The sequence below is a fragment of the Psittacula echo genome (assembly GCF_963264785.1).
Source record: "Psittacula echo genome assembly, chromosome: 3".
NCBI lineage: Eukaryota > Metazoa > Chordata > Aves > Psittaciformes > Psittacidae > Psittacula > Psittacula echo.
The window spans coordinates 44,063,903-44,208,081 of record NC_137736.1 but is presented as its reverse complement, the minus strand read 5'-3'; the positions used below and the strand labels follow the sequence as shown (position 1 = coordinate 44,208,081).

General features: G+C 41.4%; 3 protein-coding genes across 5 annotated transcripts in view; 2 read left to right on the top strand and 1 right to left on the bottom strand.

The window, feature by feature from the left end:
• The first annotated feature begins 26,458 nt into the window (after positions 1-26,458).
• On the top strand, positions 26,459-85,832 carry PDK3 (pyruvate dehydrogenase kinase 3). 3 transcript variants are annotated; one of them, XM_080612347.1, is made up of 11 exons: positions 26,459-26,886; positions 44,424-44,565; positions 52,876-52,947; positions 60,958-61,142; positions 63,233-63,322; positions 66,754-66,831; positions 68,984-69,060; positions 70,808-70,909; positions 71,514-71,624; positions 80,061-80,174; positions 81,258-85,832. In XM_080612347.1, exons 1-11 carry the CDS (start codon positions 26,781-26,783, stop codon positions 81,399-81,401), a joined length of 1,221 nt encoding a protein of 406 aa, XP_080468473.1. In that variant the 5' UTR covers positions 26,459-26,780; the 3' UTR covers positions 81,402-85,832. The 3 variants fall into 3 exon arrangements, with proteins under 3 accessions (XP_080468473.1, XP_080468474.1, XP_080468475.1); XM_080612348.1 differs by lacking the exon at positions 80,061-80,174; XM_080612349.1 differs by lacking the exons at positions 80,061-80,174; positions 81,258-85,832 and adding an exon at positions 71,982-73,527.
• A 5,447-nt stretch (positions 85,833-91,279) lies between these two features.
• On the bottom strand, positions 91,280-121,823 carry PCYT1B (phosphate cytidylyltransferase 1B, choline; the record flags this gene model as incomplete). The annotated part of the gene is made up of 8 exons (XM_080612743.1): positions 91,280-93,456; positions 98,938-99,126; positions 101,235-101,377; positions 103,914-103,992; positions 104,914-105,065; positions 108,221-108,337; positions 109,721-109,820; positions 121,707-121,823. 8 exons carry the CDS (start codon positions 121,821-121,823, stop codon positions 93,250-93,252), a joined length of 1,104 nt encoding a protein of 367 aa, XP_080468869.1. The 3' UTR covers positions 91,280-93,249.
• A 12,639-nt stretch (positions 121,824-134,462) lies between these two features.
• Positions 134,463-144,179, top strand: part of POLA1 (DNA polymerase alpha 1, catalytic subunit) — a gene marked incomplete at both ends in the record, with an annotated part of 204,339 nt that continues 194,622 nt past the window's right edge. The window contains 10 exons of the mRNA XM_080612848.1: positions 134,463-134,493; positions 136,062-136,186; positions 137,161-137,257; positions 137,737-137,817; positions 138,594-138,709; positions 138,957-139,019; positions 140,471-140,569; positions 142,450-142,632; positions 142,846-143,036; positions 143,941-144,116. Coding sequence (XP_080468974.1) covers positions 134,463-134,493; positions 136,062-136,186; positions 137,161-137,257; positions 137,737-137,817; positions 138,594-138,709; positions 138,957-139,019; positions 140,471-140,569; positions 142,450-142,632; positions 142,846-143,036; positions 143,941-144,116 — 1,162 coding nt within the window. The remainder of the gene's footprint in view (positions 134,494-136,061; positions 136,187-137,160; positions 137,258-137,736; positions 137,818-138,593; positions 138,710-138,956; positions 139,020-140,470; positions 140,570-142,449; positions 142,633-142,845; positions 143,037-143,940; positions 144,117-144,179) is intronic.

Sequence of the window (144,179 nt, the reverse complement as noted above, 5' to 3'; positions counted from 1 at the left end):
CTTATTGAAGCCATGCTGGCTGTCACCAACCACCTCCTTGTTTTTCATGTGCCTTAGCATGCCTTCCAGGAGAATCTGCTCCAAGATTTTGCCAGGCACAGAGGTGAGACTGACTGGTCTGTAGTTCTCTGGGTCATCCATTTTCCCCTTCTTGAAAATGGGGGTTATATTTCCCTTTTTCCAGTTGTTGGGAGCTTCACCTGACTGCCATGATTTTTCAAATACGATGGACAGTGGCTTAGCAACTTCATTTGCCAGCTCCTTCAGGACCCACAGATGGGTTTCGTCAGGTCCCATGGACTTGTGTACATTCAGGTTCTTAAGATGGTCTCGAACCAGATCCTCTCCTACAGTGGGCCTAGGGTCTTCAGTCTCACAGTCCCTGCGTTCGCCTTCCAAGACTCGGGTGGTACAGTCAGAGCATTTGCCAGTGAAGACTGAGGCAAAGAAGTCATTAAGAACCTCAGCCTTCTCCAAATCCAGGGTAGCCAGTTCTCCGGATAGCTTCCGGATGGGGCCCACGTTATCCCTAGTCTGTCTTTTATTTGCTACATACCTATAGAATCTCTTCCTATTATCCTTCACATCCCTAGCCAGGTTTAATTCTAACTGAGCCTTAGCTTTCCTAACCTGGTCCCTAGCTTCCCAGACAACATCCCTGTATTCTTCCCAGGCCACCTGTCCTTGCTTCCACCTTTTATAAGCCTCTTTTTTCCTGTGAATTTTCCTGAGTAGCTCCTTATCCATCCAAGGAGGTCTCCTGGCCCTTCTGCTGCACTTCCTTCCAGTTATGACGCAACACTCCTGAGCTTGTAGCAGGTGATCCTTGAATAACAACCAAGAGTCTTGGGCCCCCTTGCCCTCTAGGGCTGTGTCCCATAGAACCTTACTGAGCAGGTTCCTGAAGAGGCCAAAGTCTGCTCTCTTGAAGTCCAGGGCAGTGAGCTTGCTGCACGCTCTTCTCACTGTCCTGAGGATCTCGAATTCAACCATCTCGTGATCGCTGCATCCGAGGCTGCCCTGGAGCGTCACATTTCCAGTGAGCCCTTCCCTGTTGGTGAGCACGAAGTCAAGCATGGCACCTCTCCTTGTTGGCTCCTCTACTACTTGCAGAAGGAAGTTGTCTTGCACACAATCGAGGAACCTCTTGGATTGATTGTGCCGGGCCGTACCGTTGCACTAACAGATGTCAGGGTGGTTGAAGTCTCCCATGAGAACAAGGGCCTGCAAGCATGAGGCTTTTCCTATCTGTCTGTAGAGTGCTTCATCCGCAGATTCCTCTTGATCAGGCGGTCTGTAACAGATCCCCACAGTAATGTCTCCTATTGCTGTTCTCCCTTTAACCTTGACTCACAAACTCTCTGTTAATTGATCACCCGTCCCCAGACAGAGTTCCATACTCTCCAGCCTATCCCTAACATAAATAGCAACTCCTCCTCCCCGCCTGCCCGGCCTGTCTTTTCTAAAGAGCCTGTAACCTTCCATTCCAACACTCCAGTCATAGGAGCCATCCCACCATGTTTCTGTGATGCCTACTATATCATACCCCCGTAGACGTGCACACATCTCTAATTCCTCTTGTTTGTTCCCCATGCTACGGGCATTTGTATAGAGGCATCTGAGCCGAGCTCCAAATGAAGCTGGCTCATTGGCTGGAGTGGCTGAAATATCTCTACATTGCTCCGAGCATTTATTATAGGTGCTGGCAACTGACTGCGTGTGTTGGGATGGAATGATGCTCCCCACCCCCAACACATCTAGTTGGAAACATCCTTGACCAGCCTGGCAAGCCTCCTACCAAAACCACTCTTCCCCTTCCTTATCAGAGCAGCTCCACCAGCCCCCAATAGACCTGGCCTACAAACTTGGGTCCCGTGTTCAAGACACCCAAACCCCTGACTATGGCACCACCCTTTTAACCATTTATTAACCTGGCCAATCCTCCTGGCTTTTTTAAGGTCCTCCCCTGTATCCTGGAGAATTGATAAAAAGACAATCTGAGCTCCAGAGCCCCTAACCACCTCTCCCAGGGCTCTGTAGTCCTTCTTTATGTTCTCCAGGCTACTGCTATCTATATCACTAGCACCCACATGGATCACCAGAAGTGGGTAATAGTCAGTGGGACTCACTAGAGCAGGCAGCCTCTCTGCAACATCCCTGATCCGTGCCCTAGGTAGGCAACACACCTCCCTCGAGACCGGGTCAGGTCGACAGATGAGTGCTTCTGTCCCTTTCAAAGTAGAGTCCCCTACCACTATGACCCGCTGCTTTTTCCTCGCAGCACCAGTAGAGATCTTCTTTATCAGTGCATCAGCCGTTGTTTGTAAAGGATCTTTGTGAATTGCTCTGGAAAAGGCATCAATTACTACAGCAAATGAGACCAATGAGCTTTACTGCAGAATGTTTTCTGCAGTGGTTCTGCAAGGGACATACATTGGTGGTTGGGATCTGTGGCATGGAAGAGAAGATCTATGCACTACAGCATGGCTAGTGCATTCAAGAACAGGTGGAGTGTATGGAGAAGAGGTAGTCTCTGTAGGTCCAGTGAAGGCAGCTGCTGGGGTACAGCAGAAGTCTTCACTCCTCACTGTTGGTCTTGTGTCTGTATTGTCTTTGAAGTGCCTGGTAAATGTATCTTGTTAACACCTGTGTGGGCCTGATTTTGTCACAGGTATCACGAGCTGTTATGCTTTTAGATAGATGCTAATACGCATTGTGATTTTCAGCTGACATATTTCAGCAATAAAATGTACCATATTGAAACTAAGAAGGCTTTGGGTTTGTCAGCAAAGACGTTTCTTTCTACTGTGTACAGTCATGGAGGTCTCATTCCAAAAATAACTTGCTTACACAGAAAACTTTTCAGAGGAAAATTTGACATAATTTATCTTAAACGTGTGCCTAAGAGCTTTCCTGAGTTACTGCTTAGGTGAATGCAGTAGAATGTATGGGTCTTATTGTTGCAAATTTATTTTATGGTTTGGTAGTCTGGGGTTTTTTTTGAGCTTTTTTAATTAAGAAATTCTTGCCCACCTCTGGCTCAGACCAATAGCTGCAGCCTGCTCAGTCAAGGTGCAGTGCCTAGGTATTTACAGGGGTAAATAGAACAAGTCAGGGAATAGGTAGATTTAGTGTAAGCAGTAGAGAAACTCAGAAGACATAGGTAACAGAGAGGAAGATAGCAGCCATTTGCTACATAGCTAATGAAAATACTAGAACAGGTCTGTTGCATCAACCCCACCTCTTCAGTCCATTGCCACTTGACTTCCTTACCCTTTTGAACAAAGCACAACTGCTGCTGACAGTTTGAATGCTACTGCTTTGACTGACAGCCCTTCACGTGTTGCTTCAGGACAGATCATGAATCTGCTTGCACCTCCCTAGCTCCCAGGTAAAATGGATTGCTATTTTTAAGACACAATCTGTGAGGGAAGAGGGCTAGATTTACTGCTAGCAAATCTAGTGGGCAGATTTACTGACCTTTTTACTGCTTCAGATCTCTTTAAACATGTTAACTAGGTAATTCTAACGGCTGTCTGAACTCAGCGTGGTCATCTTTCTTTTAGCAAAGGGGAACTGAGGTAGAGAAACCTAGAGAACTTATCCAAAGCCACATAGGGGAACTTTGTATCAGCTAGGATCAGGCTGCAGAAGTTACATTTTTGTGGAAGAAATCAGACTTACATTTTGGCAATATTTTGGATGGTTTTGGTCAGTTCTAGGGAGAGAGAAGAATTGTCCGAAGGCAATTTCCCTTTCAGTTGTGTATATCTCTTCCCTTTGCAATTACAAATAGGCCACCCCCTTTAAGACCTGACTGCCCACCATTCAGTATGCAGATAGGGTCTAGCATATGTAGAAAACTAACGGTAGGATAAAATTACTTTTGTTTAATGCAATTTAGCAGCGGAAAAGTGTCAGTTTCCCCTCTAGAGATTCAGGCACCAGATCACAAACACCTTCTGGGATCTAAGGCATAATTTTTATACAGGCTGAAATTGATTCAGACATCTGATAGAACTGTTAAGCTGTGAGAAAGTGCTGCAAGACATTGTGCAGAGCAGAGCCATGAGAAGAAAGGTTAAGACTGCTGGAGAAGGGAAGTGTTGACACAGGGATAATTAGTAGCTCAAGGGTTCTTCAAGAGCAAAAACAACATGAAAACCATACAAAATCCTATAGAAACAAGACCAAGTAGCCTGAGGATGGCAGTTTAGCAATGTCAGTGATCTAAGCAGCAGTAGAAGCCAACCCTTCCCTTCCCTTCGTGACTGAAGGCTACCCAGCCAACAGTGACCACTTGGGTGCCTTTATCAGGGTGGCAAGCACATCAGCTTGTTAGCTCTATCTACACATTGTGAATATTGACTGATAAATCATAAGTTTTACTCTTTTAAGCTGCAAAATCCATGGTGCAGAAGCTTGGTATGTAGCAAAAAGCACCCAAATGAAATGACCCAGAGGGGGAAGGTTCCAGAACAATGGAGAACTATTGAGTATGAGCAGCACCTCCTCCTTTATCACCCTTTGAGAACCACTGCCTTAGGAAAAAAAGGAGGAGTTAGAAAAGCATGAAAACAAGTTCTGAAATTATATTCATCCTTTATTGCAAATTGCTGAACAAGGTGAGTTTCCGTGTTTCCTTCTAGCCTTGCCATACCCAGCCAGCAAAGGGTGTGAGCTAATTGTTAAATTCAGTTCAACAAGTTCCTCATTAGGGGGAAATTACCTGAGTTTGAAATCTGCTAATTTTCCAATCAGGGTGAGTGTTTGCACTTGTGATTTGGAAATAATTAACACATGGTATAACATCAAAGCCTGTGTAAAGGTTAATGGTGGAAGGACTAATTTCTTTGGCATGAAAATGGCGTGGTTGGTTTCTCCAGAGCTCTATCACTATCCTTTCAGTATTGGTATTTGCTGTGTAGGGTGTTCTAGTATATATTTAGGTTGATTCTCTGCAGAGTTGTACTTTTTAATTTTGAAAAATCGAACCATTATGTTCCAGGGCTATGAGTAATATTTTCATTTTGAAAGGTGCGACATTTATTGCTTTTTCTTCCTGACAATGCAGACTTTCCCCCAATTACTTGCATCTATTATCTCTAAAAGGCGATCATAAACCATCATTTTAGACTAGGGCTTAAGCCTGAATTCTGACAGATTTAAAATGTACGTTCCCAGGAAAGCCATGTTCTAGTTCTCAAGGGCATTCCTAGGACTGTGAATGTCCTATAGTATTTAGAAAGAAAGGGTGTCCAGGTAGGACAATTAATTAGGAAAGCAGGTATGTACATGGGAGAAACAAATGTAGCTGGAAAATACAAACAAATTTTCTACTTTAAAGTTTCAGCTATAGATATAACCTGATCATCACCACTTCTATGTCTTATCACATAATATTAGCTGGTCTAAACCAGATATTATTTCTGGTAAACAATGCTACCTTTATAGCTTAGACCATAGCGCTAGTACAACTCAGAGCATTAGTGACCTCTCATCATGAAGCTTGCAAGGAAGAGGAGGGATTTAATCTCTGGTAGTTGAGTCAGCTACACCCAAGGGTGTCCTTAGTCCTGCTGGTGTGAGTATATTGTGGCTTATTGACAAGATGGGTGTGACTTGACAGCTACAGAGAAGAGTCCATTCCATGTGAGCAGGCAGCATGCAGCAGAACACAGGTGTATAATCTGGACTCGTGTCTAGTCTAGAAGCAGTTCAGTTTTGCCCACAGGCACAGTGACACAGAGTGTGGTAAATGAGGTCTGCTTGCCCACAGTTGGCATCACCTTTAAACCCCTAAGACCTCCAAGCAGAGCCTCCCAGAAAAAAACAAGCCAGCAAAGGTAGGGTAACTTTAAATGGTATCTGATCTACCAAGGCTTCATTAAGCGGCATCCTTTAGGCAGGAAAGATCTAGGAGGAAAATGTGGCTTTTTCTGCCCTGTCTTCTCGCATGCCCATGGATATCTATGACAACTGTTTGCACCGAGATAGGAATTGTGTGTCAGGTACATGTGAGTCAGCAGCTGGGAATTCTCTTACTGGATTAATGTCTCTGACTTGGATAACTCGTTTTGAACACTTCCAGTACCTTAATTGCTCAGAGCATTCTCTCTCAAAGCATTTTTGGATGAACGTAAATAGAGCTTGCATTTCTTCTTTCACAGAAGAAGCATTTGTGATTTGTGTCTATGCCCATCAAGCAGCATTCACGTTGCCAGAAATGCTACACACAGGTGGTAGGGATTTGCATTTTCATGCGAGCTGATGACGACTCCCCTTCCCGGTCAGTTCTGCTTTTTATAGCTTATTGCTTATGAATTACTGTTGCTTCTGAAATTCTGGGCTGTGATGCTCATATTCATTTTTCTCTTGCTCTATTTCTGATCAGCTGCCTACTTTTGTTCATGACATCATCTGCTGCTGCTTCTGTGCTTCAGGAGAAATCGTTAACATCTGAATTGGTTGCTCTGGTTATAGACAATATTTCCTATGTCAGACTCCCAGAGCTGTGAGAGCATCTTCTTATCTCTCTCTCGTATACAGCATCCCCTTGTCCTTGCTCATATGTAATGTGAAAAAGAGAATGAGCAAGTGAGTCTGAGCGGCTAATACATAAAAATTCATGTTTTTAATTGGAGATCATCGCTTGTTTTTCTGAGGCTATTTATTTTCTCTATGTACCTTATCTTTTACTATCAAAAAGGATCAAGTTTCAAGCTCTGGCCAAGTAACCCTTATTTCACAAGAAACACATTGGCCATTTCACTCCAGTTCTGACTGAGCAGCCATTGTGTTACAAAAGACACACCTGGCAACTGAGAGCTCATTTTTTCTGCTGTGCCAGCTGCCTTGGAAGTTGCTGAGGAGCCCACAATGCATAAGCAAGGAAGATCAAAGCCATTAGGTTATCTGCCAGACAAAGTCCTGCCTGTTGTCTGCCTGTGGATAACATTAAGGAGACAAAGCTCAAACAACTCTTTCTTTCTTCCTCTCTCATCCTTTTGGTTATGTGCTGCTTTCTACCAGGCAACCTCTTCTTTCATGCTCCCTCCTCCCTTTGAAATTCTCTTCTTGGAGGCCTAAAGATTGCAGTGTCCCACCTGCAGGGGCAAAAATGGCCCGTACCACCAAAACGGGAGATGTCTGAAAAAGTCCCCTGGTGAGATGTCGCCTTGTTTGGCTGCCTGCTGAGGACCCAAGGCAGCTTCAAGCCCTCAGGTAAGTGGTTATGAGGTTACAATGGTCTTTGCTGTCAGTAAAATTATGCTTCAGAAAAACAGGCAGCTTCTGGAAGCTAGTAGTAGTTTCTTAAAAATAGTAATGAGTTAAATGTTAGTTGCTCTTTTACCAGCAAACTGTGGACGTCAAATGTGCGCACACACACACACAACTGCCTCCTATAATTCCTCTACTTTTAACCACTTGTACAGATTAAACTGAGTGACATGCAAAACAGATATCAAAGACATATGAAGTTACATATGAATACTAAGCTGAGCATGTCAAATGAAGGTTTTGGGGAGTTACGTCTGATCCAACATAAAAACTACTTGACTGTAATTTTTACACAGATATTTTCAAATCACCATTGGGGCTATCAAGCCATCCTCTGTTTTTAATGTAAATTGACCTGTTGTTAAGCATTGGCCCAGCAGATAGCATCCCCCTGAAGGGAACAGATGGACATGTGCTTTGCTCAGATCCTCAAACTGCTGACCAGCCAGTGTAGCTCTTCATATTACAAGGCAGCAACTAGCACAAGAAAGAGCTTCCAGGTTAGCCTTGCCTCTGCCACACGGTGCCCTTGACTACAGCTTCTTCAGCAAAACTGTGTTTATAATCCCTTGCGAAGAGCAAATTCAGATTTTTCTTGAAATGATTGTAATGGGATTTTGAATTGCTTTTGTAATGTTAAAGAACAGACAATGCTAGTACCATACCAACAGCCCCATCATGGTTTTTAGCCTGTCTCCCCCTCAAGGAAAAGAATGCTTATAAATGGAGAGAGGTTAAAAGGATTTAATTTGGATTTATCTTTCTTAATTTTCTAGACTTAAACCCACCCTTTGAATGCTTCTTTATGAGGAAGCGATCTGAAACCTTTATTAGTTTAATAGGATCTGGCTAATATTACAGCCCTTATCCAATACTCAAGCTGGATTTCCATCAACAGTCTGAACAGATTTCCCTGACACTAAGGCAAATCCTCTCTGTAAACAATTGTAACTGCCTGACACAAGCCTTGCTACCAGTGCTTTCCCTCCACATGAGTAAGCAATCTCTGTAGAAACCCTCTCCTAAGGAGAGGTGAGGCAAGTGTGACTAAGTGCCAGCTACCTGCTTGGGTCTCCATTATGTCATGTGATTAATTATGTCCAAATTTTCGTATTTTCTCTCTGCATTCTTCTTCCACCCAAAAGTGGGTGAAGAACCCCTGTAATTGTGTCACAAAATCTGCAGTGAGAGATGATTAATAAAATTTCACCTACCACCTTCTCCCCTCTCTCAATTCTTGTATTCCTGGGAAGCTACAGGCTGACCATGCAAAGCTGTCTACACCCCTGAGCTACTTGCAGGGTTTTCCCTCTTTTCCAGCTATCAGTAACAGTTGAAAATGGCAAGCATGTGAAATGTGGTGTTCCCTCTGTCTCTTGCATCTCCTTCTGTTTGCCTTATCTTGCAGGTAGAAGAACATCTGGGTTTGTAATCTACACTGTCCTGTATTTCAAATATTATTTAGCAGAGAACCAATACCTATTTTGCTTTCCTAGGACATATTATGACAGCTGTGAATTTTTTGAACTGTGAAAACAATTATCACAAAAATAAAATATTTCTCATGGAAAAAAATGCTAAGCATCCCCCATTGTGATCTCAATGAGCAAAATGCCTCATTTTTCTTTCTGATACACATCTGCATCCTGCATATCCCCAATAAAAGCCTGTTTCATCTAGTCTTTGGTGGTTCTATACATCAGTAAGAGCTAACTCAAGTTGACTTGATTATTTTTTGAAGCTAACATGCAGTTTTCAACTACATGTGCAGAAGTGGCTGACAGAGCAAGGGAAAGGGAGCTGCTATCAGAAAGGAGTTGATGAAGGACGGCCAGTCACTAGGGGTGACAGCTATCATTCCCCAGCAAGCCTCAGTCTCATTTAATCTATTTTAATTAATATTTAATTTATTTTTATTTTACAGTCTAATTTATTTTTATTTAATTTAAAATTTATTTAATGTAATTAATTTAATTTTATTTTAAAGTTTTTACAGGGACTTCAGTACTATACCTTGAGAAGGAACTTCCTTCTGCTCATGAAGCCAAAATCACTGTATTTGAGATAACTCCCCACTCTGGCTAGAAAGGTAGAAAAGAAAAGAATATGACTAAATAATTGTGTGTCACTCTCCTTCCTCCCCCTGCCGTTTCACATTCCTTCTCAGATGAGGAATGGAATGTAGTGCCCACAGGATAAGGCAGCTATTTCAGAGGTTACAGAGTGACTATCACTGCCGAATGCTCAGTGACTCCACCTAAGAACAAGTAGCCTCTGAAAGCTGAACCCCCTTCCTTTTACCTTTCCAATAATCAGATTACCAGCAACAGCAGTTTGAGGCATTTAGCGTAACATCTGGGACATGCAGATGTTCCGAAAAATAGAAAGGCAAGGAATTCCTATGTGTAGGCGCTGCAAGCCGTGACCTATCCGCAGGCAGTCCTCAGTCGAACCCACGTCAGTCACTAGATGGCACACTTAAACAACGCACTGCGCTTCCTTACCTTGCTCTACAGGTGCTGAGCTGCGCCGGAGAGCTTTTCCCATGGGAGACAACGGATTCTTTGATGGGCAGTCTTCTGCTGAGTACCTTGTATTTTTATTGCAGTTTCCTGCCTTCATTGGTAAGCTTGCAATTTATTATTAGCACGGCTTTAAGCTGAAAGAGGGTAGATTCAGACTAGATATTAGGAAACAATTCTTCCCTGTGACGGTGGTGAGACACTGGAACAGGTTGCCAGGAGAAGCTGTGGCTGCCCATCCCTGGCAGTGTTCGAGGCCAGGATGGATGAGGCTTTGTGCAACCTGGTCTAGCGGAAGGTGCCCCTGCCTGTGGAAGGGGGTTTGGAACTAGATGATCTTTCAGGTCCCTTCCAACCCAAACCATTCTGTGATTCTATGATTCTCTGCCTTCAGTTACAGTTAAATTAGTCTTACCATCTTTAATTTGGGAGAATGGCTCATTTCAGCTGCTTTGAGGAATGCCTGCAAAAAGTGCTATGAATCTGGCTTGTCACTCCAGTAGCAGTCACACAGCTGCAAGGTCAGGAGGATGTATGATTTATTTGAGGGGGAAATAACACATCGTGCAGCCCCTCTTGGACACTGTTTTGAAAGAGCAATTTTTACAGAACATTTGTATCCTTCCATCATTTTATATTTACACTCCCCAATTATTTAGTAAGACTTTCTGTTGTTATCACTGCTACTAATAACATAAGCAGTAAGAATCGAAGTGGTTTACCTTCTAACCATCCCTGTAGAGAAAAAAACATAAATCAAATCAGGTGATGGGCAGAAATTTCAGTTGTTCTTGCTCAGATCCTACTGTATTAGTCCTGCCAAGTGGGCATGACATCTCCTTTCCTGTACAGCCTACCTTTGTTGTTGCAAAAACCCCACAAATTCAATGAAGTTACTCGTACTGCACCATTTGTTCTGACTTTCAGCCTTGACAACACAATGCTGTCTATGGGACATGAAGCCATATACTTGAATTCTCACATACTTGAACTCTGTCCTCCAAGTGGAAGCACTGGTGCCAGAACCCTGGGCTGGTTCTCTAGCTTGTGTCAAACAAAGTCCATCCTCTGCCTGGCACAAAGCAAACAACTCATTGGAGATGCACTTTTACAGGTTGCCAGCCTGGAGTCATGTTTTAAATTGGATCAGCATTTGTAAGGCAAATCTCCTAATTGTGTTTCTAATAATGCCTGGGGCTGCCCAGAGGGCTGATCTATGAGCCGTGATGTGTTTCAGGAGTACACCTAACACTCCTCAGCTGCCAGCAGGCTTTCAGCCCATGGAACCAGCCCAGAGCTAGGCCAAAATGGGAATAATGAAGATATCAAGTCCTCAAAAAAAAAAAAAAAAAAAACAACCATGGCACGGTACAGATACACCCTATGGAGCCACGCTACCTGCCAAATGTATGTGGAGATACTGTTCCTGATGCTTAATGTGAAATCTCCTCCAGTCTTTGTTTGGGAACAGTCCTTAAATTTGGCCATCAGTGATCTCTATACTGTATGTTGTTTCCTTCAAATTAAAGCTTTTAGAGAATTTTGCCAACAATTAGAGAGAACATGCCTACATTTCCTCCTTTCTCCTTGCCCTTGTGATGAAGTACCAGTCATGGCTGTCCCAGGGATTTGTTCTTCTGCACTGTTGATAGACATTGTGACAGACAGAGGAAAAGATTGTATTTCATACAGAGAAGTAACATAATTCACTGCCCTATCCCACAGTCTGTGGTGCTGAGGGGTTGGAGCATTTTAAAGACATGCTGCAATTTGCCATCTAGGAGGATTCAGTCATACAGAGTAACTGTGTTCAACCTTGCTGTTTTTCACCTTATAGTTCTTGTTTAGAGTACGATGTATAAAATCCAGGCTCAGCGTGCCCTCTAGTGAAAGCCTGTTCCTTCCTTCTTCTGATTAAAAAAGCATTATCAGAATTTAATGTCCTAGTTTTTTCTCCCTCTATACATGGCTACAGAGACTGCTGACACCACTTACTAGTGGAAAAAAAAAACCTTCACAGCAACCTCTTGTTAGACAGCAATATTATCTAGTGATGCATGTTATCCATCTCCATTTTAGTTGGTGGTATGTGGTAACTTCAGCTCCTGAAGTCTTACTGTGTGGCAAGAAAAAATGAAGCTGGAGCGGAGGAAGAGAACCAGGACTAGTGCTCACACCTGCAACCTTTACTCCATGGGTCATTTTTCCTTGGTCACCTTCTACTATACCAACAGACTGCAAGGTTTAAAAACATACAGCAACTATTTCATACCAACTAACGCATACAGTACATAGGTACAACTAACAGGCTACTCAGCTAAGTATTACTTAAGTGTTAACTATCACACAAGTACTTTAGTACAGGCTACTCAACTGGGTATTACAAATATTATCAGGCAGGCAGCTGTTGGTCAGGAGGGGAAGTTTTCATTTCCATGGCTCTTTGAAATGGATCATGACTCCTTGTCCAGTCAAGCTGCTGTCTGCAGAATCTCTGCTTTCTTTAGAAGGGTGCTGCATCTTTCCCCCCTCCCCAGTATTTTCCAACTAATAGTTACTGCTGCCACAATTTCACTTCTCCCTGCATACTGACTTTCACATGGCTTTAGGTTACTCTTTCTTGCAGCTGGACAACAACTTTCTAACCAAAACTCAGCCAAGGCATCACAGCCTTGTCCCCACAAAAGCAAGCCTTGGGTCATCGCAAGCAGCTGAACATCTGGGCTGCTGTTTGGTGTTTGAAAGTTAGCTGCACATTTCCACCAGAACAGAGACATTGTATTGCTCTCTGTCATGATGCATAGACTGGTGTTACACTGACCATTAACAGTGGGGGTTTTGAATTCTGATTAGGGCAGGTTAGACTACTAGCTCTTTGGATATTTTGGTACTGTCATGAAGTTCATGCTAGACAGCTCGTTGTAACACCAGCAACAGAGTCCTTGAATTAACCATTGATTATATCACTGGAAGTCTCTCTGATAAGCACACTGGTTTTGATTTCTGAAAAAATCTTCTAGTGATAGAAACTGTCCCACAGGCTCAGATAGGTTGTCCCAGTGATTGCTTTAACCCCTTAAGAAGGACCAAGTGCACCAGAATGTTTTCAGCAAGACATGCTGATTTTGAAATAGATTGTAAAAGATGTGAACAACAGATTTTGTGGTGGAGTCTTTCGCAGAGAACAAAGAGAGTATTAGAATCCACCTTGTGAAAGTTCAGACATACAGGAAGAAGACCAAGCTTTTTGAATAGCTGAGCAGAAAAGCCCCCAGGTAACTGATAACTAAAAAAAGCACTTACTTATCAGAAGCCACACATATGGAGAACGAAGAATATGATCTTGGTGGGGCAGCTGGAAAAAACCTCTTTGATTTGCTGGTTAATCAGAACGTACTGCAGAGAAATCAATATAAGGATAATCTCATTTGCTATTTATTTCTGGCTCATATTTTCACAGGCTTGGAAATATGCTTTTCATCAGTCATCTACTCTGGAGAGGAATGACATGAATTTCAACTCTTCCGCTATTTTTGCCTGCAAAATATTCAAAATTGTTTCTGCAGAAGCTATGGGCAGCAGTGGGGGACATTTATTTAAAGAAATTTGGAACAATGGATCACTAGTGATTAAAATAAAAATGGAAATTACATTCTGGATGCAGGAGGCAAATGAGTATTGCATTTACAATACTTTGGCATTTAGCATGTATGAACCAACTCTGAGCGGCTGCATTTTGGAAATTTTGAAACCTGGTTGTCTTTTGAATCCTATGAAAAATGTAGATTTGAGCTCTGTGTTTTATGCTAATGTGAATAGGTGAAGGAGAATACCAGTTTGTAGAAACAAGAGAATTAGCATGTGAATGGGGAGTATTGGACTTCTCCCTCTTGAAAAGGCAGCTTTCGAAGTAGAAACTGAGATTTAAATCTCACACTGATTTTTCTCTTTTCATATCCCCAAATCATGTTACTTGCAGTGCATTAACAGCCTTTGAGCCTGTACCCCATTGGGCTACAGGTGCTGTCATTTTAACTAATAGCTATAATCTACAAATCTAACAATCAATGAACCAACCTGTTTTCTGCCTCCCCCCAATTCTACTTTTGGATCTCAGTTTCAGTTTTCAGGACTGACAGTTATAAAAATACTTGCAAAGAAAGAAGCTGACTGGGAGACCAGCCTGGACTCCCTCCTTCCTCATCAAATCCTGTTTTTCAGAGGACTGCATTGTCAGCCTCACCAGAGAGGTTTGCCTCTGGTGCTGATGTATTCCTTGCAAACAAAACAAGCTTGCAGCAGCACATTGCTGAATGAGCTAGATTGCAGTGACACAGGAGAATTAGTGCCTACTGAAGGGAGACAACTTGTGGAGATAGTTTCAGGAATGCTTCCAGCACAAGCTGCCATCCACATGTCTAAAACTGCACAGCTCAACTTGGTCCCATACTGCTACATGTCAAGCCATTTTCAGCAGAGACTACATTCACATTCTTTGCTCATGTGAAGTAAAAATTCAGGAATCTCTGCTGTGACTGCAACTCCCCAATGAAAGCAGATTTTTGCTTTCTGAGCTCTTCTCCTCCCTCTCCCCCTCCTCCATTTCCCTGAATTAGCCATAGTAACCTGCCCTGCATTTTCGAACATGTGATTGCATTTGTGCAATGGTGTGACAGTTTGCTTTCCTTCATTGCATTTTATTTGCCTTTGTTTAATGATTAAAGCAAAACAAAACCGTTGTAGCAGGTTTTAAGTGCCTCCTTCAGCAAAGAACAGAGCTTGCAGTAAGTATGATCTGGTGGCATGACACTCCTGTCTCTGCCAGCACCAAAGCTGGGCCACTTTGGGCTGCTCCCAGACCAAGCCCTGCAAATACAACTTGCTATGATGCTCTCTGCTCCACCCAGCCTGCTTTTATCTGCAAATACATCCACATTATTTTGAAAACAACATTTTAATTGATAATAAAATGAAGATTTTTCAGGTTTAGTCCTCTTGTTTGGGGTAACCACGGTAGTCTTCTTATGAGGTAACACTAATCTGACTCCGTAGCAACTGGATGTTCCCACTGCAATAAAAAAGAGTGGTGGCTAAAATCCACTTCTGCTGCACTGCCAGTTGGAAGGGTAGCAGGAGGTGCAGCTATATTATGCTGCTTTAAAGGTTATAAAGCTCCTCTTTCTCCTGACAATGCCAGTGTTCAGCTTTCTGACTAAATGACTGACGCAAAGCTGCTTCACTCTTAGGGAGAATGTAATTCACTCAATAAAACAAGTGTTTACAGTGGTAAGATTACAAAGGTTATTTGTGTTTGTTTGTTTTTAAAATGAATATGTACTTGTCTTGATTGCCCTACTGGGCAAGAAAAGTTTTCTAATCAGTTCACTGAAAATCTTGATTGGTACAGAACCAGTGTTGGAGCAGCCTTGTAACAAGATGCGGCATCTCCCAAAAGGATTTAATCGAGGCACCTGTGATCTCCTCAAGAAGAGGCAATTTAGGTGGTAGCTGGGAAGAGAGAATGCACCATTTTTCAATTCAAGTCACCTTTACCATCCTTTGAAAGCAGCAACTGGTGTCACATTCCTAAATTTGCTTCGCAGTTTGCTAATTTCAAGGAACTCCCCCTAACAAATATGTCAGTCTAACCCTGCAGTTAGTCAGGCTGTGCTTAAAGATGAGATACTATAACACGGCTGAACAAATCTCATGCTGAAAGGAGTTCCACTATTACCCTGGTTTCTTTGCAACTCTGAAGAGGATCTGTAACTTCTTGTCTCCACTGTTTTGGTGAGGAGCAGGGAAGTAGGAGCACTTCTCTGCTTCTGCAGATCTGGCACAGCCTGAGGTTGGGTTTGCCTTCAGCAGGGTAAGGTGACCTTCCAGGAAGGTGAGGTGGGACAGTCCCTCATTGCAGCTGAGGTGCTTGTGGCAAGGTGTGAGCCTGATGCAGCCACAGGCACCATCTGTGATATCAGTATATATAAAATTGAGATGATGGACTCTTCATTAGAAACTGTAGAGACAGGACAAGGGGGAATGGGTTTAAACATAGAGAGGGGAAGTTTAGGTTAGATATAAGGAAGAAGTTCTTTACTGTGAGGGTGGTGAAGCACTGGAACAATTTGCCCAAGGATGTTGTGAATGCTCCATCCCTGGCAGTGTTCAAGGCCAGGTTGGAAAGAGTTTTGGGTGGCATGGTTTAATGTGTGGTGTCTCTGCCCATGGCAGGGGAGTTGGAACTAGGTGATCTTAAGGTCCTTTCTAACCCTAACTATTCTATGATTCTATGACAAATATACTAATTTTAAACAAATTCCTTCATGGAAAGAAAGGGCTGAGACAATAAATAAATATGGAAACACTTACAAAGCAATTCTCAATGTTAATGTTAAGTAACAATAAATACGAAAATCAACTTCATAATTCTTATTTTATAATCACAGGATTACAAACTGGTTGAGATTGGAAGGCACCTCTGAGAGGAGGAGAACCTCTCTTGTACAATTCCCCTGCCCTGGCAGGGCCACTGAGAGCTAACTGCCCAAGTCTATGCTCAGACATCTTTGGATATTTCCAAGAGTGAAGACTCCACAGTCTCCCTGTCAATCTGTGCCAGAACACAGTCCAAACTCTCTCAGTCTTTTCTCACAGGAGAGGTACTGCAGTCCCTCCATCACCTTTGTGGCCCTTCTTTGGACTGTCTCCAGTATGTCCATGTCTCTCTTATACTGGGGAGCCAAGAGATATACACAGCGCTCCAGGTGTGGCCTCACCAGTGCTGAGTAGAGGGAAAGGATCATCTCCCTTGACTTGCTGATAGTGCTGGCAATAATCATAACAACTGAAATATTTCATTTGTTTTCACAACTAAAATTATTTTGAAGGATGATACTAAATGACTTTGTAGAGAAAAACATTTTGCATTTAGTTTTTCTGACAACTTAGTGAACTCAAATCTGTAAGATCAGAATTGCAACTATGATACCCATGAATACATGAGATGTGATTTGGAAGGGAGATGTAGTTTGAATGAAAAGAACAGAAATGGTGTGCATCGCCTAACGTTTCTGCAGTTAGAATCCAATACCCTGCTGACCATCACTGCAGCACATCTAAACCATACCATACACACAATAGTCACTTAATCAATTTATGTGACTTACAACATGTCTGTGAGAGGGAAAGGGGCTCAGTTCCACTTGTACAGTGAGGCATTTATTTGGGAGATACAATACTTAATATTCTTATGGCATTACATTTTCAGCTGATACTGTATAGCAATGAAAACATTTTTCATGTAAAAATAAAAACTACAATAAAATAGTCAAAATCTGATCTCAACCAGGGAAAAATTATACAATAGGTCTAGCAAGCTGGTGAATACCATACCATTATGATCAATGAGACAAACAAATCACCTGAAAAATGCAGCCATATGCCTAAGTATTGTTATCCTTCCTCTCTGTGCCTGTCTCAGAAAGATTACTTTTCATGTTAACAGAACTGGACTCCAGCTTCCACTTAGGTACATTAGGAAAGATAGTGAAGGGTGACACTAGTCCCCTTATGTGTCACTCAGAGTGATGTGAAAATATCAAGAAAAGGACAATTTCTGAGAGCAATTCTCTCCAGCGCTGCTTTACCTCAGGTGATTGCTGATCCCATGGCTGCCTGGATGCTTTCTGTAGAGAGGTCCAGCTTATATTTTACACTGAATCTTATCTGGAAATGTGAGTTTTGGTCCCCAGAGGGTAACAGCTGTAGCACAAACAAAAAGTTCCTTTAGGCTATAGGGTATAGATATTTAGGCCTGCTTATGCTGTAGCTTCAGTCACGGGTGCACCTGATGAATCTTTTTTTTCCTTTCCCCCCACCTAGAAAAAGTAATTTTGTAATCTTCATTATGCATGTGTAACATCAAACTACCAGAAGTCAATACTGGTCAAGTGGTTAAGGGCTGGTGAACGTCTGCCAAACACAACTGAAAATGGCCTCTAAAGGCAAGCATGTAGAAACTGTAACAACAAAAATGGTCTATGCAATTCATTCGGCTTTTTGGTGCGTCCATCCCACACCATTCCTAGCTTCAGCTGAGAAGAAAAGCATTAAAACTACACAGATGTGGAAATGTTTGAGTTTGACACCCTTATATTTAGTATTCAATTGCTTAATGAAGTGTAAAGATGACTTTGGACCACCTGTGATTCCAATCTTATCTATGTCCACATTCATATCCTTATCTAATCTTTCAAAGCTAATCCACCTCCAACAAATGTGAAGACCTGAGTGATGATGCAACATGGAGAAAGTAAGACTTCAGAGAGTCAGATCTCTGCACAAAATCCATTTTTCACCTGAAGAATGGCATTTTATGACTCCTGTTATCTCCAAGCACACATCTACAAGCAAGCACTGAAGCAAAAGTTTTCTCCCCACCCACAAAGCTCTCTGGGGATGCTTTCCCACTGCTCATCAAAATAATTTGCAAAACAAGCTGCATATTACATTTAGTAGGTAGAGCATTTGTTTATTTTTTTTGCTAAATTACAGTATTTTCCAGTCCCATTCTTCGAGCAGGCCCTGTATAGGGACCCAGGTTATTTTAGCTAATGGTACTCCTAGAAAAGCCACCAGCTGTTGGCAGCCGGCCTTCAAGCCTGAATTTAGGCCTAAATACATTTACCAGGATCAAGTGCATGCATATGCCAAATGAATACAATGCACTTACTTCTTCCTTGGACTGTGTATATAAAAACAAATTAAAATGTCATGGGATTCTTATTTGGCATTGGTCTTGAGCCCCATTGTAGGCATGGATCTGAGCAACCATGCTTGCATCCTGATCTGACTTCCCACTGTTAAGAAGAACTGGAAACTGCCATCATGATGAAAGAATGGCTGCACAATACCTACCAGAAAAGCTTATCTCTAACCAAAACCTAGCACTACTATAACCATGACAAAGGTTTCCTGTACTAGTGAGGAGACACAAACTTCCTTTAATGGTTCTTTTCTTTCTCTTGCAGAACTTCATCTGCTGGAAGTTATGCTTAAGGCTACTTTGTTAAGTCACTGTACACAGATATAACTACTGTGTTTGCCTGTTTTCTCCTCTAGACCAATTTTCTCATCAAGACAATTCTATAAGCTACAGTCTGCAAACTACTCCAGAAAATCAAGTAAAATATATCTTGCTGTGTACAGTGAAGAGGAACTCCCGAATCTCACAAAAAGTAGTATCAGCAGAAGGTGCAAAAGTGTATTTGAAGTCCAAGATGTCACCAAAAGGAAAAAGACGATATCTAACCTGTGCTATGCAAACCAGTTCAGTTTCTTTACTGTGCACTTCCAAATCAGTAATAAAGAAACTGAATAAATATATGATAATGGGATCAATAAAAGCTTATTGGTTGAAAAAATGTAGAAAAGTAGTTTTAATACAGAAACTGGAGAAACTACAGTCATTAGTTTAAACTTCCCATGGGCTCAAGTTAAGCCTAAAAGCCCCACCAATTCATATGTAAATCTATCGAGTGAAAAAGCCCAATGATCAGTAAGAGCCATCGGCTAAAAAAAACATACCAGGTCAGACAAACCCGACACCCAAACCCACTGTAATTGCATGTGTGCTACATAAAGGCATTCTAGTGCATGTAACACTTACTGATTTTAGAAAAGCACTTGATACGACACTGACTTAAAAAATTTTGGCATTTCGTGCATGAGATACAAGGAAATATCATAAGGGGCGAAAAGGAGGCAGATCGATGTGGAGGAGCAAAATAATGTATCACTGCATCCACAGAGGGCATAGCTGCTATTGGAACAGAGGCCCTTATCTCAACCCATTTTCTGCTGCCAAGATCTGGGAGAGGAAGCAATCAGAAAATGCACTTGTTCTTCCCCAAAAACATCTCCTTTTTGTTTGAGAGGAAAATGGCTGACAAGTAATTACAACGAGTGTGTTTGGAATCAGAATTTTTCTTAATTTGTTTGTCTCTTGGCATACAGATACTTCTGGAAAGTGCAGCCTAGGAGCAGGAATTACACTCTGAAATATTTTCCACATTCAGAAAGTTCGACAATGACAAGCATGACAGTTCTTCCCAGTTGTCTCTGGAGATCAACTTCTATATTATTTTGTTTAAAGAATCCCATGAAATGGGTGGTTTCTCAAAGAAGAGTGTTTTGTTGTTTCTATAAAAACTATGATGCTTCCTGGAATCTTTAGTTCAGCTTATGGGTTGCAGTGAAACCAAAAAGCACCAGTTTCAGGACAGTCCACACAGCAGACCTGTGAGGCATGAAAGCCTTTGGAAACATTCTTCTCCGGTCCTTCAGCCTGCTCAATAAGATGTCAAGTACATAAATGGGAATGACTTCCTGTGAGATTATGGTGATTTTCAGAGAAAGCTGGCAGCTTCTTCTTGAAGGTTTGGGTGCACAGAAAACAAATGTTCTATGTAAAATGAACAAAAAGTCCATTTTGCTCCAGCTGAAGATCTTCAGAGCCAAGATGACTCAAATCTATTCCCCTAAATGGCAGAGGTTTTTCTATTTATCTAAGGATACAAGCACTTCTGCTGCATAGTGAATTCCACGTAGCAAGATCTAACCCTTTCTCAGCTTTTTCCTTGCAAGGCCCCTGCAGGCTTCAATTTCTGCAAGCAAAAAGGCGCTGAGATGATTTTCCCCAAAGATAAAGGCATGCCAGGGTATGGTTAGAGCAACTCAAACTGAAAGAAAGCTTTGAATTTTCTCCTAGGACACTCTCTAGCAAGGGAAGAAAAACACTATCAAGAGATGGAACTTCTGTCAGGGGCACTCCCCTACTACTAGTGTGAAACTAGTGCTGTCCTCCTCCAAACAGGTCATCAATCCCATTTTAAAGGATCTAGTACAAAACCCAAAGATGTATTTCTTATGTATATCTAGTGACTCTTCCTCAGCTGGTGTTCTTGAAAGCTGTTTCTGGAAGAGAAGATTGAGTATAAATTCTTGGCAGACATGTACTTACTGCTGGTTAGATTCAGGTTTGCACATTTTAGATGCAAGTTAGGACCTGGCTCTGGGCTTTTGTACATTTGAATGGTAAAATGAGCACCAAGACATAGTGCTGTGGGGAAGGCTATGTGGTTCTGGTATGGTTCTGTGCCACCCAATCGTAGCTCTACATCACTTGTTTCAATGGTTGCTCTTACGGCACAGGAAGGACCAAATATCATGGCACTAAGGATACTCCTCCTAGACCATTTCCTTGCTCCTTTCTGATAACTGTTACTTTGCTTTACCGTTTCTGTTAGGTTAAAACAAGACTTTTCACCTCACCAACATTTTTATCTGCCTGCTGGAAGAACCCCTCCTGCCTCAGGAGCATGGGGTTGAGAACTCTGCTCATGCCTTTGGGATGCTGGCAGGGCACTTGGACAACCATGAAGACTGGCTCCTGACCAGAGCCCACAAAGACTTGTTCTCCTTCCCCTCAAATGCATTTGAGAAAGGGGCATGTGTGACACTTTGTTGGGGAAAGAGAAAGGAACACCCATGAAACAAAAGGAAAAACTGTGGTTAATGGTGTAGTGTTAAATAAAAATGGGTGAACTCATAAAGTGAGCTTTCCTCACTGCCAAGAGAAGTGGGTAAACTCTTCTCTGCATTTACTATGCTGTTTAAACAGCAAGGGTTTTCCCTCCTGTGTGCCTTAACAATTTCAAAATAAAATCACCTATTTGCTTTTCCTCAGAGAGGAAATTTTTATGGGCTATTAAAGAACGTTGTAGCTCTGTCCACTAATACTGGACACACAGACGGTGTCATCAGATAGAGCGCAACATCACCACCAAGTAGAGTAAGAGTTCTACTTATTCTAAAGCAAATTGTTGAGGATAGTTTTCTAACTGAAGTAGCTGTAAAAGGCATACTCTAAAAACCCCTGTCACATCTCAGCCAGCTAATTAGAAGCACTGACAAGCCATGGTATTTTAATTTACAAAAAAATTAATGAATTTCTTTAACTTCCTGACTCAAAGATTTGCTGCACATAGTTTCTGAAAATCCCTGTTGGATCATGTAGAAAGACTGCTGAATTTTACTGGTCATCTGACTAGGATGAGGAACACTAAATGCAATGACTACCAGCTTTTACTGGCAAACAAAAAATTGGCAAAGAAATTGTGTTTTCTTGGATAATAGACAAGAATGGCTGAAAATGTAGATTATGATAGTAACAGAATCTAATATCATATGTGCATTCTCAAAAGTAATGACCATATTTACTTTAAACTCATGCCTTTGAGTGCTACCAGTCTTTTGACCATTATGAGTAACAGTCCATCCAAACTTACCCATCTGAGTTCATAAATACTAGGAAAAGATAAATCATTAAAAATAAAACCAAATATTTTTTGAAGTTTAGGAAAGCTTCATTAAGAAGCCTCATCCCCTTCTAACTCCATGTGTTCTCAACGTGGCTTTACATGATCTACTACTTGAATCTACCCTTGAAAGCACATAATGGCAGGTGGGAAAATATAGCAGTGTTATTGAGAAAAAGTAGTGCTATGAACAGAAGGAATTTGTATAAAGCATCACAATACCCTATAATAGTTTTTCCTGTTCTGTGCAGGTTTTTTTCTGTCATCTTGTAAAAGGTACTTCGGGACTATAATTCTCTGTGTGAATTCTCTCCAAATAACTGTTATTTGGTTACTATCATTGTTAGTGTTTCAATTGTATTATACCCATTCTCAATGAGTGCTTTGGAACTTTAAGATACAGGAGTTACAATAACTTCAATATAGAGGTTTTTTGTTTTTTAAAAAAAAATACTATGAATTCCATGAAGTCAGTGTGTCTAGAAAACACTAATAACCATGTTTTCTTGGTTTACAGTTTAACATTCCTTTTCCCCTCCTCTGACATCCATACAAAGAAGTTCATTATGCTGAATCCCCTGCAGCTAGTTTATAGACCTACCGAATATTATGCAGTGAAGAAAAACAAGCTTTGTTAAGGAGATTATGGCTCTGGTGTTTCAACAATCTGAAATTTTTGTTGCAAATAAATCTTAATTGGATGAAACATTAAATGCAAAAGCTTTGATCCCTGAAAACAGAAGTGCATGTAATATAAATGTCGGCAAAGAACAAGAGCTGAAAATGGAACAAAAATGTGTCTTCTAAATTGTCCAGTGTTTTGCTACATATTTCTATAGGAGCAAATCTCTAATCATAAGTAAGTGCTAAGAAAACTCAAATTTAGCAAGACCTTTCTTTTCCAGTAACTTAATTTTCTGACTACTACTCACACAAGTGTTCCTTTTTTATCCTTGTGGCTCCACTGAATTAATGTTAAAGACTAATACCATACTTAGAGCAGCAAAGGCTCTTCCACATACACTCTACCACTAGGGTACATGCCCCCATCATAGACAAAACACAAAACTAGGAGAAGCCAGTTTTTGAATACCAGCACCAAATTCAGTGGGAAGCAATCAGTGCTTAACATTTCTGAGGGTAGGAAACACCAAAAAGCTTTTGGTTATGTAAATATGCTCTACATCAGATCCCCTATTTTATGGAATCACTCTGCAGTAAAACCCAGTGTTGCTACTTGTTGGTCTCAGAGTTTCAGTGGTTTGTAAGTCAGAAGCATTGATTTTACATCAACTCCAATAAAGAAACCCAAGAACAATAATTACGGCAAAGTTGACTACTCATAAGAAATAATCCATCTACTTTGTCACGGCAATGACCCAACAAAAACTGATTTGATGAGTTGGTGTGCTGTGAAGGCTGAGCCTCCCTGTGGACTCCCCAGTAGTGCTAGTTCTCAGTGCAGGGTTATAGCAAGTGTTTGTACCAAGACCCTAATTCACTTCCAAGGGCTGAGGTTTCCGATTGCCTGCATGCCCAACATTTTTTTACCTGAATGTGGACTAAGATGTTCTGGATACTAAATGGCTACGTAAAACTGGGGCATCTTTGACCCCTACCCTCCTTCTAGTTATTCCAGCTTTGAATTTAACTAGAAAATATGAAAATAATACCCTTGATAAAAGGGAGATGCTAAGAACCCAAGAAATTCAGCAGTGTTAGCTCTGTTATCAATGTTAAAATTAACTTTTCCTAAGAGGCAAATCACCTGATCACAGAATCATAGAACGATTCTGGATTTGGGTTGGAAGGGACCTTAAGGCTCATCCAGTTCCAACCCCCCTGCCATGGGCAGGGACACCTTCCACTGGACCAGGTTGCTCAAAGCCCCATGCAGCCTGGCCTTGAACACTTGAAGGGATTGGGCATCCTTCCAGGGTGGGAAATCTTTCCTTCCCTGCACACCTCTAAATGTTTTTTATCATCCAAACAAAAATTCAGGGAGGCATTCACTGAACGAGCTGCAGGAAGAGTTTCGGCACCAGATGTGTGCTGAAATGCAGAAAGGAGGCAGGCATGAGAAATCCAAATAATCAAAAAATCCCGCTTTTAGCAAAACTCAGCTTATATTTTAAGTCTACTTACCCCAGTGACATTTTCTATTTAGCACGGGTTATGCCACTAACTTCTCTTTATTTAGGCAGATTGCTTAAGAACTAGGTTTACGTGTGTGCTTGTTGATGACTTGCATTGGTAAAACAACCATGGAATTACCTACGTGCATTTTATGTTCTCTTAAGCAAGTCTTGCAGTCTTCTTACACACAAGCTTGGGTAGAGCAGCTGGGTGAGTCTGGAATTTGAATTTGTCTTAAGTGTGTGTACGAACAGTTTTCAGAGAATTCGATCTATTGGTTACTTCACCAGTTCCTCTGGTGTCAAGAGAAGCTAGCAAGAGCCCATTTGATGGGAAGAGCACACCTCTGTTTTCCAGAGACTCCACCCATGTCTTCATTATAGTTTTAGTCCATAGCAGCACACAAAAAAAATCAATTCCAATTTCAACCTGGGCTAGTTAATACTAGTTAATAACTAGTTAATATAGTTAATAATATTAATTTATTAATTTAATTAAATAAATAATATTAATAAGAGGTATTTAAAAAATTCCCAATAAAGCGATGCTGTGACTCTCTTTATATTGCAAAAAATATTTTGTGTTTATAAAGTCAACTCAGTGGTTAACTGCTGTCCTGATGTTTTTTGAGGCTGAAGAGAAACCACATTTGGATTACTTAAAAATGAGAAAGACATATAAAATCAAGTAGCTTAGATTATGACAATGCATCATGCTTTGAAGTTGCTATTTTCATCTTCGTTTGGGGAAACATTGGTCTCTCTTTAACAAAAACTGGTATTATTTTCTGCTAGAAAACTCTGCAACTCAATTCAGTTATGCTATAGAGAAATCAAAATAAACCCCATAAGAGTACGTAACAGAAGTTTTAGAACCCTTCTCCTCATCTGCCAAAAAAGCTTCAGAATTACAGGAGACATTTCATTTTGTCAGCCTTGATTACATGACATGCCTCTTCAAGGCAGTCATTTCTATGACCTGCAATTGAAGTGATTTTAAAATGTTTTCCAGCTATTTGTACATTAAGTCAGGATTTCACAGTCTCGAATTCTGCAAGGTCAATCACGATAGGAAGGATGAAGGAAGGCTTTCAGTAACTGAAGAGTATCTGCTTCTTCTGTGAGTCAGTTATATAATTAGAGAAATACTATCTTGCATGTGCTGAAGTTTACATTGAACTCCTCACAGAACAAATAAAGAAATTTGTGATCAGTTGTCATCAGATGCATTTGTCATAAATGTACCTAAACCACATCATAGCAAAATAGGAAAAAGATGGATGGTGATTTCATTCAGTGGTACATTTTAGCTCTCAAATACCCAGCTTCACTTTTGATTTTAGCAATCAAACCTAATTTTTATTGTATTTAGGTACTTTCTCAGATAAAAACAGACTTTTCAGGATAGTTTAGGTAATATCAGGACCTAAGGATTGACAGACACTGGACATGGACTTAGGGACTGTCTTCATGGGAGTACAGCATTGTATGAGATGCAGCTGGGCCCCTTACAGCCATAGTAGGCCTCATGTTAGGATATGGTGGAGCCTTCCACTTTTAAACCTTGGTCTCTCCACTGCTGAAAACTTGCTTTGTTACACAAAAGTAGGGCAGCCTTTCTTCTGCCAGTCTCACATGAACTGCAAAACCCTTTGAATACCAATACTGATGCCATTAAGGCTGAATTTCAGGTCAAAGCCAATCATGCATACAACATCTTATAGGCTGGCTGATACAATACATATTAACTGATCAATTCCGAGTGCAAGCCCAATGCCTGCAACTGGATGAACATCACAGGGTGGACATGGGCTATGCTGAGAAAATGCTGAGGGCACCCCACCATGTTCTGGTTCAGTATTGCAACAGGCTGCCTAGGAAAGTGGTGTAATCACTTTTAAAAGTTCAAAAACAGTGCAGACAACGCCCTTAGTGACACGGTTTAGCGGTGGTTTTGGCAGCGCTGGGGTAATGGTTGGACTTGATGCACTTACCGTTCTTTCCAACCTACTTGGTTCTACACTTCCATGTGAGGCACAAGCCCCACCGCTTCCGCACACCGCACGCGCGCCCGCCCACACCCTCTCGGCCCCTCCCTTCCCCTTGCGGCGCTGCGCCTGCGCACTAGGGGTGTCCCGGCCGGTGGGCGGGCGGCACGCGACAGCTGTCCTCCCCCCCCTCTTCTCAGCGCCCTCAGCGGGCGTGCGCGTGCGCCGGGGAGTGCGTGCGTGCGTGCGTGCGGGAGCGCGCGCAGGCGGTGGGGGGCTTGTCTTCGTCCGCTCGCCCCTCCCCCCGGGCCGGGCCGCAGAGCGCGACGAGCGCCGCCGGGCTGGCCGCTGCCCTAGCATGAGGACGGGTGACTGAGCCGCCGCCACAGCGCCCTAGTGCTGCTCTCGGGTAGGGAGAGGAGAGGCGAGGAGCGGCGGCGGAGAAGAGGAGCCGGGCGGGCCGTGCCGTGCCGCGCCATGCGGCTGTGCGGGGCGCTGCTGAAGAGCCCCATCCCCAAGCAGATCGAGTACTACTCCCGCTTCTCCCCCTCGCCTCTCTCCATCAAGCAGTTCCTCGACTTCGGTGAGTGGCAGGGCAGACAGCAGCTGTGGGAGCAGGGTGAGGGGGGTGGGGGTCGCCTGGTCCTCCCTCACCCCCGCCGTGCAGGGGTGGTGAGGGCCCGGCCGGGCCGGTGGTGGAGGCCGGCGGATAGGCCTCGTCTCCTCGCTCCGCACCTGGGCGGCGGGGCCCGCTCCTGCGGTGGCCTCTGGGTGCGCAGTCACGGCTGGGGGCGGCCTGGCCGCGGGAGGTCCCGGCGGCTGGTGGGGCCGTGGTGTGCGCTCCTGCGGTGGCAGCCAGCTGCACTTGGTGCTCGGCACCCGGTGGTAAACACCGCCGCTGCGCTGTCTTGGCGTCCTGAAGTGAGGCGAGGCGCCGGGAGGCTTGCCTCTCCTTCCTTGGGTTATTCCCAGACAGGGCTTACCGTGGGCAAGAGGGTCGCAATAAGGGCTTCTGACCCGGGCTTCTGACCCGAACTTCTGTGGAGTTTAGCGGCTGAAGGGGAAAGTAAGCTACAGATCCTGAATATTAAAATTTTAATCCATCATGCAGAGGTTAGTTTACCTAAACCTCAGGAGTGAACTCTGGCAGTACTTATGTAGGAGACCCGTTCAAGGAAAATTAATGTGCTTTAGGAAGTGTTGCTGATGAATAGACAGCATTTGCCATGTCAGAAGCACTGGACTGAAACCAGGAATGACTTGTTTTGCTCTTAAAAAACTGACATTTTCATCTAAATAATAGTAAACACTATCTGTGTCAGAGATTATTTGGCTCCTGCCCTGTGACACAAGAGTTGTTTAGATCTTACTAGCCTAGGAGTGTTACTTGTAGTGTAAATATAAAGGCTGTGGGTACGCAATGAAGCTAAATAGAGTGTTCCTTCATTCCGCTATTACACTAAAGGTGCAGGATGACAAAAATGAGCTAGAAGTGTTAAGCCAGAAGGTGATTAAAAGTGGAAGCAATTGCACATTTATGGCAATGGTATTAGTGAAAGAATGCTGAAAGTGTAGAGAGCCAGCACTGGGCTTGCTACCATGTCTTGCTGAGACAGGGCTTTCTGCCATTTTAAAAACATGTCATACCTTGTCCTGTGTTATGTTAAAAGGAGAACCTGACTAGAAGCCACGCTTTCCTTATCTGGTCTCCACTCACATGAGTTGAGTGAGTTTGTTCCCTCTCACTCCCTCATTTGCTGCTGTACTTCTCATGCTCTGGCATTTGTATTCCATACACCATGTCTGTCTGTATTGGCAAGAACAGTGGCCTAATCTTTATTTTAGTCTTGTCAGTAAACAAATTATTTCACTATTTTCTGTTTGAAAGTTTGATTTGTAAATTGTTGCTGGGAAGTATTAATGTTTGTGTAGGTTTTTGATTGTGACTAGAAGAGTGTAAAAATTTCAGTCTTTGTTTTAATGACTTGGGTGTTCTGGCAAAACTTTGCTTTTTGGCAAGGATTTCTACCATTCCAGGTTGCCTCTGCATTACTACTTGCTTCTGGATGACTCTTGTGTGACAGCCTTTTAATAATGCTCTTTGCTTTAACATTGTAGTATCTGTTTTATTTTGTGGTTTGAAATGTGTCTCGTGATTCTCCAGCAAGAAATAGTTTTATTTTATGATTTTAGGCCTGGTTTATGTTAGTGGGAACGAACATAGTAAGAATGGTATGTTACAGTCTGGCCAGCCCTGTTCTTTGGACATGCTCCAGTCTGTTGTCACTGGATTTTCCTATGGAATCTTGCATGTACGTGGGCTATGTATTTAAGTGTAGCCATGTCTTAAAACTGGTAGGAAACTGTATAGTTGTTGACACTTAAAATCTCTGAAGAAGAAAATGCCTATGATCTAGGCATCTAAGATCACTGGGAGTTTGTAAGATTAGTAGTTCTGTGCTGCATCAACCTTGCTAAAACTATCATGTTGATCTTAATGAACCTTACTGGCCTCTTGACATCTCCTTGGGAAAACTCAAGCAGGGGGATTACAGCAGTTTAATCAAATAGATTAAAACCAATGTAGTTACTTGTGTGATCCTGGGCATTGACTGCTTTGGGTAATTTCAAGTTCTGTTGGAGACTTCAGAGGCCCTGAGGAAAAATTGGCAACAAACCATAAGATGTTGATACAGGAGTTGTACCACTTGAGGCTTAGAAAGCCTGGGCTTTATGCACAGTGTCAGGGCGCTACATTACTTATACCTGAATTACCTGAAAAAGAATTTGCTAGTTGCACAGGACACGAGTATTCAAGAGGGCAAATGCACCAAGCATAAGGAGCATAATACTCAAGGTGCAGTTCAGTTGTGTTTGCGTAGCCTGAATGTTTGATGGGAAGAAGACTCTGTAGTCAGCTTATGGAGGCTACCTAATGTCTCACTTATAAATGATATTTTTGTTGAGCTACCTAAATGTAGTGCTTGTGTTACAAAAACAGCTATAAATTTTCAACAGACATAAAAGAGTATAAGCCCAAAGGAAATGTGAGTAACTGTCTCATGGAAGTCTGATTTTGTCTGAGGTCTGTTTCTTGTATTAAAAGAGGAATTTGCACTTAATGTAATTCAAAATTTATTTGGAGAAAGATTATTTTTTTTCCTTCATTTCTGACAATAATGTAACTATAATATAGTCTTTGTCTTTTTTGTGTTTGTTGTTGTAGACTAAGCTGGCTTCTAAATTATTGGCTCTTTGCAAAATCCTGGTGAGCAGGAGGAGAAAAACTGTTTCTTGTGGGCTGAAGAGTCTCTTCAAACATGGTGGCAGGGTATATTGACACACAGCTTAAACTTTTTTTAATCACTAAGTGTGGGTTGTATGGAATACAGTTGTGTGCATAGTGTGGCTGTAGAGTGTCTATTGATGAGAAATTAATGATGTTTGTTTTAAAACTTTCTCAGGTACCTTAATTCAGGTAATTAAACCACTGTAAAAGACAGCTTGGCTGTCTGAGCTAACTCCCTGGCACTGAAAACCTATGAAACAAAACAGAAAGCAGTGCCTAAAGGAGTGATTCTTAGTTGGTTTTTATAGTGGAGACCTATTTGTGTCTACATGCCATGTTCTGCTATATGTGATTTACTTTGTTGTGCTTGCAGCTATCTTTATAGCTGCCATAACTATGTAAAAGGTTACTCGGTCATGGGTTTATGATGTCTGTCACAAAGTATGAGAGCTTGAATTGTGTGCTGCTTTTTTCAGTGTGTTCATTTTCTCTTTGCACACTCTTCTTGATACTCTTTGTTTCGTTTCTTTCTTACAAAGTGCATTTCTCAAGATTCTTGTGCAATCTCATTCCTTTGCAAAAGAATGACCTTTTTCTGTGTTTTAATATAAACAAGTTTTGACCTTGTTTAATGCTAGCATGTTCACTCCATGTTTTTCCAGGCCTTCATAATTATTGTGGTCTGGAAAAAATTAAAACCAACCAACTATATTCAGCTGTTTATTTCCAAACTAGTCACTCTGGAAGTTTTTTTGGTAGATTTCCAAGTGCAGGCATTCCTAAGTGACCCAGTTGGATATAATTACTCAAATACCTTTTCTGAAATGCACTTGTAAGTAGAGATGTAGTTTAACATTCAGGTACATTAATCTTTGTATGCTTTTGGGGCTAGGCTGTTTGAGGGCAAAAAAATGCACATACTGGAGATATGTATTGATATAGAATCTCAATTTAGATTGTTTTAGGGGTGACAGGAAAATGCAAAATACCTGGTAGTCTGTAACAGCAACTACATGCATGGGTAATCAGTTGGACATGTATGCCTGGGGAAAGTAAATAACCCATCAGACAGGTCTATTTGAGGAGAGTGGAGTTTCTATGTTGAGGAGGGTCCTAGCATTTAGAGTTAAAAAAACCAAACAACAAACATAAACTCATTCTGCCCACACTACAGCCTGCTTTGGTAAGGGCTAGGTGTGAGCCAGAACCCTTACAGCCATGCTAATGCTGAATCCTGCCTGAGTTGGCAGGCTCTATGCAATTGCTCGGTTTGGGTCCTGTTGACGTACCTCAGTTGGCAGTGAAGATATTAATGAATGTTTCATGAAATGAATGGCTATATTGAAAAGGTTATATATAATTAAGTACAAATAAAGATGCAGGTGAAGTATAAGTCATGTAATCCTTTGATCATGCGTGAAAAAGTCATTTGAAGTTGCGCTAGTGCTGTATTGTGAATGTATGCCAGTATACTATTCTTGTGTATTACCCTCATTGCTGCTGCTCGTCTGATGAAGTGCCTGAGACTTTTGTGAGTCTGAGGTTTGTTATGTCAAAAATAAGTACCATGCGCTTTTGGAGCTTGGTTAGTACTGAAACTATCTTGGCCAGTTGTAATTAACTATGTTCTAGCCTTTTCTGTTTTAAGTCTCAAACTAAATATTTTGGATGAATTTTGTACCTGTGGAGTTAAACTTTGCTTTTCTTAGCTCTTTGCACATAAGATGAAACTTTAACAAAATGGCACTTGTCCTTCCTTATTTGTCATATGTTAGTGTTTATGTGCCGCATAGTGTGAGTTTGGACAAAAAAGACATGTATATACTTAAGATAGAAGATGGTGAATCATAGTGAATTTTTGTTGTGAAATGTGGCTTAGGGGATCTTGATTTCATAGGTTATAATCAAAATATCTGTGGTAACTGCTACAGTTACTGGCATTGAAAAGTATCACAAAGGTTGTAATTTAGTAATTTCACTGTACTGTGAACAGCTGAGCATGCAGTAGATAATCACAGTGAGTGCATGCAGTTTGGAAACTCCTGTGTCCTGAGGCATAGCTGGAGGAAAACATGAGCAATGGATCCACCCCACTTATGTTTGGGTTATGTTATGAAATGGTTTAGTTTGTGGCACCTGTCTTGAGGACTTGTAGGCCTCTTCCAGAACCAATTCAAAGAATAAACCAAATGTTGGCATTGCTGTCAGTTGTATGTGCAGTGTTAGATCAGGTTTCTGCAGGAGTGTTTACACTTCATGTTGTCTTGTTGTCAGCAGGCACATGTCAGCACTAGAACTGAAGATGTGCCATTGAAAAGGTAGCAGATTACGATGTGAACAGCAAGATGTGGGGGTAGGAAAGTAGAGATTGAAAGCAGTCTTATGTCTCCAAATATAATTACTAATTTTCTGATGGACGATTACTATTATAAGACTTTTTTTTATACAAAAAGATATTGGAAGTTATCTGTGGGGTTTTTTTTTCCCTTTTTTTTAATTTTTAAACAATGTATATCTAAGGCATTTGCAGATTTTAGGGCTAAAAGGTACTATTAAATAATTACTCATCATTTATTCCCTGTAGCTGTGTTGTGGTTTTTTTTCTTTGTACTGCTATTTTATTTTATTTATTGTACTGTACATTGACCTTAAATATGACGCTTGAGTTAAATGCACCTTAAAAAAAAAAAAGTTTTAATGTGAATGTTAACCACTAGTGTGCTGAGCGTTGAATCACATCAGAAAGATGGATGCTAGTCAGGCATTACTGTCTTTTATTTTCATCTGACTGGCTTCAGCTTCTAACCAGCAATTTTGTTAAGTTGTCGTTGGTACATTGGGATCCTTTAATGTCTGGAATTTTTTTCACTGTGGGGTATTTGTACATTGTGATGGAGTATTTTGTTTTGATCTTGTAAAGCTAAATACATTTGTTAGCTTAATAACATGAGTTACTTTTAAGCCTTATGAAAATACCATGGAATTATCTTTTTTGGCTTTTCCAGGATTTCCAGTATTCACAGTATCACAGTATGCTAGGGATTGGAAGGGACCTCAAAAGATCATCTAGTCCAATCCCCCTGCTGGAGCAGGAACACCTAGATGAGGTTACACAGGAATGTGTCCAGGCGGGTTTTGAATGTCTCCAGTATTATTCTTAAAAAATGTCTGTTGGAGCTTTAAATAGAATCCAAATAGAGTTTTGCCTAACACGGGGATAGAAGCATTTTACTACTCAGTTTTTACCTTGAAAGGCTAGCCTTTTGCCACAGTGAAGGCTAGATGTGCAAGCAGGGTTGTCTGCCTGCTTTTGGTCTTGAATTATTTTGGGATTAATTCTTTTCTGTATTCAGTCCTTCATTCTCTAGATTTGAGCATGGATAAAGTTTGTGTTTCATAATATAAAAAGTGTGTTTCTTTGAATGGGCTGTAGTACAGCAAGTAGCTGGAAGCCCCTGTTTGATGTAAATTGTAACAGGTTATAAATAACAGTTGCACCTCTGCCAGTCTGTCAGGCAGTGGTATTCCAATACTGTACATAATATTGAATTTTATAAAGCCTAATATTGATCATTGTGGAATTCTGGAGAGTCATAACTTCAGCATTCACTATTGAGCTGATAAGACAGATAATTTGTGTGTGTATAGTACTGTGTAATATTAGATGATGGTGTATGTCATGTACAGAATTATCTGTATCAGTCACAGTACTCCAAGTGGGGTTTCATAAGAGCAAAGTTGAGGGGTAGGATCATCTCTTTCAACCTGTTGGTCACCCTCCTTTTGATACAGCCCGGGATACGATTAGCTTTCTGGATTGCGAGTGCACGCTGCTGGCTCATGTTGAATTTCTTGTCGACCAACACCCCCAAGTCCTTCCCTGCAGGGCTGCTTTGAATCACTTTTCTGCCCAACCTGTAGCTGTGCCTGGGATTGACCTGAGCCAGATACAAGACCTTGCACTTGGCTTGGTTGAACTTCATGAGGTTGGCATTGGCTCACCTCTGAAGCTTATCAAGGTCCCTCTGAATGGCATTCCTTCCCTCCAGCATGTCAACCACATAACTTAGTGTCGTTGGCAAACTTGCTGAGGGTGCGCTTGATCCCACTATCCATGTCGCCTATAAAGATGTTGAACAGGATTGGTCCTAAGCATTGGAAATTCTGCCTGAAGTAGGTGATTTAACTGGCCATTTCTTGCCTGTAAATGTAGGCTAGTAGCCTGCAAGTGAGCATCTTCCGACTGATTGTTTTGTTTTTCTAAACAGCAGAAAGTTTCATAGTCTGTGTTTTGTTTGTCTTTGGGCTGACCAGAGGTGCTGCTGCAGCCCTCTGCTTTCAGGTGCTCAGAAAGGGAGATGATGTTACACTGCATACGTGTATGTGTGCATACTCATGCATTGTTTTCCTGAAGCTGTATATGGTGTTTAAGCAGACAATTGAATGTTTGTTGGTGAAAGACAACAAGAATACCAGGCCTGCATAAAGCAGTAAACAATGCTTTGCTTTTTTGCTTCCACCTCCGCCCCTCCCTTTTTATTAGGTAACAGAAGTGATACAGAATACAGCTTGACAGAAATGGATTGACAGTAAAACCACTTTCTGGAAAGACAGAAAGATAGGTTTTGTAGTTCTTGAAGATCTAAGGATATTTTGGACACCTTTTTGTTTCAGAAACTGGTAGAAATAGTTGCACTGCCTCCTTTGGACTAGATTTCAGCAAAAAAGGAGGTGCTTGAAAATCTGAAACTTAATTAAATTTTGGTGAAAATTATCATGAATTGGTGGTATTCTTTCCTCTCAGGAACAGAAGAAATAATAGCTAGTGATTTTAAAGTACCATAACTTTCACAAGCTAAGGAAATAGGTAGATAGGGTCTCTCCCAAGACGTAAGGAATATAAGATGACCTGTCAGTTTCTGATGCAGGCAAAAGAAAGTAGGAGACCAGTGTTAGGAATTCCAGAAATACTGTTGATTAAAAAGGAATCATATGAAAACTGGAAGTGAGGACATGTATGTCAGGGAGCAGTACAAGTAACAGCTGAGGTGAAAAGTCATGGGATAGAAAAGCAGAGGAAAAGATGCTGAGATAATTTATAGTAATTGGGGAGAGTGCTGAAGTGTAGCATTTACTTGATTAAAGTAATTAGGTAATAGTAAGGGCTGCTGAATTCGTCTTTGCTTTGGTGTTCAGAAAAAAGATAACTTGTATCCAGAAACTGAAAGGAAATCACAGCTCTCCCTTGCCCCTGATTTTAGATAAGCTGAAATATGTCTAGATCCTCTTGGCTTAGTGGGTTTCAGTAGAAATAAGCCAGTGATGTGTTTTGCGAGTAGCTGAACACTCTTCTGCAAATGTGAGCAGCCTGGTACAGCTCAGCTGTTGCTTACAAGCTTCATGAAAATAACCAATGGTGATGGCCTCTGAGTTGTGAAAGTGGGAAAATAAACTACCTGTGTGAAAAAGAAAGAAGGAGTAAGTGAGGTTGACTGAAGTAGCTGAAAAATTATAGAACTAATAATGAAGTGATACATAGGTAAGCGCCAAGAGATAATCAGGTAGTAAAGAAAAAATAAGTTGTGTTGGGGCACTCTGATTTCTAAGTTAATTTGGTGCTTGCTAAGGCAGTAGCAGTAGATGCTCTGCCTGGCTTTTTATGAAGTTTTGGCACAGCTCATGTGAAATTCTTAATTAAAACAAACCACCAAAAAAACCCCAAACAAAACAAAAACCCCAAAACAACAACAACAAAAAACCAAACAAAAAGCCACCAAAAAAACCCCAAACCTCAAAAAAAACCAACACCCAACCAACCCATGAAAAGCTATGGAATAACTTTAAGATGAGCACTCATGCAGGTGTTTGTTTCCCTCCTCCCACCCCACATTGGCCAGGGGAGAGAATAGGAAGGGCAAAATGGGAAATGCGTGGGTCAAGATAAAGACAGTTTAATAATGAAGGAAAAAGGAAGAGAAACAAGTGATGCAAAGGAAGTCACTTGTCTCTTCCCACCCAGCCTGTCTCAGTGCAGTGGCCGTCTTCAGAGACAGAACCACCTTTTTTTAAATTGCTGGGCATGACATTATGTAATGTGGGACATCCCTTTGTCCAGTTTAGGTCATCTGTCTCAGCTCTGTCCCCTTCCAGCCTCTAACCCACCCCCTAACCTATTTGCCGGGGTAAGGGCTGAGTGCAGGAGAAAGAGAAGTCATTTGTGCTGTGCAAGTAGTGTCCAGCAACAGCCAAAACCAGGGGCATGTCATCAACACTTACAGTTACAAATCCAAAGCACAGCACCCTCACAGCAGAACCTTATGTGTTGCTGTGAGGAAAGGTGACTTCATCCCAGCCAGACTTGTTAGACACACTTTTGAAAAACACTTCATATATACTGTGTTTTACTAGCAGTCTTTGATCTTCACAGTACTGTTCTGTGGAGAGTGAGTAATATTGCTCCGCTTCTTCCAAGGCCCAACACAATGTAATCTGTAGGAGAATTGGGCATAGATTTAGGAATTCTATTATCTAATTCCATAGTTACTATATTAAAGCAGTTTTTCTTGATGCCAGTTTTCCTTAATAAATTAGTGTTTTTAAAAGCCATTTTTTCTTCCCAGAATTGCTCAAATATTTTACAGGCTGCTACTTATCTTTCTTAAAATATGTTTATGACTTTGTGTGTTCCTGGAGTGAGTTAAATGTAATATTTCTTCTTGGAGTACTAGGTTGAAAGGACAGATTAGAGCACTGAACTGTGACTGAGATATACCATTCTTCTCCTTTTTCTGGTGCTTTGTATTTTGTAAGATACTATTACATTGAGCATTTTTCCTCTGATCTTTTCTAAGCAAATATGTCATTGTGTCTTTGCTCTGTTTAAATAATTTTCTTTGCCTGGGAAGAGGCTGCTTTTACTCTATGTGTGTATGTGTGTGTGTGTAAAACAAAATGGGCACATTAGTTTGGAGTCAATGTAAAGTAAGTCATGCGGGATTTATAATACTTTCACTGACTTAATTCCTTCAAATGGTACACTTGTGTAAATTTTAGTCAATATTTTTCAGAATTAGGTTGAAGACTATATGAAAGAGGCAAAGTTAAAAATTATTTCTTGCTAAAAAATAATTTAGATTTTACTTTGTCTTTATGCTTAAAAATTTGTGTGGACTGCATAAATACATCTGAACCCTGGTAACTGGCAGTGCCATAGAGGAATCCTCTCATCTATTTTTTGCAATGTGGTTTGTTAATCATCAAAAGCATTTTGTAACAGGATATTTTAACAGTCTAACACCTTTCAGCTCACTGAGATTGAAGGGAAACTGAACCATGTGGCATTGGCAGTATTTTATGTAATGGATATTAACTGTATGAGTGTTTGCTCATAAACATTAATTTTATTTATCATGGAGATTTGGAATAACTTTGGCATGTTGGCAGGAACTAAAAGATAAAACAGAGGTTCATATTTTTCTGGAACAGTTAGTGGGAATTATGGAAGTTTTCCGTAAAGGTTAGGGAGGAAGCTGGCAAAGCTGTGAGAACTTAGGAAGAGTCTTAAAAATTTGGAATATCTAACCATAACCTTCGGTGTGAAATAGGTCTTCACCATTTACAGGAGGAAAAGGTGATTATAATCTCAAAGGGGCAAAAATCATTCTTTTCTGGTCAGTTGATTGTAACAGAATCTGATCAGAGGGCAATAAATGGGGAATGAGTTTCTTTGGCTTGATGTTTTAATTTTTAAGCCTTATCTGCATTAAAAAAACCCCACAACCTAAACCCTTAAAATTTTGTTTTACAATTTTGGTCTCAGTGGAACAAAACAGTAAATTTCTCCTGTTTGAAAGCTATAGATCTCCTTTGCAGTGTGACCAGGGTTGATGTGCGTATAGTATGTGCACCTTTTCACTGCTCTTGGACTATTCCCTGCTTAGATCTCAGAAGTGTTAGCAGAAGGGGAACTGAGGTACTCTGAAGAGCCACTTTTGTTAGAAGCTCCTTGTGCTTGGTAAGGGAGGGAGGTTTTGGGTTGCACATATAGCTCTAGGATCCATGATCCAGGCCATGGTTTCTTCTAAGAACAATTTGCGTTTTTGCTTGTCATGTACTGTGAGGAGTGCCTGTGATACAGCAAGACAAGACTCAGCTGCTAAAATGATTTGTCTGACTTTCAGCCTACTCTGAAATTGCCCCAGGGAAAAACAACCTTTGGCCAATGTGTCTGAAAAATAATACAGCCTGTGGGTAATTGCTTGAGCATCTCTGCATTAAACTTTATGGATCCCTTTGACTACTCTACTTGGCAAATGCTATAAAATAAGTCAAAACTTTATTTAATTAGAACAGAGTGGTAAGCAGTACAAACATTAGGTTTAGATCAGGGAAGCTTATTTTAAAAATGCATGCTTTGAGTTCTACATAATATGTGGTACTGGTTTACAGCTGTTACAGGTGATTGCCTGATAATCCATTCCTCTTGAGACAGAAGCACATCTTCCTTTGAGTCTTTTTAATATGACAGAAAAGTTGTGGCTTTAAGAGTTAAAATTAATGAGTGCAGTTTGACTAAGACTTTCATAGATCTGCAGGGGATTGTGCATCTGTTAATTCCTTCTGTTTATCTGTTCCAGTTCAACAGTAAGTTAAACTGCTTCCCAGCACAAGTCTGTTTCATTCGGAGAACCATTTACTTGAAATGTGTTTACTGGAGTTCACAAGTTATGTATCATAACTTATGTTATTATTTCTACATTATTATTACATTAGTGTACAGCTAATGTAATAATAAATGTAATGATTTTGTCCATGTTGAGATAATGACAACTATTTGACGTTTTGCCCTTAACCTGCATTTACATAAGATGCAAACTGACTTTCTCTTGACACTACTATTCATCTATATGGCTATAGTAATTAATACACAGAAGATACAAACTGACTGTTTCAGAGATTTTTTGGAAATAACTGGAGATAAGTATAGTTTTTCTGTATGCAAATTGAAGTGTAGTTGTACTTGCTTATTTTGCATTTCTTAAGTTGAAGTCTGGACCTTTGTGAATGTGATTTGGACTGGTTATTTAGAGGACAAAATAGGGGCTTCTCATTAGTGAGTAGTATCCTAAAATTTTCCTTTGGAATAGAAAGAAAGTGCTGCAATTGGCCTGGCTGACAGAGCTTGGATCTGTTAGCTAAATTGCATAAATCAGAAGTGGTTCATTAAGATCAAGTGTTCCTGTACTTCAGCTCTGGTAACTTATCTGTACGCTGTGTTTCCTGCATGACTATTGGAAACTTTAACTGGAAAGTGAATTAGCACGTGAGCTTCCCAGTTTGGATTGTGCTTAGCAATGCAATGACACAGAGTAGAAATCAATGGTTGTACAGTGTTAACTAAATTCTCACTTATGAACATAAAGAGTTTAGATTGAGAAGACTTGAGCACTTCTGTCAGTGTGCTTTTCCCGTAGGCTGCAAAGGGGCAACTAGTAATGGGAACTTGACTGAAGAACAGAAGTTATCTGGGAAAGCTTACTTGCAGACTTTAATTCCTCTGGATTGAGCTGCTTTTCTAGCAGTAGTTATTGAACAAAACTTAATTGTTCAGACTTCATAAGTGGTATGCTTATTATAGTTCAGTAAGATGCAGAAACATTTTCCTGTCATTAATTCTTCAAGTTTAATTTTCTTGAAACTTCAGAGTTTCTCGAGTTTACTTAATGACATAAAAGTCAGTCTCTTACTATGTCAATGATATGTGCCAAGTGAAAGCATGTCCTTAAAAAAGGGCACAATGAAAAAATTGCAGTTGTTGGTGGAAGTAGCCTTAGAGAGCAGTGATGGAGCTTGGGTTGAAGCTTAGATCTATGATGTCTAAAATTCAGGTTAAGTGCCTCAGGTTAGTGTGGGCCATGATATGGCCATCTACTGGCTACCTGTGTTGGAACAGCTGTGCAGGCTGTGGTTGCTGTCCTGTAGCATGACGTGGTAGGTTGGAAAAGGGAAACCAATTTCAATGTGCAGCTTTCTTAGAGGCAGCTCTGTGGTAGAGAGCGAGGCTCACAGGAATCAGCATCTGCAGTTACATTGTGTGTGTTCCTTTTCTTTTAATTTGGTTTTACAAAGCCCTGTCTTTACCAAACACACCAACCCTGTATGCTTTTTGTGGGATTGGTGTTTTTAGTGGTTGGTGAGATAAATACCTAGAGAGTATGCTGAAAATGTCTTTATTTCTGCTGGGAATAGGAATGGTTTTGGAGTTGAGGTTAGCTTGGTTTTTTGGGTGTTGTTTTGTTTTTTGTAGCCATGTTTATTGGAGCTGTGCAAGCATAGCTTGTTTGCCATTTAATATACAGCCTATGCTCCTGAAATGGTGTATAGTCAGTGGAATTAATTGATCCTTGAGTTCTGTTTTCCTAGCTTTAGCAGCAAGTTTTTAGTTTTAGCCTTTGCTCAGTTTGCTCTGATATCTTCATCTTTTTGTGTACTATTTTGAAGATTGCCCTATCCTTCTACTCCAGTTTTTTGTTGGTTTTTTTTTTTTTTTCCTCTGTTTTATTTGCTAGCGTGGGAGATGACAAGTATTCTGGAAGCTCGAGAAGAGAGTAGATACAGTCCGTTGCTTCTGCCTTTCTGTCTGTCTTACTTTATTCTGCCTAGATAAAAGCAGCAGTAGTAGTAGTTGCACAGGGATAGGAGGTGAGATGCTTCTGATCTTGTAGTTGTGTGGGTTTGGTTTTTTTGTTTGTTTATTTGTTGGGGTTTTTTTAAGGGATTTTGTGTGGAGTCCCTCCTTTCAACAACAGGTAGAACTTTCCTGCTTTTGAGTCTTAAAGTAGTGTGGTATCTAATGTCTCAGCTCAGTGTTAACTACATACATAATAGAGAGAACTAGAGCTCTGGGTGCAGTGAAAAGACTAAAATAATCACTTAGCTTCTTATTTTCCTGTCTCCTCTGACAGGTAAGTGTTAATACTCAAAGTACTGATGCTTTCATGATGTTACCCTGGCAGTCCGATACCTGCTAGGGATGTGACAGCCATGTTAGGTTTTTGAAGCAGATGACTTTGGTCATTGTCTGTGAAGGACTGCTACTGTAGTCTGTTCTCAAAGGGGTGTTTCACAAATGTGAGAATCTGGCAGCTGAACTGAGAGCATTTGATGATCTAGAGGAAGCAGAGTTCATGGTGCCATGCTAAGTTTCTGCCCTTTTCTGCAGCAAAATCGAGGTTTATGTACAGCCTTTTTTATGGAACTAATCCTTCTGTAATCTGAATCTTGGACAGCATATTGCTCTGGCAATTTGTAGAATTTGCCAGAATTGAATCGGGGTCTGCTCCATGTCTGTGGATAAGCCTCTACATTGTTAGTGCCTCTTGTTGCAGGACCCAGAACGGTTTAGGTCCAGCTTTGCAACAGTTGTCCAATTCCATCATTGCAATGGAAGGAACTGAAAAGAGGGAACATTGTGGTAAATGTTCACTCCTTCCAATTGAAAATTGTTCTGTTTTGTTTCTTTTTTTTTTTTTTTTTTTTTCCCCTACATGCTACGTGCATGATCCCTGCAGCCTGAATGGGCCTTTTTATCAGTGTTAGATTTGTTCTCCATCTCTTAGCACTATTGGGTAAAAGGTGAAAGAGATAAAAGCAGGGAAGGTCTGAGTAGATGTCAAGAGAAGAGTTGAATCCAAGAGAGGGGGAAAATAAATTAATAGAGAAAACTGTCTCGAGATAAAACTGCTTCCTGAATTTCCTTTGGATTGAAGGTCCACCAGCGATGATGATGTGTAATCCTGAAATCCAGATCACTGCTTAGATCCTTGTTTGACTGATATATTTTCTCATTTTATGTTGAAGGCTGTATCTGTTGTCAATCTGTTACATAGACTTGTACTTAAACAAGAATCTCAAGATTGGCATCACAGTCTCTCTTTGGTGCTAGTTTTGAACTGAAGATTTGAACGTAGCAGAGAGGCAGACATGAATTTGCTTTTCTGTACCACTTGCATGGGGTTACTGATTAGCCCAAACAGAGAAGATTGAAGATGACAGAGCATTTGTTGACCCCCTTTTTTAAAACCTTTTTAAAGACCTGCTGCGGTTACAGTTGACATCTCAAATTTTGCCCTAGGTATGCATGCAATAGTAATAATTTGAAATAACTTGAAGATTACTTTCTTGTAATATCTTGCTTTTTATTGCCATTTTTCTGTTGAAGTACCTTCTAATGAAGAAAATACCTAACTTACAGACTCAGAATTTTGGTTCTGTAGTTAGTAGGATATCCCTCATTTTGACAAATGTGGCGGTGTAAGTGTTGCTGTGAGGAACAGCAGCCAAGGACCAACTGTTAGGATACATTAAGTATGTTTTTTTGCTTTGAAGCTGCGGAACATCTAGTTGTGGCTGATCCTAGTGAATAGCCGTTCTCTCTTCTCTTGCACGTGCTGTTTGGCAAGCAGATAACTGATATTAGAGTAGAAGTGAATCAGCTCTGTGAAGGCTCTCGGATAAATTGCATACAGCTAAGCAAACGATATTCCGACTGTGTATCCCAAACCAAAAAGATATACTGAAGTTATGGTGAACCAAGTCTTCCAGTTAGGCAAGCTTAAACACAACTTCCTTTCCTTTTCCTGCAGTGAGCATGCGAAGGGATCTGAAGAGGCTTTGGAGCTAAAATGTAGCTGTACATTAGAGCAAGGCAACTCCTTTGAAAAGAGACAGTTTGGAACTGCTGGGGTGAGACAGGTTGAACAGAGATGTGCCCTTGCTCATGGGAAGAGATGAAGTGGGTTTCTTCTGCCAGTCCTCCTGCTTTTGTTTTCTGCCTTGCCACGAGTCCTGGGACTGTGTCCGTAAAGGGCTCCCATGCCCTTTCACAGACTCCTGTATGCCGTGGGTTCTTGTTTGTTATTTCCTCCTTCTCTGTCTGGGCTGTCTTTCATTCGTTTTGCTTTTCATTGCCTACAAAATAACTAAACTTGCTCTCGGTCACTCTTGGGGAAGAAATTTTTGTTCCTGAGGGTTTTCCAGCCCAGAAGCTGTAGCGTGAGCTAGTCTGAGAGTCCTGCTGTCCAGCCACAGTCTTCCTAAAGACCTATTATGTATAATGACTTGTGAACAAACAGGTATCTGTCCTCTATTGGAGGTGAATTGGTATCTAACTTAATTGAAGGATTGAACTCTGAAATCATTACTGTGCTTCACAGAAAACAACAATGTAATGTCTGTTTCCTTTGTCTAATTTTGACAGGATGTGTGTATTTGTAATTGAAGATGTGAAAGTGCAAGTAAGTGAAATAGATCCAAATGTTTGCTGAAAGAACGATAATAGAATTGCTGACACTAATAGAATTTAATGATCCACTGACTGATGATACCTAAATGAGCAAGAAGAAAGGGAAGTCCTAATCCTTCCTGCTTATTCCCCCAAGCTTGTTACAGTTTGGGAACTAATCCATCAATGCATGTTACCTATGCAAAGAAGGTGAAAACTCTGCTGTTCATCTGATTATAATGGGACTGTCTTAAAAGTATCACCTTGATTGTGCTGGTTGCATTGTACTTGAGTCTTTCAAATTGCAAATCTCAGTGATTATGTGCCTGGCAGTGCTTTTAACACTCTGGTTTGCTTGAACATAATTTATAGCTCCTGTATTATGCCTTCACTCACAAATTTTACAGGCAGTTTTACTGGTTATCATCACAAAAGACATTTTCTGTCTTTCTGGATTTAAGCAGAATACTGATAGTTAATTACAAGTAAAAGGGATTTTTTTATTTTTTATTTTTTAAATGTACTTGGACTCTTAGAAATCAGTTATGGTGAGGAATTCCCCACTTGTGAAATGCTGCAAAATACAAAAATGTCTGTCAGGTCTGATCTTGCATCTGAACTGCTTGGACAAGTGTCTTAGCATCTTGCACTTTCATATACTTGTAGTTAAAGTTTTATAGGTATCATCAGCAACTAGTTTAGCTTAAGAATGCTATTAATTATGTCAGTCTTCTAGCTCCTGTAGGGTGGCTCCAGAGAATTACCACCTTTCCAACTAGGTCTGCAACAAAGTAGTGGTATTTTTGCTGGATCCCTTTCATTTGCTTTCTGACTTTTTTTTTTGGTTGTGGGAGTTATTTTTGGTTTTTTGTTGTTTTTTTTTAATTTTATTTTTAAAATATTGTGCTGGATAAAAATCTGATTTAAAAATGAAAGTTCAAGATAATCTCAGCTGCACCTTTTCCAAATGGGAATGTGGTGACAAGCACTGCACTTCCCTTACAGGTGGCTAGTGAGCATCTTGTAGGCTAGTCCTAGGAGGGATGATGACCTTTGCTGGTCTTTCCAGGTGCTGCTGATATGTTTAAATATTTAGTAGTTTTGAAGAGCTTGTGGCATGAACATCAACTGGCTATTGCCGTTCTGTTTTGTCCCTTTGTTTTCTTCTCTCCATTACATGTGTGGCATGCACTTTTTAAAAGCTTAATTTAGTAGAAAAAATCATACTGATAAAAGGTGGTATTTTGGGGTCTTATTTTGAGGTGATATCAAGTCTTCAGTATTCAATGAATTTTATTTGTAGGCTGAGAGGTTTTTATTTATAGGAGGGAGGATGAGATTATATGAAATGGGGAAGAATGTTAGATAAAAGGGGTTAAGCTCTAGGAAGGTAGAAGTATAATATGCATTTTGGGGTGAAGGAACTAAAGGTGAGTAGTGAAAGAAATCATACTTAAAATGTTTTTAATTCCACAAGCCTGGGAAGTCTAAAATTTGATCTGCTTAAATGGACATCTGGGTTTTTTTTTTTTCACCTCTCTTCTAACAGGTCGTGACAATGCATGTGAGAAAACTTCATACATGTTTCTGCGGAAAGAACTTCCAGTGCGACTAGCTAACACCATGAGAGAAGTCAATTTGTTGCCTGATAACTTACTTAACAGGCCTTCAGTTGGACTAGTACAGAGTTGGTAAGTTTAAAAGTTGACTGAAAAATTAGTGTAAAACTGTATGTATTGCTTTACTTTCAACTTGGCTTGAACTGTTTTGAACTGAACTCTCTTTTCTGCCTTGAACTGTTTATAATGCATGTTTCTTGTCAAATTGAAGTTTAATTTTCTTCTATCTAATATTAGTAAATACTCTAAAATGGATCCTAGAGATAAGAATTTAAAAGTTAGTCTTTTAAGTTAGTAAAAGAATACTGTTGTTTCCCAGATAATTAGAATCATTCAATAACTTTTAAGAGCAAGCTTGTTAAATACTCCTTACTATATTGCACCCATAAATTCTTGAAATAGCTGTTCTTTCTCCTTATTCTTCCTTTGTTAAAAATACCAACAGAAAATTTAAACCTCATCTGTACTTTCCATTGCTAAATTTGCAAACATAACCTGGTATTGAGTGGAAGTTATGGAATTGGACAAAAATCTAGTGTCATCCAGTAATTAACATTCTCTATTATAGTAACAAGTGTATACCGAAATTATTTAAAGTCCTGTCATCTTTTCCGCAGTAATTATTTTCTAGGTTACCTGCATGTTCAGTGTGGTTTGGAGAGTACTGCCTTGTATGTATTAAGTTCTAAAAAATGTCATTCATGGGGTATTTTAGTGTGTTTCTACCTACAAATACTTGATCCAAAGAATTTATGTAAAAATCTCTTTGCAGTATGCAACAAACTTCCCTTTGTGGAAAACAGCTTATCTAACTGTAACAGCAGCTATTTTGTAGACTTCTGTTAAGTTCAGTCATAGGCGTTGAACCAAGAAATTCCACACTGACTGTACATTTACTGCTGGATTTGGTCTCATTTATCAAGCTTCATACTTAAGAAATATAAATTAGTATAAGTGATATTGTGTACTTTGGTTTAAATGTGTTTGTCTATAAAGGGTAACACTAGCTGTCTTGATGACCACTTCAAGCATAGTGATTAAGTGCTTCACATAAATGGGAATGCTGCACAAACACATAATAACAATCACTTTGTGGTTAAGTGGCAACTTGCAAGATTTGAAGGTTTGTATCATCTGTCTGATGCTACCAGGAGTTGTTATGCCAAATAGGAAAGAGTGGATAATATGCAGATCTTTTATGCTTTTTTAATCTAGATGACTTGTGAAGCTGTCTTTAGTGAAATGTGGACACATGGGTGAATGAAGAAAAGAAAAGAATTTTTCTGTAGTGACTCTACAGCATAATTCTCCTAGTCCAAATATACCTTCTGTGCATAGGCTTCTGACCTCCTAATACAGACTCAAGTAACATTTAGATCACTTTTGGCAAAGGAACTGAATGGGTGCTTAGAGTGGATGCTCCCTTCAGAATTTTTGCTTAGAGGTCTGAGGACTCAAGGGATGACTTTTACGGCTTATGGCGTATACAAGAGATACTACTGATTTTAAAAAAGAGAAAAACAAAAATATAAAAAAAAAAAAGTCTCAAGTGTGTTAGAATATATAATGACTTGCCCAGATAATGTACTTTATATGATAATGTGATTTGCACTATCACAGCTATAGTCTGATAGTTTTCTGATAAATGGGCCAAAAAATCAGACTTTAACGTGATGAAGAAGTTCAAGCGGACATCCAACCCAGAGATGGAAGTTTGAAATCAGAATGTTTGTTGTGTTCTTCTAATTTTGGTTTTCAGTTAAGTAACAGTTTTTTGTGGAAAAGAGAATCTTCACTGAGATTGTGTAAGAATATTTTTGTGATTTTACGTCAGAAGTAACAAACATAAATGTAGCATGTTGTTTTCCTGATTGTAAATGTGGACTTGAAAGAGCTTCTTTCTCATCTTTCTGTTTAGAGGCTTTTAATTTTTTAAACAATAACCTGCAGATTATAAGGCCTGATGGTATACTGGTAATGAACCCTAGGCAAAATTTACTCTTATCAGCTTCTAAAGTGTTTTCTTACCTTCAGTATGAGTGACCTTGAGTATTATGCAGCTATGCTGATAATATATTCTGAAACATATTTATAATCTCTTATTGTGAAGTCCAGACATACCTAGAGAGAGATGCCTGAAGTTTAGGCACTAGAATAAATGTAGCTGTCTTGTGTACTTGTAAAATTAAGAAACACCTTCTTGACACACCTGTTTGCCTCAAGAAATTTTTTTTCAGATCAGATTTCACAATATTTTACTATGCCATAGTAAAATGGTAATTTATTAAAATGCAAACAAAAAAAAATCTGATGTACATTTGCCACAAGTAAGCATACATAATTTAATTCATTATTCACTTTAATCTGTTTATCTGCTAATTTTCAGTAATTTATGTAGTCACCAGCATATTTCTGATTTATTTATGCTACCACTTTCCAGTAGAAGCCAGGTTTTATGTGCTTTCGGTGAGACTCCAAATTAGCTGAAGCTTTAAAATTTGAGTTCCCAGTCTATGCCTTCATGTCAGCATGCCGAAAAATACAAAAAGCTCCTATCTTTAAAGCAGGTCTTATTTAGAGTATGGTGGCTCTGTAAATAGAACTTAGGTTTGATGGAGTAAGAAAACAAATTGACCCTGCCTACTTTACAGCATGGATCTTTCCTTTCCCATCAATCCTGTGTCCAGTCAGGCAGTGACATTCTGGGTTACATGCATTTCCTAGTCCCTTATAGATCCCTTGGGAAGCAACCTCAACTTCCCACTTCTGAGAATATGTTCCCTGCTGCAGGCAAGCCCTGTTCTCTAATCCATCTTCAGGGTCTATAGGCGCTTTGCTTCCTGTAACATGCTTCTTGACTGCACTGTGCTGCCTAACAGATTTTACAGCTGATTGCTTGATTGCTTTCAGGAAAGGTGAGGTTTTTTTCTCTCCTTCCTTTCTGTGTTCCTTTAGCCTGATGTGTGTGCCGCAGTGAGCATAGGCAAGACAGCTGTCCGTTCTTTGTATTGCTTTTCTGAGTAAAGCTGGCATTACCCAGAGAGTGAACTATGAACAACAAAACCAGTTTTGCATTTCAGTCTGTGCAAAGGTAAAACATGAGCTCTGTCCTAGTTTGAGTTTATAACCTATATGTAAGTTTTGCATGGAATAGCAAGGGAAGGAATAAAGCGAATACAAATAGTAGTACAGTTAACATGTTCTGACTGTGAGCTGCATTGACTGCAAGTAACAGACAGATTAACAACCAGTGTGCTAGGGATCAGCAACTTATTTTCAGTTTTTCAAGATTAATGGGCAGCATCCTAGTTCCGAAGAAACGGGCCTTTTTTAGGCCAGCTTTCAGAGGGCGCTCTGGCTGTAGTGCACTGGAGGTGTAGGATACTGAACATGTGGCAGAACTGCATAATAAAGGATATCATCACTAATGTGATGTGATGAGGGAAAATAGTTACAATTAAACCTTATAATGGATAAGATCAAAGCTTGTAAAATATCTAAAGTGCGTGTGATGTTTGCACAATATGCTACTCACTTGTATCAAAACCTCATATTTTAATTGACGTTGACTAAATGTCTCTTCTTTAGTACTTTTACCTGGAAAAGGCTATGAATTTCCATTTGCCTCCTTGGAAAGACCCATTAGAGAAATCAATACAGCTTGGGGATTAATAATTTTTTACATTCAGACTATGCTAACAAAATTGTGTTAATATGGAGATATGTTTTATCTTTTCAGTGCTTTGCTGTTAGGTTCTAAAGGAAAATCTTTCTGAAATACACATACACAAAAAGCATAAGTATCTTGCATGAATTCTAAAAAAAAACCCAAACAACCAACCAAACTTGGAGTTGACATTCCGAGCATTTGCAGTGATTGTGTGAAAAGTGCTATTCAAGAATTACTGCATTTGGCAGACTAACAAGAATTCAATCTACCTGGCAGTAATTAACAAAGGAACAAGGCTAAAGGCTGTTTGAAACCAAAGAGCTTGCCCAATGAACTGTAGTCTATTATAATAAAAAATTAAACACTAGAAGGACAACAGATTTGAAGGGCATAGGTTTTGATTCCTGCTTTTGATGACTCACCCTCACCGAAGATAGCAAAATATTTTGTTTTGTTTCAATTTTTGGGAAGATTTTGGTTTCTTCTTTTCTAAGATACGTTCTGCATAGTTGCACTCGTTTACTGGTAATATAGCAAGCAATCCATTATTCTGCTGCTTTTCTGCTTTATTCTAGCTGTCTGGTAGATTGTTTAAAATATCACAAGTCTTTTCAGTGCTTGATTTAACTCTGTACTTACCACCTTCATTTATCCATATCTGCACACACAGTTCAAATCAAAAGACAATTTAAGGAAATAGATTGTATGAAAGGGAAATGATTGTTTTTCCACACCCTAGCTGTTATAGGAGTGAACTGCATTGCTGACTGATCACAATTACACAGATTGTAATGTGGTTGATGGATAAGACAGTGTTGAAAATTATTTATTACAACTAACCTGAGTTCTAAGTTTATTTAATTCTGAGCTGTTTGGGAGGGATGGGGGGAAGTGGGGCTGGAGAATTAATTTTGTGTAGGAACTGGGAATCACAACTAGATAAAAGATGCGCAGCATTTGCAGCTCTGAGTTTTTTAGAGACTTGGGATAATATTCAGGGTATAGACATCTAAATATTATTGGTAACTCAAAAGGAAATGCATTGCCTATTTCCGTAGTGTCTCCATCACCACAGAGATTAGAGAGTAGTTACTTTAGCACATTTAGAAATTTCCTTAGAGCATTTAGTTTGTGTAATTTTCCTTTGTTTCAGAAGCTCTCAGTACCTCATTGGTGCTATGTTGAGCCTGCAGCATTATGACAGCAGAAGCTGTTACACTTGCTGTTTGTGCTGAAGACTGGTGGCCATGTTTGGCACCCTTTCTTCTGGTTGAGACATGCTTTGGTCTTTTTCTGAAACAGTTTTCTGCACAAGCATTTCCTACATTAGATGAGAAAAACACTTGGCTTGCCCGTGACTGATACTCTAGTAAAAGTGCTGATCCTTCAACATGGGAGTAGTGATGTTTGATTATTCCAGGGGCTGCAGTCTTAGGACCGTAACAGAGAGTATGAATCTCAGTGCAGCATAGTAGTAATGGTGGGCAACCCTGCAAATCCACGCAGCACAAAAATCAGGTATCAGTTACCTTCAGTACCAAAAATACTCATTGATGTTTTATCCTCAGCATCAGCACAGGATTGCTGATGTTTGAGATTCCCGGTAGGAAGTGTGTAGTAAAAAGCACCTGCTGTGTTACTTCTCAAGTGTGGTAGTTGTACTGGATTGTCAGAAACAGAACTTCCATAATATTATATTGTGACACATGGGGGCAGGCAGCTTCCTAATAACCTCCTCTGACTTTGCCACAAGGGAAGCTGTCTGTTCTCTCATGACGCAGGTTTATTGAAGCATCTTTCATATGGGAGGAAGCTGAGAATAAAGGCCTCCACTAAACAAGGAGGATGGCAACAGAAATTAAAGTAGGGAGGGAAGGGACTTCAAACCAAGAGGAAGGTTTGAAAGGATGGGAGAGGGGAGCATAAGCTGTAGAAGGGTGGTTGTTGGCAAACTTGTTGGCAAGCTTGCTGACAACTGCAGCATTTGGTCTTTTATGTAAAAGTGAGAAACACTTTATAGTGTGGAAGGTACCTGTGACAGACCATAGTCCAGTTCCTGGCATGCATTGTGCCTGTGCTGGAGAAATTGTAGCATTTTGGCTCACTCATTGGTTCAGGTCATGATGGCTGCCTTGGGTTTTGCACATTTGATGGGCAGCTTCAGCAGCTTCCTGTTTAGTTTCTATGAGAAGTGCCAAAACCACTTTGCAGATGTAAGGGGTCTGAATTAAGTGAAGATTATTGGAGGGTCATTTCAAAACCATACCACAGGTTTAGATTGGAAATGAAAATGTAGGCACAGTCATTGAATGATGAGGTCAACCTATATTGGAGGAATAGAGTAAGACTTCTTCATGGTAATCATGCAGGTATTTTTTGGGTAGATTGCTTTTCTCTGCAGAATCAAATATTTTGCCCAATTTTCTTTTGCCACACAAATAAATATAAGACAGCAAATATTTATTATAGAATAAGATAGGAGGATTTTGTTATATTTTTTATTATATTAAACCCCACAGTATGAGGGAACTAGTCCCATCTGACAGTGCTGGTGGTCTTAAGTTACATGGCTTTTTTTTTTTTTATTATTGCTAAATGTATTTGCAAGGATGTCAAGTGAATGATACCCCTTTTCCCTTTCCACAGAAAAAGTCCAAAAAGTCAGTTTCCTCTTGGAGACAATTACAGATTGAATTATTTAGATATATTCTCATTATCCATCAAGGAAAAGGTGAGGTAGGCAGCAAAGACTTATTGTGGAATGTCATGCATTCGTTAGAGGCAGAGCAAAATTTGGCACAGGAATGGGTCTTAAGCGTTGTTTCTACATGACATTGCCTGGTTTGGCGAGAAGTAAAAAACTCATTGCCTGTATGGAGCCAAGCTGATGACACCCTGAATTACTCAGTTTACTCAGTGCCTTGCCCATTATTTTCCCATCTTTCATTTTGGAGTTTCTTTGCTGATTGTTTATTACTGTGTTTTGCTAATTGTAATAATGGTACCTTTTTTCCCATCCTGTACCCATGATTAACTTGATTGACCTTGATTCATATGAGACAGTAATGTTGAAGAATATGTACCTCTCTGAAACCAAGGAGTGGGTGACCATAATTTGTTACATGTTAAATCTTGCAGGTGAGGCAGCTGAGTTTGGAGACTAAAGCAGCCTTTTCCAGAGAGAATTAATGAAAAGGGAGTAAGTGCAAGGGCAAATTCTCAAGGGCCATTAGTTCTGAATTCAGTCCCTCCTCATGCTGGTGGTCCTGATGATTCTTCTGCTGCCCCTTTATCCTCCACATCATGCAGCTGAAATGGGGGTTGGAGTAGCAGCCTGTGGTGCTGGAAGGAGTCATGTAGACAGCAGTGCTGTGTTAAGCTTTGCTGTAGCTTGAAGATGGAGGGTGAAGTTTCACAGCCTCCTTAAGCTAATCTTAGCATAGAACCACCACCAACAGAGATTTTTGTTGTAATGTGAAGTTGTCCAATTTTCAGTGGCTGGGGTCAGTCTTTTCAGGCACTGAGCTTCTGCATAGGCCATTCTGTTGAGCTGATCTCATGGTTTGCTGCCTACTGAAAAGAGTCACTTGTTTTGCTTTTTCTTTATGTAGGCTTTGTGGTTATCTTTTCCTTGTGCTAGCTTTAGCTGGTTAGACCTTTCTGTGAGTTGTTTTCATGTAAGAGAAAGGTTTGAGTTTTTTAATCGTTTGGCTCCCTGTTACACCACTGCAGGGAGCTGCAGCTGTTGAGAAACACATCTGATTAGCACTGATGTTTTCATAGTGCTTAACCAGGAGTGAAGGGGGGGCAAAAGGGAGAGGAATGACAGCTCCTTCTGGTAATGCTGAAACCACCCAACCTTTTATGTGTGACTGATACCTTGTGTGATTTACTTCAAGAAATAGGTCCCATTTCTGTATTTTTTAAAGCTACATCTGTTCTCCTAATGCACCTGTTTCAGGGGGTGATCCCTGGTCCTCAGGCCCAGTGGTGTGAGGTGGTGTATTTTAAGTGATGTTGGGCTAGTTTCCTGTGAAACAGGCTGGCCATGTTGATGTTGAGTGGTACTTTGCCTTAAATCTTTTTTTGGGTCCTGTGTGGTACATCTGTGGCTCTAAGCATAATAATATCTCATGTGTGACAAATGTCTGAAGTGGAGAGAGCTGTAAGAGTGGTGTTTCTATGAAACCAAGGGTTGTGTCGGGTGGCCTGAGGTACAATGGGAGGAGATGTGAGAGTGTGTGATGGGGAGTACTATTCTGGAGTACAGCTTGGTGCAGTCTTGTTAGTGTGGCTTTTGGGGAGTGTTCCCTGAAGCTTTATTTTGGAAGGAAGTTTGGATCGCTGTCTGAGGAACATGGGAGCAAGTGATCATCTGTAATAAGTGGATGACCATTAAATAAAGATCCAGGGACAAACTATGATATATGAAATTACAGACCTACCTGAAGAGGGGTTTTGCTCCTGTTAACTTCAGCTTGATTTATATAGCAATTTCCCTAAATCATGGTCTGTAGAGTCATAAATAATACTTACATCTCAATATAATATGTTGGAATTGCTTGTTTCCCTTGGTTGTGGTATCCCACTTCATTTTAGCCTTTACAGAGGACTGTGTACTACTGTTGTTTCAGGTGAGGTTATAGTTTTAAGATTAAAAAAAAAAAAAAAATTAAGTATTTTAACTGTTTATCATTTTTGCTTATTTTCAGGTACATGCAGAGTTTCCTTGAGCTTCTAGAGTATGAAAATAAAAGTCCTGAGGATCCTCATGTTCTGGATGAGTGAGTAATCTGTTTCTTTGTGATGGTTCATTTTAAAATAATCTGTCTCAAAACAATCAAGTGTTTTTGTACTACAGAGAACAGTAATCTTATTTGTAAGGTAGAATTTGTGCAGGAAAGGCCAAAATTGTACTCTGGAGCAGGATATAGGAATCTTATGCTTTTGAACAGTGTATTTTGTGTTTGCACAGTCTGATAGTTTAAGAAATAGTGTGAAATGCTTCCTCCAAGGCTGTATGGAGAAGACAACATGCAAGTGAGAATATACTTGCATTAGGATTAAAATGTCATTTTTGGATACATTGAGTTTAGTACTGTTGCATATAGTTATATCAACACATTAATAGCGTGATTTCTTTTTCAATTTGAAAACATTCAGTGTGTCATTGTTTTTATCTAAAAGCTTTTTTAGTGGGCTTCAATTATTGGTGTTCACCTACGTCACTGAATAATACTACTTATGTTTTGAGAAGGAAGGAAAGCTTAGCCAGTTTTCTTTATCAACAAAATCATATTAAAATTGTCATGAGAATGTTTCCTTGAAATATATATGTATGAGAAGATCCCCAACCACATGTAAGTGAGAACAGGTACAACAAATGGATTAGAGACTTAAAAAGGTGAAACAACCCCTCCCACCGCTAAGGAGTATGGTTACTCTGTACTATATAGCAGCCAGCTTTGTTTCAGGAGATTACTTCTTGCTTTTGTTCCATTAATTAGTTTTCTTAGGGTAGCTTCTCTTGTTAAAGAAGAAACCCCTCCCCCCAAAAAAAGAAAAAGCCTCAAAACAGACTAGAAATCTTATAGTGCTTTAGAGGAAGCATTTTATAAAACATCTTGCACTCCAACAAATGCTCTGGTTGTACAAGATGTGGCCTACGCTGTGCAAAAATGATGTTTTGCCTGCAGGTAGTTCCAGATACATTAACTGGTATGTTATGTTAGGCTAAGTAAGGGGTTTATTAGGTAATGCATTTTAGATGTTATGCTCTTTTGGCTGTGGTCATGTTATCCAAGGTCTTTTACAAGTATCAACCAATACAGGAAAAACTGAATTGTGTGAGTACCGGTTTCCCTGCATGGCAGAACTGTAGAAGGAGATGTAAGGTTCAGAGACTGAGTGAATTGTAGTGTTACTGAACAAGGGGAAAGTAACTGTTTTCTCAGTGTGAGTCCTTATCTGGAATACTGTCTTCAGTTCTGTGTACATACCTATTAAGCAGTTAAAACGCACATGGACAGTATTGATATAAAAGGAACAAGAATTGGAGACGTGGATAGTTCCAGTTCTGAATAATGTTGAAGGCATTTGTTTAGACTGGAAAAGAGTGATTGAAGTGTGAGACACTGCAAGTCTGAGTGTGCCAAAAGAAAAAGTCACCATAATAAAGGATTATTGGTTGCTTGAAGTAAAGAAGTGGAGAATTAAAAAAAATGCCTGATTTTTATTGTAGTTGAGATTGTACACAGAGCAAAAAATACACATTCTAATATTAGCAAGAACAGACTGAAGAAGACCATTTCAGTCTGTTCTGAAAAAGCAGAATGCTTTTCAGAATGGAAATAAGTAATTCCATTTTATTTAACAAATAAAATAATAAAAATGGAAGTATTCTCTGCAGAGCATTCCATTTTAAAAGCTTTTAAGAATAGATTAGTTTTTATTGATGTTCTAGGCAAGCTTCTTCTGTAGTGGATAAATTAGATGAACTTTTCAATTACCTCTAGCTGTTACATTTTGTTATTCTGTATTTCCAGCCTGTTTGCTGTTGGCACAAGAATTTGTGACTTGTTCAGTAGTAAGTTTTCCTATTGCTTGACTTAAAAAAACATTTTGAGTGGAATTAAGTTACCAAAACTTAGGTGACTGTTTCTTTTTGAGATGGCATAAGCTGTTCCAGACCTGTAAGCAAGAGGTAGATCACCATATCTTTTAAAATGTTGATGAAGAGTTTTCTTGGAGATCTGTTTTCAGTCTGTTCATAATTATAAAATGAAGTATCTTAATCTGGTGTATGGATAACACACATTCTTGATGTTGCTTCATGGCAACTGGAAGTGTTGTTTGATGCTCTATATTAGTATGATACACCAAATATTTGATGATGAACCAAATATTTACTCATTCAGTATAACTGTTAACGTATTTGAAATCTTGTGGTTATTGCATTTATGTAATTAAGTACATATAATAAGGATGCTGGGGAATTTTTTTTTTTTCTGTATTCGAAGGTGAAGTCCAGGTAGGGACTAGGACAGTAAGAGTTGCCTTTATACTGAGTTTGGCATGTGGGGGAGAAGGATGAAAGACTGATTAAAGAGCAAGTTTGTCTTCTTGCCAGTACTGGTAGGCTACCTAGGATTAGAAAGTCAGATTTACTTTCCTGCTCTTTGCATGTCATCTGTTCCTAGCTTTCTGAAGGCTGTGCTATTTAACTGGATATTGATCCATAATTAGCTATAATTATTCTTTACAAAATACTTATTTAAAAAATAACCATGTCCATATCTATCTTGTAATAACCCACAGATAGATAAATCGAACAAATTTCTCAACTTCTGTACCAGTATCCCTTGTTGCTGCTGTCTAGCTCTATTCTACTTTTATGCCTTGCCAGTCACCAGAGAAATACAGGGAACTAGTTAATGAATTACTTTGCAGTGCAGGAGTGTGGGGTGGAGAGGGGACCAAAACAAACCACTTATCTGAGTTAATTTAGGTTTACATACCATTTTTCTATTACTTGTATGTATCATTCAATACAGAATTCGAGTCATTATCTGGGACTTTATGGGTAGTGTCTTTAGGGATGCATGACTAGGAATAGTACTTTCCTTCAACCAGATTGGTTTGCTTAGAAAAAGACAAGTGGAAGTTGACTCTTAAGGTATGCTTGGTCATTTGAACCAGAGAGTTGGGGCTGTTCAGCCTGGAGAAGAGAAGGCTGCGTGGAGACCTCAAAGCAGCCTTCCAGTACCTGAAGGGGGCCTACAAGGATGCTGGGGAGGGACTATTCATCAGGGACTGTAGTGACAGGACAAGGGGTAACGGGTTCAAACTTAAACAGGGGAAGTTTAGATTGGATATAAGGAAGAAATTCTTTACTGTGAGGGTGATGAGGCACTGGAATGGGTTGCCCAGGGAGGTTGTGAATGCTCCATTCTTGGCAGTGTTCAGGGCCATGCTGGATGAGGCCTTGGGTGGCATGGTTTAGTGTGGGGTGTCCCTGCCCATGGCAGGGGGGTTGGAACTAGATGATCTTAAGGTCCTTTCCAACCCTAACTATTCTATGATTCTATGACTTTCTGATACTAGCAGTATCTGTGGTGTATCTCTGAGTACCTTGCATATAGTAGCATGTGAAGAGGAGTTGGAGCATTCATCTCTTGGTTCCTCTCAGCTATCTTATTCCTGCATTGAGCATGCTGTAGGAGCGTACTTATTACATACTAATACTATGTGTTATATACTTCATATTACAGAAGGCCACTCTTGAATCTTTTGGTCATCGGAGTGCCCTGTGTGGTATCAGATAACTTGGACATTTCATAATGGCCCTTATCTCACAGAATCACAGAATGGTTTGGGTTAGAAAGGACCTTAAACTCATCTAGTTCAACCCCTTGCCATGGGCAGGGACACCTCACACTAGACTATGTTGCCCAAGGTTCTGTCCAACCTGCCAGGGATGGAGCACTCACATTGTGAGAGGGCAGCCTATTACAGTGCCTCACCACCCTCATAGTAAAGAACTTCTTCCTTGTATCTAACCTGAACTTCGCCTGTTTAAGTTTTAACCCATTACCCCTTGTCCTATAACTACAGTCCCTGATGAAGAGCCCCTCACTAACGTCCTTGTAGGCCCCCTTCAGATATTTGAAACTGCTCTGAGTTCTCCACGCAGTTTCTGTTCTCCCAGCTGAACAGCTCCAACTTTCTCAGCCTATCTCTTCTTCCTGTAGCTTAATCAGTGTCTCCAACTGTGAGATATGCCTGCGTGAAAGTACTTCAGGTTTTCTTTGAAGCTGAATGTAGTGTCTACACCAAGCTCTCAACCATGAAGGCTTACAGAACAGTTGATTTTTGGAAATTGAGTAAGTGCCTTGGTGGTCTTTTTAGCAGCTGAGATGGACCTCAGTTTGTTACAGCTAATCAAGGTAACAATGGCATAGGAGAGAAGGGGAGCTAAAATGCTATGTTAAAGAGGTTTGATATCCACAGATGTGCTGTATCAGTGTTGGCAGGACTTCAATTAATGCCTTCTAAAGTAGTGGAATTACGTGATCTGTTCAGCACTAGTGTTGTATCTTTGCTTGTATGGTGAGTCTGCTCTGGTATTCTCAGAATTTGGACACTCTGAGGATTACAGAATTACAGGTATTATCCATGTACTGTCACAGCTGACTATGAAGCCATGCAGTGAAGTGAATTGGGAAATCAATGTAATTGAAAAATAGACCTCTTTCAGTCCTGTGGTCCCTAAACTAAAGCTGATGTTTTTCAGAGTGGCCCAAATTATTTCTGCTCTTAGCGCATGAATTTAAGAACAGATGTTATGTTTGAGAGTGTTATTACCTTTATGAATATCAGATTAAATACTTTAAAGGGATTTTTTGTCTTGGCATTTCTGTGATGAAGGTTCAGAGTTGCTTCAGTTTCTTTATTACATTCTGTTAGCATTCCTTATGAAGGTTTACTACAATGTCACCACGTTACTGTCACTGCTGGTAATATGGGCATATGCCAAAAGGTCAGGTTACTTTTGCCTTTTTGATAACAAATATCTTTGCTCAAGCCACAGAGTGGTCAGGTGGAAGTTGTTCCACAGTTCTGTCAAACAGTGTGATTGTGTGATTGAGAAGTGTTGAGATAAGGTGTCCACGCTCAGTAGATGTGGGAAGTTGGCTGAAGTGTCAGAAACTTCCCGTGGTGTCAATAAAACATGCAGAGGCAGAAGTTGTTTTTAAAGAGTTGAAGTGTTTGTAAAACGTGCTGTTCACATGTACTTTCAAATAACACTTATGGGTACAGGCAGTGGAGTTTCCTTGCTGTTTTTAATCTTTGTGGGAGGGTGTGCGTGGGAGTGTCCTGGAACTGAGAGTGACTTAAGCAGTAAGCTGGCTAGAGATAGCACATAGACAAGGAATTTAGTAAACAAGAAGTAACCTTCCTTTTAGCAGCACTAAGATTAAGATAGTGCTTCTGTTAGCGATTTGAAATAAGTAAATATTTGGATAGATTTTAAGAGGGTACCATTTCTTTTACTTTTCAAGTAATGTGGAATGCCACTTCAGTTAGTTTTGCACTTCAAAAGTAGCTACACTTTCTAGTAGAGAAATCTTTGTGAACTTGTCCCTGTCTTTCTGATGACTCTCAGGTGCCAGCTAGCACTTGTTTAAAAAAGGGCAGCCAATCAAAAAAAAAAAAAAGCATATCCATTCCATTTAAAAGGATTATTTTTCAGTCTACTCATCACTGTCTTGTCTTTCATTTTTCAGATAATGCTATCCATAAAAGAGAAATAGCAAAATTCCCTTTGTCTTTACATTGACTTTCTTATGATTTCTTGCAGTTCAATGATAGATCAAAACAGAATTATATATGCAGTCATTATGGAGTTAAAATAGTAACTTGGTTTGCGACATTGTCTTTGCAGAAGTCTGTAGGCTTAGTTTATTTAACAACAGTTGTAATGCCCTAAGTATTTTTTTGTTAATACAGAAACCACGGAAGCTCACTTGACTAAAATAGCTTCATATTAGTAATTTCTCATCTGTCAAACCAACTGCATTATTTATTCGTTGTGGTTTTCAGAGTATGATACACTGGCTTCTGAAAAAAAAAAAACCAAACTGAAAACAAAACAACAAGTAATTGCTTAATAAATTTTTCAGAGCTATTCTGGAATATTCCACTCCTCCCCCCCCCCCCCCCCCCAGCTAATCCCATGAGCATTTTAAGAAATTCTATATATGATCTTCCACAGTTTGAGTACAGTAAAAACTCTGTGTTTCCAGGGGTATGTGGGGTTGGGATGTGGTAAGGAGAGAGTGGTAAGATTAAGGAAATGTGCTTTGATTTCTGCCTTGCCACTTTGAAATGTGCCTGTGCATACTTCATGTGTTTGGTCCTTTAAAAGCATCTGCTTGATGGAAATGCTTCCATCTTCGAAGATGGAATGGGAGGTTCGACGTATCACTTCAATAATGAAGAATTCCTTTGGTTTGTGTATTTGCACACTAAGCTTCAGCTATGATTTGATGCTGGTCTGTAGCAGACAAATCTCCTAATCCTGTATTTGCCCCTCAGCATGCTCTGTGCATTTAAGCACTTTGGTAGCAGGATGTCAGTGAATGGTTTGCCCTCATGGAGCACGTTAGCATCATGTTATATATATTGTGGATAGTGGAAGTATTTAAAAACAAATAGCAAAGCTGTCAGCAAATAGCTGTTAGTAGTGTTGTGAGTTGTCTTTCAGATGTGATTGTACGTGTTGCTTCTCTGCTGTGTTCTTAGCTAGTGCCTTGTTGCTCTGAAACAGAGAAGTAGCATGAATACATCCAGGCACTAGTCTTGTCTTGAAAACTAACATCCTATCTCAGTGGTTATAGAACACACAGAATCAAGACTAAAACATAAAAAGAGTCTTGCAATCTTATAAATGTTAAAAGATTTTTGAGCTGTCAAGTTGGCAAGATTGGTAAGTAAGAGAGCAGTTATTCTGTACCGTGATAGTATTTAGAATTAGGCAGTTAGACTTTTCTATGCACAACATAGTGTTGAAAGACTATTGAACAGTTAACACACAGGCAGGAACTGGTGGTTAAAAAATTGAGAATGATGAAAAACTATAGAAACTGGAACTTACACTCCTTTAGAGCTGTCTGTGTAGAGTGGCAGAAATACTTAAAAGTGTATCACTTGTTAAGAATGGTATGGTGTACTGTCAGAAGATTGTTTTAGCTAAGGGGTTATGGAAAGGAAGGAAGCAGGTGCTTTAAATGTGACTAACTGGTAGTCTTTTCCTTTTTGGTGGTCTTCACCCTGCTCATTAGACTAGATAAGTGTTAAAGATCCTTTCCAACCCTAACTATGATTCTAATAATGCATTTCTTTTCAGTATTCAGTATAAATCTACTGAGAATGTTCTGCCATTGATGTTTCTTTAAAAAGGATCTGTAGAATTGTAAATGCATGCATAGCTTAACAAGTCTCCCAGCTGTACTTTGAAAAGTGTATTCACTGTGTGCTTTTTAAAAATAAGATTATGTAATCGTTCTGGTGTTAATATTCATTTAATATTGGAGAATGTAATGCAGTTGAGTAGTACTGATTTTTTTCCATGTCTAGGCTTTAGAAACCTATTAATAATTAATATTTCAAGTCTGTGTGAGTTTGCATGTGTGGGACAAAAAGGATGAGCACTTCCAAGATCATAGGCGTTGAGCTGCCTTGGTAGGAGAACCAGAAGTCCTCCAACCTGTTTCAAAGTCAGTGTGTGCTTGTAAACAGCCACTTGTTAAAAGCAATGTGATCTCCTAAAACTTCCCGATGCCACGAAGAGCCCATCAGAGCACCATTGTATGCGCTCTGCCATCCAGTGGTCTAAAAGGAAACTGAACAAAAGTCGCACTGGTAATAATTACCCATCCTGTTGCTCAAACTTACACAACAGATGCAAGGTAAAGGAAATGCTTTCAAAAGTTACACTGCAGAGGTTGAGGTGTTGGGAAGAAAGTGTAAAGCTTATCAAGTTATGAAGGGCAGTCAGGTTCGTTTTTTTTTTCCCAAGCTTCTTTTCCCGTCTCCTAGGTACTGTTAGAGAATGAGTTACCATGGTGCATATGATTGTAATAAAAGAGAATCCTTTGTTCCTTTTGTTGTCTGCTAATGGTGAAAAGAGATTTAATTTAAAGGGATGTTTTGGGGAGGAGTTGAAAAGAGAAGTGAGAGATTGAGTTTAATTATACTTATTAACAATCTGTTTCTGATTTTGTTTCCTCTAGCTTTTTAGATGTTTTAATTAAAGTCAGGAACAGGCACAATGATGTGGTTCCAACCATGGCTCAAGGGGTGATTGAATACAAGGAAAAATATGGCTTTGATCCATTTGTTAGCAGTAACATCCAGTATTTTCTAGATAGATTCTACACCAACCGCATCTCTTTCCGTATGCTTATTAACCAACACAGTAAGTAATTGCCTTTCTCATCTTTGAGAAGTCATTAGTTAATTGCTTGTAAACCTGAAGCCATAGCTTGTTTTTGTACTCATGACTAATTCTTAATATTTTGTGCTAATTATAGTAAGATATTCTGGCAACCTGTTAATTTTGTTCTTTGCAGTTATCAGAAATGAATCCAAGCCAGCAGTGTGCTTTCTTCTACAATTTGTCAGGCTTTGTCAGTGTGGCTGTCGCTTTTTAACTTTGTTGGCAGAGACAGCTTGTGTAGTGATGCATAAACTATTTTTAGATGATAGTAGAGTAGCTGTATCTTTCTGCTCACAAATCTGTCAACATAGTTTGTAGAGCTGACATTTATTCCATAATGAAATGCAATGATGCCATAAATTTTGAATAGGTTATACACTGTATGGATTTTTATTGCTGTGATTTTCCACCAAGTTATCTAGACTTTCTTGCCTTTTAAAAAGGTTGAGTATTTCTAACTGAAGTTTTAAGTTAAATCCCTTGTGTTCTCGTACTTCCTATTCACTCTTTATGAATAAATGTTAGAAATAGTCGTCTAGTTGTCGTTTGTTTCACTTGTTACTAATAAACTTACTTTTTTATATTCGTATTACAGAGTGAAAGGAGTTACTGCACAGCTCCTACTAACCAATATGTGCAACCATGCAGAAAGTGATCTGTATAAAGTTAAGGACAGTCTTGTGATCTCTTTTAATGTACCTTGTGTCTTTTAGCTCTAGAGCTTCATTGTCTGCTCAGTGTTCTGCTTTTATGAGCTCTTAGAAGCTGTAGTGTGCTACAGATAATGCAGACAATAGCTACTGTAATGCAAAGTACTTTACTACAAGATGTGTGTTGTTCCAGTAACTTTTAGTGTGACTAACAAATGCCTTCCTGTGTGTGTACAAATAACTTCATTGTGGCAAAGCATAGAAAATGAGGTAAATGTGCAGCTTTTTCTTCTACCTGGGTAGACAAGTAACAGGCAAAAAACCAAGTTAAGTTAAAAGGCTCTCATAGAAGAGTTGTAGCAATAAATAAAAACTTTCTCCTAATAGAATTCTTGGGTCAAGTGCTAGCATTACTGGCACTAGTTCTGAAACATCAAACTTATTTCGTTGAACTGAAATGGCTTTTCTTGTGGACACTCTTATTTAAGTGCTTGAAATTTAAAACTACTTACAGATGCTGCAAGTTTAGTTAATCTTCTAAAATTTTTCTATGGTAGTGATCCATATATGATGCCAAATATTAATCTCAGAGCACTGATGAATATGATAATTGGAAAGCAGAATGCAGAAATGAGTTTTCATGTAATCTCCATTTCTTTCAGACATTATTGACAGTTTCTTACAGTGCAGTTCTGCAAGGCACAGTTTGCCATTGTTATTAGCTCACCAGGACCAGAATGGGAAAAGCTTTCAGATCTTGTCATTTGCTCACCTCATACTGCATCTGTTTCATATCAGAGCTGAGTAACTTGCTAAAATTGCAGAAAATCACTTCTGCAAAAAAAGTGTAAAACCTTTCTACTGCTTTGAGAGCTAAACTCTCCTGAAGGATCTGGTGAGTGCTAGATCCTTTTGCAAAAGAGGGAGTAGGGAGCATACTGCTGAGAGTCAGGGAGAAAGTCAAGTGAGAGGCACCCCTGTGCCAGCTGTGAAATTGCAGCTTAGGTGAGTGTAAAAGGCTTTTAATGCTGTCTTACAGTTTGTCAGTCCTTTTTACTGTAACACTTCCATTGTTGTGATTGCTTGTGTTCTGATGTAATGCTATGAGTGAAGCATTTTACATTTTAGTGTAATCTAATTTTTGATAGCCCATTTTGAAATACGAGTTTTCCACTTAAACTCTACCACACCATTTTTGTTTTAATTAGTCTTAGCTATAAATATGAAAAAGAAAAAAGAAAACGGAAGAGGGAGGCATGTAGTCTTCCTAAACAAGGATTCTGGCAATTTGCTAGAGTATGTTTTTACAAGATGATGCACTATCCACCAAGTTTCAGATACCATCAGATTTAAACTTTCTAGGCTGCCTGAAGTGTAGTAGATAACTTATTGCCTTTTTTTTTTTTTTTCCCCTTTTAGCACTTCTTTTTGGTGGAGATATTAATCCTGCTCATCCCAAACATATTGGAAGTATTGATCCTAATTGTAATGTAGCAGAGGTGGTTAAAGGTAAGATGATGTTAATGCATGTGTTGATTAAAAAAACCCAAACCTCACACCTTAGAGTATGCAGAAATACGGTTTTGAGACACAAGAGACTGAAAGTGATTTAAATTCATTTAATAAAAGAATAGATGGAAGTTCTGCAGTTGCTTGCAGCAAAGCCATGGGCTTATTGAGGCTTTCTAATGTCTTCATTATTGAGAATGGAGAAGCTTTAGGTATTTTAATGGAACTAAGTAAACAATGTTTTAGTTACCTTAATCTGTCCTTTTAACTATCAGATGAAGTGTTTTGTTAACCTTCAGATGTTTTCTTCCCTAAAATACTTAGAAGGAGTTTCTAATGTACTGCTTTTTTATATGAGGCCAATACTAAAGAAAATTTGAGAGTAAGTGATGTTCTCCAGTTTGTTTAGTTAGGCCTTTCAGTAAAACGTCCTCAAGTGACAAATATGCCAGGGAAATTCCTCTTTGCTGTGTGCATCTGTTCTACCACAGCCTGTTCTCTCTTATGCAGAAGACTTGTATGTGACCTGAATGGCAGTCACATTAGAAATACTGTTTTCTTAAATGCTGTTCACACTCTCAGTGTCTGTATTTGCAAATACAGGTAATTACATAGGAGTGACTTCCCCTCTCTATCCTTCACTGCTGTTTGTGCAGCTGCAAGAGGGGAAGAATGTGTTTCTCTCCTTTGCTTTTGCTCAGCCTTTGGTGAAGTAAGAGGGAAACCTTTCTTATGTCAGACTTTGACCTGCATGATAGCTTGCTTTGTAATGTAGATGCCTTTTGCTGTTATGAAGGCTTCTTGGCGTCTAACTCTTTTTTTGTCTCTAAGGCAGCCTTTTTTTCAGCAGCCTTCTTGTCTTTTGATTGATCTTACTCCAGTTTGACCTCAGCATTGTATGGGTTAATTCATATGTTCATTTTGATCATCAAGTTCATAGTTGCTGCCTTGGACAGAGGAATGCATAGTGTCAGAAGGTGCACAGTCCAGTTTTCAAGGCAGAGGCTGAAATAGCTCTTCCGCAGAACAAGGGCATCATAAACAGTATGCAGTGTTGTCTTTCAAAGAAGCAAGAAGTTCTTTAAACCAGCCTGTCTAGGGTCAAGGTGATTGAGGCCATTTCCTTGCAAAATGGGTGGAGGGGTTAATTTAAATTGTGTATAGTGCGCTAGCTCCAAAATGTTCCGGTTCACAAGCAGCATTCTGAGCAATTTGTCAGAGTTAAGACGTTGACTTCTGGTACTGTGTATGGTTGCTACAAGCTCTGTGTGCCCTTCAGACATTGAAGAAATGATTTAAACAGTTACTCCTTATTTCAAGTAGCTCCATCGAGTGTTGTGTCTGTAACTGAGGTGGGTTTCTGTCTCACTGACTATCTTTCAGTAAGATTTTTGAGCTGATAGCAAATCCAATCTTGTTCCTGAAGCCAGGATTTTAGAGGTGCTCATAGATCCTTCACTCTTGTTGCTACTTACCTTCAGCCACAACATGAAGCATGCTTTGAACTTTGCAGTTTCTTTTACAGTCTTAGAACTTTGCCCAACAGTTGGCTTTGAGAGGAAGGTAAAATGTAAGACTGCACTCAGACTCTTGATAGTTTTGCTTGAGGCTGGATCATGAAGTGATGGCTCCTTCCTGTTCATCTCAAGGGTGGTAAGGAGTCTACTTGAAAATGGATGAGAGTTTGTCACTGAATTTAGGGAGGCTAAATGGATTTATTCAGAGCCTCTTGATTCTCTCAAGGTTTGTGTAGTGGCTGTGTCTGCATCCACATCTGTGGAGTAAGGTTTTTTGATTTATTCTCATACAGTTATTGATTTGCTTTTTAGAGGTCTTGAAGTTTTTTTCCACAATAGAAATCCAACTCCTGCCCACAGGATCCATACAATTTTTATTTCTGTGATCTGGAAACTCTTTGAAATGTGCTAACATATTTCTTTCTCCATGTAGACAGCCTTATGGTCATACTAGCTCATTGCTATCTTCAGCTTTTGGTGACTGAGTAAAGATTGTGGCTGTGCTTCTTACACCCCTGTTTCTAAAGCACAGGATTGCTCCTAAGGCCATAGAATTTCTGAGATAATCTTAGAATGTCATGTAAGTGTAGCTATTTCTGCATATTTTTTTCCTAAATTTTGCACATCCCAGGCTGTGTTCTCTGTACAGTTCTCTGTACTGCTTGGATATTAAATGGGATCGTGATCTTTTTTGCTAGGACAGATTTTATTGTGTTAATGACAGGACACTTTTAGAAAGTCCCTGGAGCTGACTATCTTGACACAGAAGATTCCTACTGGGTAGCTGATTTTTGTGGGACATCCCAGAACTCGATCAAGAAAAGTTCCAATGTTGATTAGCCCCATTTTACTAGACCTCCAGCAGCATTTGTGTCAGTCTGTGTAATATGTCCAGCCCTGCAGATGTCTAAACAACTGATAGAAATGGTTTTCAGATAACAGGGCACACTGTAGATGATTTCTGTAGCCATTGTGAAGGAGCGCAATTGCAGGTAACCAGCCCTTTCTCTGGACTAGTGATTTCACTTTCTTTGTGTTTGTCACATAGCTCTGACTCTTGGCAGTGACTGTTTTCTTTTGTAGTGTCACTTTGGACAGGAGGAAGAAGGTACATGTAGGGTGAGGTCAAATGCAGTTGTTATGGTATCTTAGCAAAGTTCTTTGTCTGCAGAACTGCCCACCTTTTTATGTGCTTGGTCATTGCCCATACTTACTACAAGAAAGCCACTTCTGTTAAAGTAGCTTAAGCAATGCAGCTAGAACATGCTTGAGTTTGTGGTTTCTCTTTAAGCTAACACTTGCTGCTTGTTTCTAAAATATTTTTGCAGATGAGATGCCAGTGAATATTTAGAACCAGTAAGAAAGCTTTCAAATAAAAGATGATTTAAACTTCCTTGCTGTATTTTGACAATACGTAAAGCCTGATTTGGATTCTGAGGAGGCCTTTTATTTTTGTTCACTAGGAAAAAATGAAGAATCTTAGATTCCAGCTTTCACCCAAAAGACCTTGAAAATCAAGTATTGTAAACAGCATTGTGTTTGGAAAAAATGAATTGGTGGTTGCAATGTCATCCCTTTTTTTGTTTGAGTTTGAAAGTATTAAATTGTGATCAGCACATGACAAATAAGTAGTCAGCCTAAGATTATACCCTTCTGGTTTTCAAGCCTTGAACAAAGATGGAAAATAGCTTGTCTCTACTAATCTGCTTTTGTTTGTAGAGCTTTATATAGAAGTTGCCTTTTCTTGACAAATGGGCTATAATCATACAGAGAAAAAAGGATTAGAATGGATACCAGTTTCACACTTGTAAACTAGTTACTAAAATGAGCATTCTGCTTGTTGTCTTTCGCATACAGGATGAACTTTGCTAATCTTCTCTAGGTGATTTTAATCAGTGTTCTGTTGTTTTATAGATGCTTATGAAACAGCTAAGATGTTATGTGAACAGTACTATCTGGTGGCACCTGACCTGGAAGTTGAAGAATTCAATGGTAATTGTATAATTAAGTGGTGTATGTAGGAAAAAGTATTTCTAATAGCTGTGATTTCTAGTTCTGTTAATTAATTGTAAGTGACAATTTGAACTTTGCAGTCCTGTATTGCAGGGTTGCTTTAGTTCTAATGTGTCTGCATGGGCACCTGAATTACAGATTCTTGTCATGATATGTTTACTTCTTGATGCTGAATGCAGAGTGCTAGCTGCTGAATTTGCTGTTACTTCAAGGAAAATAAAGTGGTCAGGAGTACTCATAACTGGGAAGCAAACACACCTGCCTTCTAATTAATCTTTTAATAGAGCTAAAATTTGTTTAATTTTGAATATGCCTATAAATCCCACTCAGTCTCTGCACTACTGGTGAGCTCTTCTATGTAAGGTGGCAAAATTGGATTTTGTTTTTTTTGCATAGCTTATGCTTTAATTCCTATCATAAACTTCTTATATGAAAGTCTGTTTCAAGTTGATTGCAAAGATGAAAATTCAGTGCTACAAAATTGATGAGAATAGATTTTTGTTCGTAATTTCTACTGACAAAAGGTAGATTACTTTTTTAAGTTAAAAAATAAATTGGCTTGAGTGATCCTCGCAAATTTTGGACAGCTATCTAAACATAAGACTACGATGTTTCCAAACTTCAACAGTAGTAGAGTTGCAGAAGTCTCAGAAATGGGTAGCACTCAATGGAGTGATACATAGGAATATATGTTGCTTAAAGTACTATCTAATATTGTAGAAATACTTCTCTACACCAAGTGATATTGTCAAGTCGGATGCATTACTATCAGCCCCTCTCCCAAAACCAAAGCACCCAACCTTTCACTCTCTAAAACTGAGTGATTTTTTGAGCAAGAAGTTCTGAGTGCTGCAGCAGAGGAATCAATGCAAAAATTCATTCAAAAACTAAGTAAAAAGATCCAACAGTAGAGAAAACATGTTGGTGGGTCTCAAAAAGAGAAAGGAGGAAAGAATTACTTGTTTCTTATAAACTAGCTTATAATCAACATGAGGAAAGTGGCTTTGCAGATGAGCTCACAAGAGCAGCCATAGCATGTTTTCTATGTGTACTCTATGCCTTAAAGGAGTGCCTTTAAGTCTGCCTTCATTTTGGTGATGCATAAAACTGGAGTATGGACTCTGACAACATTAACATAATAAAACAGTAGGTTGCCTTGCAACTAATTATGCAGAGCATTGTTTTGGTCTTCTCCTTTTCCTAGGAGATTTCACTGCTGTGTCTCTTGAAGTAAGAACTGGTATTATTATCAGCTCTCAGTGCCAAAAGTGATGACGTTGACTCCAGTCCCATCTATCTGCACACATCAGTCTGTGTGCATGTTTGGTTTTTACTTCAGTTTATGAAGCAGACATTCAGAGACTTTTCTTCAACCTGAACTTCTGCTGAGTCTGACAAGCTGGGACTGTATAATTTAATGCCAGTAGATATTCAGAGACAAGTGCATCTTCAGCACCAAAACTGTCCTGGAATGTATTAAATGGAGCTGTAATATTTCCGGCTAAATCAGTCAGCACTCTATGATTCACAGCTGTGCCAAACCATACACCTCTGCGGAAACACTAACAGCAGAGCAATAGTGGCCAAATAATTCAGTTATGATTTGGGATAAGAAAACTGAGATATTGTTTGAAATATATTTTGAAGATTTTTGAGTACTTTGCACTGTCTTTTAATTAAGGAAAAATATTTAAATATTTAAAGTGTTGTGGGTTTGTGGGTTTTAGTTTGGTTTTTTTTTTTTTTTAGTTTAATAATCTTTCTGTGCAACAGATATCATGCTTAAATATTGTGTGTGTTAAGAAAAAAATGTTTCCCATTCTAGTGGGAAAGTTCTCTTAGCATACATTGTCAGGATGAAACCAACCATTGTTTAGTGAAGTTTCATATCTAAAAGTCTGTTGCCATAGATAGATGTCTTTGAAAATCATCACTATAATGTGTTAATTCAGGTGATAGGAGTTAACTGAATTTTATGTTTTTACTTCGTGGAGCTAATGTTGTACTTGGAAAATTAGAACATGCTTACATACTTGGTTTTGGCTACGTTTTCATGTTATTCCTGTAGATAGAAATGCTATAAAATACTGTTTTAAAAAAAGAATTTACTTTTTTTGTTTTTGTTTTTTAGCTAAAGCTCCAAACAAGCCTATTCAAGTAGTCTATGTACCTTCTCATTTGTTTCATATGTTATTTGAATTATTCAAGGTAGGTTGCACTTACTGTTTGGAAGGTCTTGTGAACTTATGATACTGTTGAAATTGAGATTCTGCTCAGTTACAGCTCTTAAATGTCACTTCAGTTTGTTTTTTAAGCTTATTCTTTGTCGTGGCTTAAGCCCAGGCCGTAAATCAGAACCACGCAGTCTACTTCCCCCCCCACCTTTCTTTCCTCCGCTCCTGGAGGGACGGGGAGGAGAAGCGAAAGAATGCAACTCCCACAGGTTGAGATAAGAACAGTTTAATAACTAAGGTATAACACAAATCACTACTGCTACCACCAAGAATAATAATAATGATAAAGGAAATAACAAGGAAGAGAATACAACCGCTCACCGACCAGTACCTCACCCCCACCCTGCAGTGATCCAGCCTGTCCGGGCCCTCTCAATTCTACATCCTGGGCATGACGTGCTATGGTATGGAATACCTCTTTGGCTAGTTTGGGTCAGGTGTCCTGTCTCTGCTTCCTCCTGGCTTCTCCTCCTCCCTGGAAGAGCATGAGACTCACAAAGTCCTTGGTCAGGGTGAACATTCTGACCAGCAACTGAAAACATCGGTTTTATCAGTATTATTCCCAGGCCGAAAGTCAAAACCACAGTGCTGCACCAGCTACTAAGAAGAAGAAAAACTGACTGCTGCTGCTGAACCCAGGACATTGTTAAACAAGTGAAGAGGGTTTTGAAACTGTTAAAAGCTTAGAGCCCTCTCTTATGCCCTTGTGTACTTAAGAAAAAAAATCTGTTTTCCCACTTAAGTGCTTTTGCAGCTTTAAACACTCATTATAGTCTTTTTTGCTCATTAGCTTGCAGTTTTTATAAGCTTGCTTCTTTATTGCATATTTGAGGACTGCTTAGGATCAGTGTCTTTATTGTGAAAACAGACTATATGTCTTTGAATAGTGTAAAGAGCATGTTCTATTTTGGCTTGGTTTGTGTTTTCATAATAATTGGAACAACAGTGAAAATGGAACATGAGAGCTATTGTGTGCTTTTGAGTAAGACAAGTGGTCTGTAGGTGGTGCAGTTGAACACCAGAAATTAAGGGGGAAGAAATGCCTTTGGTCAGAGAGAAACTTTTCCTAAGTAATGGTATTTTGGGTTTGATTTCTGACACTTGTCATGTATATTCATTTAATTTTTCCCCTGCTTTGCTGTTTGTAACTAGTCATAGGGCAGAACAGGTGAGAATTTCTACATTACTTCTAGGTATGCTTTGGTACAAGTCATGAAATAGTGTGAAACCGGTAAGCTGTATCTGTAAGTAATGGTAATGTGTGACGGACTGGCGATGGAAACCCTACTAATAGATATGATAAAGTCAGATTCATAGATGGTAACTTAACAATTGTGTGACTCAGGCTGAGAAAATCCGATCTTCCTGTCTGTGGTGAACATCACTGTTGGTGTTCGGCAAGGTGAAGGATGTTGTCATCACTTATATGTAATTACTTGATATCACAAGCTTGGGGGAGGAAGAGAAAATTATTGCTTTATGTTCTCTAACTGGATTAAATAGGTAAATGTATAAAGAAGTTCTGATGTGAAAGTTTTAATAGACAATTCATTGACTAGAAAGCACTTCTAGAATTTGTTTTAAATATGACCTTTTCTTTCTTGTATACAAATGTAGGAAGAAGTATCTAGATTCAACAAAATAACTGCAAATTCAAAGTTGTTATAGAAAGCATATATGGTAAAGTTAAAATCAAACCCACTTATTTCTGTTATCTGTAGAATTCAATGAGAGCTACAGTGGAATTGCATGAAGGTAAAAAAGAAGGCTATCCATCTATCAAAACCTTAGTCACTTTGGGAAAAGAAGATCTATCTATTAAGGTAAATGTCTAAAAATAATATGCAGCATATAAACCTGCTAGGTTTAGAATAGCATGACTTGTAATTTGAAAAGGCAAATTAATTACTACATTAGTTCTGACACTTCATATACATTGGAATGTTTTCAGTTGGCAGGGACCTACAAGGATTATCTAGTCCAACTGCCTGACAACTTGAGGGCTGGCCAAAAGTTAAAGCATGTTATTAAGGGCATTGTCCAATGCCTCTTAAACACTGACAGGCGTGGAGTATTGACCAGCCCTAGGAATCCTGTTCCAGTGTTTGACCACCCTCTTGGTAGAGGAATGCTTCCTCATGTCCAGTCTAAACCTCCCCTGACTGATGCAGCTTTGAACTGTTCCCATGCATCCTGTCACTGGATCTCAGGGAGAAGAAGGATCAGCACCTCCTTCCCCATTTCCCATCTTCAGGAAGCTGTAGAGAGCAGTGAGGTCACCACTCACCCTCATTTTTTTACCAAACTAGGCAAACCCAAAGCCCTTAGCTGCTCCTTCCATATTTCTGAAGTAATTTACACAATGCTGCTGGACTTTTGCAGGTTTTTTTCAGAATGTGTTTAAAACTCTTAATTTTCATTCCTTAGATAAGTGATCAAGGTGGAGGTGTACCTTTAAGAAAAATAGACAGATTGTTTAACTACATGTACTCAACAGCACCCAGGCCTAGTTTGGAGCCGTCAAGAGCTGTGCCTTTGGTAAGCAATTGCAATATGTGTTTAAATGTCCCAGTGATCTACTCTGGTTGTATGTTTCCTTTTACTACAATTTACTGGATCAGGTTTTCCAGTGAATAAATTGTTTATCTTTAACAAGCCTATGCTGGTAAAATGTATCAAGAGAAAATGGGTTCTGTTATAGTAACTTAATCTTTGGAATAGAAAGTAGCTTTTCTTTTAACACTATATTCTTGGAAGCAAGCACGTCTGCATAAGCACAATATTTTCACAGGCTAATGGACAGGATTTTTAGTGCTGTATTAGTGAAAAGGTGGCTAACCTAATGAGTTCTGTTTGGTGTATAAATTACTGTTGATCTAAGTTTCCTATTATCAGTGTACTGAAAAGGTGAGCCCACACTGTCTGAATTCTAGCACCTGAGAAGCGCCTCTTGGTAATGCACAAGCCTGCATTTGAGCTTTGAAGATTATTTTTATATAAGCTATGGACTGTAAAAACACATTTAAAAATTAAAAATTTCCAAAACCTGCATGTGATATGAACACTTTTGGTATATTCCTGTTTGCTTCGAAATATCTCATGTGATACTCCCTTCTGCAACGTATCTGGCTCAGATTTCAACCAAATTTCCCCATAGTTTCTTCTAAGCAGGCAATTATTTTGGTGATGAACACATAGATACTTCTGGCAAGCCTGATTTTCTAAATTAGTATTAAAATTAAATTATTATTTCTAAATGATGTTATTAAATTACATATTGACTTATTATGATAGAAGTGATACAGCTACTATTCCATTTGACTGGTTTTCAAATAAGTGGATTAGTGCTGATACCTTATTGCCTCTTCTCATCTTTGTTCTCTATAGCTTCTGATGCTATCTTTTATGTTTAGACATGTCAAAAACCAGTTGATTTCTTTTGAGAAATTTCCTTTACCTATTTAAAAACACTCATTTAGCATAATCTGAAGTTTTTTGTTTTATTTCTGTGTTGGGTTTTTCCTTCCTTTACTGTGTGTGAAGTGCCTTCAGGCAGCTTATTAAAATGTGGCACAGAGAATGTGAATGACTATTTCTGATGTAAAATAATTAACAGTGAACTGAGGATGAAACCAGTTCAGACTGTTCAGACATAATTAATTGCTTTTTAGATTTTTAGCAGAAAGTCTCTACAGTACTATTAGTCCACAGTTCATTACATTGTGGTACATAAGTGTATTGCCTTGTTTTCACCAGTGCTTGATGCTACTACAGCAGGTGTAACTCTTGGTTCTGTATCTGCATTAAGCTGATATTAATACTTCACAGCTTCTACCTCTACAACGCATCTTAGTAATATATTTCAAACTGTGGCTTTTTCGTAGAAGATTGTCTTGAATGGGATGTATGATGGGGAGAGACCTTAATTCAAATATAACCTTTTTCTTTGTCATGCATGTTGGAATCTTGATTCATAATCTGCCTTTGTTCTGTCTCACTTTTGATCAGCAATTTACTATATCAGCCTACAAGGATTTCCTGAAGCTTGTTCTCACTATAAACTTACACCTTGATTACCAGTTGTATTCACTATTAAAATATCTCTTCCTTTATGGCTCTCTGATTGTAAAATGTGTTCATTATAGGATTGACACTATTTTTTCTTTCATTTTTTTTCTCCTGTGAATAGTTAGGGTTGGAAAGGACCTTAAGATCATCTAGTTCCAACCCCCCTGCCATGGGCAGGAACACCCCACACTAAACCATGTCACCCAAGGCCTCATCCAACCTGGCCTTGAATACCGCCAAGGATGGAGCATTCACAACCGCCCTGGGCAACCCATTCCAGTGCCTCACCACCCTCTCAGTAAAGAATTTCTTCTTTATATCCAATCTAAACTTCCCCTGTTTAAGTTTGAACCTATTACCCCTTGTCCTGTCACTACAGTCCCTGATGAATAGTCCCTCCCCAGCATCCTTGTAGGCCCCCTTCAGATACTGGAAGGCTGCTTTGAGGTCTCCACGCAGCCTTCTCTTCTCCAGGCTGAACAGCCCCAACTTTCTCAGCCTATCTTCATAGGGGAGGTGCTCCAGTCCCCTGATCATCCTCGTGGCCCTCCTCTGGACTTGTTCCAACAGTTCCATGTCCTTTTTATGTTGAGGACACCAGAACTGCACACAATACTCCAAGTGAGGTCTCACGAGAGCAGAGTAGAGGGGCAGGATCACTTCCTTTGACCTGCTGGTCACGCTCCTTTTGGTGCAGCCCAGGATACAGTTGGCTTTCTGGGCTGCGAGCACACACTGAAGCCGACTCATGTTCGTTTTCTCATTGACCAACACCCCCAAGTCCTTCTCCGCAGGGCTGCTCTGAATCTCTTCTCTGCCCAACCTGTAGCCATGCCTGGGATTGCTCCGACCCAGGTGTAGGACCTTGCACTTGGCATGGTTAAACTTCATAAGGTTGGCATCAGCCCACCTCACAAGCATGTCAAGGTCTCTCTGGATGGCATCCCTTCCCTCCAGCGTATCAACCGAACCACACAGCTTGGTGTCATTGGCAGGCTTGCTGAGGGTGTACTCAATCGCACTGTCCATGTCACTGACAAAGATGTTGAACAAGACCGGTCCCAACACCGATCCCTGAGGGACACCACTCGTTACTGGTCTCCAGCCGGACATCGAGCCATTGACCAGAACTCTTTGCGTGCGGCCATGCAGCCAGCTCTTTATCCACCGAGTGGTCTACCCATCAAATTGATGTCTCTCCAATTTAGAGACAAGGATGTCATGCAGGACAGTGTCGAACACTGCGCAAGTCCAGGTAGATGACATCAACTGCTCTGCCCCTGTCCATCAGTTTTGTAGCCACCAAATTGATCAGGTAGGATGTCCCCTTAGTGAAGCCATGCTGGCTGTCACCAACCACCTCCTTGTTTTTCATGTGCCTTAGCATGCCTTCCAGGAGAATCTGCTCCAAGATTTTGCCAGGCACAGAGGTGAGACTGACTGGTCTGTAGTTCTCTGGGTCATCCATTTTCCCCTTCTTGAAAATGGGGGTTATACTTCCCTTTTTCCAGTTGTTGGGAACTTCACCTGACTGCCATGATTTTTCAAATATGATGGGCAGTGGCTTAGCAACTTCATTCGCCAGCTCCTTCAGGACCCACGGATGGATGTTGTCAGGTCCCATGGACTTTGTGTACCTTTAGGTTTTTAAGATGGTCTCGAACCAGATCCTCTCCTACAGTGGGCCTAGGGTCTTCATTCTCACAGTACCTGCGTTCGCCTTCCAAGACTTCCAAGACCGTTGCGCTAACAGATGTCAGGGTGGTTGAAGTCCCCCATGAGAACAAGGGCCTGCAAGCGTGAGGCTTTTCCTGTCTGTCTGTAGAGTGCTTCATCCACAGATTCCTCTTGATCAGGCGGTCTGTAACAGATCCTCACAGTAATGTCTCCCATTGCTGTTCTCCCTTTAACCTTGACTCACAAACTCTCTGTTAATTGGTCACCTGTCCCCAGACAGAGTTCCATACTCTCCAGCCTATCCCTAACATAAACAGCAACTCCCCCTCCCCACCTGCCAGGCCTGTCTTTTCTAAAGAGCCTGTAACCTTCCATTCCAACACTCCAGTCATAGGAGCCATCCCACCATGTTTCTGTGATGCCTACTATATCATACTCCCATAGTCGTGCACACATCTCTAATTCCTCTTGTTTGTTTCCCATGCTACGGGCGTTTGTATAGAGGCATCTGAGCCGAGCTCCAAATGAAGCTGGCTCATTGGCTGGAGCAGCTGGAATATCTCTGCATCACTCCGAGCATTTATTGTAGGTGCTGGCAACTGACTGGAAGTGTTGGGATGGAATGATGCTCCCCACCCCCAACACATCTAGTTTAAAGAAACCTTGACCAGCCTGGCAAGCTTCCTACCAAAACCTCTCTTTCTCTTTGTCAGAGCAGCTCCACCAGCCCCCAGTAGACCTGGCCTACAAACTTGGGTCCCATATTCAAAACACCCAAACCCCTGACTATGGCACCACCCTTTTAACCATTTATTAACCTGGCCAATCCTCCTAGCTTTTCTAAGGTCCTCCCCTGTATCCTGGAGAATTGATAAAACGACAATCTGAGCTCCAGAGCCCCTAACCACCTCTCCCAGGGCTCTGTAGTCCTTCTTTGTTCTCCAGGCTACTGCTATCAACATCACTAGCACCCACATGGATCACCAGAAGTGGGTAATAGTCCTTGGGACTCACTAGAGCAGGCAGCCTCCCTGCAACATCCCTGATCCGTGCCCCAGGTAGGCAATACACATCCCTCGAGACCAGGTCAGGCCGACAGATGAGTGCCTCTGTCCCTTTCAGAGTAGAGTCCCCTACCACTATGACCCGTCTCTTTTTCCTGGCAGCACCAGTAGTGATCTTCTTTACCGGCACACTGCCGGTTGTTTCTGGTGCAAGTGCCCTTCCTTCTTAGCCCCCTGCAGGACAGCAAAGCGGTTCTGGGTGGGGACAGCAGCTTTAGGAGGAAGCCCCTTGTTTTTAATTGTCCTCTTCCTCTTTTTTTTGTTGTTTTTTGTTGTTACTATTTCCCAGCTTCCTGGGTTGACAGCCTCCTCCACTCCTCCATGAGCTTCAGGGGATGCCTGAGGCCCCTGCACAGTTTGGGTCTGGAGATATCCCTGATATCTTGCAGCCTATTAACAGCATCCCACAGCTCAGCCCCTGCTGCAGGAGGACCTCCACCAAGGAGCAGAGAGTGCAGCCCTGCCCATTTGGCACCGTTCCCTCAGGAGACCAGTGTAGGCTCTCTACACTCTGAGCATTGCACTGCAGCCTCCCCTCTCATCGGCTTTGTCTGGGTGCCTACGCTGGCCACTGCCAGGGCAGCCAGAGCAGAGCTCCCAGACCGGGCCCTGGTCATACAGCGAGTACTCACCATCCCGCTCTCCTGCCCGCACAAACTGCCTCGACCCGTCCTATTTGCCCACCCTGTTCGCCGCACTCCTGGTCGCTCGCGCTCCCAGGGGCAGGTTTTAACCAGTCAGAGCTGGTGCCGCTCACGTCAGCTGAGCTGCTGGCTCCTGGGCAAGTCCTGTCGAGGACCTGAGGCTCCCTCAGTGGCTCTGGCTGCTCTGAGTAGAGGCTCCTGGATGCTGATCTCCTCCCCTCTCTGGTGTTGAAGGCGTCCTCTCTCGAGCTACTCGCCTCAGCAATTTAGCAGTGCATTCTTGTATTTATTTCCTTACCTTCAAGACTGCTTACTTTGATTCTGTGGCATCTTTTCTTAATATGCTTTTGCTGTACCCCATTTTCAGGCCTCGCTTTCCTCTTCAGTCTGTATGTCACTGTAGTCCAGACCTACAAGGTATCCCCCTCTCCTGTGAACCTGGCAGCTTTTGCCCTGTGAGTCGGACCCGAAGCCTGTACATGACTGAATGTCAAGAACAGTTTTTAAGCTCCATTATTTACGCGTATGTGCAGAAAGACAAAAGTCAAGGACTGGGAGTCTGTGGCCTATATTTCCACTAACAGAAAAAAGGACTTGGCAGTGAAGCTTGCCATGATATGTATTATGGCCCAGATCCAGCTATAATTTGTATGTTAGTCTGGAAATAATCCTTCAGCAGAAAGGTTCTGCATATAAATCCTCTAAAGCTCATAGAGAAGGAGGGGTTTTTAATTGCTTAATGCGAAAGACCAAACCACTTAAGAATTATGGTGCTCCAGAATGTAGGTAGGGTGTGTACGTGCTTGTTGTTGTTCTGACTTAGATAATATACTAAATTGCAGTGCAGTGTAAATAGGCATATTTTTCTGTTCTAGCACACTCTTCCATTGCTATATGATCCCCTGTCTAGTTTATGAACATTTATGGACTTGGGGAGCAGAAGAGTGGAATCTTTTTGTTGATCAGTGGAAATTCTTTTTCTGTCATTGCAGATATTGTTAAAAACTGCCAAGAAACCTTGTGAGCATGGAAGCATTTAGATCTTAGGTCTTGTGTTCATCTGTACTGCTATACGCAGAGTGAAAATGTTAGAAACACATGATAATGTGTAATAAGAATTAGGTTTTCTTAAAGAATTATTTTCTCTGGCAGCATTTGTTTATAGTGGGAGAAATGTGGCTTACGTTTAATTAAACCTGTAGACAACTGTAACACAGAAATGTAATAATTTTCTATTTGTATAATGCATACTGTAGCATTTAATGAGAAATTGGCTCTAAAAAGGTTTTCTCTCTCAAGGCAGATGTGCCATCAGTGACTATAATCTGTTGTCTAGGTTAAGCACAGACCTGCTTAGTAATAGCTTCTTAATGTCTTTTACAAAATACACCTTTTGCAGTGTTGTGCCTTAACAAGGTACTCATCTGGGGTCTGTTGTCTTAATATTTCTTGTAAGTTACCCGTTTTGGAAAATACCCTGAAAACACTGTAAAGAAGAGACAGACAGGACATTTTTGGAAGAGGGCCGTATGAAATAATAATGAGGGCTCGCACAGAGTGTAAAAGACTGCTGGAAGGGGCAGGAGGCAAACAGAAGTTGGGCATAGGTTTCGAGGAGGTGTAATTCTGGGGAGAGGAAAGTATAATGTGTTTTCAGGATTGCTTGTTGGTGCCCTTTACTTGAGCTGTACCTGGAGGTATGTACTACCTACAATTTGCCCTTTGGTTGCTGTGCTTTTTAATTCCTGTAATGTATTATCTGGTCTCCCCAAAAGATGCAAGTCAGCTTTTGGATTATTTTTTTTTTTTTTTTTTTAGCTCTAAGATAGTAAAATGTCTCGCCTTTTTTTTTATTTTTTTTTATTTATTTTTTTTTTTATTTATTTTTTTTTTTAGAAGCTAAGAAATGCATCTGGTTTTCAAGACCAGATGTTTGAAAGTGATGCATGTGTCTCTAATGGGAGACTGAGAATTATGTGTTTAAAGGATGCTGTTATTTGAAGAAGTGCTGCTAAGCAACCATTCTAACTGTGGAAGTGGATGCTATTAACTATGAGAAGTAGTGTGAGTAGGAAAGGGTATCTTTGGCATTTCTGTTTTTCATGTTGCTCAGAACTGCTGAGTAAGAAACTAACCAATTTAAGATCACTAAACTTAGACTTCTGTAAAAACAAGGCAAAGAAGTCAAAAGATACTGCAGAGATAATAGATAACAGCAAGAGAATTTGTGATGGATCCTGTAGCACAAAGTTCTTTAATATTCATCCCTCCCTCAAGGGTTTTCTTATAAAGTGATACTACATACTAGGTCTCTATAATGCTCACAAGTCTTTTCTTGGCCTTCTTTTTGTATCATTTGGGGGGGGGTTGTTTTTAAGATTAAGGGCATGATTTTCAGTTTTATGTCTCAAAGGTTGCCTTTGTAGGAATATTACAAGGGAACAAGTTTCTTGGTTTTCTGACAACATTAGGTGTCTTAATTCTTCTTGTAAACCTCATTTACAGAAAAATTGTATTACCCCATTGCCTTGTATATTATTGTTTCAAATGTTTGTGTGTCTGGACTGCTTCCTTTATTGCTTTGGATAGTCCTGAAAAAGTCAGAGGGGGTTGGGTAAATAATTGACCACTGTGATTCCTGGCACGTACCCAGTCATTTGAAAGGGGTGATATGGTGATGTGTAATTCAAAATCTTACTCCCTGGCTGCAGTGAGAGAGGCTTGGGGTTTTGGTTTGTTTTCTTACAACTTCTGACAAGAGTGGGTTGGGAAAGGTGCCAGGTGTTGACCTTGTGGCAGCTGTGGTTGTGAGTATTTAGTTTTGTAAATTTAAAATTTATACTTGTCACGTCTATTATGATTTGATAATTGTTTGGTCTGTACAGGGTCACAGTCCTAGGTAGATCCTTCAATGCTGTGGAATTCTGATCTTTTGGTAGATGAGTAAACAACAGTAAGAATTATTTGCCTCGTATTGCTTTGTGTGTAGTCTTCTGCAGTGGTCTTCTGATCTGTACTGCAGTATGGCATCAACAATCACTTAATGGTGTGACCTAGATGAAGTAAACAGAGGTGTCTCTGGCTTTTTTGTATAGTCTCTTTAGTGTTGAGACGTTGAGAATAATAATCCCAGGTTTGGGGGAGAACAAACATGCTGTCAAACCTCTGATTTTTACCAAAGAATGAATTATCATAGCAGTGGTGATCATACTGAGAAAGCAGAAGACAGCATCTGTTTGCTTTGATCGGGGGCAGCATGTACTATATGTTGCACCTACCTACCTCTTTGAGAAGAGGCAAAATGGCCAAGTCAGTCCTAAGAAAGGACTCTGATATTTTTCCCGTTTTCTTACCAAAAATGAAAAATAATGCCAAGGAAAAGAAAGATTGCTCAGAAGTGTCAGCTGAGTAATAAAGAAAGCTTGAAAAGGATTTAGATGCAAATCTAATATTTATGTATTGTCTATTTTCTGTGGCTTTTTAAATTTTTCATCATGTTTTTATTGCCTTGTTTTTTGTAGGCTGGGTTTGGCTATGGCTTGCCAATTTCTCGTCTGTATGCTAGGTACTTTCAAGGTGACCTTAAACTCTACTCCATGGAAGGTGTTGGTTCAGATGCTGTAATTTATTTGAAGGTATGAGTTTGACCCTTTTATAAGCTAGTAATGTGATGCAGTTTGTTTATAGCAGGCTGAATAAGTGACCTTTCTCTCTTTTCACTCTTCAACTTGTTTTCAAATCGGTAATTGCTATCTTCATTATCTTATGTAAATCAGTTACACAGAATCCTGAAACCCAAGGTTATAAATACTAACCTGGCACTATTACTAGTTTGCTTTCATTTTTCAGTCCCCAGTTTTGGATCTCTGCATTCTGTTAATCCATCATAAGTGCTTAGTTTCCAAAGAACTGGGTGATAAGAGATAATTTTGGTTAATACTTTGATCCTAAAAGGTCTGACCACAATAAAACTGACAAAACTGTTGACTAACTTCTGACTAGTACATATTCTTTTTCTATGCAGTTCTTGACCTTTGTGCAGTACACTGTATTGATCCTGTTGTCATGTTTTGGGAGATTTCAGGCTCCTCTGGGGCTTAAGGTTGAAACTAACTGAATTTCATCAGGGAATTTAAAAGAATATAGTGTATAGCTCATGCGCAGGTTGTTGACTTAGTGTTGGCACTGTGCCTTGCTGTATGTAGCAAGTTGTGGAATCCTGTGCTAACCTTAGTTCTGATGGGTGTTTCTCCTGTGTATGTGGAGGAGAAAGGTACGGCCTTTCTCAGTGGAAAAAGGCATGCTGATGGACTGTACTAGATCAATCCTCACAAATCAGTGTGCTGACAGAGCCCAGGTTTGCAGGAGAAGTGAAACGTTAGAGTGGTTGTCTGCCCCGTGTTGATGACAAATCTCCCTCAAATGTTTTTGACCAAAATGTTTTTCCTGCTTTTTCTGTAGACCTCGCTCCTGGAAAGAAGCAATATATTTGAAAGTGTTACTATCTTGTCTTAACATTACAATGACTAGTACTTTGACTATGAGTAGAGCGATTAGTCACAGCTAAAGGTATTTTCAAAACAGTGTTGTGACATATAACGCTTAGATAATTGACACACTTGTTCAATACAGAAGTTGTAACTGTAGAACTCTCCAGAGTATCATCTTGCTCTTGGTGTCTGTGATGCTATCTTACTATTGCTTTTGTTTTTCCATAGGCCCTTTCAAGTGAATCATTTGAAAGACTTCCCGTTTTTAATAAGTCAGCGTGGCGACACTACAAGACTACACCTGAAGCAGATGACTGGAGCAATCCTAGCAGTGAACCAAGGGATGCTTCTAAATATAAAGCTAATCGATAATTTGCCACCTTTTGTCTCTGTTAGAGATGACCTCTGCATTCAGTATAAAGTCTCTGCTTTGTTCCAAAATCCTTCAAACCGCACTATCTAATTACTTCCAAACAAAGACCTAATCAGGGCATTGAAAAATACTAAGAACAAAGTGATGATTGGGACGTAAAGGAAGGCAGTAAGCATGTTTGGTATATGAACCCTGTCTATGTCACCAGAATATGCTTGGTTGCTTCAGTCATCCTTTGACAAATGGGATTGCACTGATTGCATTTAAGAATGCAATGTTATAACAAAAAGATGCTATTTGAAATGGCCACTTTTTATTCCGAGGTAAGGATTGGCCAGATGTGCATAATACCCTTTAAATGGTGAATAGTATCTTACACAGCAATATGATATAAAAGTTCTAATGTAGTTGAACATATGCTTTGAAAATCCACTCTGCTGCATTTTATATTGCAGTGTCACCTGTTACAAAAAATCCCTTTGAGCTCTTCAGATCTTGTATCAAATGAGCTTCTAAATGCATAGTTCTAAAAAGGCTTGTGCAGCTTTAAACTGATGCGTTCCCCAAATTCCAAATCCATTTGTCAAGTGCATACAAAAATTACATTGTTATAAGACACTGGGTTTTCCCCTTCTTGGTATGCACCTTCATGATTTTCTTGACATGCCAACACAGAAATACATTTCTGTATGTTTTTCCCTGTTTTGTGGAAAGTAGTTGGATCATCTCTCCATACAAGAAATTCTGTCAGTCTGGGGGCAGGGGGTAATTCAATTTCATGTCTATTGCCTATCATTTTGGGTTGACTGGGGAAAGGAAAGAAGTGCTGAAAGGCCAGACAGTCTGTCATACAGATGAATTTGCCTTAAGAGTGTTGGTTGCTTGGAACCAGATTAGTTTAAAACCTGTAAATAGTTTGCAAAGTTATTTATATATTCAATGTCTGACTGTAGTCTGGTAATGTGAATTTGTAGTGTATATAAAGACATTGTACACCAGCTTTTGGAAAGTGTCATTGGTCTAAATACATGAAACTGGAGATACCATAGAAATGAGAGGGACTAAATATATCTTGTACCTTATTTAAGGAACAAAAAGCATCAAAGAGAAACACCCTAAGTACTTTCCCCTTAAATTTATTGTAAGGGTTATTGCTGACTATTAGGAAACTGTTCCTTACCAAGTCTTTGCCGAATAATGTTTCTGGTACTATGGCTTATTAGAAAAAATTGTGAAGTTTAGAAGTTCAGGTGATCTCCTGGTTGTGGGAATAAAATAGATGAGTTGGAGCAACTCTGATGCATCCTCAGTTTCTCATAGATGTTTTGATATTTTTCTGAGAGATACTGCAGATTTTAGCATGGAAAAATGAGATTTGTTTACTAAAATTGGGGGGGAACTGGCCCTTTTGTCCTCCCAGTATTTATTTTTATAAAGAACTGATCTATTAAACAGGGAAATGCTGAGGAATTCCTAGATATTTTATAAAAATAAAAATCTTAGTTTGACTCAACAATAGTACTTTGCACTTAAGTAGCATATTTCATCAAAGGATTACAATGTGCTTTGAGCAATAAACTTCACATAGCCCCATTTCTGAAGAGTTAAGAGTCCTTACCTTACAAACCCTTAACTTTGTTACAGTCAGTTAAAAGAATTTGTATGTGACTAGTTCATGAGTTTGCAGGGCTTGAGGCTTTGTGAGCTTCACTACACTGTACAGGTGAGTCACATTGGAGCACCAGGTTGTTTTTAGTGTGCTCTCATACACATCTCTTGAAGTGCTGCCATACTGTTTGGAGGTGGAGATACTAGGACAGCTGCTGAAGGCTGCTTGTTTCATTACCTGGTAAGCTGCGCCCTTGTGATCCCCCTCTGCTAGCAGGTAGGAGGAGAAAGGGGCTGTCCTCTTCTGTTCCTGAACCAGACTCACTTGACCCTGGCTAGTGGATCTTTACGTGGCATGGAGAAGGTGTAATGCCTGTGGCCTCTAGAGCAATAATTTCCCACTGCTACAGAGAAGGCAAATTGCTGCTGAAGCGATACAGCTATGCTGCTGGGTGAAATCAAGAGTAATAGTTTGACCGAAACACCAGTTGGAAGTCACAGCTACTAAAATTCAGTCACTTAACTTGTGCCTTCACCCATAACTTCTTACTGGTTTTTAAATTAATTTCAAATTGTGTACGTTTTCTAGTGACCACAGAGGAGGGCTTCCTTAAAAATAGAAATTTGTCCCAGTTGTGTGGGGTCAGTTTTTCCTAGAACATTTCCTAAAACATGCTAAGTTTTTGTAAGAAGCTGATTTTCACTTTTGTTAGAAGTCACATTTTGAAGCAGTAAATCCTGACCTGGTGCTTCTTTTTTGGCTGTCTCCTTATGCATGCAGAGGAGGGAACTGAAAGAAAGGATGCAGGTATATTGAACTTGTTTTCATGAAGTGAATATAAACCACAGAAGCCAGTGAATGAAAGCTGAAGATGCTGTGGAGGATGTTACGGTATATTAGTCAGTTCACCACTTTGCTCACAAAACCAACTAGCTGGCTTTCAGGATTGAAATGCTTGAGTACTTGAAAACTTAAGTCCCCCAGAATAGCACTTATTTCCAAGAACTCTGAGTATGTACTAACACCTTGAAAGCAGGAAGGTAGAGCACAAAGAATGCATTTTCTTTCCATTTCCCAAGGTCTGTTTGTGGGCATTACAGTGAATATGAGAAGCCACTTTCTCTCTGACCTTGTTTAGACAGCATGTGCTTTAGTGGAGATCCCAGGTATGCCATGAATTGTCATTTATTTATCATCCTTGTGCCATGTTTCTCCATAGGGGAGAACTGAAAACTGGTGTGGGAAACAACAGCAGCAGACCTTTGATTAGGAGAGAGTATTTCAGTGGGTGTTCCTGAAAAATGAATGTGGAATGGTCTTTAATATGGCTGGTTTAACTTCAGATACTGAACTTTGTTCAGTTACCATCTGTCTTTGATTAGAGGTTGTTCCAACTATTTGTTTTAATATTTTGGGGCTGTTAATACCAAACTTCCTGATGATATGAAAGTATATTTCTTTTTATGGATTTCAGATGTATGACCTGCTAACGTTGTTGCAACCTGCTTGTCTTGAGTTACAGGACACATAAGTAGGGAAAAAATGTTTTCAATGAAAATGCTTTTTATCTGTTTTGTTTAGTGATAAAAAGAAACAAGCTGAGCAAGAGATGTTTGTTCCTTGATTCTTCCTGGGAATTTACAAACAACTTCTGTATGTTGTAGTGTAACAAATAGCTTAACTTTTTTGTCCAGTGTGCATTTTTCTGGTGTTATGTCTTGAGTGTAATCTTAATCTCCTGCCTAGTTTAATATTAATAGATACTGAAGTATCTTCAAATCCTATACTTGTTTGTGCTCACTGCTCTTCTAGGCTTTGTTTTGAGGCTGACAAGGGGTCTTTCAGAATCTGCACTTGATGAGAAACATTCAGAAGATACTGAAATGCTTCTTTTGCAAGTCAGATACAGTCTTTGTCTCTGTACTTGACTGATGAACTAGGATAGTACTAAGAAAGTCTTTGTCCTGCTGCAGTTTGTGCTACCTCTTGGGCCGTGTTTAAAGCAGGTCCCTTGACACATGCTTAAAGCATATGGATATTAATTGTAGTGTTCTTGGAAAACTCAAGCTACTTATTTGCTCTGTAGGCAACACTTACTGCTCCAGCTGGATAACATACTTTCGTTTGTCTTCTGTGGCACATAGAATTTGCTTTGAAACAGCAGTTTGCGTTCTCCAAAAAGTGAGCAAGAGTGATCTTGTAGTGTAGAGCAGTATCCTGTTCACTTCCACCCAAACTCAGTATTTAAGGTGAATTTTCAACCTCAGTGATGTGGAAGATATCTCCCCCCTCACCTCTCAATAAGAACTTCTAGATCCTTACGTGTTGGGTGCTGCAAAGTGCAAAATAGTCTTGATTGGTGTAAATTTTGTAGGGAATAGCCTCAATGTTTATTATTAGTATTTATCTCTTGAGATGGCACATGTGTGACTGTGCAATGTTTTCTTATGTGTTTCCTCGGCTGCCATTTACATGCTGTGGTTTCTAATAGCTCTTCATCTCTTCCTGACAAACTCATCTGAATTAATGTATATAAATGTTTGTGCAGAACTTAATATGATGGCACATGACAGAACGATGTGTTGCTGAGTTCAAAGGTAGGTTTATTCACAAATAAAGAGCACAGCTATAAGTTGTGTAGCAACTACAGGGCTGAATCTTGAAAATACTTGCACAAGTAAACAGTGTATGAGAGTCATCCCACTTAAATGAATCTGTTCTCAGGACCCGGACTTAAGCTGTTAACATTAATTTGAAATGGTGAAGATTTGTGTAACTGAAGGGGCTTTCTAATTAAAAATAAATAAGAAAATTTAAAGTCCATGTGCTTTAATTGCAGCATTGTATTCCCTTAAAAGATCTCAGAAATTGGGAATTGTTAGCTAAGAGCTGAATTGGAATTTTGGTGTCATCAATTTCAAACTGGTAAAATTCAGGTGGATTTATAGTGGTTTCAGTAACAATTTTGTTATTTAAGTGTATGGGTTTTTTTCCCTCAGTTTTATAGCCCTTACTGTTAATAAATAACAATAAGGTTTACTAGGTCACTGCAAGTAACAGAAGGGAGTATTTATCCCCTTGGGTCATCATTGTTACTATGGTAGCAGCCGTGTGGCTTCACAGCACTTCAGGCTGCTGGCTTGCAGAACTATGGGATTTGGTGAGGTGCTGAAGGTGTGGATGGAGCTGCCTCATCTGGCAGTGCTTACGCTTCCTCAGAAGTGAATGGAGGTGAAGCCTTTATTTTTAGCCACTTCCTAAGACTTCTGTGGAGTGTGACATTTCCTTTAACTGTCAGTGTTACTAAGGACTGCCTCCAGTTCATCCTTGCTGCTTGGAGGTTTTGATTTCCTGACATGGAACCAGAAGAAGCTCCTACAATGGTTTGGAACCAAAACTGAGTGAGTGGGGGTTTCTGGAACTCTGGTATCTGATTGTTTTGAGCATGTCCACATGGTTTGTCACCAAAACATTTTCTTTGAAGCATATAAGCACCTTTTGAGGTTTGGGCTTTTCCTGCTGTATAAATCTCCCTAAAGCTAAAGTTTCTTGGATCATTCTTAACATATGAAATATCCAATATAAAGCAACACCCAAGGCTTCTACCTTGAATTTCTTCAGCTTTCTATAGTTTCATATGGTTCATAACTTAATCAAGAAAATGAAAAAGCAAAGTTTCTTGCCGAGCAATCCCAGAGCAGGGAGATGCCTGGAGACCCAGCTTGCTTGACTCATTAACTTCCTTACAGAGTAATAAATGAGGCTCCAGATGGTCAGAATTTTGCGAGAACTGAGATATTTTCTTTCAGATGAAGAATTTATTTTAAAACCTGAGATGAAATCTGTGCACTGAACTTTCCTGCTATTTGCCGCGGCAGGGTATTCACAGGAGCAGAGGGGTTCATTCAGCGGCTCAGAATTGCAGTATCTGTTGGCATGTACCGCATAATATTTGGCAGTGGCTGCCTGTGAAATAGGAAGCAACTAACTGAAGCAGCAGCAGCGTAATGAAGATTTATGGCTCCAGGACACAGGCTTATGTAGGAGAACAGTTTGTAATTAGGGACCAGTTTCTCATTATAGAACCCATGCCTTTTTTTAGGCTGTTGTAGACTCAGAACTTAAATTTGTTACTTTGGAAAGTAGAAAGAAGTCTTGCGGTAGACAGTTTTAAAGTGAAATCAGGCATACAAGATATGTCAGGTATGCTCAATAGGAGAGATTAAACATTCTTCTGTCAGATCAGTTTATAGTCATCATTTACCACTAAGGGTGTGTTTATTTTAAGCCTTTGTGCCATCTCTTCTGGAACAACTGAATATAGTAAAGAATGGCTTCTGTATTTTGTCTAAGAATATCAGTCATCCAGAAGACTTGTCACAGCAATCTGAAACCCCTTCTTATTCTAGTGACTCGGATAACTTTTCCTGTCTTTGGCCCAGCATATCCCCTCTTGTGTCTCCCAATCCAAAGGCAACAGGCATGTTGCTTTGCTTCTACTAGTGTGCAACTAGGAGACATGATCTGGAAGTTGTAAGATGATTTTCCTCCTTGATCTGCCACTGTGGATTCTTTCCTTGAAATTAGTAAATGAGCAGATGCTGGTAAGTAAACTGATTTAAATTACTTTTTCCAGAAGAAAGCTTTAGTTCTGCCAGTCCTCAAGGTCACATGTTGACACTGGTTTGGCGTTAGAAAGCTTTCAAAGGACAGCTGCATTAAAATTTGCTTGTGGTGGTGGAAGCTGGCCAGCTTGCACTGTTGTGTCAGTTGTTAAAATGGAAGGGCCATCTAGCAGACTTGAAATTGCCAGTGATGTGTGTGGCTTGTCCTGTGCTTTCTGTGAGCACCTTCCTTCCCTGTTTTACTTTGCTCTTCATTCTGGTGTCAATAAACCTCTTCATAGATGAGAGAATGCTTGATACAGCCCTTAGGGCTATGAAGGACCAACACTTAGAGCAAAAAAACCCCAACCAAACAAAGAAACCACCACAACAGAAATTTGCTCTAAAAAGGATAGTTTCATATTTAGTCTTGCCATTTGGCCTTTAACCATGTATTGTAGCAGTACAAGGTCAGGACGCTGTTAAAAATCAAACTAGTTTTCAAACTGGTGATAGAAAATACCCGAAGTAGGGTCAAGCAGCAAAGTAACTGGGTTCCTACTGTTTCTGTGCACTAAGTTTTGAAATGGAAAAGCTAGGGACCTGTATGGCATGTAGTACATTAAGGTAACACAACCCTGTCGGTATTCAAAGCTACTCACTTGTAAAGAGCAGGTTATAATTAATCTTAAGTGGCTGAGTGGTGAGGCCCTGGCACAGGCTGTCCAGTGAAGTTGTGGCTGCCCCATCCCTGACTGTTCAAGGCCAGGTTGGATGGGGCTTTGAGCTACCTGGTCTGGTGGAAGGTGTCCCTGCCCATAGCATGGGGGTTGGAACTAGGTGATCTTTAAGGTCCCTTCTAACCCAAACCATTCTGTGATTGATTCAGTCATGGCTTTGTGGTTCACAATTACTTACCTTTATGGAAAACCAGGGTCGGTTTGTCAGGAAATATGATTAGGGAATGATAGAATAGGGTTAAAAAGTACCACAGTGTGTTGCAGAGACTGTAACTTATTGTAACAAAGCTGTTCCTAGAATTTAAAGTGTGAGATATGAGATGCACATGCAGCCTGGTCAGTGCCAGCAGGTAGGATTTTCCCCTTTATAGTGTTTCTGCCTTCATATATTTAGACCTGGGAGTGATTATTTTGAGAGAGTGAATGTGTTTTTTTTTTCTTGATGAGTCCAGTTAAGCATTTAAGAAAAATTTATTGCTAGGCTTCGTAACAGAAATCTGTGTCTTGCAGTTTACCACAGTCACCTAAAAACAAGCCAAAACCTGTTCAGATCCCTGGATCCCCAGCTTTCCCATGTGAGAGGTTTTGTTTGCACCTTTCCTGCAAACAAAAGTTGGTCACCAGGGTTTAGGGTTTCCTGCCCTGTTTGCTCCCTTAGGACCAAGCTCACCAGCAGCCAGATGCTGCAGCCAACGCTGCTAAGCTCCTACAAGCCTGTGCCTCCCTGCAGTGGTGGAGCAGCCCAAGGCAGTCGTACGTGGCCTGAAGCAGCTCGGCTCACCTGCCCTTGCAGATGTGCTCCTGAGCAAGAGCTCCTGTTGATCAGGGCACTTCAGGCTGCTCTAAAACGGGAGAATCCTGGTTCTTTGCCATGTATTGGCTGAGGTCACAGTGGCAGAGAATCAGGTTGGTGTGTTCCCCTCTCAGTGCTTTGTAGTTCATACTACTGAATTTAAAGTAAATTCCAGATCTAACATGGTGCTTGTTGGCAGTAGAGGGAGAAGCTGCCCCATGGAGCTGTAGCTCTTGCCTTGTGTCACTTTGCCTGGGAGGGTCTCACCCACTGGTGGTTCTTATTGCCCTGGGGTTCAGATCCAGCCCATGTGAACATGGGTCCCTGTTGCCCCTTCCCAGGGTGCTGCCAGCAGTGCAGGTGTGTGCACACAACTGCCTGCAAGGCATTGGGATGGTGAGCAGACTTCAGGCATGGTCCCCTGCTGTGGAGGCAGCTCCATGACAGGAGCGGGACTGCAGCCGGACTGATCTTCCCTCTCCTGGGAGCATACAAGGATGTCTCCCAGGTGATGCAAGACACTGCTCAAAACAGCCCCAAATTCACCATCAGTAATAAAGCTTGGTTTATCAGGGACCATTCTGGTGTGGGCTCTGCCTTTAAGTAGCTTCTCTGCCATGCTCAGTGACTATGAAATTTGCTTATTCTGTAGTTAAAGGTATCTTTGCTGGGGAGTCCTGAGCTCCCATCTGCTGGTTCAGCTTCTCCCTGCCTGAGGCAGGGCTCATCAGTAAACAAACACCATTTCTACAGCTGCTGCGGCAGCAGCTACTTGCAGAAAGGACGAAGGGAAGGAGGGAAGCAGGAGTGTTCAGGCATCAGACTGGCTTAGCTGGAGGAGGGCCAGTGTTGGGATTTGTCTCTGTGGCTCGTGTTTGCTGCAGCAGTTTTGCCTACAGCTGGCACAGCCGCACGCCATCTCCCACACACAAGAGCATCGCTGCTGCTGCTGGGGCTGGTCTTCCAAAGCAGAGCCAGGATGGCTGTGAAAGCACTGCCTATTCCACTTGGAAGTAAGAGTTAAAATAGCGGCTCCTGATGCTACTGTGCTGGTGCAGAGTTGGGGGGGGGGTGGTGGTGTCTTGGACCTGCTGGTATCTAATGCTGCACTGTGCCAGCTGAGGCAGCATTTCCCCACTGTTACCTTGCGGCCAGAAAGTTGTGGGTGAGGGCAAGAAGAGAGGTGATCCCCACAGCAGAGAGCAGCAGCACTAACTCATGCAGCAGGGTTTGGGGCAGTTGGTGGAGCTGCTCTAGTGGCATTTGGGTGGGGTGTAAAGCCCTGGGTACAAAGGGTGGGGATAAGAAGCACTGTGTTGGCAGTGGGGCTTGTGCCAGAGGTGTGTTTGTGCCCAGAGGTGCTGTAAAATGAGGGTGCGAGGCAGCAGTATCTGTGGTACACCGTTTATTTTTCTTGTGGAGCTTGGCTGGTAAATGGGACTGAATTAAAGCAATGCTCATGAAAAATAAAACCCAACCATGACTCAGAAGTGCAAAACTGCCCTCTCTGTGTGCAGAGGCAATGAGGTTCTGGTTTGCCGGAGACAGCACAGGGCTTGGTGTCTGTACCAGCAGGGCAAAGGCTTCAGCTTGTTGATATCCTAACTGCAATCAGACGCCTGGTACAGCGTATGGCTTTGTTGCTGGGTGGCACCTGTGACTCTGAGAAACAGTTTCTGTTTGGCAGAAGCCACTGGTGAGGTTTTGTTTCGTCCCTATTTACAAGTCATGGTGCTGTCTTCCACTCAAACCACTGAACAGAGGCTGCTGAGCAGTAAGCTTATGAAATCAGTAAGTTATGAAACTAAAACAAAATAAAAATGGTAAAAACCAAGAACAACAAAAACCTCCTGACCTCCATTGCATTTGGCCATGGCTCACTGTATGAACAGCACCAGCACAGAGCAGACAGTTCCTGTGGTGGAGGAGTGGTTTGTGATGGGAAGACTTAGGACTTGCAAAGGATCAGAAAAACTAACAAGTGCATCCCAGGTATGAAATTACAGTAACAGGTTGCCTAAGGCTGAGAAAGGTCTTAATTGCATCATCTCATTGGGCACACAGCTGGCAGCAGCTGAACTAGCCCTGGCACTCCCCTTGCACTTCCCACCCTATTCCCTGCTCCTCTGTTTTTGCAGCTCTGTGAAGAAGGAACTGACTGGACTCCAGAGGACAAAGCACGCCATGAGATAGAACATCCTTGGTGCTACAGCAGTCCAAGAAGTGTCTGGCAAAAAGTTCCCAAAGAAAAATTGGTTACCCTGTAGTGAGGGAGGGATGAAAGCTGTAGGAATGAACAGAACACGGGGGTAATTTGTTGCCTGGTACAAGGGTCTGTAATTTACCTGCCTGGAAAAGCATCTGAAAGGGAAGGAGTGAAAGGAGTTTACCTACTGGGTCACTCGAGTAAGGATGGTGGCTGCAGGGGGGAACTGCTGCCAGCAGGTACTACCACCCCCTGTGCTCAGGCATCCTTTCTTCAGCTCCTCCCTCTCCCAGTGTTCCCTGTGCTGCCTTTGCTGGGGACCAGTGAAGTGCTGCCCGCGGCAGCCTGTGTGCCCTGATGGGTTTGCAGCTCCAGGCAGCTCTGGTGCGTCCCCCTGCCTGAGGTGGGACAGGCAGGCAGTGGCAGCCTTTACCCGGCCTGGCACGGGGCTGGAGAGCCTCCAGTGTTCCCATGCACTGAGAAGGGCTTCGCCAGGCAATCCAGGAGCAAACTGGCACTGATACTTTGCAGTCATACCACAGTGATGTCTTCAGTGGCACTCTGAGCTGCGGGGCAGGGCAGCCTCTGGGGCCAGGTGTCCCTGTGCTCAGAAGTCCTGCAAGCCCCTTCACCATGCACCAGCTGAGGGGCTGCGTGGTGCAGCCGGGCATCAGGCAGGTCTGGCTTTGCACAGCTGAAGAGATGGGCTGGCGCACTGAGGGGAGGGCAAAGCTTCCTCATGCTGCTTGTGCTGTGGTTCTGCTGGGGGCTGTGTGGGTGTTGTGGACAGAGACCCCCATGCCTAACCTGTTTAAAACCTTTTCCCCAGCTCTTCTCCACATGAGGGTAGAGAGAAATGGCCTTGGGACCCTCTCCATGAACATGGTGTCTGTGAACACATCTTGGCTAGAGTTTGATGTGAAATTTGGTTAACCATCTGCATAGCATGTGGTGATAGCAGCGCTGTTGTGCTTGTCATTTGGTGACACATAGCTGGGAGCAGCAGGGTTTCTGAGGAGGCTGTGTCCTGAGGCCTTGGGATCCCGTGTGTTTTTCAGAATTCACCAGTAAAGATTGCCAACATCCTCGAACTGTGTAATTCTTACAACACGCTCCAGCTAGGGCTGTGTTTTCATTTACTTTCTTGCCTCCAAAGTGCAAAGCCAAGGAGCAAACCAGCAGTGATCAGGTGGCTGTTCAGGCACTGGGAACATGGAGAGCGATTTGATAAAGTAAATACAGCCCGACTCTACGTACACCCTCTACAGAGGCTTGGTCAACAAGCAGCATCCAGTAGCTTCAATGTATTAAACTGACTCCCACCAATGCAGCTAGAGGGCTCTCCATTTCACTGGTGTGGTTTGAGGTCTGGGGCAGATCCCATTAGAAAAAGAAGTAAAGTTTCATCCCATTTCTCAATGAACTTGCTCCAGCAGCACCATTCCTTCACGTGCCAGAAAAGCTCAGGGTTAGCAGGGTTTGGTACGGTTGCATCTCCTCCATCCATGAAACTGCAGCCATTGCTTGCCTGTGTACTGGGTCCAGCAGGGCTCCTCTGCCAGCCCTGCTCAGTGCAGAGCTCCCCGGCCCAGCTGCAGCAGCTGTAAGCAGCGAGACACGGACAGGAGCCTGCACAAAGGTGTGTGTTTTCTGTCAGACCCCAGTTCCGTGTCTGGCAAGCACTGCTGGCCGGGCCATTGGGCACTGTGGGGAGTGGGGATGGGATAAGCTCTTCCTGAGATCTCCCTTGCTGTGCCCTGGTCTGCTTATGGCATCTTCCAGAGCACATTTCTGCTGTCAGAGATACCTCTGATATTCCTCGCGCTTCTCCCCATCCAGTGGTTGAGTTTGTGGCTTGTTCTTCTGTCTCATGGTTAAAAAAATAAACCTTTATTTTACTTTTCATCCTCATCTCCCTCGCTCATGCTGCTGAGGGAGGCAGAGGCAGCTTTTGGAGAAGATGGAGGAGAGGCTTTATTGAAGACCCAGGGTGGAGAAGGAGAACGGGATGGAGAGCGGCCTCGTGTAGGACTGCTGTTGGGGCTCTGCCGTGGAGAAAAAGCCTGGAGCATTCGGCCGCTTCGTTCCTGGAACATCTGTTTCTGCAAAAGCAAAGTGAGAATATGTTCTCTGAGTAGTGCACAGAGAAGGTATCTACATCTGGGGGCAGGCAGGCAGGGGCTGCGCCGCACTCTGCCTCTCGCCTGGGGAGAGCGGGGAGACAGAGGATAGCCTTCTGCTCTGAAACATGGCCAGTCCAGCCCACACTTAGCCTTTGCCTCTTTTACTGTGCTCATGATAACCCAATTTTTACATGACAAGGGTTTTTAGATTGGACACCCCTAGTGTGAGAATACTGTGTGTGTATTGTCCTAAGCCAGCTAGGGAAAACTCCCCTTGGATTGCTTTGTACATGTTGGTCAGTTTTCTGCGTGAGCTTCCAACATTCCTTGTTCCCAGGACCTTTTCCTTTTAGTGTGCTGGGACATACCACGCATCTCCCGCTGAGCTTCCTGGCTGGCCCAGCCTTTTTTCTTCCTTCCCTTCTCAAGGGAGGCAGCTACTTCCCCAGCTACCTGGAGCTGGCACCACCCAGACCCTGAACTGGGGGTGGGAATGTCAGAGTTCAGGTGTCTGTTGAAAAGAGAAACACGTGCAGGCACTGTTCTGCTTTGGGCTCTTTATTGTCAGTTTTGCTTTGCGGAGCTGCATGAAGGTCTGCCAGTGCTGGTGGAGTGGAGGAGACCACCTTGCCAGTCAAGCAATCTGTCACACTAAGGCAAAAGCTGCTGCTTGGTAGCACCTACATGGCCTTGAAGGGCTGGGTTACAGGAGGTCTGGCCTGTGCTGTGCTGTGCTGCTGCTGCAGGCTTCGTGTGCAAAATGTGAGTGCCCCACTGCTTCTTCTGGAGGTGGGGAACAAGAAGCCTCAGCATTGGCTGGAGTACTGGAGGTCGGCTCGTAGGCGATGCTCAGCTGGAATGGAAGAGCCAGCCCAGACAAAGTTAAACTGATGCTCTGAGAGCAAAATAAGTTGAGGTCTGAGAACAAAGTACTTGTGCAGGATGTACTGTAGTCTTGCCTACTTGGGCTGCTGCAGCCCACAAGCTTGCTCAGATTGAGTTTTCATTTTGTTCCTCCTCCCTTTCCCCTGCAGCAACCGTGCTCTGTGACGACCTCCTCCTAGCCAGGGAGCATGTGGCTGTCCATCTTGCTCTTCCTCCCACTCTTTGAAACGCACTATTATTCCCTGCCAGCAGAGGGGCGGATGCAAGGTTTTCCTATCCAGTAGTGTTTGCTAATCCTGAGGGCTAATGACTGCGCACAGCTACAAAACTTAACTGTTCCTCTGTGAGCTCCCTCACACCGTTTTTATCTTTATCACATTGGCTTTTATTAACTTAAGTTTTAGAGCCTGGATGTCGCTGCAGTGCAGAACCATAGGGCAGTTGCTGCCTGGAGCCACACTTAGCAGTGCTCTCACACATAGACCCATGGCATGTAACCTACCCCTGCACTACTGCTGAGTCCAGAATAGTCAAGGCTTCCTACAGTCTCAGTAGTTAGCAGATGATGGTTGCTCCTGATAAATGGTGCCAGGAAGCATTTGGATGGGGGGAGGGCTTCTGCTGCTGAGAGTTGTGAGGATGTCACCAGGGCTGGCAAAGCCCTGGAGCCTATTTGAAATTCAATGGTAGGACTGCAAAGTTGCTCTCCAGATCACAGAAGCAGAGGTTTTGTTGCTTCATTTGGTCTGTGTCATTGTCCCACTGAAGGTAACCCCCAACAAGGAATATGATGTTTGATATGAAATATCCTCTTCCTGAACAAGCAAAACACTGCACTGGCACCTCATCAGTCAGCCACTTCAGGAAGCTCGGTGACACTGTGATGCTTCATGGTGCTGTGGTACCGGTGCTGTGGGAGATTGAAGTGTCCCAGCTTGGCCGGTATGCCATATGGCAGAGGGAACTTGACTGTACCTCAGGTTACATGGTCAAGGGATGGAAAGGAGAATCTCCCCTTCCTGCTAAGGCCCTCAGCCAGGCTGTAGGACACCTGCTTCCCAGTCCCTGCTTCAGCAAAGAGCTTGTTGCTTGAGCAAGCTGGTGCACTCACACCTTCAGCAGGGTAAGTGCCTGCTGAGTCCTGAGATACTGCTTTGCTTTTGGCAAACTTGCTACTGGGCAGAAGTATTTTGCTTATTTCTGGATTTTATTGCCTGCATGTTGATACTCTTTCAGTTTATGGAACAAGTGCCAGTTGGGCATTACAGAGAAGCTCTGCACTAAGAGGGTGGTGAGGCCCTGGCACAGCTTGCCCAGAGGAGCTTTGTCTGCCCCATCTGTGTCAGTGTTCAAGGCCAGGTTGGACACGGCTTTGAGCAACCTGGTCTGGTGGAAGGTGTCCTTGCCCATGGCAGAGGGGTTGGAACTGGATGAGCTTTAAGGTCCCTTCCAATGCAAACCCTTCTGTGATTCCATGACTGCTGCTTTTGAGCTGCTGATTCTTTCAAGGCTGTGCTCAAGTCCAGGCTGTGGACACATGGTGTGGCCTAAACGCTGTCCCTGGGTTCTAGTTGCAACCTGCAGGATTTATCTGAGCCCTTGCTGATGTCTGAGGTGACACAGCTGTTTGCAACCATCCCCAACTCCCTCTGTGCACTGCATAGAGTGAAGCCGGCCCTTTGAAGGTACACTCCTGAGGGAGAGTGGCACAGAAACCCTGCCCTGTGAGCTTGGTGTCTCTCCGCTGACCTATGTGCAGCTGCCTGCTCCTATGTGTCTGAGAGGGGGTGGAATGAACGCTACTGCTTTACACTTTCCTGGGGCCATGTCTCTGCCGTTAGGATCCCCTAATGTGTGGTCGTCCTCTCTCATGCCAGAACAAAAGTTTTGTGCCACATTAGTTGTTGTTTCTGACCCTTCTGTGACTCTCTTGCAGAAAAACTACACACAGGTGAGCAGAATTGCCAATGAATTATAGACATCTTGACATTTAAAAACTGACATTTTGACCTTTTTCACAAATGGGCATTTTTCTGTGGGCTACATGGCCCTTTTAGAAAATTGATGCCAGCATAAAGCGTATTATAATAATTGTTTGTGAAATAATAACAGCATATTAATGGCATGCAAATTACTGACCTAGGAATCCAGCATGCCCATAACGATTCCTGTACTTTTAATGTCAACATTAAAAGCAACATCTAACTAACAGTGATAAGGCAAATTAATGTTAATAACAGTTTTGACACTAATAGCAAGTTATCATTATTTTAAAAGTCTTTCCTGTTGCCAAGGCTCAAAGTGTATTTAAAAAAGCTGCTCCACCTCCCAGCTCGCTGTCACTGACGCTTTTCCTACAACACTGTCAGGAGATTTCACTCGTCTTGTTCTTAGCAAAGGTCTCTGTGACTGCACTAGATTCCCTGCCCTGTGGTCAAATGCTAACTTGTGAAACAGGAGGCCATCCCCAGCTCTTGAGAGACTGTTGCAGAGCAGCTTTTCACTAATCAAATTTGGTAAAATGTTCAGCAGCAAAGGGCTTCTAAAAATGCCACCAGTGTGCAGAGTTGAGTGGGTAGAACCAGGGGATGGGATCAAGGCTTTCAAATTCTTTTCCTCTCTCTGCACAGGCAAACTCATCTCACCTCCTCCGAGTTTCATGTGCTCTGTTAGCATTAGTTTTATTTATCCAGCACCTATAGCCACAGGACCATCCCACATGAGGAACAGTCGCCGAGCTCCACGGAGAGTAACTTTGAGAAGAAGCTTCATGTGGATGTGGTCAGTGCACGTAAACCTGGGTTCTTCATCAGAAGAGTTGCTCTCTTCCCCTCCCCAAGGAAAATAAGCTATTTGATTATATGGCTGGGACTTACATTGCTCAGAGAGCACCTGCCTTTGCATGGTAGATGTTGTAAAGAGATTATAAAGATGCAGTTTCTATTCTGAAGCCTTCACAGCCTAATCTGAGGGTTTTCTCAACTGAGTGGTAATCAATATGGCATGTCATAGAGAACTCCAGTAAGAGGCAGGTACTATGTTACATGCTTTAGAGGCACAGAGTTGTGGGCTACTTAATTCACCACAGGTCTGTGACTCTTCCTGAGTGTTTGTTTATAAACAAGACCTCTGCTATGATCCTTTTAACACAAGGTACCTTTTGTGATGGGAAGTTGTTCAGGTATGAACTGATAAAGAGGGACCTGAGAGAACATTATGTGTATGTTGACTCTTTATAATTATTCCAATAGTATCTGCTTCATGTTAGTCCTAAACTGTTTCTTCTGGCTTGCTGCCTCTGTTGACACTTTGCCTCAAACTGTAATCCATGAGCAGTGAAAGCTTTGCACAAGCCTCCTGCACAGGGTTTGCTTTCAAGTGAGGAGGCAGATGCCTGACTGTCTGCGTGCCACGGTCTGAAAATGTACCTCAGAAGCATCCTGCTGTTCTGCAGGATTATTTGTCTAGCTCTTACTCTGCTCTCCTCAGTTCACCCTGCAGTGCTTGCTGCTCTCCTCCGTGCTCGCTCACATTTTCCTTGAACAGACCAATAACTTCACTTAGAGCTTGCACTAGAGCAGCACAGCTGAGATGATGCCTGTACTGGAGGGTCTGGCTGGGGCTTGGGCTTTCACCAGAACACAGATGCACAGAGGCAGCTTGTTGGAAAAGGACTGACACCCAACAGGAAGGCCTGGGAAGGCCTAAGAAAAAATAAATTCTATGTATAAATTATGCTTTGCTACTGGTTTCAATGTAGCAAGGGGAAGTGGTACAAAAAGACAAAGCTTCTCAAGGCTTTGGCAAGCTATCAGAACTGAAAGATGGGGTCCAGGACTCTTTCGGGCTCTGAAGTGTCACCAACTCACCGCTCACTCGGTGCATGACTTTGGTTTGAGCGGGTGAGGCCCCAGGGTTTCTCCCCAGAAGGATGCTCTTGCAGACCCTACAACTGCCTTTCCAAGTCACCTGGGGGCGTTTGGTAAATGGGCTCTGTAGAGCCAGCATGTACCAAGGAGAGCTTTAGAAGTGCTTCAGTTCCTAAGCCTTCCCTGCAGTCAGTCAGATGAGCCTGGATACTTGATGTGTAAAATCACTTCTTGGAACTTTAAATCAGTAGTTTTTCAAGTCAGAAAACTGTCATCTTCTGCTGAGTACAGAGCATTAAAAGAACTTCTGAAAAACTTTTCGATGGTCTTCTTTCCCTCACCACTTCCAGTGTGTGATCCCTCCCTCATGTCTGTGTGGTCCCATTTAGTGCTAATGGGGACAACAGACTGTATTAGCCTGTTTGCTTGTGTATTAATGTTATATAGCTCTACTGAATGCAGTATCACATTCAGCATCACACCTTGACAAAAGATAGAAATTATCCACAAAGAAGCAACAGTCAGAAGTGGCAAATCCTCCCACTGCAGTACTGGCACGCGGTATTGTATTCAGCAAACAGGTCTGGCGTTATCCTACTGTGCTGGCTTTCAGAACAAAGACTGCAGCAAAAGAATCTGCTCTTGATCTGTGTCACGGAGGAGAAATAAAAGCCACCCAGACTTCCTAGGATGGCAGAATACCTACCAAGGCTCCATCGGGTCCAAACAGCTCTAAAAAGTTGCCAATAAACTCCCTGGACTTTTCTTCCCATTTCTGAATGAGGTCATGGCTCTTCTCCTCCACCTTGTAAACAAATTCTTTTGATTTTTCCTCCACATTCTTGACTTTTTCTTTCATTTTGTCCACTTGGTTTTGAAAGCGGTATTTCTTCTCCTGTTTTAAAAGTGCAGACAGAGATTAATATATAGAGAGCTGGAAATTAATTAGCCACTGCCAGCTGAGAAGAAGAAACAAATTGCATTAATGTATCCTAATACATATGGCCTTGGTTAACTATTCCCATGCTATTTTTATAAATGCAAATGTAACATTTGTGGAACGAAGTGCAGAAGGTACATATTGAAAAGACAGTGCTGGGTGATTACTGTATTTAACCCACTGCATGATTCTTTCCATATTTTCAAACTGAATGCACTTTAAAAATTCTATGACTCTTGTGAAGGATACAAATGACAAGTTAGCAGCTCAAAATTAGCAGTAAGCAGAAGGCAAATCTCCCTGGGTTTCCTAGCAAATGCAGCCTGCTGCTGGCTTGCCAGCCTGGATGTTAACTTCGACCAAAATGCCTCTTTGGTTGGGTTTCTGCAAAGCAGAAGCAAAACTCTCTTCAACAGCTTCTGGCTGCAACAAAGATGTGTGTAGGCCAGTGCCTTGTGGCCAGCAGACTTCACAGAAAAAGAGAGTAAACTCCTAATTGACAAGTAATGCAGAAAAAGAGAGGAAGAAGATAATTTTAAGGAGCTTTCATTGGGCCAAGCTTCTAAAGTACTTCAGTTAAAGGGCTTTTGTCTTGAAAAGCTTCTGTACTTTACAAACATACACAGCTAATGGTGTGCCCTTGAAGGTGTAATGGTCTCTGTAGAAGCACAGATCACTATCAGCTTTTAATTTCCTTTGAACTTAATTTAATGGGCACTTGAATTTACTTTTAAAAGAAGTAATGTTTAGTGCTGAGGTGGGGTTTATTCTAGCTCATGAATCTCTAGAAGAACTGTCTTTGCAGGCCACAAGGCCAAACAAAATCCCCAAGGTCCAAAGAAATCAAACTCATTTTACACCTAATAGGTGATCAACCTTTCTTTTAGTGAGGAAACCAGCACTACTCTGCCTTTGTGAAATCCTGTGGTTTTAACCTTGAAACGCAGTCTGTGGTGCAAATAACTATTTCTGCATTTAAATTACTATTAGCTAAATAACCAACTGCCAGGAGAAACTTCAGGATACATCAGTGTCTGAGGCTGGGGAAGTATACTTTATGCAACAGTATCTTAACCTCAGAGCAGCTGAAGGGTAAATTTGAGAGCTCCCACATTAAATTCAGTGCAGCATGCCTGAATTTAATGGATATTTGCAATAGTGATCCTTCTGGGTGAAGTACTTACAAGCAGGATTTGTAGAGGTGTAGAAGGCTAAAAAAAAAGCCCAGTGAAATAAAAATTTATGCCCTGTGATCTGTTATTTACCTGTCAGACTTCAAAACAATAATCCAGTGCACAAAACCCTTATGAAATGACACAATTCAGTCCATCACAATCGGGCTGCTGCAAGTCAGCCCAATTACAAGGGAGATTTCAGTTATGTGGGTTATCTCAAGGCCTTAAGTTAAGACTTGAAACAGAAAATGAGGGAAAGTAAACTCATTTCTCTCAAGTGTTTACTCCTCACTGGAGTATAAGGTGCAATTCTGTACATGGAAGCTGAATAATTTGAGCCATACTTCCAAATGGTGCTCTTGCCCTACAATTGTAGTTTCTGATTTCTTCAGTATCATTTATGTACCAGCTACCTAACACGCTTCCTTGTCCTTTTAAAACCATTTTAGCTTTCTCTAGTAATGACACTGCTCAGCGGTTGGTTTGGTGGACTTTTTGTTGCAGTGTAGAGAAAGTTTGGATATCACAATCTTTGCTTTCTGTGCTGTCTTCTCATAATGGGAATGAAGAAATTGTGTCTTGGGTGAGCGGCTGAGAAGCCTGCAGTGGTGAGGTGGGCTCCTTCCTAGTCTGTCACTAACCACCTACAGCTCAAGGAGGAAGGGGGAGCAGCAGCTTTGTTACAAACATAAAAGCACAAAATGAAAATGAAGGTGCTAATTAATAGGAGCAATTAAAACAACCCCCAGCTTACCAGTTTCTTTTAAATTAAGTTCTTCCTAGCTATTTTAAAAGCAGCAGGAGGAAGATATTCTTTCTTAAGCTTTACTCTACATTCGGGGTCCTAGGAAGAGTGTTTCAGAAGCAATTGCAGATCTATGTACTTACATTTATAAAACTAACATTCAGCTCTTTGGCAGTGTATCCTCGTTGGAGATTGCGCCTGGCATACACGTCATAGTCCCGCACGATCCTTGTGATGATATCAGATGTGGAGATACCTTCAGTTCTCTGTGTTGGTACAAACATTCCTGAGCAAAGTGGGAAAACAAAGCCTGCTGAGAAAGCCCACTAGGATCAGGCACTGTGGCAGGTGGCTGAGGATGAACACAAAAACACCTGACCAAAGGTAAGAGACTTGCAATTCTACCTGTCTTATTCCTAGTTCTTTCTTGTTCCTGTGTGAGCTTTGGGAAGGCACTAGAAGATACGGAACTGCTGTACTGTTCATTTTCCCTCAAGTCTTCGGAAGGAAGCTTCAGAAAGGCTACAACTTGCCCTCTTCACAGTATCAGCTATGATGTGGAAGTTATTAGACTGGCAGGGGCTCCCAAGCTGGGAAGGCTAAACCTCACAGCTGTGGCAATTCACTGAGCAGTTCTTTCCATAAGTATATTATTTAATGTTATAGAAAGGACCTGGGGGTTGGCTTCCACTCATGGTATCAATAGGGCATTTGCTGCTTTCCTGCATATTTCCACTCTCTCCTCCACTCCTGCACTGCACCATCTGACAGTCTTTGTTCTGCTGAGTAAAACAGACCAGCTTCTGGCCTTGGTCAAAGCCAGGAAGTGCCTTCAGGTAAAAGATGCATTACAAGAACTGGAAAACACCGTGGAGGTGCCAGTAGCTGAACAAACATGGATATACCACAGGGACTGAGGGTATCAATCTCTATAGCCCCCATTTCATGTCCACTGGGCCATATCAGTGGCTGCATAACTTCTCTCCCTGCTCCAACAGATCAGTCCCTAAGAAAACTGGCCACTTATTAATAGTGCTTGTATTTTCATCAACACAGCTGGGGTATATATTGCTTTTTAATAGCTCCTCATCGAGACAGAATCACTTGAACTGTTAATGCAAGTCACAAAGGCAATAATAGCAGAGTGCTAGCACACCTTGGTTTAGTAGTTTTAGGGCTACAAAGAAATTACTTCTCTCACAGGTAATTGCAATATCAAGCTGCTGATGAGAGGGAACTGTGAGATAAGACTGGAAATGGTTTTGCAAAAAAAAGTAGTGCTTTGTCTTAAAAGTGTGCTGTAGCTACCAGCAAATAATCCTGCCATGTTCTTGAAGTAGACAGGCACTGCTACCTAATTTCATAGGGTTAGAAAAAGATCTGGAGAAGGAATCAAGCAGCTTAGCAGTCTCTTGTGACTAACTGCTATGTGATAGTTTTTCTTTCTGATATCTAATTAATACTCTGCTAAAAAGTAGATTATTTTAATCATGAGCAGAGAGGTTTCCCTGATCGTGCTTTTCAGGCTTGCAGCAGTCATTCAGGGAACTATTTTTGGAAGCAGTGAAACCCACTTTGAGCCAGAAGCCTTTATAGATAAGAGCTACGAGAATACATGAAAAAAATCCAAACTCCATCCTTGTTAAAAAAGAATTTTTTTCAAGAAGGTTCACAAACCCATGTATGAGAACATTACCTTTTGTCACTGATGTTGCTTTCATATGCTTCACATGTTGGACTGATTCATGTTTTCCAAACTAACTGTTCAGATGTGCAGATGTTTAGTCAGCGCACAGTTATCCAGCTCACCATCCCTGTGCCCTCCCACCCACTGAAGATAGTGGGGAAATGGGAGCCCATGGGACTCTACACAAGGAGCTCCACAGTTCCCATCTGCTTCTCTGCTCCCCAGCAACCTGGTGTGGAAAAATGGGAGTACTCATTGCCTAGTGAAGTCAGCTGGTGCTGTCTCTGAAACTGTAGGACAGCAGTTCCCAAAGGGTTGTGAGTCTGACACCACAGTGAGGTTTGCCAAGTAGAAAAAGATCAAGAACTGCTGCTATAAAAAGCTTATTCTTGCAGCTCAGTTCAATACATGGTCTACTCCTGTCATTGTATACCTTGAGAAGGTCACTTTGCATGACAAGTTTGTTCTGGATGTTTTTTAAGCCTCCAATATACATGTTTTTGTATACAGAAAGAGGATGGATTTGCCAAAATTCAAAGCAGCATCTCCAGGAAGCAGGAGGAGAAAGGTATGATCAGTTCCTCCTCTGGCACTGTTTACTGTGTTAGGATAGCTGCTGCTGGCAAAAGTGGGTTAACATTATCTCCTCAGAATTAATTCAGCTTCCTTGAGCAGTGAAAAGAACCCACAGTGCAAAGCAAAAGTGGATCCTAATGACTCCAGAAGGCTGCCTGTGCTTGCCCATGTTCAGGACTGGGCTGTGTCAAGGAGTCATCAGTTCACAGTTATCAACAAACATCTGAAGTTGGCTGGGCTGCCATAAGAAATAAACTCATTTTCACCCACTCAAAGCCTTTACTCAGGGACACATAAATTGCTTTAAAAACCCAGATGGGACAGTTTCATGACATCTGAATGGCTTCCTGGGCGTTATGGCAGGAATTCAGCTAAGGACATTCTTTGTGGTTTTACAAAGCGAATCTCTCTGCTGGAGTCAGGAGTACCTACTATTAGGGTGTAAAAGAATGTGATATTATCTCATTGCTTCTCTCCCAGCAGTTGTGGTCAAAAGGCAGTAAAAAAATTTGAGCTGAGGCTGAAAATGAAGGTGCTAAAAATGAAAAGTTGCCCTTACCTGCCTCCTTTATGTGTTTGTATACATCATCCGAGCCAGCGGAGGAGTATGGGATGTCATCGTGGGCTACAAAGTCAATCTGCCAGTGAACAGAAGAAGAATCACATGCCACCATCACTGAATTTTGGTTCAGTAAGGGGTCGATGTGGAAGATCATCTCTTTTCTCGACTTCAGCTGACTTGCTTTTGACATTCTCATCCTAAAGCCATCACCTAGAATATTGCACTGGATTTAGGCCTACAACTGCTGTGTTGCACAATCAGTATGAAAGAACAGAAAGCTTGTCTCCAGAAGCATTGCCATGAACACATCATTTTGACTGGCTCTGTGTGACATTCTGTAGAGAACTGAAGACGCCCGTTCCTGCTTTTATTGCTACTGGAAGAGCTAAGTCAAGTGGCAAAGCTTTCAAAACCATGGAGGCAGGATTCTTTATTCTGCCTCCTTAGGGCTGTGTGTATATATGTGTATACCTAATACTGTCTTTTTGTCACCCAGTGATGTGGGTACTAATATATATCTGAGTTATTTATGCTTTGTTAAGATTCATATAGATTTCAACAGAGTCATGTAAAAAATTCTATCCTGCCTCTAAGGGGACACATGACATTTTTATGTATTTCTGGCCAATTATTTCATCTGTTGACATGAATAAGAAATGTGCCTTTAATTTGGGACTTCAGTCACTACATGACAACTTTCCTGGTTTATGATCGCCTTCCCTGGAAGTCAGTTTGTGAATAGTTCTGCAGTGTTACTTTGCCATTCAAAACTCCCACTGCAAGAATCATCTCAGTGTATTGAGTTAAAAAAGAAAGGCAAGACAAACACATTTTCTGACAAAGGTGGAGGCAAAACCCACCATGTAGTGGTTTTTTCAGTGACTGAAATTAACTGAATTAAATAATTTGTTACACCTAATAGAATTTCACAGACGTGCTGTTAATTCTCAATTGTCAGTCTACAAAGGGGAAGGGAAGAATAAGGGGAGAAATGTACCTTATGTTTTTCAAGAAACTCGGGTGTCAGCGTCCAGGGTGCATCTCTGATGACCTCATCCACATAGCGACAGTGTCTGAGAGCTTCATATCGCTCAGTTTCATTCATCACAGTGAAGCCTTTGAATTTATGAGTTAAATCATCACTGCAAACTGAAATATGGAAGTATCAACAAAATGGCTCCACAATAAGTAGGATTAGCATAACCAGCAGCTGATTATTTCTTAATAATTTCATTAAGGACTTAGTTACTAGCTGAGCTAATTTTGGGGTGCTCCAGGGCATCTGAGTTCTGCTCAGGATTAGCAGATACAACCATAGACTTCTGAGAGAGCCTTCCCTTTCTGCAGCTTTAGCCAGAGGCCCAGTGATATATTGTTGAACATCTTCGGTGGTCCAGTATGCCCATGTTAAGGCAACTCAATCCCACTGTAAGTGGGGATTTCATGGGCTGTGAAATTTCAGGGGCAATGGCTAGTGCTTTAGAAAGAGTTCAGAAGTGCAGTTTTGGCAATCACAGAATGTTTGCAAACTTAACAAAATGGTAGAGGCAGGAAAGCACCACTGGACATCACCTAATGCAACCTTGCTCCTTACAGCAAGGTCAAACACAGCAGATTACTCAGGGCCTTATCCAGCGGAGTTCCTGAAGATGGAGACCCCTCAGCCTTTCTGGGCCTCCCCACTTTTTGTGCTTTTACATAAATGACACTCTAAATGGGGAACTTGCCAACGAAGATTTAAATCACAGCAGAACAGTTTCTCACTAGACACTGATGGAAAACAGGCCATGGCACATTTTATAGGAATCTGCCTCTGAATTTAGGTTTGAGTTCAGCAGGTTTCACAGAAAGAGAAGTAAGGCTTGTGCCATGTTTAAATAGGAAATCACAGAAGGAATACCCATAGAAAGGACTGGGAGAAGCCGTACTGGAATGTGCAGATTTAAAAGCCCGTAAATCCTGTGTCCTTACCTCTGATACTCTGTCTTTAACCTTAATACTTTGTCACATTGCTTTTAAAATGAGAGGAAGCAACACCCATGTTACCACAGGACTATAAAAGTTGGGTATTATCTTTCTACGTTTCTCATAACGTTGCATAAAACAGTGACCTGTCCCCGTTGTAACTGTCCAATATTATAGCTACGATAGACACTCCAGATGGAATAATGTGATACCCATTTATTAGCTGGGTTGACAGTGGTGGTCCTTCAACACAGGTCAAACCTGTGCCTTTGGATCTCACTTGTCTGTGACACTGAGACAAACAGTAAATATACTTGACAAGTGATAAATGCAATGTTATTAGTGCTGCAGGGAAGTGTGAGAGCAGCCCTACAGCTGCTGCTTCTTTCTAATTTGAAAACACCAACCTGTCAGGCAAGGTGCTGGCAAAGATGCTGTCTTTTTTGAGATCTAAAATGGATGTTCTTGCTGTGATGGTCTTTAAGTACCTTTAAAGTAGGAAAAATGTAGGAAGGCTCTGGAGTGCATGCACAATTCGAAGCCAGATAATAATACACGTATGAATTTCAACTAGCAGAATGATACTCAATCCTATTATGTCATTTTTGATGCCTGCAGACAAGAAATTTAATGGAGATCAATGCATTTTCAGTAGAAAGATCCTGTCTGAGATTGTATTTACATTTATTTACAGGCTTTATGTCACCTTAAAGCTACAGTCTCCTGGAAAAAGGGTCTACTAAAATTATTGGAAACCAGTAATTTTTGCTTGAATTCTGTAGAAAGGTTTGATCTTATTTTTGATTACTTTTATTAATGTGCAGTGCAGATACAATATCTTCATTTCCCTTTGATTCTGTCATCCAGCTCTAATAACTGATTTGGGAAGGTATAAATGTCTATTAAAAAATAACAATCATAGCTCCAAATAATTGTCTTCAAAATGAGAAATAGAAGGGGTTGGTTGTGGTGCCCACAAAGACTTATGACACCAGTGCTTTTGCAGCACAAATTGTATGTGGGTGTGGAAATGAGCCCATTTTTCAAACATGCTAAGACACCGTGGCTTGCTGGGAAAAGGTGCTGGTGAGGGCTGGCTGCCTTGTCCTTCACTCCAAAAATAAGGGCAAAATGAAGCTATGCCATGAATTTCAAAGGAGTCAGGCTTTTGCCCCAGAGCTCCTTTACTGATCTGGGACTCCCCCCACTCCTTTAAAAGCAACAACAAAACCTACGTAACTTGGAGGTTTTTTAAACCTCACAGTCTTTCACCCCCACTTGCTTCTTCTGCAAGCTATCTGGCTCAACAAGAAAACAAGAGTCATAATGTTTCCTTCATAACAAAGGGATGTTTCCTTTCCCTCCGAGGGAATTACCATATTTCTTAAATTTACGAGTAAACCCAAAAAGTGTGTTTACAAGGAGCTTTTGCTCTTCCTCTATCTTGGTTTTTTTTTTTCCTCTCCTTTCAACTGATGTGGGACAAAGATGCAAAACAATGCATCTTAGAAAGTGTCTGAAGGCTGCATTCACATTTGCTTTATCATCACTGCTGTAAGCATTTGAGCAGCTGAAGGTTGCTGTGAAATGTTTATGCGAGGCATATCTGAGCCCCAAAGGTGCAGGGAAACTGGAAAGAAAATGCATATTTATGAGGCCTCAGTAGAGTAGAGCTAGGCAGGAAAGAGCCACCCTCCAGTGACGACTCAGGCACGTACGAACTGCTGAACAGCTGTTAGGCAGCCACACAGCAAGAAAAGAAGATACTCATAGCAAAAATACTTATAAGAAAGTAACCTGCCCAGGGACACTTGTCAGCTAAAACCTACATTCAAATCATGACCTATATTTGGGCCTCCAATGATAATAGGCCGGATTTAGCTTCTCTCCTGATATTGAAGGCTGGGTCTGCACGCACACACACTGACCTGGCAGGCAGGAGCCGTGGGCTGTGCCTGGCTGGCAGAGGGACTGAGAAGCCAGAAATAAATGAGTGGTTGATCTCATTCACTCATCTCCATCTTTGAACAATTTTGAGTGAATAACTGAAAAAGGTAAATTATTCATACGGAGCTATTCTAAGCTCAGAGTCATGCAGGCACCTGCTTTAACTAAATGGGAATTGTGCCTGTACTGCTGAGGGCAGAATTTGACTTTTACTTTAATTGAAGCAATTGTAAGATGTAATTCAAGGCAAATGGCCTATAGAAAGCCCCCAGAGTGAAAGTAGCATTCAAAGTCATAGTGTATAAACAGCTGGGGGTGTGGGTATGGCAATAACTCTCTGATACTGAAGCACAGAAGCAAAAATTCAGTGCAATAAATAACTCTGATCTTACCTCCTACTAATAAGTAGCTATTTGGAAATAGAGTTTTGGCTTGCATAAGAGCTCTAGCATGGCCAGAGTGGAAGAGGTCAAATATTCCATCTGCATACACTCTGACAGGTCTGTCAACTGTGGAGAAAGAAACACAACAGTAATTTTTTAGACCCAAACAAGTTGCACTTAATCGTACTGGACAGGCTTTTGTTCCCAGATGATTGTGGAGATTTACCCCAGTTCTGATGCTCAAAGGCACCATGGGTAAACTTGGAGTGTTTCATCCTGCTCATTATTGTTCTTCTCTCTGCTCTCTGCTGTTTTCTCTCAGACTTAGCCTATTTATTATCATCCATCATCCCTATATTCTAATTTAGCAAAAATGTGATCTTCCTGCCTCATTCAGGGTTCCACCATATGTCTTGTTCTTCTCTCTCTGCCTTTCTAGTCAGTTCTACCTTCTGGATTTTTCATTTTTTTCCCTATTTTTTCTTATCATCTCCCTTTTCCTCCTCTCTTGTCTGTGACATTCTTTTTTCCACAGCGTAGTGCTGTAAAAATGTATTGCATATGTCTTCCACATAAACTTTCACTTCCCTTCTTTCATACTTCCACTAAGCTTTTCTCTCTAATAAGCCTATAATGTCTTTTTCTTACCATTCTGCTGCTATTACTTACTTTCTGTACGACATCTTCAGCAGCAGCCTCCAAACAGAAAAAGGAATTGCTTTACCAAATGACACACCTGACAGCTGTGCCATTTCCAAGCAAAAGGACAGTGGAGATGAGAGCAACAGAGCTCCAGCCTCCATGGACTGTACTTCAGTGCTACAGAGAGATGTCTCTGCTGTCACGACATCCAAGGGAGAACACTGTTCCTTGCAGAGCTGACTGGAAAGCTGTGGCTTACCCCTATAAAATGTACACACTTTGAAAGCTTATTTTAAATAACTAAAGTAAGTAAACAAAGGCGCTTTTTTTTTAATAGTCTCTTGGAATTTAGGGGGGGCTGAAGTATGTATTTGGGACTTTATGTGAAATCATCCCATTTTTGCAGCCCAATCACAAATATCCAGATAAAGAAATTGGGCACGGTTTCTTTGCAGACAGCAAATGGCCTTTAAGGCCACTGAAGATCTGACATGATCAACAAGAACATCAGTGAAATAAGTTTTCCAGCATACAGGGGCAACATGGGAAGAGAATCCAGGAGGTAGCCACTACACAAAACAATTTTCAGGCTGTCTGAAGTGGGCTGACAAGCCTTCCTTCCGACCAACATGTGGACATCCATGAAAACATCAAACTCTAACTTGAAATGTTTTCTCTTGTTTTTTCTCTAATAGAAGATAATAGCCCTGTAGTTGCTGCTTTCTTCCCCATTACCTGATAGCACCAGATACCAGGCTGGCTTTTCTGCTTCCAAGTGGAAGGCACAAGTGAGCATTGACAGATATAAGGGAGAGCCTGTGCTTTGGGAGCACCCATAGTCCTGCTGATGAGGCTCTCTCCACATACCTGGTGTTCCCAGGCGGGCTTGTGCGATGGTTAGCTTCTCATGGGGGGCTTGGCACTGACAGCTTGTTTCATCGGCAAATGGAGCAGGTGTTGTCAGAGTCTGGAAGGAGGAAAAAACACAAAGAAAATAAATATATTTTTCCATCAAGTAGCTAAAAAAGAACCATTTAGCTGGTGCAAGATGTTGTAACCTGGCTTAATGCTGGTTTGTTCTCTAAGGTGTTTTGGTTTTTGTCACCCCTTTTGGAGCATACACAATTCACACAAGGTAAAATGATGAGGAAAAGAAAGCTTTCCAAACACATCATGCAACCTAGTTCTTTGTCTCTGTTGAGAAGCTCAAGCATTTTTGAGGTGGGTGCAGATACATCTTTTTTTCCTGTTTGCAGAACAAAGTCAGGTTTGATGGTCCAAGCAGCTTAATCCTTGGTTTGGTCTCAATGACTTATAGGCCCAAGATGCAAAATGTGTTCTGCTACCTGTAAATAATAGCTGGGAAAAATAACTGGGATTTGGAAAGTTTCAAATGAGCCACCTCTTCATAAGCACCAGTTCTTTCCACTGACATCAGTGAGACTGCAGGTTGTTTTGTTGTGTTTTTAATCAGAATCTTGTATAATTTTGAGAAGCCATTCAAAACAATGCAAGGATGCAACCAGAAGCCCCACCTAACTAAAGTTAACCAGGCTGCAACTCCTTTCTCTGATCTGAAACATACTGTAATAGTACTAATCCTCTGTGATCAGAGCACTACAAGAGTAATTGCTCTGAAGAGCTTACAGCCTAAAGATACAAGAGAGGGAGTAAGGATGTGTGAAGAATGACGTGGCATTATCTGTCAGGAAACTTGATTACAGAAACTGTATTTTCTGCCCGTGCCTATGCAGGATGTTATCAGCAATCAGAACCAGATATTTATTATCTGCCATATGGTCTGATATGAAAAAGCATGCTTCTACTGCTCTTGGCTTGAAATCTTTACGAAATCATAGCTGAATTTTGCATTGCTTTGTTTTTGTGAGATGAAGTGGTGGTTGAGACAAGCCGAAGGAAATCTATCACTCACTTTGCCTCTACCATAATTTAACTGGGACCCTGTGGCCTTGCAGCTGTGGTTTGGTTGGGTTTTGGCAGTGACCACTCGTGTGATGGACAGTTGTCATACCTGTTTGAGTATCCATGGTCTATCATAACAGAAACTCTCTTCCCCTTTACACTTTATTCAGCTTTTAGATGCTGAATGCTTTTATTTTCTTTAGCATCCCTGAGATGTTTTAAGACATGTCATGCTTAATTGCTGCTGACTCTGGGCTCACTGGCTTATCGCATGGAAAGCTCAGAGGACAGTAGTAAAACAACAGCAAAGACTTAAACATTCACATCCAGCTCTTTCTGCTGATTTACTATTAATTTTGTTTACTGAAAGCACTCAAATTTCATGCAGATTTCTTTTTTCCCCCTCCATTTTTCTTTCCTTTTTTTTTTTTTGTAATCTCCAGTGTTGAAGGAAATCATCATCATTAGTATTTTAATGATGAAAACCACAGCATCTCTGTACAGACAAGGTTAAAAATGGAGAAACTATGACCAAGTCCAGGTTTCTGGGTTTCGTGGACAGATGCTGTTCATGAGGCCACCCATGCCACACAGTGTAGAACATTACACATAATCATACCACACCAGCTCCTTTCTTTATTTTCTAAATACTATCTTTTTGCTTCTGGCTTTGCGATCTCTGTGTGCTAACCTGTCTTTTCATCTCCAAGCAAGGTCAAGTTACACAGCAGCCCATACAGCCTGGTTCCTGCTGGGATAAAGATGAAGGCAGAAATGTTAAAACAATAATGGCTATGGTCTGAGGCCTGCAACTGGTAATCAGATCCCAGCTCAGCACAGGCTGTTTCCTTGGAGATTATTTGAAGAAAATAGGCCAGGTTTGCAGGAAGCTATCTTTCTCCCCTACCCCAGGCAAACACAGTGGTGCTTTTAATCCACATAAACGCCTTTGCCACACTAAAATTTTTCCCTCAGTCTCTGCTCAATGGAGAACCACCTCTATAGGCTTCCCATTGGTCCAGCTCTTGTCGGATCATCATTAAAATTCACTTTATGGCCAATGGCTTAGAACCAGACCTGTCAATATTCCCATTACCCAGTGACCTCTAAGTCACTGGATATGAAAATACATTGAATGCAATAGATTAAAATCAGCAATATTTCATCAAAGCCACATAGAGAAATGCATAAATACCATGTGCTGACAGATCAAGGGAAATACAGCAATAGCTTCCCGAAGAGTATCTATTTCATTTTATGTGGCTTAGAAAAAATGTTGCTGAGCTTAACAAAAAAATCTTATGAGTAAAATAAGATGGGATCATTTGAGCATAAGATAAAATATTTCAAGAAATTATTAAACCCCAGAAATAATTTATCATACGTCTTTCAGTTTGCATATAATTACTTGTATTCTTTCCAGTTTCTTGTCAGTATTAACTAGAATTGGGAGAAGAGAGCAAGTAATTTACATAGCAGCTTTTTCATTTTGGTTAATACATTAAATTACTTTCAGAAGTTTGCTGTAGTTTCGCCAATAATCAGATGGCTAGACAAAGACTTTGTGCAAATGTACTTCTGCCTTTCCCCAACAGATTTTTCCTTTCATCTGTGCCTTCATTATTTTCTAGGCATTTACATTTTGCAATTAGTCAAGCAAGTCAAATTAGCCTTGTATTTTGGATCAAGGTGAGCTGCTGAGATCTGCATCATCCTGTAGCAGGGTGTTCTACAGCCTAAGTACAAGTTCAGTGATGGATTATCTCATTTTGTTTGTTCAGCCCCTACCTCCTCCTTGTGTAATTTGCTGGTTTTGTACTGGAAACTTCAGTAAGTTCATCCATAGTCACCTGCCTCTATCTTTTCTTCCCCCAGTCACATTTTCCAGGCTGAAGAGCTTTACCACATTTATTTGTATGGAAGCTGGCCCGCAACTTTGATTGGTTTTGTTGCCCTTCTCTGCTAACTGCAAGGTGAGTTTTACAGTGAATAATTCCTCTGGCTTTTAGATCTTTAATAGATAGGAATATAAAATCATTTACATGGTGCTCACGCTTTGTGGTTATCTTTGACAACATAAGCACCTTACACCTTGTGTCAGCAGGGAGACCTTACTTTCATTTAAGTAGTCCAAATGCCACATCATTACTGTATTATTAATATGCAGTGTCTAGAGAAAGCCTATTATACATTAGTGATACTTCAGAAGATGTTAAAAAACTCTTGCAATGCAAGGACTATTTCCTGGGAATGACGATGCTGCATTCAATTATAATTTAATTCACTTCCATCATGTCCAATAACCGTTGCATATCAGAAACCATTCATTCCATGACAAGTTTAAATATTATCTTACTTGCATTCTCACAATTTTGCAAAATAACTGAATGATGCTCAATAAACTTCAGGACATTAAAAGATGGAAGGTAGGTAAAGGGGGGCTTCCTAGCAAACACCTAACAGCTCCATTTGCACCCAGTACCATCTTTGTAATCCCTGACTATATTTAATGAGATGGAATCTCAGAGAGAAGAGTAGAGTGTGGTAGGCAGCCCTGAGCTGGTTCTGTAGTGGGATACTTCATGAAGAAAACCCTAAGTGACAGCTAGAAGCAGCTTATTTTCAGGTATATCCTGATGCTGCTGTTTTATTCTCATTCTTCACAGTAGCCATTTAACTCAGCTGCTAGTCAAAAAATAAACATTCATAGCTTATGTTTCCAGTGAACTAAAAGGAAAGTGGCAATTTGTAGTGGAGTCATACCACTGAAATAACAGGTTAAAAGCACAAGCAGCTCCACACCCTCTCTTTTGTTTGCAGGATGTAATTAATTGGGTTATTGTTTTCTTGTTTTTCACGTTTGGTTATTGGTTGTGTTTTTTACACAGCAGCAAGGAAGACAGAAATAGTTTTTTAAACGAGCAAATGTACATCCATCTATGCCATAGAGCATCTGCCATTGTGGCTATGCCTCTAGGGTAATTGCATGCATCATGTGCTAATGGAAGGTGCCAATCTTCTATTTTGTCTCCTCTTTTTTTCTTTTTAAATTCACACAGCTACACTACCTCCCTCACCACATGACACAGACAAAACTGTTGTCCTCTTTGTATACCGAAGAGTTGTATTGTCATCTAAGATTTTGCCATCAATAAATGGCTAACAAATTTTCAGGTCTTGAACCACTACAGCTACACAGGCAAAACTTGGTAGAGCAGGCTGGGCCTGTGCTTTTAAAACAATTGAGCTGGCAGACAAATTCTGTGGGAGGTCTGATGCTGTAATCTCCTTTTATCTCAGAGGCAGTATTTAAAACAGATAACTCATTTTACTGGAACAAATCAGTGGGTAAGATCTACTCATGTAAGGAAAGATTATTTTGGGAACCTGCTCCTGATGTTGGCAAACAATAATTACAGAGCAAGAAACACTGACATCAGCTTTAAGGCATGTTTAAAAGAAAAACGCTATCAAAACTCTTGAGAATGAATTAAAAATACATGCTGAATTTCTTAAGTATGAATACTCTTTGCAAGTGGAAAGACCGTGCATAAGGACTACCAAGGTCTTCTCTTAATGGTTCAGGGAGTGAACATTGTGAAAAATGAAACTCAGGTTGTCTCATATATTGCCTTTAGTAACCTTGACCCAAACAGTTAAATTTATGAGCAGTTAAGTTGTAACTGAATGTTACTGGTATGTGCTGCCAGGTAAGTTTTTCACAAACAATTCCAATATTAATGCATGTATCAAAAGAAAATCTAGCCTGTTCTCCCACAGTTCTGCTGACTCAGGGAAGTGGATGTAAACTAAAACCAGGGCAAACTAACCTAATAACAATAACTTAAAAAAAAAAAAAAAATTATTTGTTTGCAAGCATTCCAAATTCCCTTATTCTCAGTTACTCTTTCTGGGCTTTATCTTCAATCAAATATACTTTGCTTGTTGTTAGTATTGTCAGTAGTGATAAAGTGCAAGATGCAACTACAAATTGAAGATATTACACAAGAAAAGCAGTTCCCACTGCCTTCTCAAGACGCACAATGATGTATATATGTACAGATTAATAGATTATGAAACTAGAACAACTATTATATAATCTAGTCTAATATTTGCAAAAGGCCAAAGAATTTCGTGACAAGATTCCTGTGTGACAGCCATAACTTTTCACTGAACTGGAACACGCTATTTAGAAAATAAAACCCATCCTAGAGGTGGGATGGCCCCCAAGTCAAGCAAAACTCAAGTGAAAGAACTGCTGCTGAAGTACCTCAATCTCCATGAACAGCAGCTGGAAAAGAATTGTGACCCTTGGCAGCTTACCCACCTGAGCCTGCTCCCTCCACAGCTGGAAGGAGCGCTGCATACAAGCGACCCAGGTAGGACCCACTGAAAGACCAAACTACAGCTAAGGTGGCATGAAGCCTGTAAGCCTAGATGTCCTCTTGTCCTGATGGCTAAAGACCTAGCCAAGCTGTCAGATGTCCCGGCACTGAGGAGGGGTATGCAGTGTTTCAGGATAAAGAAGTGTGTGGCTCCTTCAACAGGGCACTGGTTATCACATGGAAGCCTGCAGACACCATGGCAAAACAAGGACATTGCAGCAGGACTGCAGAACCAAACGGCCCATGGTGCATTTGCAATTCAAAGCTGAATGGCAGGTGCTTGCTGGCCCACAAGTAACACTGAGGTTTGGCCACAGGCAACAGACCAAAAACACGTAACCACTGCTCTAATGCCACTCTGTGTTCTATCGATCAATCCAGAAAATGGAGATAATGTCAGTTCATACGGTTTAGATTTCTAATACCCATTTCTTTTTCCTTGTACATTACTGTACATACCTGATGTATGGCTTAAAGGACCTAACTTCATCTTTACTGTAGGCAAGGGTTAATCTACTGAAATCAACTGAGTGATAGCTAAGCTACTGCATGAATCTGACCCAGTATTCAATCTCTACTTGTGCTTCTACATAAAGAAACTTAATGTCTATCATCAATTATTTCATGTCAGATGTAGGCCAGCATTTTGTATAAACAGTTAGTCAAAACAGAGCTGTGTTGAAGCTAAAAACCCCACCATTTTTCCTCATGCACAGGAGGCACATAATCTCTGCAGTTCCCCAGCTGGCAGAAGTACCCTGGGAAGCAGTATTTTCCCACAGGGAGTGCACTGGGCTTCTCTACCAAATCCCTGAATCATTCAGTGCCTTTCACAGAAGCTTTTCACCTTATGCCATCTGTCTATGTGTGTGTACGAAAGGAAACCAGATTACATGGAAACAAAGGTATAAGGTATATATTGGTATATATATATATATATATAAAGGTATATATTGGGATAGACAGTTCTGGCTGCATTGAGTGTCTATGCACAATCCTGGATGTGTGGTTATGTGCTACACATACCTTTTGCCCAGGTGGTTAGTACTTGGTTCCTAATTCTTTATTTCTTCTGTTCCATATCCATGTATGTGTTCAATTATTTTTTTACATTTTATAGCTATGTTACATTATAATGTTGTTTATGTTTTTGAGGAGGGAGCATAGGGAATCTATTTACACTGATTTTCTTACTCCTTTTTAAAGATATGATACAAATCTTCATAGCAATGACAACAGCACAGTTTAAGAAATTGGTAATATTCTCCTAATAAAAGCTGCTTTTAAAATAGCACTTCATATACACATTTGCCAGCAAGGAATGCAATACATAGAATGTAATGTTTTCTCCATGTGTTTGTGTGTCGTTTGTGAATCTTGCAAAAATATCTGTAGTTCTGCATGAATATGTATCTTCAGAGATGGAACTATGACATTCCAGAACATAAACCAGTTGCATGTCCTTTGATGTAGTAAAGGGAAATCACAGCAGATTTTTGGTGTCTTTTAAGTGTAGCAAGATTTTTACACGTCCCCATGTGCCAACAATATCTGGCATGTTCCTATGGGTTTGTGTTTTTATGTGTAGCCAACATTTATGAAAATGAAAATTAACCCAGAGCAAAAATCCAAACTTGTAAAGGACCAAAAAGATATTCAGTCAAATAAAGTAATTTGGGGTTCCTTAATTGTAAGGCTATTTACATATATATTTATTCTTAGTTCCACACTGAAGTAAACAGATGGCAGACCCCCTAAGTCATAACATCACATGAGAGAGAAACAGATGCATAGGACACTTTTAAACCACAATAAAACCTCCTAAATTCATCATTAGCTCCTCTGATTAAAATTGCATATACTTTTCAGTGATACAGGAAAGATAAATAGGAAGATGTATGGAAGCTTATGGAAATAAAACATCTGAAAAATCACTCTAGAGGTTTCATCAGACCCTCTCAAAATCTCATTTTCAAATACAGAGGGAGTAAGGCATCCAGAGATGAAAACATAGGAATCCAAGGCATGCACACTTTTGTTGCAATTATTTCAAATGTTGTGCTTAACATTTCATTGCTTAGCAGCAGCAACAAAGAAATTGTCTAAAGGAGTCTAGTGCCCTTTTAAACCATTATACAGCTCTGAGTGAAAATACTAAAACATTCTCCTCTACCCTTAAATAAAAGTACCCCAGTGTGTACCAAATGTCCTCAAATAATTTGAAAAAAATTCATGTGCTCTCATTTCTTCTAAAAAACTCAATAAAATGGCTAAAGCACTCGATACCTAAAATGATGTGAGAACTGTGATCTTTAATTGTACCTGAGTCTCGTTCTCCAAAGTACTGTAGATTCAGTGGCCCCAAGATAACTGATACCTAATTGCTATTGAACCGTAGAAGTCTGTAGCTTCTGAATCTCAAGTCAAGGCAGTGGAAGTAAATCTGGGCTTGGGAGCAAGCACTGGGATTGCCAGGGTGAACCTCAAATGGCCCTGATGCTTACAGTGCCTTGGCAGAACATGTTTTATGTGCCATATGGATAGGTCCTAGGTCTCCAGCTACTCTGCCCTTCTAGTGGTGATGCTGAGCAGAAAAAACTAGGTGCATACTTCCCACGGGGCCCTGATGTCATTTCCTGCACAGGCAAATGGGATCTGGCCACAGCTCAAACTGCCTGAGAAAAGGCATCTGATGGTAGGTAGCACAGATGTCACATAACAGTGATCTCAGGTACAGCCCAGTACTCCTGGGATCACATTGCCAAGGACAGAACAGACACAGCAAAAAGCACCTATCTGCTTCTTTACATCATCTTGAAGATAGATTCACTTTACTTTCAATGTATGAAAACTGCTGCTTAACTCCTTCCTGGCCCTCTACCCATCAACATCCCTGCGACCATAGGCCAAAACAACCACCTACTTATCTACTCCCTCTCATCTCCTGTAGCTTACCTTGGTTAATTCAGGTGGATTTCTGCTTATTCGGTTTCTTAAGGTTCCTTAAGTTGTGCCTGACTTTCCCTATGAAGAGCCTGTATTCTTGATTTGGGCTCAATCTCACATTCCACTCAAGGCACAACGAGGTAAGTACTGTGATGGAAATGTATGTTTCATTGCCCTGGATTCCCTTAGCTGACCTAAGGACTTCAGCCAGTTTTGGAAACAAAACATTGGTACCCAGGTCCCAACAATACATCCTCAGATGTTCCCACTGACGCCTGTGTAGGATGACAGAGATGTTAAATATAAGGAAAAGAAGCTCTCAGTGCATTCAAGGGAAAGATGAGACCAAGCAGTAAGTTTCAAAGTTTAAGTAAGTTTCAATGTGTATTTGCTTCTGGTTTATCTGCAGCACTATCCTTATAAATTGCCATTGTTTCCTTTTATGAAAGATAGTCTGGAATTGTCTTCCTGAACAAAGTGTGTTGAATGCCTGTTTGTTTCTTTCAGGGGGAAGACTCAGGGTAATTGTCGAGGTGCACACCACTGCTTTAAGGAGCTGCCCACATGTGGGACCAAAGTCAAACTCTTGATACCAGAGAACATAAATAAATTACAAAAAAATAAGCAAATAATTTCACAAGGCTTTGTACTTACTCTTTGGTATTCCCTCCTATGGTATCTGTGCCATCCAGTTAAACTAAAAGCTTCCCTTTTTTGCAGGACTTTTTAGTACAGACTCACACAGGTAAACCCTAATGCTGGGATAAACACAAAACTATACAAACCAGGACTGGAGAAATGCTATTTCTGTTTAGTTTTTTACTTGACTACAAAACAGCTAAAATCACTGCTATGGATAAAGCCTAATTGGTTTGTTGCTCTGTTGTGCATTGAGACTAAGGTACATGCATCACTCAGAGAGAGATTTGCCTGGCATTCAGATATGTGGAAGTTGAGAATGTAAAAAAAGGCAAAGATTAAGTGAGAGATGGACCAGGGGAATTGACTGAAGCACAAATGCTCATTAATGCTCTAGTTGGTTAAGAAAACCCAAAGAGTGTCTTGGGGAAAAAAATAATGGCAATTTATATCACAACAGTACTAGGCACTGGAAAACACCAGATTCCAATACACACTGAAACTTACCTAAGAATTGCCTTCAGTGTCTCCTATTTTCCTGCTCTTTGAAGGATACAGGGGCTTTCTTTAGTCCTACTGTGACACTTACTGCCAAGCTAGCAAGGTCCATAGCCTAAAATCAGAGGATTCGGTGCAGGTATCCATTAAAAATATTCACAATTTTAAGGCTTTAAATAAATAATTCCTATTTCAATGAAAAGGATGACAACTGTTTCAGAAAAATCTAACCCCCTTTCCACCTTCTAAAATCTGAGCTGATTTGAAGTTACATTTTTTCTTTACAAAAATTGGTTCCTAAAAATTAGCCTATATCAAGAACTTTAAAACCCAGACAATTTTCAATACATGTAATAACCAATGAACAACATTAACAAGTCATCTGTAAGTATCACAGACTTTACTTGCCACCAGTTGTATCATTCTGAGGTACCAAAACCACCCTGAGGTCCAGGATAATAAAATGATACTAAAATGTTAACTGAGACACCATCTTTAATTAATGAAGTGACTTGGTTACTGGCTCATCACTGTATATGCCACCTTCAAAGCAGTTCGATCAGAGAAAGCACTGAAGATCTTAAAACAAATCTGATAAGAACTTGATATCTGTGTTACTAGATCATCTGTCAAGGGGTGATTCACTTTAACTTTTCAGGTCACCAGCTCTGAAATCTTCTCACTTCAGACACAACCTGACTACACTTGCTTGCATCCCTCCTTGTGCCCCAGCAAGTACAGTGTATTGCATTATACTTCAGCAGCCAATTTTTTTTTGCCTGAAGATAACCTAGAGCTGCTGACAGATAAGATGCTACTTTAAAAGGACACACTTCCCATAAATATTTATTCAAAATGTCTCCATTGTCCATTATTAGTACTCAGGAAGTTCTACAACATCATAATGAATTACTGTTTTATTTGTGTACTCTTGCTGTCACCTTAATTTCCACAGAAATTATACTGGAAAGCACGATACTGTAAATACTGGCATCATATTGTCAGTTTTTTCTTTAAAATCTTTTAAAATGTCAGACTACATGGAGTAATATATTCAAACGGGTTGTTATATCTGAGCTTTTGACAGAGAAATCTAAGACAGCCTGAATGAACAAACACACTGCAGTAACAACATGTGAGCTAACTTTGCCTGTTAAAACAGCTCCAAAAGCCTCCCATGAACAAATTGACAGTCTTCTTTAAAGTTGATTCTAATTATAATACTACCAAGTAGAAAACATTAATTTAGGTCAGCTCAAACGACTGTTGCTATTTCTTGTCATATGGGAACAATGTTTCAACTATAGTGTGGAATTTAATTACTGAAGTTTGATGTTTAAATATGTTTTAATTAGGACTGAATTCTGGTGTTAAATGATCTAATTTCCAGTACTAAAATGTGGCATCCCCCATGCACTTTCACAACTCAACATTGTCTCTGCCTTTCTGTGTCTGCATGTATGTATTGTTGTTATTATTTTTCTACTGCCTTGCCAATGGTGAGTACTATGATGGGAAAAGGAGTTATGGGAATAGTAAAAGGCTTAAATAAGAAGCAAGGAAACATTCCAATTATTTTAAATCAGTACATGGGAAAAGGGCAGCTTTCAGAACCTCCAGTCTGGCGGTACAGCAGCCTTGTAAAGTTGCCTGCAGGATCTGAAGGAAACTTTCCTCACCTTCGACCAAAGACCATAAAAGCAGTTTATTTTGGCTGTCACTCTCCCGGCTCTTCCCCATCCTCCCGTACCCCCAACACCGCAGCTCTGCAAGACTCTTCCCTACGCGTTCGCAACGGAATAAGAAGCTGCTGTGCTGCAGAAGCGTGCTCTGAAGTTGCGGAAAGCGGGATTTACCGCTCCCGGGTCCCCCGCACCAGGCGGGTGGTCACGGGAGGGGAGGACGCGCCCGCGGGTCGGCGGACCCGTCCACTGCCTCCTTTCAGCGTGCTCTGTCCCTCGGAGCCCACTGCTAGCCACATACAACTTCTTTTTTATTGTAACACGGCTTTACCGAGTCGCATGCTCCCCGCCACCCGGGCTGAACCCTTGGTCCAGTGCCCCCGCGGTTTCTCGCCAGCCGCTCACAAATGCGGCAAAGCTCGCCACATCGCTTTCCGAACTCACCCTTGCTCGCTAAGGGCTTCGGAGGGGGATACGCTGTTTTTTGCTTTCCAAGACGGGACCAGGAGTCCCGCCTATCTGCCGCTGCTCCCCACAGGACCAAGCGCAGCAAGGGCAGCCTGGAAGGGCCTTCAGCCGCTGGGGGGGGCAGAGCCCCCTCCATCCGCAGCCTTTGCTGTTCCTTCCCCCGCGGAGGCGCGGCGCTACACAAAGGGACCGGCCGTAACACGGCAGCGGCCTCCCTCCCGCCCTCGCCCCGCGGCCCCGCAAAGTCCGGAGGCTCGAGCGTTGCGCGCCGAGGTGGGGCCGAGCCCCTGACCAGGGCCTGGTCCGACTCACCAGGCGAGGCTGGGGGCAGGTGTGCTCTAGCTCCTCCATGGCCTCCGAGCACCGCGCCTCAGAGGGGGATTTCGGGATACCTGTTTCTGACTCAGCATCGGCAGCGAGCACTGGCATGGCCGGCGGCAGCCTCCTCGCCCGCTGCTGCCGCCGCCCGGGCCCGCCTGGCGCGGGGCTCCGCCGTCACGCGTGGAACCGCCCCGCAGGGGGTCTTCCCGGCAGCCGCCCGGGGGCACGGCCGCCGCGCGTCGCCATGACAACCAAGCGGCCGCCGCGCCACCACCCCCTCTGCGCGGGGGACGTCGTGCTCATTTGCATGCAGCCTCCTGGTTGGCTGCTGCGACGCCGCGCCACCTACGCCCCCGCGGCGGCGTTACCTGAGTGGTGGCAGTACCCTGGGCGCCTGCTACGGGTCCCTAGAACCGTGCTCTCCCCGCGCCGCACCGGGCCGGGTGTGAGCCCGGCTTAGTGCCAAGCGAGGTACCGGAGCCATGTCGGCAGTTGGGAGCCTGACAGGCACCGAGAGCCGACGGGGTGTACCTTCCCCTAACCCGTGCGCCGATCCCGCCCTCGGTAGCTCCCTCACAGTAACCTGCTGACCGCAGGAACGAGGAGTGGCGGGAGGAGGGGGTGCTGAAAGGACAGCTCCTGCCCGCAGCGCCCCCTGCTGCGCGGTGGGGGCAGCGGCTGCAGCGTTCACCGCGCCCCCCGGTCACCGACACCGGCTCCGAAGGTGGGCCCGGAGCGGTCGCCTGCTTCCCCTGCCCGGCGAGCGCCTTTCCCGAGGAGGGCTGAAACACCTGGGCATGGCCATGCGTCAAAAGAACCCGGGGCAGGGGTGCGCTTCTCTCAGAAATACATATTCACTTCAACTCGGGTTGAGTTTCTAGGCAATGCTTCTGCAGATCTGTGGTACCAAGGAAAGGAAATTGCTGTTTAGGGAGAGGAATTGTAACAGTTTCCATGAAAATGTCGTTCTCTGGTGCCAAGAGATGGATAAAAAGGATACAGTTGTAACAGTAGCAGCTCTAAATGCAGCAAAATGTTTTGAACACAGCCAAATCCGTAACAGAGCTCCCAGGCCCTCATGAAGATCCCAGCTAAAGACTGCCCAGGAGTCAAAACTACATCTTCAGAGTGCTGAGGCACTGGCACAGGTTGCCCAGAGAAGCTGTGGCTGCCCCATCCTTGGCAGTGTTCAAGGCCAGGTTGGATGGGGCTTGGAGCAACCTGGTCTAGTGGAAGGTGTCCCTGCCCGCGGTCGGCAGGGTGGAACAAGGTGACCTTTAAGGTCCCTTCCAACCCAAACCATTCTACAATTCTATGACTTGAGAACTTAATTTCAAATGTTTTATCTTTTGCACTTCTTCAAAGGAGGCCAAGTGCAAGACAAAAAATATATAAGCTATGTGAAAGGAAAAGGGGTAGGTACGCAAAGAAAGGGAGATGAGAAGAAAGCAGAAAGGAAAGAGAACCTGAAAAGTAAAAATAAGCAGTCAAGAAAAAAGGAAGAAGTGACTGAGCAAGGAAAACAGGTAGCCAAACTAAGTGCATAGCAGATACTTAGGGCTGAATCTTTTTGTCATAACCAACTTCCTCATCAGTTATTCTGTGAAATGGTTACACTGGAAATGATTAAACCATGATTAATGCAGCACTCTGACCAAAACTCGTAGCTCATTCTGTTAGGAAAAATATTTGCAGGAGTGCTATGCTGTCAGAAGAATATTTGCACAGCACGGCTGAGCAGTGTTAGGGCTAGTGTTTAGCTAGGGCTAGCCAAAGGCAGCAGCAGGTAGCCCTTTTATAAGCCCAACCACATACACCAGCTCTGCAGAGACAAGTGCTGGTGTGCTGAAGGAGCAGCACTAAGTACGGATGTATCTGGGGTCAGTGTCCAGCCCTCCCTGACCAGGTGAGTGCACGGGAATAGGGGTGAAAGGGATCTTCTTGCATCTGGATGATTGCCAATAAACTGGGAATGCAAATTCCCTTGCGTTTTATTTCTTTTGAGCACAAAAGGAGGAATTTCATCTTTGCTGTCATGCTCAGAGTTCGCTATTGACTCTGGCTGCATTTTGATTTGCCTTTTATAGAGAGAAGTTTTTCCATATACATGTAGCATTAAAGAATAATGTCTCTCTTGCAGTGGTGTTACCACCTAAGCTGTGAAGAATTTCAAAGTGGATGTGGGATTCTTTGCTTGCTGCTTATTTAATTTCTACCTCTGGGAAATACTTCTTATTTTTTTTTTTTTTTTTCTCCCTTCTGCTTGAACAGCGTGATTAAGAAATGATGTGTGCCTCACTAATAGAGAGAGTTGAAATCACAGAATCACAGAATCATTAGGGTTAGAAAGGACTCTGGAGATCATCTAGTCCAACCCCCCTGCCAGGGCAGGGCTGCCTACAGCTGATTACACAGGAACATGCTCAGACAGGTTTTGAATGTCTCCAGAGAAGGAGACTCCACAACATCCCTGGGCAGCCTGTTCCAGTGCTTTGCCACCCTCGACGTAAAGAAGTTCTTCCTCATGTTGAGGTGAAATTTCTTGTGTGTTTTAATTTTTGGCCTTTGCTCCTCATCTTGTCACCAGGCACCACTGGTAGAGTCTGGTGCCACCCTCCTGGCGCCTGCCTTTGAGATATTTATATGCATTAATGAGATCCCCTCTCAGTCTTCTGCAGATTAAACAGACCCAACTCCTCCAATCTCTCCTCATAAGAGAGATGCTCCAAACCCCTGATCATCTTTGTGTCTCTGTGCTGGTCCCTCCCCAGTAGCTCCTTGTCTTGTACTGTGGCAGAGGGAAGGTTGTGGGGTCTGTTATGTCTATCCAAATGGAATTTGTCATGGGCCATCTTGGCTCTGATGATCTTAGTCAATGTACTGGATATATTGAATAATCTATCCTAAATTGTGTCTTCTTCTAGCTGCAGGGGCAAAATGGGCTTTCAAAAGGCTGGAGTGTGTCTTCTTTACTCTCAAATAAATAAATAAAAACCAGGTTTGACTGGAGAAGCTCGGCAGATGGTCTCCTTAAATCCTCACAAGTCACCAACTTCTAAAAGAACAGTGGAGCAAGAGTTATGGATGGGAAGGTTTGTGCGTCTAATTTCTTTTATGTAACCAAATATCCTGCACCAGACTGAGCACGGTCTCCTGGGCATCCTTCCATAATTTCTTCAGAAGTAACTGGGACATATAGCCACTGCCTTTAATGGCTGAGCTCCTGGCAACAGCTGCTTGGGCTTGAATAGACATTTGATGCGGAAAAATCCTGTCCCAGGGTGCATAAATTGACAGTACATACGAATAAGCCAGGAAAACATGATCCCAATCCTCTTAACACTAATTCCAGGGTCTAAACTGGATAGACAGTAAACAGGGTAATATCTTGGCTGTTAGGAAGGTTCTGTCCGATATGTGGTATTTTGTATTTTTTTTTTTTTTTTTTTTCTACAAGGAATTTCAATTTGCAAACTGGAGCAATTAACTCTCAAAGTATGAAAAATACAGGATGGGCCACGAGGATGATCAGGGGGCTGGAGCATCTCTCATATGAAGACAGGCTGAGAAAGTTGGGGCTGTTCAGCCTGGAGAAGAGAAGGCTGCGTGGAGACCTCATAGCAGCCTTCCAGTATCTGAAGGGGGCCTACAAGGATGCTGGGGATGGACTCTTCATTAGGGACTGTAGTGACAGGACAAGGGGCAATGGGTTCAAACTTAAACAGGGGAAGTTTAGATTGAATATAAGGAGGAAGTTCTTTACTGAGATGGTGGTGAGGCACTGGAATGGGTTGCCCAGGGAGGTTGTGAATGCTCCATCCCTAGCGGTGTTCAAGGCCAGGTTGGAGAGAGCCTTGGGTGGCATGGTTTAGTGTGAGGTGTCCCTGCCCATGGCAGGGGGGTTGGAACTAGATGATCTTAAGGTCCTTTCCAACCCTAACTGTTCTATGATTCTATGATTCTATGTTTAGGTGTTACATTTAAATCCTCTTCTTTCTCAGACTGAAAGTATTATCCCCCTCTAACCTCCACAGGCAGCTGAACATTACAGAGACAAATATTCTGTATGTATTCTTCTGTATCTTCAAGCCCTCATTTTCAAACATCTCCTTGCCTTTTTTTTTCTTTTTTTTTCTTCTATCTAGCCATTCATATATTTTAAATATCTTAGTGGAGCACTGATCAGTGCCCACAACTGGAACTAAACAAACTTTAATTCATTGTAGACACCAGCACCTATAAATCCTTTGTCATGCTTTTACCATATTACCCACGTTAAACTGATTGTAGCAGGCTAGCACTGGTGGGCCAACATGGCTGAAATCTGAACAAGAATTCATGTGTCCACTTCCTTCAGAAGGATTCTCCTCTCTATATTTGATGGAGTAAGATAAGCAAGAAGCTTACTTCAACAAACGTACTACACCTGGGTTCGTAGCTATGCTGTTTAGTGTACACTAATTGCATCCTTACCTTAAGGCAAAATCCCTAGAAGGAGCAAGCTCTTCTTGGAAATTGTGGATAAACCATTAAAGACCTCAATCTACTTGTGCAGGGAAATTACATGCATTTCACAACTACTTAACAAGGAGTGCTTTCTGATCCTTTTAACAGTAAAGCAGTGATAGATCCTGATACCTGCAGCACAGTGTAACAACTGACATCCAAGCCACTTGCTAACAAGGTATTTTGGCTTAGTTGCTCACAGTTTGTCCAGTGACTTTACTAATACAGAGAAGTCTGTAAATACTCACTGAAGTCTCTAGGCTAAGGACAGTAACATTTGCTTTATTAAAGCAAAGATATTCTGTCATTCTGATGTCCTTTGCAAAAGCAGGGTCTGGAATGCATTGCAGTCCTTGGAAAGAATATCATCAAATGTCTGAAGTGCTTCAGTGGATCTCAAGCACCTGTATAGCACAGCAGTTGTATTTAAAATGGTCTGTGCATGAGAGAGGCTGCAATAGTCTTCTGACTTAAAACCACATCATAATGAAGAGAAATAGAGCCTCATGTAATTCTGTATTTGTTTGGAGGTTTGGCACTTGTGATTGTGGTGTGCTGTTTTCTATTTTCATGAAAACAGGGCAAATTTGGGCTCGGATATAAATCACTTCACAGCGGTGCCTGGCCCATGGCTGTGTGAGGTCTTCTCTGGCAATGCCTCCTGAGTTATCAGCCTGACCCTGGGTTTTGGTGTCCCCACCATGCTGCACCCCTGGCCCGCCCCAGCTCCTGAGTTGAGCCCTAGCAGCCTCTGGGGGCTGGCCTCCAGGGTTCCTGCCACCTGCGAGTCCCCTCTGCCATGGGCCTTTCCTAGGCCCTTGTCCCTCCCCTGGGTCAGTGTTCATGAAGCAGCCTAGTCAACCCACACCAATTAAATCAGTCTATAGCAAACTCCTTCTGTTTGGGAAGTGGAGCTGCTGCCAGGGTTGTTTGAGTTTGAGCCTGTGCCACCGGCCCTTGCCAGAGCTGAGCTGTAGGAGTGCTGGTCTCCAGCTCAGCCACAGCCATTCCCCTCACTTCCTAGCTGGATGTTGGACTTTATCACTAGGGACTTGTCTGGGTCGTGTTTGACATTGGTTACCATAATCAGGTCTGATTCTGGTCCCCACCCATGGGCTGACTTTGTGGCTTGACCTTAGACCTGTCTTATTACCACGGACTTGCCTGGTGATCACTGGGCTGTGTCTGATCCAGGTTACCACCACTGGACCTGATCCTGAGTTGTGTTTCTAGTTTGATGTCAGACTTGTCTCATCACCATGCGCTCGTCTGCTCTGGGTCCTGGGGCTGCCCTACTTACAGTCTGCAGGGGCTGGGGGATGAGGCCTGACTGTCCTGTCAGGCTGGGCTCCCCTCCCACATGGAGCAGATGGCCCTTGCTGCTTTCCACATGTGAGTAGCGCCTTCACCAGCATCAATCCAGCAACAGAGAATTGGCAGGATTACAACTAGACTTCGCAGTGTCTCACAATGCTGTTCTCCTTTCTGCTGAAGGGACATGAAATGGTGAATGCTGAGAATATTCACCCCTGGAAGCAAATTTGATCTTCAGCCAGGTCTTGAAATGTAACAGCCTCTCTGTAATAATGTTCTGCTTATACATTATTATTCATTTTTGTGCAATTGTAAGGAGAGAGCGATGAAAGTAGTTAAAACAGAGACTTTCATGCTGTGGCAATAACTGTATGCTCTTGAATACCACTGGCATCAGACTTAATTCCTAGGCATTATAATTATGTGAGGGCTCATTCTCTGTGAGTTTGCTCTCACTTGTCTTCCCTATTTAATTTACATTATAATATTTTGTACTTTTCTTCTAGGTTTGAATAGGAATATTGTATTAGGCAAGCAGGCGATGAAATTCTGCTCTCTGTTCTGATTAGTGTAATTCCACCAATTCTGGTTGAGTTACTAGGACTTGCTGTAATTTTAACTATAATCAAAATTTAATGTGTGTGTGTGGTGGTTTGTTTTTTTTTTTTAAACATCTTCATTCCATAGACCTTTTTTTCTGTCAGAAGAGGGGAAAATCAACATAGTGTTCTAGTTTCTATTTCATGTTTGCATTTCAGAACCTTAACAACTTAACAGTGACTTTATACTCTTCATCCTGATGCTGGCAGGTAGCTCAGGCAGGAAATTAAAAAGAGCTGTCCAGTAAATAAAACGTATTTACAGGTCTGTTAAACAAGGAACCTACCCTCTGAACATAAATGTCTGCATTATTTTTACTGATAAACAAATGGTGAAAAATCTATTTCTTCATATTTCTATCAGTTAACTACCTATGAAGAGTTCTGAAAACAAAGACCTTTCAGTAAGTAATAATTTGAGATGTTTTGGTTTTGATTTATGTAATCTGTGCTCCTTTAGGAGTTTAGTCCTCCATACAGTTAAGTAATTCATGTTGAAATGTCACGTGAATAGCACAGTTTAGCAAGCAGCTGCTGAATTGCAGTAGTCAAAGCTGGACTATATTAGATACAAAAACTGTAAGCTGAGTGATAACATTAATTCAGACCAATGCAAGGATTAAGAGAATTAAATATTCCATGTTTGTTGAAAATGTATACATACAGCGCATACACTCACATCCTGAGCACTAGCACACACCCACAGAATCCTCCTCAAAGGTAGTCCATACTTAACAATAATATAATAATGTTTAGGCACTTTGAGTTGGATGTTGTACAGGTGAATTTGCTACCTTGCTATAATTCATGGTTTACTCACATTCTGGTTTATACCACCCCTCTTAGTTTCAACAGATCTCCCTTTTAGTCATCAAAAAAATTACCAACCATAAGTTTAATGTCTAATGTCTGACTCTAAGAGTTTTAACTTTTTGTCCTACTGTCTTTGAGACAGATCAAGCATGCTCACACATAAAAAGACAAGAACTATCCTCAATACAGTAATTACTTTGTCCATTTAACTTAGGTTTGATATACTCCATTTGTACCTTTATATGTTAATATATAGTACTGTTTCTATTATCTTGGAGCTCCTGCAATGAGTTTATAATATTTTCTACTCATAACTTAAACATGTAAATTACAACTCTAAAAAAAACCCCAACCCAATATGGAAAAACACATCTGTGTCACCTTTTGTTGAAATACGGGAGTCTCCCGAGCTTCCTCTTCTGTACCATGTTTTTGGCTGCCTACCATCTTGGTTACTGTGCTTCCCTTGCAATTTTCTCTGCAGCTATTGCTCTCTCAAAATCCTTGGGTGGCTCGATCTGCACAGCAGAATTCCCACTTCTTGTACTTAAAAGACAATTGAGCAAAGGTCATGCCAAGTTGCCCTTGTATGACTGTCCCAAGGGAGGTTAAAGATCAGCTCAAAGTCATCTGCTGTGATAATGCCATTTAGCAGAGGAAGTCCCAAGTCTTGTTGTTTTTCTTTGCCAAAGCAAAGTGCATCTCCTGATACCCCCTCCTTTTTTTTTTTTCGTTCAGTATTTAAACATGCTTGTTATGCTGTACTGCAGGAAACAGATGCATTCTTGTTATGGCCGCAGATGAATGTAAGGATTGAAGTAACGTTCATGAAAAAGGCTTTTGTTTGACCTGTGCTGTCGCACAATGGAGCAATGGCAACAACTTCAGTTTGGTAAATTATCTGTATCACTGCGTACCAGCTCAAATCATGGCATCACCTGGATGACAAACATGCCACCGTTTGTAAGACAGCTGACAGAGTATTGTTTTATTTTAATAAAAAACATTAAAACCTAGTCAATTCAAAATTCCAAGGCATGTGAAAGCTAGGAATATGTGAAATGTGGTATCACTCAATTTATATTCAAACTGAAGAATTTCATGACGTTGTTGCTTCTTTATTGTAGCTTAAAAATGGAGCAACTTCTGATTTTGAGCTCCACATCACGTTTAGTGATGGGATCTTGTTTTGGGCATGTGTATAAAAAAAGAAATAAACCAAACTTTCATTTGGATACACTGCACCAAAATAAAGGCAGTCTGTAGCTGTCATGATTTAATCCGGCAACAGCACAGAGCTGCCCAGTAGGATGGGGAGAAAATTAACTTTATCCCAGCCCAAATAAGGATGGAAAGTCAGACAGATATTCTTCCTATAGCTGTCAGTGTTTGCAAGGTTGCATGTTTGCTAGGTCCAAGCTGGTAAGTAGATACTGCTGAGAGGGGTGGTCTTATTTTCTTGAGTGTCTGGGAATGGGTATTCGAGCTGTTGCAGCGGACAGTCTATTTTGGCACCAGGGAGCTGCTACAAGTGGGTAGGGATGGTTCTGTTTCCATCTAAGACTAGGTTCAGCAGTGAGAGGTAGTGTTGTGCTAGGAACCATGTAGGTAAGTTAGAAGGACTGACATCCGGTAGGTTTATTATTTCTCTCTTATGAATGTGAAGGAGTCCTTGTGGAGAAGGAAAACAGATTTCAGTTTCAGAACCATAAAAATTCTCTCTTCCACATAGTTGAAAATAGCATGTCCATGCCATAATACCAGTTAATGCTCCTGCACAGCATATCAGCTGTAAGGAGGAGTCCTATTTGCTCTCAAGTGGCTCTGCAGTGTTGGTGCTCCCCGCCTTTGTAAGAAGCTGGAGTCACTGCCTACATATTTTCATGAGCAGCAAACGCTTCTCCAGAAAATTCTGAAAATGATGGTGCAGGATCTATGGGTAGTGACTGGCCAGCACCGATGCTTTTGAAAAAACCCCAATCAACACCCCCAAAACACAGAATCAACCAGGTTGGAAAAGACCTTTAAGATCAAGTCCAATCGTTACCCCAGCACTGCCAAGACCACCACTAAACCATGGGTGAGGAAGTTGACGAGGCCTTCTACAGGCAGCTGAGAGCGGCCTCACAGTCACAGGCCGTGGTCGTCGTGGGGGATTTTAACTTCCCTGATGTTTGCTGGAAGGACTACTCAGCAACCCAGCCACAGTCCAGGAGGTTCCTCCAGTGTATGGATGATAACTTCCTCATGCAAATGGTGGATGAGCCAACCAGGAGAGGAGCGCTGCTGGATCTCATCCTCACTAACAAGGAGGGTCTGGTCGAAGCAGTAAAGGTTGAGGGCTGCCTTGGTTGCAGCGACCACGAGATGGTGGAATTCAGGATCTTGTGTGGTAGGACCAGTAGAATACCAAGTAGAATTGCAACCCTGGACTTTAGCAGGGCAAACTTTGGCCTTTTCAAGCAATTGCTAGGGGAAATCCCATGGGCAAGGCTGCTTGAAGGTAAAGGGGCCCAAGACAGTTGGTTGGCATTCAAGGACTGCTTATTCCGAGCTCAAGAGCTGAGCATCCCGACACGTAGGAAGTCAAAGAAGAGGGCCAGGAGACCTGCGTGGCTAAATAAGGAACTTCTGGGTATGCTCAAGTGGAAGAGGAGAGTTTACAGGTCATGGAAGGAGGGGCTGGCCACTCGGGAGGAATATAAGGCTGCTGCTAGAGGATGTAGGAAGGCAGCTAGGATGGCTAAGGCCTCCTTAGAATTAAATCTGGCCAGAGGGGTCAAGGACAACAGAAAGAGCTTTTTCAAATACATGGCAGATAAAACTAACACCAGAGGCAAGGTAGGCCCACTGATGAATGGGATGGGTGCCCTGGTGACAGAAGATACAGAGATGGCAGAGTTACTGAATGCCTTCTTTGTCTCTGTCTACTCTGCTGGAGGCAGTCCTGAAGAGCCCTGTACCCCTGAGACCTCAGATGAAGTCAGGTCACTGGAGCAGTTTGCCTTAGTCGATGAGGAATGGGTTAGGGGCCAGCTGAGCAATCTGGACATCCATAAATCCATGGGTCCTGATGGGATGCACCCGCGGGTGCTGAGGGAACTGGCGGAAGTCATTGCTAGACCACTCTCCATCATCTTTACCAAGTCTTGGGAAACGGGAGAGGTGCCTGAGGACTGGAGGAAAGCAAATGTCACTCCAGTCTTCAAAAAGGGCAAGAAGGAGGACCCGGGTAACTATAGACCGGTCAGCCTCACCTCCATCCCTGGGAAAGTGATGGAACGCCTTATCCTTGGTGCCATCTTAAGGCATATCAAGGATAAGAGGGTTATAAGGGGCAGTCAACATGGCGTTACCAAGGGGAAGTCATGCTTGACCAACCTCATAGCCTTTTACGAGGAAATAACACGGTGGATGGATGATGGCAGAGTGGTGGATATGGTCTACCTTGACCTCAGCAAAGCATTTGACACAGTCTCCCACAGCATCCTCATAGCTAAACTGAGGAAGTGTGGTCTGGATGATCAGGTAGTGAGGTGGACTGTGAACTGGCTGAAGGAGAGAAGCCAGAGAGTTGTAGTCTATGGGGCGGAGTCTAGTTGGAGGCCTGTATCTAGTGGAGTGCCTCAAGGGTCAGTACTGGGACCAGTATTATTTAATATATTCATCAATGATTTAGATGAGGGAATTGAGTGTACTGTCAGCAAGTTTGCTGATGACACTAAGCTGGAAAGAGTTGCTGACACGCCAGAAGGCTGTGCTGCCATCCAGCGGGACCTGGACAGGCTGGAGAGTTGGGCAGGGAGTAACTTGATGAAATATAACAAGGGAAAGTGTAGAGTCCTGCATCTGGGCAGGAACAACCCCAGGTTCCAGTATAGGCTGGGGAATGACCTGTTAAGAGAGTAGTGTAGGGGAGAGGGACCTGGGGGTCCTAGTGGATGGCAGGATGACCATGAGCCAACACCGTGCCCTTGTGGCCAAGAAGGCCAATGGCATCCTGGGGTGTATTAGAAGGGGGGTGGTCAGTAGGTCGAGAGAGGTCCTCCTTCCCCTCTACTCCGCCCTGGTGAGACCGCATCTGGAATATTGTGTCCAGTTCTGGGCCCCTCAGTTCAAGAAGGACAGGGACCTGCTGGAGAGAGTCCAGCGCAGGGCAACTAAGATGAGTAAGGGAGTGGAGCATCTCCCTTATGAGGAAAGGCTGAGGGAGCTGGGTCTCTATAGTTTGGAGGAGACTGAGGGGTGACCTTATTAGTGTATATAAATATATAAAGGGGGAGTGTCATGAGGATGGAGCCAGGCTCTTCTCAATGGCAAACAACGATAGGACAAGGGGTAATGGGTACAAAATGGAACACAAGAGGTTCCACTTAAACTTGAGAAGAAACTTCTTCTCAGTGAGGGTGACAGAACACTGGAACAGGCTGCCCAGGGGGGTTGTGGAGTCTCCTTCTCTGGAGACATTCAAAACCCGCCTGGACACATTCCTGTGTAACCTTATCTAGGTATTCCTGCTCCGGCAGGGGGATTGGACTAGATGATCTTTTGAGGTCCCTTCCAATCTCTAGCATACTGTGATACTGTGATGTCACTAAGGGCCACATCTACACGGTTTCTGAACACTTCCAGGGACGGTGATTCTGCCACTGGCCTGGGCAGCCTGTTCCAATGCCTGAACACCCTCTCTGTGAGGAAGTTGTTTCCCAATATTCAGTCTAAACATCCCCTGGTGCAGTTTGAGGCCGTTACCTCTTGTCCTATCCTCTGTTACCTGGGAGACTGACCCCCACCTTCCTCCATCCTCCTTTCAGGTAGGTGTAGAGAGCAAGGTCTCCCTTATCACTTCTCCAGACTAAACAACCCCAGTTCCCTCAACTGTCCTCACACAATTTGTGCTCCAGACCCTTCACCAGCTTTGTTGCCCTTTTCTGGACCTGCTCCAGCACTTCAATGTCTCTCTCGTAGTGAGGGGCCCAAAACTGAACACAGGATTCAAGGTGCTGCCTCACCAGTGCCCAGTACGGAGGGAAGATCACTGCCCTGGCCCTGCTGGCCACCCTGTTTCTGATACAGACCAAGATGCTGTTGGCCTTCTTGGCTGCCTGAGCAGAAGCTGGGTCATGTTCAGCTCCATCAATAAGCACCTCAAGGTCGTTTTCCGTCGATCAGCTTTCCAGCCACTCTTCCCCCAGCCCGTAGCTTTGCACCGGCCTCTCGGGCCCCCAGGATAAACCAGCACCTGCAAAGCCCCTGCCGTAGCGGCGAGCCTGACTCTACTCCGCAGCCACCCCCCCAAACCTCGGTCTCGCCGCCGCAGGCCTCGCCCAGGAAGCAGCTCCGCCCCGCGCGACGCTTCCGTCCCGCGCTCGACCTCAGGGAGTTCCGCGGAGAGACCAGACCCGGAGCCGCCACCACCGCCGCTGATTGGCTGCCGCGCCGGGGGGAGGACTCGCGGGCCTCGCGTCTCCCGCCACTTTCGGGAGCCTTGGCGCCAGTGGAGCGCGAGGGCGCCATGGCCGAGAGCGGCGCTCAGGGCCCGGACGGTGAGGCCCGCGGGGCGGCAGCTCACTTCTCCGCGGCGGGGCGGTGGCCGACATCGCCTTGGGCTTTAAGGGGTGGGGGACGGGGCTATAGGTAACGGGGCAGCAGCGCTCGGGAAGGGGAGAAGGGGAGGAGGGGAGCGCGCGTGCGCGGCGGGAAGCGTTCGCAGACGGACCCCGCACTGGTCCGCGGGGGCCGGGGCCTGAGCGGCGCTGACCGCGGCATCCCGCTTCCCTCGCCCTGCCGTGGCTTCGCGGCGCTGTAGCTGCGCTGGCCCAGTAGGGGGGGGGTTCTGCCCGGCGGCGGGTGCTGCCCCGCTCGGCTCCCCGCTGCCCCGCTCGGCTCCCCGCTGCCCCGCTCGGCTCCCCGCTGCCCCGCTCGGCTCCCCGCTGCCCCGCTCGGCTCCCCGCTGCCCCGCTCGGCTCCCGGCACCAGTTTCCTCACGGCCGCATGGCCGGGTTATCTCGGGCGAGAAGGCTGTATGTGGGCTTACCTCCTGGCGCGGCGCTGGCACTTCACTGCTGAGGGACCGGCCGGTGCGGGTGTTCTTAGCGAGGGGTGCAAATACGTTTGTGTCTGGGGGAGCGCTTAGCCTTAGGTGTTTGCTTACGGTAAATACAAAGAGTTGACAGGAAATCTTGCATAAATGCACCGAAAACGTTGTATCCTTACAGTTCTTCCTCATCGGGTACCAAGCAGTGTAAATGCCGTTTTTTAGCCCATCGCAGCCTTTAGCGATGCAAATCCTTGCTCGTGGCTCAGCAGCACGGCCTCGGTGCAGCTCTGTTAACAGTCTGGCATCCTGCTGCCACCGGGAATGGACCAGACCTTCCCCTTTGCTGCCCGGCTTAGCCTGGCCTGGGGGCTTGCTCAAGCCCTGGGTCTCCTCTGCCTGGAGTCTGGGCATTCAGCTCATCACACAGCCCGTAGCCTTGTTCCTAGGCTAATTGTCTGCTTTAGTGAGTTGGATTGGGGCCATCTGTGATCAGATAAATGTCCCCCCCAAAAAATCAAGGGAGAAGTGGTCAAGAGAAGTGGAGGTCACCCTGCTGGGGGGAACGTTGTGAAGGGAAGAAAGTGTAAGAAGAAATGGAGCATCAGTCTTATGCTGTGAGCAAATTACTCCTCAGTTGTCTTAGTCTAACTGCACTCAAACATTGTGAAACCACCAAAAAACCCATTACTGCTTTGTAGCAATATAGGCCTTTTCTAAGCCTGTCTATTCCTGAGTTGTCATGGAGACATGCAAAATAAAAGGAGCTGGAAATTCCCAAGGAAAGAGTGGGGATCCTTTTCAGATAACGGCTGATGAGATTGAAGAGGTGTTTTAGAAATCTAGGTGGTAGCTCCTTGCTGAATATGAAATCTCTTTGATCTGTCTGTCTGAGACCATGCCTCTTCCAGAATTGGCTTTTTGAGAGCCATCCGTGACTGTGCTTTTAGCCAAGTAGGTCTCTGTTGATTTTAAGTAAAGCTGCAAGCATCTATTAGTACATCAGTGAACACTAAGTACCAAAGATAACAGCAGCTCATTACTAAACTTACCTCTCCTGGTTTTAATGAATTGCAGCTATGCATGAGTCTGGCAGTTTTGCAGCATCGCGTTCTAGACGTGAGAAGAAGTCTAGAAGAGGCCAGCAAGAAGCGCTGGAACGCCTGAGAAAAGCCAAAGCTGGTGAAAAACTAAAATATGAGGTAAAGATGCCTCATCTTTTCAGTGAAAAGTGAATGTGAGCTGAGATGCTTAACTACCATTTATACATCTCTAAAAGTTATGGGAAACAAAATCTGCCTTTCAGATCAGCTTTTGTTTTGTTAAGAGAGTGTGTTTTTCGGAATGTAACAGTAATTGTTTTGCTACTTTCTGATGTTTATTTGTTCCTTTCTGTTTTCAAAGCTGAAACAGCTCTGTCAACTGCAAAGCCAATATGCTTGGTATGGCTTGAGAGCTATCCCACAGGGAAGGATCAACTTTTAAAATTTAGTTGTGTAATTCATGTTATGATAGGAAGTACTTTTTTTGTTTTTCTTCAACTTCAAATAATTTTAAAACTTTAAATGAATTCCAGAGTGTTACAAGACTGAAATCCGTTAATATTGATATGCTGTGTTTCCACAAAGAACCCAAAATTTAAATATTTAACTGATAGAGCTGAAATCTGGCATCAGTAGTGCCCCATTAATGGTAATGACATCAGGAAGTAAATTCCACATTGAGGTGAATAAATCTAAAGAAGCCTGAAGTGCGTAGATCATTAACATGCAAATTTACACTGAGGCACAGAAGAACATCTTCAGTATTATGCTTGGGCACATCAAATTACCTTCCTTTTCGTTGAGCTCATCTTGATGTTGGAGAGTGGAGCCAGTGGTCTGAAGTCTCCATTGCTGGGGTTATTTTCAATATGAAATGAGCAATAAATTAAGTCAGTTTCAAACGAAATCCCTGCCTGTACTTCAGTAGATTTTGAGTTTGCATATACTGTGATATTTTTAACAAATGATAACGTCTCACTGCCTAACAAGAAACTTAAGCTGAATCATGATTGCGAACCATGTAACAGTGTAGGGAATGGTGCATTTCTTGTGAATTTTTATGTTCATATTGATGACTTGTATTAATAAATAATGGTATGGGAACTGTTAATCTCAGTATATCTTCACTGTAGGTTGAGGAGTTCACAGGTGTTTATGATGAAATAGATGAGGATGAATATTCCAAGATGGTCAGGGAACGTCAGGATGATGACTGGATTGTTGATGATGGTAAGTTAAGATTATTTGGAGAGTTATTTTAATTGTAGTGTTATAACTTAATTAGGCTTCGTAATGTTCATGATTTGAGGTAAGTTATAGCTAGGCCATTCTTAAAAATTGTTTTAGGAGACAAGAAAGAGATAAGTTTTTATGTGGAAATGAATCTTTTGCATTATTCTCATAGTAGTATGTTAGGATGGTATTGAAAATATTTTTCTATTAAGAACTGATTGTTGTAAAATTTTATTTCCAGTTGTTACTTCAAAAAAGAAGTACTGTAATGGATAATTTCTAATTAAACAAAGTATATTTAGTCTAATGTAAGATACAGCTGAAAGTGCTGTATAACACTTTTGCATTTACGACTTTTGATCTATACTAAAGGGGAAAAAGTGTTTAAATACATGAAACTTCTGATATAGATATATTTAGAAATACCAGAAGACAGAATTTAAAATGTAATTTTTTAACAATTTGTTTTTCTACAGATGGGATAGGTTATGTTGAAGATGGAAGGGAAATCTTTGATGAAGATCTGGATGATGATGCTCTTGGTTCCAGTAGGAAAGGTAGGTTGAACGTGATCACTGTAGACTGTCTTCAGTGGCTTTAAAAATGTACCTAAAATGGGCAACTTCTTAGCATCAGTATGTGGTGGATATGGCCAAATGGCATGTTACTTCAAGCTCTGTGGATTCTGTTTAGCTCCCGTGATGCTGATGGTAGAGATCCACAAATTGGGGTTAAATAGCTGTAACTACTTCAGCATTATCAGGGCATTTTTGTTTACAGGCTTCTGTGGGATATGTATTCACTTCTAGAACAAATGCATCTAGAAATGATCTTGGTTTCCAAAGCCAGCGTCTAAAGAATACATCGTCCCTCTGGCCACTGAAATGCTTGCTTTTAAGGGTCTGGGATCAAATGATTTTGCTAACTTTTATGAAAGTGATGGCAAACCACCTGGAGAAATAGACTGTGATGTAGAGAATCCAAGTCTAGTGCCAAACGTTTTGACACTTTCTGTTTGGTTGGTTTTTGTTTTGCTTTTTTCTGGAGATCCTTCCATGTAAAGCATCTTGGTTGTTTTTCTTGAGTATGAATATGCAAAAAGCATCTCTGATGTAAGATAGGGTTTAATTTTAAATTAGGTCCTGATAGGGTTTTGCTTTTTCTGTGTGTGCATGACAGACATTGCAAAGCTGGCAGCAAATGACAGATGATAAAGCTTCATTTCAGCCAGCAGTGTGAAGGTGGAAAAAGTAGGCTTATTCATGATAATAACTGGACCATTAAACATTGAGCTTTTCTGATGTAGGACTCACAATTTTATATTTTTCTGTAGGAAAAGGTGGCAAAACATCTATGGTTGATAAAAAGAACGTGAAAAAATCTGTGGTGTCAAAGCCAAACACAATTAAGTCTATGTTTATAGCCAGTGCTGGGAAGAAAAACACAGATGTAAGTTCTTACATTTTGAATTTAAAGATTTCTGACTTGTTTGCAGTGTTTCAGTGGGAGTGGAATAAAGCAAGGTCTCATTCCAGTTTCTTGTGTCTAGCAAGACATAAACTCCTATTACAATCTCTTGTGTATGGAGCATTCCTGAAAATACTGTGTTTTGTAGAAAACCTTTAGTAATTTGCTGCTGGTCTCCTCGTTGAGTTTTCACATATAACTAAGAACTGGCTAATCTGTTACCTTACAGAAAACTGTGGACCTGTCAAAGGATGATTTACTAGGGGATATTCTTCAAGATCTTAATGCTGAAGTAAGTACATTAATAAAATTTGCTTGAAACACCTTAATCCATTATTTTTTCTTGCCGTGGGATCAGGAAAATAAAGACTTTGTAAAACCTGAGATTGATTTCTGTCATAGCACATCTGTTTGGTATATTCCATGTGTATGCAGTCTACCTGCCATCTCTACCATGCAGAGGTTTCATGATTGTATTGGTTTGGTAAGCTCAAACAACTGTGTCCTGATTAGAGATTGTTTATATTAATGTGATGTAGAACCTGTGCTAATGCAGCCTTCTAGGTTTTAGTCAGCTTGGAGTGAAACAGGACTTAACCTGCCTCAGAATCATGTATGCCATGTAGGTATATTATGATGCTCCAGCCAGTATACTGCAAGATATTTCCATCTGGTGTGTTGGGGTTCACAAGAGGAGCTGAGGAAGGACTGTTTCAGCAGATGATGTAGCCTGAACTTCTGTCTGCCTCCTGCTTTCTACAGTTTGCTAGACAGAACCAGAGTAACACTTTCTCAGAGTTAGGAGTGCAGGGTGGCCGCTGTAGCTGGGTTGAACTGTCTGAAATAGGGCTATTCCTCATCATGAATGACTTTTTAATGAGTTAATGCCCCATAGCAGGATTTCTCAAAATTGATTGCTCACATGTAAACTGTGAAACTGCTGTAGTGATGTAATACTGAAATGAAATATGTTGTATCATAATAAGGATAATGTGTTTTTACAGGGCAGTAAGAGAGGTATAGATGTTCCGGTGTAAACTTGTTCTCTTGGTTTTGTGCACTTGCTATTTCATTCCTCCCTATGACATCTGATTGAGAGTTATAATATCTCATGGTATCAAAACCCCTCAACTCAGTAAGCAAATGCTTTTTAATGCTGTCAGATTTTATGGAGCATCAATTAGGGAAAATGATGCTAATAATTGCCCTATGGCTTCTATTTACTTCAATAGTAGCACTTTTTTTTTTTTTTGGCTTAGTTGTTTGTTTTCTAAAATTTCTTTCATTATTAGCTGTTGATAAGTATAAAATACCTGTACAAGTAAATAAGTTAAAATGGGTTTTCCTCTAGTGTGACAGCGCTGAAAAAGCACTTCTGCCTTTCCTAAAGCATGTGTGCGCAGTACTGTTATTTCATCAGACATGAAGAACACTCCACTGGTTATTCTGCTATTATTATGCATCAAAGGCATGGTTAGCTATTGAAATGCCCATGTTTGAAAACTGTTTCACTTATTGACAGTTTTTGTCTCAAACTGTTTACCAAAAAATTCTAGTGTCTATCTTCATGGGTTGATTGGTCAGATAACTTCCTTTTTATGTGGCTGAGTTGTATATCAGGAGGTGTGTTTTCTTGGCAAATGAGAAATACTGGTGTTTTCTTTGATGGGAAATGTTAGTAGCTAAGACAAAAGAAAACACTAAACAACACCTCTTCACTTTCTCTTTTCTTTCAATATTCAGACTGTTCAGCTAAGTCCACCACCAATTATAATGCTGAAAAAGAAAAGGCCTGCTGGAGTACCACGGAATCCTTTCTCTGTGCAGTCCCAAACTCCTAAGGTAAAGGAAAAGATCGAAAAAGTTCTCATCAATAAGTATTAATGTGTATTTTGGTTGATTTGAATATTGCTTTATTTCTGCTTCTAGAAATTACCTTTCTCATTAGCTTCCTTAGTAATGTTACTTTGTAACTTCATGTATTTTCACTTTTCCCCTTCCATGTTAATACATACAAAAAGAGTTATATTCTTTTTATCTTTAGTATAGTAGTAGTATGCAGCTGTTATATTTGACAGGTGAAACTGTTTTTATGATGTTAGGTGCATCGCATGAAGGTGAGCTTCTGCTTTCTCTCTTAAAAGTAGAAAAGACCCTTGTGGCAAGGAAAAGGTGATGGGAAGTGAAGTAAGGAGAAAAAAGAGTATTTTTGGGTGTGAAAAAGAAAAAACTCACTTTCTGCAGAAATGGAAAGCAAATGAAAAAATTAAGCTGTGGATAGAAGTTTGCCCTAGTGGAAGACTTTGGAGTAAAAGGAAGGACAGGCTGCTAAGGATGAAAGGCTAGCATTTTGTTAAGAGTTCTGGTAAATGGAAAGGACTTTATAGCAGGAAATACAATGAGATATTTGGTAAGAGTCTGTAGAATGCAAATAGAGTAGATTGCAAATTTGATTTATGAAACCTTGTGTAATAATGACATCAACTCTTTTGTTTAAAATAGTCACCAGTGGCACTCAATTCAACACCTGTATTGGAGCCTAGATGCATTTGAGACAGACAAAAAGGGATATATAGTAAGAGAGGATCTTTGTCCTTAGGGTGCAAAACAGTGGTCACTTTTGTAGGAAACATTGAGAAGGAAATCAATTCCCAGACATAGGAGGAATTTGAGATCTGTTTCAAGATGAAGAGGATGAAGAATGAAGGCTTAAACATAAAAATAAAATATGATAAATGGGCATAAAAAATGAGATGGCAGTGAAGCATTCTACTTCGGGAGATGAGCAAAAGTATGAATAAATTCATTTGACTGAGATAGCAAAAAATTGTTGGTGAAAGTAGATTAAGTTGCGTTTGCTTTCTGTTTAAGGCAAGTGAGAGGCTGAATTTGGTATTGGCCACAGTAGAAGTAGCTGAACTGAGATTAAAACCCTAGAAATGATTATGTGCAATGCTAAATTCTATGTGTGTCAATAACAGCTTTCCCTGAAGATAGAGGTTTTGAACCTTGCCACAGGTTAAGGGTCAGTAGATGCAGAGACCTGTTGTTGGTGATGGTGATGGCCTCTTCATACACATCTTCCATTAAGAAGAGATTCTGTAGCTGCTGCTGTAGTGGCATCCTGTCTGAAAAACAAACTCAGTGCTTGCTGCCTCAGAGCTCAGGCTTTCAGAGCATGCTGAAATGCAATTTCTTTGTCTTCCTTGCTCTACCTGTTGTGTCTGTAGCATGAAGAAATGCTTTGAAGAGGCACCCTGCTCTCTAGACCCATGGGGTCCTGTAGACATCTTGAACTCATTACTGATATGAACAGGTGTAAACTACCATATTGGTTGGTCTTCCCTGGTTGTTCCAGGTGCTGTCCTTGCCTGACAAATAGTCATAATACTCAGTTCACACAGAGGTTTTGATTTAGGAATGGAGTAATGTTATGTGGGAAAACAGTGAAAGTAACTGCAAACTTAATCAAATGTCATGCATGGCCTGTTGTAAAATGTTTTTTAAAATTATAGTAGAAACCCATGAAGGCAGGAATGATGGTATAGAATTGAAGTTTACTCTTGAGGAGTTTTAGATATCATGCTGAAAATTGTATGGAACTCTTTAGCCCTGGTTACTAGTTCTTTAAATAGTAACTGATGGTTACTATTTACTATTTTTTTTCCGCTTTTATGCTCTTAAGAGTTGTCTTTTTAACTCATGGCTGAAATGTCTTTCAGGTAATCACCTCTGTGTCAAAGAAAGCTGATCTCAGAAAGGAGACTCTTCCTCCAGCTTCATTTCATCCTAAACATCCCAATTACAAGGCAAAATCTGTCATAGTCTCTGAAAATGAGGACGCCAAGTATGAACAAAAAGCTACAGAAAATGGGGGAATAGCGAAGACAACAGGAGAGAAAGCTATTGAAGGTATCAAAACCAAATCTAAATGCAGTTCTTGAAACTCTTTAAATAAGGTGGATTAGTGTTAAAACACTTAGCTTATTCTAGTTAGATGCTTAGATAACTTAAATGTGATATTTTGTTTGTACATTAATACTGTATATGCTTATGCATATAGTATGCTATTTACACATACTGCTGTAGTATATAGTGTGTCATTTTAATGATTCAAGCCTTTAATTCTATGTGCAACACTTCCAGATGATGATCAGGGTATGATGGATTTTGATGAGGAGGACTTTGAACCTATGGAAACAGAGCATGTGGAAACTATACCTGAGACAGCTGAAAGCTTGAAGAGAGACAATGAAACTGAAAAGAAGACAGAGCAGCTGGAATCAGAGAAGAAAGAGACATCTGTCTTGTAAGAATCTTTCTTTTTTTTTTTGTTTTTCCACCAAGAAGTCTTTCAATACCTATAAACCTTAGATTTAGCTTCATACCTGTCTTTGCCAATGGGATAATTATGACACAGACAGAATGATAATGCTATGTGGTGCTTTTTTTTTTTTAAACAGAGATGTTAAAATAGTAATGTTGAACATGTAGATAGCTACTTAATTGAAAAATAGTTGGTGTTTTGGGGGCTTAGCACATGACATAACACAGGTGACTCAGTGTAGGGGTTGAACAATGAAGTTTGATGCCAGTAAGCAAAAATGAGGAATTGCTAATGATGCTTATTGTAAGCATCTATGAAGATATTTCGTAAGTTTAGTTGTTGTTAGAAGTATTGTCACTAAAAGTAATTTCACATGATGAACAGCTGTGTCTTTGGAAATAGGAAAATAGTTGGTTTTTTTTTTCCCCTGTTATTTTTGATTACTTGGAAGAATTTTGAATTACTTTTCCATAACTTTAAACTGTAAAAATTTGAATGATCAAAAAGATTTAAACATTTAATGACTGAAGAGGTAGTTTTGTTGAAATAATCTTTTGTTACCACTGAGCAACTGGACAGATGGGTGGATATTTTTGTTCTGTAAAGGTTTGAATGACAAAGGCTGAAATACCAGGTGAATGATTTTTAAAGCCTTTGCTTTTGTATACTGAGAATGATACTTGTATATGGGGTTTTCTCTTTGTCATTCCATCCTTCTTTTCAGAAGAAATCTGAAGAAGCCCATTTTTTGGGAATGTTGCTTGCTAGTGGAAAGAGCAACAAAAGGTGTGAAAATATAGGGATGGAAAAAAAGCCAAAACAATTGTAGTTATAGCAAAGGCATATTTTTACTTCTTTTTTCTTTCTTCTTCTGCAAAACCTGCAGAAGTTCTTTCCCAGATATTTCATGTTGGGACAGAGTTGATGAGGATGAAGCTGATCTAGTAGCAGCAGAAGTTCAGCTGGACCCGGGCCTCCTTCCACTTGTGAATGGGGAAAATGATGATCAAGTCTTAAGATTTTATTGGCTGGATGCTTATGAAGATCAGTACAGTCAGCCAGGTAACTGTTTCCTTGAAGGCAGGAAATGCTGTTTTGATTCTTCCTACGTAACTGGTATTTTCA

What these genes read in the sequence shown, in the direction of transcription:
- PDK3 (XM_080612347.1), top strand. Translation starts at nt 26,781, where the DNA reads ATGCGGCTGTGCGGGGCGCTGCTGAAGAGCCCCATCCCCAAGCAGATC. An exon ending in GGAAGTTGAAGAATTCAATG is followed by an intron (nt 66,832 to 68,983) that starts GTAATTGTATAA and finishes TTTGTTTTTTAG; the next exon opens with CTAAAGCTCCAAACAAGCCT. An exon ending in TGTTATTTGAATTATTCAAG is followed by an intron (nt 69,061 to 70,807) that starts GTAGGTTGCACT and finishes TGTTATCTGTAG; the next exon opens with AATTCAATGAGAGCTACAGT.